We start from the raw sequence: 144,179 nt of genomic DNA, 5'->3' as shown, positions 1-144,179 counted from the left end.
TGTCTGCCTGGAAGAGGACGTTCTAACAATTCACCTCCATAGAGAAGGTACTGACTCTACTGGGTTCAGTAATCATCCACAATTCCTAGCAGGGATTGAAAAAGTGAATGACGATGTGTTTTTTTCCCTTAAAAGTTAATGATCTGGGAAGAACTAAAAAGGCTAAACTGGATTTACGCCAATAGTTATATAAGTAGAGATCAACTATAACAAATGGCTAATCCTAAAATAATTAGGTATCCTAACCCTCAGGATAACTGGATTCATGATCTGGATAATGACTCCAAAAGTCATAATAATATTGTTAAATGCATGTTATTCATTTCAATTTGGCCAAATGGCCATCCATTTATTTCTGGTAATCAATGAGACATAGTATCATAATTACATTGGCAACGATATAATACATCGCTTTGCCATACACACTGATCTGGTAAATTCCACATTGTGGACCAGATTAAAAGGAGATCCATGTAAATTTATAGATGAACATGAAGCCCTTAAATCAGCGGTTCTCAACCTGGGGGTCGCGACCCCTTTGGGGGTCGAACGACCATTTCCCAGGGGTCGCCTAAGACCATCGGAAAACATATTTCCGATGGTCTTAGGAACCGAGACACCGCTGCTCTGTCTCGCGATCTGTGGGCGGGATGATATGCTGCCCCTGTAACCTGGCCACACCTCCGGGATCACTCAACAGCTCCGCCTCCTCGCCGCTGATTGGCCACCGGAACTGTAGCTCAGGAGAGGCACACAGGCGGCCAATCACCGGCGAGGAGGTGGAGCTTGGAGAGGAGGAGCCGAGCGCGCAGATCGAAGAAGATCGAGGGAGCTGCAGGACCGAGTGAAGAGGAGAGAGGCCAGAGAAGGAAGACAGCTGACAGGAAAGTGCAAATTTTGCTTCTGCAGGCTGTAGATGGGAGAGGGAGAGAGCGAGCCCAGGCTGGAGCAGGGGTCAGCAAGGTAAGTATCATTGGTGTCAGTGGGAGGAATAGTGCCCCAATGATGGGGCACTATTCCTCCCACTGACACCAATGATGGGACACTATTCCTCCCACTGACACCAATGATGGGACACTATTCCTCCCACTGATACCAATGATGGGGCACTATTCCTCCCACTGACACCAATGATAAGACACTATTCCCCCCACTGACACCAATGATGGGGCACTATTCCTCCCACTGACACCAATGATGGGGCACTATTCCTCCCACTGATACCAATGATGGGGCACTATTCCTCCCACTGACACCAACGATGGGGCACTATTCCTCCCACTGATACCAACGATGGGACACTATTCCTCCCACTGACATCAGTGATGGGGCGCTAGTCCTCCCACTGATACCAATGATGGGGCACTATTCCTCCCACTGATACCAATGATGGGGCACTATTCCTCCCACTGACACCAATGGCGGGACACTATTCCTCCCACTGATACCAACGATGGGACACTATTCCTCCCACTGACATCAGTGATGGGGCACTATTCCTCCCACTGATACCAACGATGGGACACTATTCCTCCCACTGATACCAATGATGGGGCGCTAGTCCTCCCACTGATACCAATGATGGGGCACTATTCCTCCCACTGCAAAATTACAGTTCTGAAGTAGAAACAAAAATAATTTTATGGTTGGGGGTCACCACAACATGAGGAACTGTATTAAGGGGTCGCGGCGTTAGAAAGGTTGAGAACCACTGCCTTAAATCATCTCAGATACTGCCATATGCAGTTAACTTAACTTAATTAGTTCCATGTGATGTTATTATTTCTCCGGGTACTAATAATTTTCTATTACCTGATTGGATACAAAAAGGACGAAAATTAAAAAATCCTGATGCATTAATATGTTTCTCAAATAGAATGCAACAATCAGGAATTTTGGTAAATCCTACACCAATGGTGAATATTCAACCATTGAAAATCCAAATAATTATTAATAATGGAACCCCAAATAAAATCTCTTTGCCCAAGAACACTATCATTTGTTTGGCTTTAGAATCTAATTATTGCACCTTTGGGTTTCATAATGCAAGTATTGGCCTTATACCTGAACAATACCTTACCAAGGAACAGATAGTTGAACAAACATTTTATTCTTGTGAAGGATTGTTCACCATTAGGTCAATTTATCCTTTCGATCCTGAGGTAGGTACTTGTAAGGTGGATAAATCCTTCCTTATTTTTAATCATTCATTTAATGAGCAGGAAGCAGAGGTATATCATGACCTTATTTATAAGGCTAGAAGGTCAAACAATGACCTCACTGACAGGCTTGAGGAAGCCTATGAAATGGGTCAACCTGAAGTCTTCCCAGGTGTCATGATCAGGGTTCAGGCTCGAAGACCAGTTGCTATAGCAGTGGAAAGGCTCAGAACCAAAACCAGCAGGATAGCTACACAGGCAGGTCACTGTGGCGGAGGAGTGGGCTCATCTGAGATGTGGAGTCTAAGTACTAACCAGTGTTCACCAGAGCTCCTGATGGTGGAGATGGATTTTGCTGCGTGGTAGCACCAGGTTGCGATCCTCAGGATCACCCCACCAGGAGGTGAGCAAGCGGAGGACCAGTAGCGTATTAAGCAGGTAAGAATCAAACGGAAGCATGGTCAGTAAACAAGCCAAGGTCGGTAATGAGCAGTTGCAGGTTGGGATCAGGCAGAAGCATAGTCGAGAACAAGCCATGGGCGGTAATGAGCAGTTGCAGGTTGGGATTAGGCAGAAGCGCAGTCGAGAACAAGCCAAGGGTCAATAACAAAATATGGATGACAGCAGAGAAGGCAAGGAGCAAAATACTTGCTGGAGAGCACAATAATCTGGCAAACAGGAAGTTCAGAGACATGGCTTATATCAGGAAGTTCATGGGAGGAGCAAGGGGTTCAAGGTTTATGATAAACAAGGTCAAGGCAGGATCATCCAAATGATTGTCAAGGGAGCTGTCCGGCATTCCAGGTGGCTCAGCACGAAGAAACATTGCCACTCTCCGCAGACGGCCCAGAATCGGGCCCAGGCTCTGACACCGGGATTTCTGGAAATGGTCCAGCAGCAAATATCCTTAGCTGATGGATGCTCTAATGACCTAGAGTGCCAATGGTTAAAAGAAGTCTGTGGGATTCTAGGACATGTTTGCCAAAGATTCTTATGATTGTGGTGTTACAGACATTCACAGCCAGGATCCAGACTGATAATGATGCACCAGAGAGGTATTATAAGACAGGTACACAGTTCTTATAATAATCCTATTTTAGGTATCCTTAAACTAAATGGTCAATGGTGTTTGTGTGCTGAGTTAAGACAGCTCAACAAACGTGTATATATATCCGGCTGGCCCATGCCATATATTTACCAATGCTTGGTACAGATGCAGAAGGACAAGGTCTTTACTACGCTGGATTGTTCCCAAGGTTATAGGACAGTCAAGATAAGACCTGAAGACCAATACAAATTGGCCTTTACCTTTGGTAAAGAGCAATATACCTGGACCAGAATGCCTATTGGTTACATAAACTCAGGCCATGAATTTGTTGTGTTTTTGCATAAGGCTATGCCTGATGCTGCAGAAAGAGGACATTTTTAACATATGTTGATGATATTTTATTGAAAAGTACTTCTTTTGAAAAGCATATCCAAGAAATTAGATATGTGCTTAATCTGTTGAAAGAGGCAGGTGTTAAAATCGTATTAGAGAAAGCCCAATGGTGCCGTCCCAAAGTCAACTTCCTGGGACATGAGGTTACCTCTGAAGGCCTAGATCCACAAAAGAAGAAGGTGGAGGCTGTGATTAAGTCTAAAACAACTACCAACATCAGCAAACTGAGATCATTTCTGGGTATGATTAATTATTCACATAAGTTTATTGATAACTATGCAGAAATCAGTAAAACTTTAATGACATTGTTAAAGAAAAATGTACTATGGACATAGGAGAGGCTCAGGAACAAGCCATGAATGAGCTTAAAAGGAAAACCACCCAAGCCTCTTGCCTAGCTTATCCAGAGGGGGACTGTGACGTACATGTGACATGAATGTACAGATTTGAGTAGGTAAGATATGACAATATAATCGTAGATGTAGTTTCAGTCCTTGTCATTAAAGAAATATTCAGTCAGAGGTACTCAGACAAATGGTGATCAATTAACATCGGAAAAGACTTCCAACTTCCTCTGGATGTGACACCTAAGTGCTAATAACAGTTTGTCACCTTTGTGGGGAAACCGGTTTGAAGGAAGTGGCTGTAGACAGATTGTCTCCGATCTGACATTGATGAGCTCTAAAAGAATATACATACATCAAAGAAGTATGTTTCATCCCTCATAAAAGCTAAAATATTAGTTGCAGAGAGATGAAAATACTTCCTTTTGATGGGGCACCCTGTGGGTCACACCAACATATAAAAATCATATTTGTGGATTAGGTAGAAGGCCAGGAAAATGCAGGAAATGGTTAGGTGGCGCTGGATTGCGATAGTCGAACAGTGTTTGGTACTGTCGCGATCGGACTGATGCGCTTGTGCCGGAAATCCAATCCCCGACTTGGTGTTTCAAGCCGGTCTTGGTCCGATTGAACTTGGGCAGGTCAGCACCCAGAACATCCTGTGGGCAGGTACAGGAACACCCCCCAGGGTCAACTGGCCAAGGACTAATGTCCCGCCTACATCTATATCACCATAAATTGAGGACCCGGACATGGGGACATTGTAATTCATATGGAGCTGGTTCGATCAACCAACGGATTGCTGTTTCTCCCTCACTTGCTACAGTCGCAGGATAGATCTTGGTAAAAGTTTTATCTCTGTTTTTTATTCCCTTTTATTTTATAGTGAATAGTCATTTGTGTGTCTTCTTGTATTTTTTGTATTTCTGTAACTTTTTATATTTTGTACATATTTTATGCACTGCCCACTTTCGGGATATTAAATCTTAAAATTAATTAGTGACTTCTGTGTATTTAAGCACGGGCTCATATCTTCGGAGAGATTAGATAGATTAGATTGGAGAGATTGGATTGGAGAGATTAGATTAGATTGTATTTTAGTGCCTTTAAACGCTCGGTCAAGCTCATTGCCAATCTGTATGCAATTGCACTGCGTGTGGGCAGATTGCATGTAGATTGTAAAAGGTAACAGATCTACCAGACAGAGATCTGTGTGTGTGGGATGTCTCAGCAGACCGTTCTGCGGATAAACTGCTGGGTGGTGGCAGGCTAACTTTTGTGGTGTGTCTGGTGTGGGGGTGTGTGGACAGTGGAAGAGTGATTAACACAGGGGTTCAAGCTGTAGGATAGCTGGAAATATTTTATTTAGAAAAAAGATCTTGCGACCAGAATACATTTTATATAAAAGTACAAAAAATAAATACAGAGAACCACACATCTGGTAAATCAACATAAACATAACTGGATACTTCTCCAAAATGAAACACAATCTTTATGACCATATCATCAGAAAAGAACTTTTATAACCTTTTATAGAACCTTATGCCTGCGTGGCGGCCTCTACAGCCTTCACACCAGGAAAGACACAATGCCACACACAAAAAAAATTCACAGCCTTTATAGCTTAACCTTAAACTCCACTTTATCCCCTACAAGGGGGATGTAACATTATTTCACAAACTCAAGGTCCTTATGACCTACTAAGGTACTCAACCATAACCCTCCCACCAAAGGCTAAGAAACCTAGACCTTCAGGACACGTAGCCAATCTTCAAAAAAAGTCTTCACAAAATCTAGGGGGGTGAAAGAAGAAAGGAAAACAGGACAGTAATCACACCTCGAGAATAACAGACGGCAGCTACAGACCTGATATTCCTCCACGCCTCTATCCAGGCCCTTCGCCGCAATCTTTCTCCAGACCCCAAATTTTCCCAACCTCACCAAGAATGTCACACACCACCACCTGAACAGGACCTTGTGCCACAGGGAAACCTGACTCCGTGCATTCCACGTGTAATATCGGACCACTAGACAAACTAAGAAAAGAGTGTTTAAATCAAAACCAGCAAGCCTTTCTAATGCCCCATACACCCACTCTGCATAAGACATGCAATGCAGGAAGGGGATGTCTAGAGCCCTCCCCACCTCTTTATACACCTCTACATTGAAGGGACATTGAAGCAAGAAGTGGTCCATACTCTCCACTTCACCCCCACACTCCGTCCTTGGACAACCACGGTCATCCAAAGGACGGTACTTCAGATTTCCCCTCACGTAGAGCCTGCCGTGAAACGCAAGCCAGGCCTGGTCCCTAAATTTTAAGGGAATCCTCTCCAAATTTAATAATCATAGACCCTCCTGCAAAATATGGCCTGGGCAATCCTTCAAGGCCAGCGGTGCATGAAAAGCAGAGGCCATGACCCTCTCCCTCAGGAGTCTCCCAGGAAGCGACCTGACCTCCTCTGTCGTCACACACCACCGCCTAAGAATCTTTAAGCACGGGGCAACATAAGCCGGGAGCTTACCATGCTTGACTCTCAAGCTTCTCACTGGCCCGCCTCTCTCCCAACAGTTCAGAAAAGACCTAAACCAAACTTGAAAGAGGCCTACCCATGCAGGCGGTCTCTCTTTTAGCATACTACCAATATTGTGTTTAATAAACATCAAAGAGAAAAAAACAACTGGGTTGACCATACCTAGGCCACCCTCCCACCCGGATCGGTAAGTCACATCCCGCCTCACAAGGTTCAGCCTGTTCCCCCATAATAGCTGGAAGAAACAGCTGTAGACCCTCGTATAGAGAGACTCTGGCAAGAGACAAACGTAACTGACGTACAAAAAGACCGGAATCAGGCAGGTTTTGATCAGATCGACCCTTTCCCTTAAGGAGAGCCACCACCCCTTCCAGCATCTCACTTTACCCTCGGCATCAGACAACCTGGATTCCCAATTCGATTTACCATAATCATCAGGGCCAAATGTGATGCCTAACACTTTGATCTTTGGCTGGGGCTCTGGGAAGGTATCCAGAAGCGAGAAGTTCTCACATTCCCTACCCATCCAGAAAACGTCACTTTTCTCACGATTGATCTTGGAGCCTGATGCTTCCGCATACTGTTCCATCTCCGAGGCCACCTCCTGCGCCTCTTCAGTCCCAGAGATGAAAACAGACACGTCATCGGCATAGGCCACGACTCTCAAAGGCGGCTCACCAGTAGCACCCACCGGCACCCCACCCAAAGCCCCGCTATCTAGCCTCCTAACGAAGGGGTCAATGGCAAAGGCAAGGGACAAGGGACTCAGCGGACACCCCTGGTGCACCCCAGAGCCAACCTCAAAGGGTCGCCCAACCCAACCATTGATCAACATGAAGCTCTCCGCCCCTCTGTACAATGTTTTCAACCAGCCAATAAACCTCCCTTCCAGGCCATACCGGTCAAGGAGATGCCAGAGGTACTTATGATCTACCCGATCAAAGGCCTTGGCCTGATCCAGCACCAGCAAATACTTCTCACTGCCATCAGCCCTGCATCGCTCCAGAACCTCCCGGACAGCTAACACCGCTGTGAATGTACTTCTGCCCTGAACCGAGCAGTGCTGACGTTGCGAAAGTAACCCGTCTGCCACTGACGACAAGCGCCAGAAAAGGATCTTGGCCAGAATCTTCCTATCGACATTGAGAAGGCTGATGGGGCGCCAATTCTCAATCATCGAAGGGTCCTTACCTTTTGACAACAAGATCACAGCCAACTTCCTCATGGAGGGAGGGAGTGAACCCTCATCCAGACAGCTATTAAAGACCTCCACAAGCCGAGGTGCCAAGCTGGACTTAAAAGCCTTAAAGAATTCTGCTGTCAAGCCATCTGGCCCAGGCGTCTTTTTAATGGCCAGACTATCTATGGCTTTGACAACCTCTTCAACTGTGATCTCGCTCGTCAAACTTGTGGGCAGAATGTTATTTTCCAGACCTGGCGTAGACTCCAAAAAGCTCGACATCCTTGCCTGGTCGAGGTGCTTCTCCCCCAGGAGATCTTCAAAGAATGCCCTTGAGACCTCCAAGATCCCTAACCTGGATTTTGTCAGAGATCCCGTACCATCTCTCAGACCGGTGACCGTCTTAATCGCTATACCTTGCTTGCAGTTCTGGTAAGGGTCGGGCGAATGGTACTTCCCATAATCCCTCTCCAGAATCCATACCTAGGACACCCTCCCACCCGGATCGGTAAGTCACATCCCGCCTCACAAGGTTCAGCCTGTTCCCCCTGTGGGAACTCACTTTAAGTGGTAGAGCTTCTTCCAAGCACACAGCAACTCGCTTCTTTAAGGGCTTTTTTGCCCACTTTTATTTAAGAAAGTTCAAGTAACAAATGCTTCCCATGCAGGGGTATCCACCATCAAGCAGATTAACAGTTTTCAGCCTCCTGGCTTGTACACAGTTTTAAGTCTGCCTCCTGCAGACTCTTCCCAAAATATGTCACTAGCACACAGCTAGTCTGGCTTCCACCTGACTCCAAGGCAGAGACCTCCCGTCTGCCGGGGTGGAGCCCTCCTGACTCCGTTTGCTGGGGTGGAGCCCAGAACTATGGTTAGGACTATATAAAAAGGCCTGCACACACCTGTGCAATCAGTGTGCTGGGGGTTCTCAAAACACGGACCCTGGATTGGAGATTTCATCCCTCCCAGATCTCTTTTAAATCTCCAGGCTCCAGATCCCAAAACAAACTTAATGAATAAATGAGGAAACCGAAAAGCCAGTTTCCTCTGCAATACATCAACTTTCTGGAGCCCCTCAACCTGCCTGGTTGAGAATCCAGGGTTTTCAACTTGAGTTTGACCGTGGCAGGACACCGCACTGCCACATATCCCCCCCCTTTGTTTTGACCCCGTAGGGGGCGGAACACACAAACCTAAAACCCCTGCTTTAGACCTTCTGTGCGGGCTATCACCTGTAAAGGTCCAATCCTGGCTGACTTGATTTTCATCAAAGGGAGACACTACTCCCTGCCCCAAGAGGTGACTTCCCCTGTCTCCACTTACTTGGGCTCTACGACATCCCCGTTCCTTTTTACGAGTGCGCTTCCAAAAGCGCGGTCTTTCTAATTTTCTTAAGACTATGTTAGTCCTTTTACCACTAGGGGGTTTACAAATCTCAGTACCCTTTGTAACCTGGGGTTGACTCCTAAGCTTTAAATGCCTGGTACCTGTAACATTACAACGTGCGCCCTCAAATTCCTCTAGACCATCCCTTTTTGCTTTATTTAATTTTGATGGGGTTATATTTTTAGACCCTTGAGTAATAGAGGTGGGCTCTTTTATTTGGGAATCAAACACTTTTAACATCCCCTTGTTAAGCTTTGGGCCAGTTCCCTTAGACCTTTAATTCTTAAAACTTGGGAGTTTCCTGGACCTTTGGAAATCTTTCCCAAGTTTACCTTCCCGATCCTGTAGGGGGCCTATTGCTAGACTCTTAACCTCTCTTGTGTCTGTTAAGCACTCATTACCTCTTTCAGGACGACCAGCTACCATGTCAACCTGACCACCTGGTCCACTATTCTTTTTGTTATCACACACAGTAATCAGACAATCCAAATTCATCAATACATTTCCCATTTTATCAATATCAAAATTACTCTTGTCAGAGCTCATTTCACTAGTAGCTGGTAGGGCAGTTTCTGGAGAGGAATTACACACAGCGGAGTGGGTGTCTCCCATGGAAACGTCACTACCCATTGACTTCGCTGTCACAAAAGACTCTTCCAGCAACTGTCCTGATGCCAAACCATCCTTACATAATTCTGCACTTGGGTAGACGACCCCAACCACATCACATATACATGTGTCTTCTGGCACTTCTGCCCAAACCTCTGTCCTGTCCAACAGTACTCTGGTGTGCCTCTCATACAGATTACTGCTATGAAGCAACCCAGCAATGCACTGAAAGACAATTTTCACTATCACCAAGGATGGTATCACAGAATTCCTATATTGACCATCTTTGTTTTGTATAGCCCGTAATACCAAGCTCCGATTAGCGGGACCCCACTGTACCAGCTCTTCCGAACATGGAAGAGACAGCAAGGTATACACCAGCTGTACACTCCAGAAGGCTAACATTTCATTCAGCAGGTCTGTTATAAAAAGACAGCCTGATTCCACACATAAGTCCTTCCTGGAGACATGGAGACACTCATTTACTGATGCCTCAGAGGTGGTGCTTCTTAACGAGGCTTCCTCTCGGCTGGAGGTACCCATTACAATAACCTGGGGCTCTCCCAGAGCGTAACCAGGTGTGGGATTCACCCAAATACTCTGAGGCTCAATGTCAATGAGCTCTTCCACATCTTCTCTATGGATATCAATTTGGTATACTACACCATTAACTCCTTTATGGGCTGTGGGCAAAACTTCTGCTGAGCGTTTATCCTTAACGGTGCCTTTTACCAGCGGTGGGTTAATTTTGGCAGCGACAGGAGCGCCCTGGACTAATAGCTGCTCCACAGTCCCTCTATTCAGCACAGCAGAAGTCGTGTCCACTCCATTGTTGGCAACAGAGGTCCCTTTCAACAAAGCCAACAGTTTGTCAGCACATCTGTCCCAGTCCATTTTCCCTGTGATCCCATCAGAGGTACTACGCAGTACCACTCCAACCGCTGAAGGAGACACAGAGGGACAGAGTGGCTCTGTATCAGACCCATTACCTACATCTTCATTATCCATATCACACTGTGAGACTCCTTTTCTAGGCACAGCAGGTTGCAATTGCCTACTCTCACCAATGTGACCTAGTGGCGTGTCATTCACTACAAAAACTTTTGCATTAGTGGATTGCATTAACCCATCATCATTATGATTACGTTCATACCTTTTAGATTCACCATTGCCACACTGAAATAACAAACTCTCATCACTCAATTCAGATACACTCTGGTCCACCAGAGCAACACCATAGTTATCCTGGGTTACCTTAACCACTGTTGCTAGGGGAGATAACACATCCTGTTTAGTGGTCACCCCTACTACAGTTAATTCAGCATTCTCTTTAGAGAACATTGGTGCAACCCCAATATCAGTACTCTTCACATTGACATTTTTAACCGTTGCCTCCCCACTAAAAGCATTATACAGAGGCAAGTCTTTCTCACAATCACCAGCAGTGGGTTTCCCAACTGGGAGTATCCCAAATTTATAGCAGAGAGTCTCAAAGTCAGTCTCAATCATTGCATTAGTATCTCTCACATTTTTCTCAAAAGTACCAGTCTTACCCACCACTGTAACAGGCTTCACCTTCACTTGAGTGCGTGGGATCTGGATCCTTTCTGTTATCTCCTCTGCTTGGCTTTGGCCAGCCAGTTCATCCATGCAGCTATAGGATGATACTGTGGCAGGCACTTCTGACTCCTTCGCACCCCCTGCAGGCACAACAGGTACTTCCTCACTGTTGCTAGAGGTGGCTGCCAACATTTTTAAACATGAATCTGGGCTTACAGATGAAGACTTTTGCCCAGTAGCACCCTCATCAGTGGTATTCCATAATCTGGGGCAGGTAAAGATACCATGCCCAAACTGACCACATTCCAGGCAGGGTATGGTTCCACCGATAACCTTCTTGGGATACGGAACCACATCTCCCTTGTAGCCCCTTCTCCTGGTTGGCAGGCTTTCTCCTGTTGCTATGGGAGATGGCACTCTCCCAGCTGAACTTTGTGGGTTCCTCCAGATGTGCTGACCTCTCATCTCTGCGTTGCCACAATCCTCTGCAGACGGCACTTCTCTCACAGGGTCCGCAGGCCTGAAGTCACAGGTGTTGCTATGGGCAACCACATTCTTCTGAAATTTTTGGGCAGCCTGTTGCTCCTTCCTGGAACTCCAAGCAGGCTTCCCAATTGCATACCCAGCCCTTTGTCTGGTTCTGTCACCTTGTACTGGAAGCTGGGATAAAGGGCACTTGGAGACAGTGTGCCCCCATTCACTGCACCGCAAACAGCGCTCTTGCGGCAGTATCTTGGCCGGACTTCCAACACTGCATCCTCTTTCAAGCATTGTACTCTGCACATGGAAAACTGGTTTCCTTTCACCAGCGTTGCCAGGGACAACAGTATGCACTTCCCACTGTGGCAAACTCTGTGCAGCCATATATGAGGCTTGTTCTGGTGGTAACAACCCCTCCAGCCACAGGGCTCTGTCTCTCATTTCAGAAAATCTTGCTTCTTTGAGTTTTGACCGCCCCATCTTTGCAGTCACTCCACAACAATTTTGCACAGTCCAGCAACACAATGGAGCACTGTCTCTTTAAGGCAAGTTCCTTTTCTCTTGCAGGATCTCCTCACCTGCACACACAGATAGTGCAGAGTCATGCACCAAACACAGTTCAACACATGAACTTACTTCCTTGCTGGGATCTCTAGTTCTGCCCGCATCCTCCACCATATGTGGGAACTCACTTCAAGTGGTAGAGCTTCTTCCAAGCACACAGCAACTCGCTTCTTTAAGGGCTTTTTTGCCCACTTTTATTTAAGAAAGTTCAAGTAACAAATGCTTCCCACGCAGGGGTATCCACCATCAAGCAAATTAACAGTTTTCAGCCTCCTGGCTTGTACACAGTTTTAAGTCTGCCTCCTGCAGACTCTTCCCAAAATATGTCACTAGCACACAGCTAGTCTGGCTTCCACCTGACTCCAAGGCAGAGACCTCCCGTCTGCCGGGGTGGAGCCCTCCTGACTCCGTTTGCCGGGGTGGAGCCCAGAACTATGGTTAGGACTCTATAAAAAGGCCTGCACACACCTGTGCAATCAGTGTGCTGGGGGTTCTCAAAACACGGACCCCGGATTGGAGATTTCATCCCTCCCAGATCTCTTTGAAATCTCCAGGCTCCAGATCCCAAAACAAACTTAATGAATAAATGAGGACACCGAAAAGCCAGTTTCCTCTGCAATACATCAACTTTCTGGAGCCCCTCAACCTGCCTGGTTGAGAATCCAGGGTTTTCAACTTGAGTTTGATCGTGGCAGGACACCGCACTGCCACACCCCATAATAGCTGGAAGAAGCAGCAGTAAACCCTTGTGTAGAGAGACTTTGGCAAGAGACAGACAAAACTGACGTACAAGAAAACAGGGACCAAGTAAGTCTTGATTAGGTCAACCCTTTCCCTTAGGGACAGCTGCCACCCCTTCCAGCATCTCACTTTAACATCGGCATCTGATAACCTGGACTCCCAATATATTTTGCTATAATCACCAGGGCCAAATTCAATGCCTAGCACTTTTGGTGCCAAGCTAGATTTGAAGGTTTTAAAAAACTCTGCTGTCAAACCATCTGGCCCTGGTGTCTTTTTAATGGCCAGACTGTCTATCGCTTTAGCAACCTCTTCAGCTGTGATCTCACTGGTCAAACTTGTGGGCGGGGTGTTATTCTCCAAACCTGGTGTAGAGTCCAGGAAGCTTAACATCCCTGCCTGGTCAAGGTGCATCTCTCTCAGCAGATACTCAAAAAAAGACCTTGAGACCTCCAGGATCCCTGACCTGGATTTCATCAAGGATCCCGTACTATCCCTCAGTCCACTGACCGTCTTAATTGCTATGCTCTGTTTGCAATTCTGATAAGGGTCGGGCGAATGGTACTTCCCGTAGTCCCTTTCCAGAACCAAAGAGGCATGCCGATCATATTGATACTTCTTCAAGAGAAGCTTAACCTCTGAGATTGCCCCAGAATCTCCACCCTCTGAAACAAGGCGGTAAAGCTTCCTCTGTAACTGCTGATAGGCAATGTATTTCTCAAGTTGTTTCCTCTTACCTAGGGCCTTGAAAAACTTGCCAATCCGCACCTTGGTAAGCTCCAACCATTCCGACTTACTGCCACAGAAATCCAGGATGGTCTCCTGAGCCTGAAAAAAATCCTCAAAGGATCGTCTCACCTCTTCGTCCTCCAACAGAGCCGAATTCATTCTCCAGACACCCCTTCCCTTCAGCGGTGTATCTGAGGCATTCAAAGTCACAGTTAACATAAGTTGATCGGAGAACTCCACCGCTCGACACTCAGGTGCCGAGAAAGCAGTGTCCCCCTTCAAAAAAAAACCTATCTATCCTACTCTTGCTTCTACCTCTTCTAAATGTGAACCCCATGCTGTCCGGGCTGCGCTTAATTAAGACATCCTCCAGACCTGCTTCCCTGACTATTGCATTTAGGAAAACGCTGTCATATCCCAGCCCGTCATTGCAGCCTTTCCTGTCTTTGAGCCTAGTGATGGTGTTAAAATCACTTCCAAAGATAACCTGCCGGGACGTAAAAAGGAAAGGCTTAATCTTCTTGAAAAGGCATTTCCTATCCCACTTAGACTGGGGACCATATATATTAATTAAACGCAATTCATGCCCCTTCATGAGGACGTCCAGGACCATGCACCTTCCAATCTCCACCTCAATGACCCGCCGGCACGTTACCATGCCGGAAAAAAGCACCGCAACTCAGCTGTAAGGCTCAGCCACAAGAGACCAATAAGAGGGACCACTCCTCCACCTCTTGGCCAGGTGTAAATCAGCCAGGCTATCAAGCCTGGTCTCTTGCAAAAACAAAACATCAGCTCCAATCTTGCTGAGCAAAAATAAGGCTGTATATCTTGCACTTACAGATTTAATGCTGGCAACATTAATGGTTGCCACCTTTATTGGAGTGGGAACTGCCATTAAGATAATTGAGATTGCCGTTTCTTAACCTTTGTTCTCCCACTTTTTGCCGGGGGTCTAGCTGTCTTAAGGGAACCCCCTGTATCCTCATCCTCCATAGGGGATAAATTCTCACCTATATCCCCCTCCTCCCCAAACAATAAACTGTACCTATTTTCAACAGGTACCTCCTCAACATCTAAGGATGAACAGGAAGAAGCAGAAGATAGTACTGTCTTGTTCTTGCCATCCCCTCCCACCACAGACCATCCCCCTCCCCTGTCCTTATCCTCCCTCTCTGACCCCACAGCTCCAGAGTCCGGGCCCACCCGGTCTACATGCTGCTTACCCTCAGGGGACTTTGCAACCTTAGCCTGGTTCCTACACCTACGAGGGAGCATCACCGGAGGGGGTGCCACAGGAGACCCCGCAACCCCTGCCCCCTTGGCTGCCTCACTGATTTTGGACTGTGCTGAAAGGGGTGACACATGAGGGGGGGAGGATGACACTTGGGAAGACACCACAGTAGGAGGACACTTCACAACAGTGGCAGAGACAGAAACACTAGGAGACACACTGGGCACCTCTGGCGCAGGAGCCGCTGCACTCACCTGATCCCCAGTGACCTGAACTTCCCCCGCCTCCTCAGCCTCCATCCTAGCCAACTCCTCCACCATCTCCGGCATATTGTGCAGTGCCTCTGGGCACCGTTTATAGGAATGGCCTAGCTGCAGGCAAAGGTTGCACCTAATCAGGTTGCAATCTTTAGCAATATGCCCTATTCCTTGGCATAGGGAACATTTCAGGAAACTGCAACTGGAGGCGAAGTGCCCCTTGCACCCACATTTGTAGCAGACTTTTGGCTGACCCGCATAGAACACCACTAATCTATTTTTCCCCAAAAATGCTGATGAAGGAATATGGCTTATCTGATTGTCTACCAACTTAAGCTTAACCAATGCTGACCACCCACCTGTCCATATCCCCCTGTTATCCAATAGTTTCCCAAGGGGGGCCAACACCTCCCCAAAACGGCTTAACCATACAATTATGTTGGCAGCAGGGATGGATTCATTTCTGACCAAAATGGTCACATTTTTAACCAGACCCTGCCTGGTGACCACTTTAGGGGTGAGCCCTTGCCATCTGGGGGTACACTTCCATATATACTCATACCTTTGCCAAAACATCTCTAACCCCTCAGGTCTAACAAAAGATATATCAAACTCTCCTGTGCCTAGCGGTGCTATGAAAACAAATATGTCTGATGCCTTGAATCCCATTTCCAGGATTCTATCCACCACCTCTCTCCTGCCAGGGGGAGGACCGTCTCCCTCCCATTTCAATTGGACTACATTGCACCTCTTCACAGGTGGAGCTGACCCCCCTGCCCGTACCACAGGTGCATTAACTGCATTCTGACCCCCCCTCAGTGCAGCAAAATAACTGATAGCATGCCTTGCTGCAGAAGCAGGGATGGGGGCGGATCCCTGTTCAGTACCAAGCCCGCCCTGCACTGTCTGGGGGTGGGCTATAGTTCCCTGTGCTGTAGGAGCAGAGACATGGATGGGGGCGGATCCCTGTTCAGTACCAACCCCACCCTGCACTGTCTGGGGGTGGACCATAGAGCCCTGCGCTGCAGGAGCAGATACATGGATGGGGGTGGACCCTTGCACCATACCAGGCACTAACGGGGGAGGAACCACTACTCCCAGCTGTGCCTTAGAATCATGGACCGGGAAGTGGGCGGGCCCTTGCTCCATACCAGTCACCCCCCAAGGAGGGGCTAACACTGCACGCTGCGCCGGAGAGGCAGAGACTGAGACATGAACGGGTCCCTGCTCCGTACCGCCCACTCCCAACGGAGAGGCCACAACACCTGGCCGTACCAGGCACTATCAGGGGCGGGGCTACAACACTCGGTTGTAATGCAGAGACAGGGATGTTGGCAGACCTTTGTACCGTACCAGGCACTATCAAGGGCGGGACTACAACACTCGGCTGTGATGCGGAGACAGGGATGTGGGCGGACCCTTGTACTGTACCAGGCATTATCAGTGGCGGGGCTACAACACTCGGCTGTGATGCGGAGACAGGGATGTGGGCGGACCTTTGTACCATACCAGGCACTATCAAAGGCGGGGCTACAACACTCTGCTGCACTGCGGAGACAGGGATATGGGAGGACCCTTGTACCGTACCAGGTACTATCAGGGGTGGGGCTACAACACTCTGCTGCACTGCGGAGACAGGGATGTGGGCAGACCCTTGTTCTGCTTCGGTTACCATGTGCACTGCCCGGGGGGAGGCCTCACTGACAGCGTTTGCACACACAGGATTAATCACACCACCCCCCCTTTAGTCCACCATTGTGTTACTTACAGTCCTGCTGGGATTAGATCCCCCCTGCTCCCTCCACTCTGCCCACATCCAGCCCAGCAGCTCTTTCCTGTGCACTGGAGAGCCTCTCCAGCACAACAAACACAGCTTTCTCCCTGTTCTTTTGCTGCAGGCGCCTTGGACACTTGTCATCCTCTGCATCCGTGTCCTCGGATGAGAAGGCAAACTGCCTCCCATGCAGGGGAGACTCCAGCTCAGTCACAAACTCCATTACTCCTCCTGCCTCCTCCTGCTCCACCTGGGACGCCCAATCTGCTTTCTCCACCTCTTACTGTTGGGGAGGGATGGACTCCGATCCCTCGCTCACCGTATCCCTGGGTGTAGATACTCCCGCCTGCCGGACCATACCAGCCGGTGCTCCTGTTGCAGGGTCAGATGACTCCTCAGATGAAAGGGTCTCCTCTGCCTGGCCTCTCGCTGCCACCAAGGCTTTCTCCCACGCTTGCTTCACCCGGTCCTCATTAACATACTTCTCCCTTAGTATGCCGCTCGCTGCTTTCAGCGTGGAGACAAGGTCACTCTGCACACGGACCGCCCGCTCCATGCTCTCCAACTCTGGCTTCGTACTTTTCCTCTTTGAGCTCTGAAAACTATCAAAAGAGGTCTTAAACCTCTTCAGCTCAAGTTTCATTTGAGCCAACTTCTCCTCCTCCTTAGCAATTTTCCTTACATGCTTAGTAATACGTCCCCGATAGGTTGTATATGTCTCACCAGGCTTAGGGCCCTTTCCCAGGTCTTCTGTAGAAGTCCCAGGACTGGTACTTAGCGCCCCATGACTTCCACCGCCACCCGGGTCACGGCCGGGCTCTGCCATCCTTTTTGGGATAGGCTCCAAAATTGAGCCCCAGGCTCCAGATGAGGCCTGTGGAGCTCAGGACAGTCCACACACACACACAGCAGTCTGCAACAACCACGCCCACTTCCTTCTAACGAGGCTCAGCTGTGGGATAGCTGGAAATATTTTATTAGATAAAATCTTGTGACCAGCAACAAAATTTTCTTACAAAAAGGTATAAAATACATATATACAAAATAAATAAATAAATAAATACAAAAAACCATACATCTGGTTATAAACAAAGAAAAACCCTATCTGGTTACAACATCCTCCTAAAATAAAAAATATCACAGAAAAAAAAAAAAACAACACACCATACTACTAACAAACACACAGTAAAGGCCAAGAAACATAGATCTTCAGATGCACATAGCCTTTCTGCAAAAAGCTCTTGTCATCAAAATCTAAAGGAGTGAAAACACAGAGGAAAAAAGAACAGAATCCTCACCCAGAGTTCAACAGACCGCGGCTACAGACCGGATATTCCTCCACGCCTCTATACAGGTCCTTCGCTGCTGCCTGTCTCTCTCAAGACCCCGAATTTTCCCAACCTCACCAAGGATGTCATACACCACCACCGAGACAGGAAGAATTTTCTGCCGAATGGAAACCTGACACCGTGCGTTCCAAGTGTAGTAACGGACCACTAGACAAACTAAAAAAAGAGTGTCAAAATCAAAATCCACTTGTGTTTTGAAGGCCCCATATACCCACTCTGCATAAGACATGCAGTGCAGGAAGGGGATGTCTAGAGCCCTCCCCACCTCTTTGTACACCTCTATATTGAAAGGGCACTGAAGCAAGAAGTGGTCCATAGTCTCCACTTCACCCCCACACTCCGTCCTCGGACAACCACGGTTGTCCAGAGAACGGCACTTCAAGTTCCCTCTCACATATAGCCTGCCATGGAACGCGAGCCAGGCCTGGTCCCTAAACTTTAAGGGAATCCTTTCCATATTTATCAATCTTAAGCCCTCCCGCAGACTATGGCCTGGGCAATCCTTCAAGGACAGCGGTGCATGAAAGGCAGTGGCCACGACCCTCTCCCTGAGGAATTTCCCAGGAAGCGATCTGACCTCCTCAGGCTTCTCACTGGCCCGCCACTCTCCCAACAGCTCAGAAAGGGTCTAAACCAAACCCGAAACAAACCTACCCATGAAGGCGGCTTCTCTTTCAGCATATTACCAAAATTATGTTTTACAAACATAACAGAGAAGAAAACGATCGGGTTGACCATCCCTAGGCCACCCTCCCGCCTGGACAGGTAGGTCACATTCCGCTTCACTAGGTTCAGTCTGTTCCCCCATAATAGCTGGAAGAAACAGCTGTAGACCCTCGTATAGAGAGACTCTGGCAAGAGACAAACGTAACTGACGTACAAAAAGACCGGAATCAGGTAGGTTTTGATCAGATCGACCCTTTCCCTTAAGGAGAGCCGCCACCCCTTCCAGCATCTCACTTTACCCTCGGCATCAGACAACCTGGATTCCCAATTCGATTTACCATAATCATCAGGGCCAAATGTGATGCCTAACACTTTGATCTTTGGCTGGGGCTCCGGGAAGGTATCCGGAAGCGAGAAGTTCTCACCTTCCCTACCCATCCAGAAAACGTCACTTTTCTCACAATTGATCTTGGAGCCTGATGCCTCCGCATACTGTTCCATCTCCGAGACCACCTCCTGCGCCTCTTCAGTCCCAGAGAGGAAAACAGACACGTCATCGGCATAGGCCACGACTCTCAAAGGCGGCTCACCAGTAGCACCCACCGGCACCCCACCCAAAGCCCCGCCATCTAGCCTCCTAACGAAGGGGTCAATGGCAAAGGCATAGAGCAAGGGACTCAGCGGACACCCCTAGCGCACCCCAGAGCCAACCTCAAAGGGTCGCCCAACCCAACCATTGATCAACATGAAGCTCTCCGCCCCTCTGTACAATGTTTTCAACCAGCCAATAAACCTCCCTTCCATACCGGTCAAGGAGATGCCAGAGGTACTTATGATCTACCCGATCAAAGGCCTTGGCCTGATCCAGCGCCAGCAAATACTTCCCACTGCCATCAGCCCTGCATCGCTCCAGAACCTCCCGGACAGCTAACACCGCTGTGAATGTACTTCTGCCCTGAACCGAGCAGTGCTGACGTTGCGAAAGTAACCCGTCTGCCACTGACGACAAGCGCCAGAAAAGGATCTTGGCCAGAATCTTCCTATCCCCATTGAGAAGGCTGATGGGGCGCCAATTCTCAATCATCAAAGGGTCCTTACCTTTTGACAACAAGATCACAGCCGATTTCCTCATGGAGGGAGTGAACCCTCATCCAGACAGCTATTAAAGACCTCCACAAGCCGAGGTGCTAAGCTGGACTTAAAAGCCTTAAAGAATTCTGCTGTCAAACCATCTGGCCCAGGTGTCTTCTTAATGGCCAGACTATCTATGGCTTTGACAACCTCTTCAACTGTGATCTCGCTCGTCAAACTTGTGGGCGGAATGTTATTTTCCAGACCTGGCGTAGACTCCAAAAAGCTCGACATCCTTGCCTGGTCGAGGTGCTTCTCCCCCAGGAGATCTTCAAAGAATGCCCTTGAGACCTCCAAGATCCCTGACCTGGATTTCGTCAGAGATCCCGTACCATCTCTCAGACCGGTGGCCGTCTTAATTGCTATACCTTGCTTGCAGTTCTGGTAAGGGTCAGGCGAATGGTACTTCCCATAATCCCTCTCCAGAACCAAGGAGGCATGCCGGTCATACTGATACTTCCTTAGGAGAAGCTTAACTTCCGAGATTGCCCCAGAATCTCCACCATCAGAGACAAGGCGATCAAGCCTCCTCCGCAGCTGTTGGTAGGCAACATACCTATCAAATTGTTTTTTCTTACCTAGGGCCTTGAAAAACCTGCCAATCCGCACTTTGGTAAGCTCCCACCACTCCGACTTACTGCTGCAGAAATCCAGGATGGTCTCCTGAGCTTGAAAAAAATCCTCAAAGGATCGTCTCACATCCTCATCATCCAGCAGAGTCGAATTCAATCTCCAGACACCCCTCCCCTTCAGTGGCGTATCTGAAACATTCAAAGACACAGTCAGCAAAAGGTGGTTGGAAAACTCCACCGCCTGACACACAGGTGCCGAGAAGGCGGAGTCCCCCTTTAAAAAAAAACCTATCTATTCTACTCTCACTTCTACCACGCCTAAAAGTGAATCCCGTGCTGTCCGGGCTGCGCTTAATTAAGGCATCTTCCAGACCTGCTTCCCTGACTATCGCATTTAAAAAAACGCTGTCACACTCCAGCCTGTCAATGGAGCCCTTCCTGTCCTTAAGCCTAGTGACAGTATTAAAGTCTCCTCCAAAGACAACTTGCCGGGACGTAAAAAGGAAAGGCTTAATCTTTGTAAAGAGGCATTTCCTACCCCATGTAGACTGGGGACCGTAGATGTTAATGAGCCTTAGCTCTTGCCCCTTCACAAGGACGTCCAAGACCATACATCTTCCAATCTCCACCTCAATGACCCGCCGACACGTTACCATGCCGGTAAAAAGCACCGCAACTCCGCTGTAAGGCTCGGCCGCAGGAGACCAGAAGGAGGGACCACACCTCCACTTCCTCTTCGCCAGATGGACATCAGCCAGACTGCTGAGCCGGGTCTCTTGCAAAAACAAAACATCAGCACAAATACTGCTGAGCAAAAATAAGGCCACACATCTAGCACCTACAGACTTTATGCTGGCAACATTAATGGTTGCCACATTTATCGGAGCGGGAACTGCCATCAAGGTAATTGAGATGGTCGTTTCTTAACCTTTGTTTTCCTCTGCTTTGCAGGGGACCCAACTCTTTTTAGAGACCCTCCAGCCTCCCCCTTATCCATGAGAGAGAGGGTTCCCACAGAGTCTCCTTCCTCCCCTGAAAGAATATCAAAATGATTTTTGGAAAAAACCTCCTCCACCTCAAAAGAAGAAATTGAGGATGCAGGAGATAACACTACCCTGCTCTTCCCACTCCTCACCACTGACCACCCTTCCTCCTTACCCTCTTTTTTTCCTCCTGATCCACTATCCTCAGGGGCAGGAACTGAAAGTTTCCCTTTCCCAACACCACCAGAAGCCACCCCATCCCCTACAGGATCTTGGCGACGTAACGGGAGCAGAACTGGGGGAGGTACCACAGAAGGTGCTGCAGATGCCTTCTTGGCCCTCACACCCCGATTTCTCCGGGCAGGGGGGACAGGAACACTGGGGGCAGGGGTAGACAACACTGGGGGAGAAACATGGGGAGGCAAAGGGTCAGGGGGGGACTTCACAGAGGGGGGAGGCACAGGCACATTAGGGGTCACATTGGGTGACTCTGGTGCTGGAGCACCTGAGGTGGCGATGGCACCACCTCCATCTCCTCAGTCTCCATCCTATCGAGCTCCTCCATTAATCCTGGCAGATTATGAAGGGCCTCAGGACAACGATTATAAGAATGACCCAGCTGTTGACATAAATTGCACCTAATTAAGTTACATTCACGGGCCGTATGCCCAACACCCTGGCATAGTGAGCATTTGAGCACTTCACAGGTTGCTGCAAAGTGCCCCTTAATGCCACATCTGTGGCATACCTTTGGCTGCCCCGCATAGAATATAACTAAACGATCCTTGCCAATGAAGGCTGAAGTAGGTAGGTGCTTAATTCTATCACCTTCCGTGTGCAGTCTCATTTTTGCTGCCCACCCTCCTGTCCAAATCCCCCTGTCATCCAACATTTTCCTCAATGGAGCTAGCACATCACCATACCTCCCCAGCCAAACGGTTATATCCGCTGGTGGGATCGATTCGTTTCGCACCAGAATTGTAACACTCTTCACCAATGACTGCCTTGAGATGACTTTTGGGACTAGCCCCTCCCACCTTGGGGTCCCCTTGCAATCCTTCTCATAACGGATCAAAAACACATCTAAACTTTTCGCCCTCTGAAAGGATATATCATACTCCCCTGTGCCCACCGGGGCTATAAAAGCAAAAATTTCCTGTGCTCTAAACCCCATTTCCATTAAGCGGTCAACCACTTCCCTTCTTATAGGGGGGAACCCCTTCCTTCCCATCTCAGTTGGACCACATTCCTCCTTTTTACACCCATACCTCCACCACTCCTCTCAGATGACATTGCCACACTCCTTCCCCCTCTCACTGCAGCAGAGAAACTAAGCACCCTGCCACCCATAGGATGGGGGCTCACCACATCCACTGGACTCGGCAGACTGACATTTGTATTACCTGGCAGACTACCATCAGTATTAACCAGCGGGCTGAGATTTGCATTAACTGGTAGGCTGACATCTGCACACACTGACAAACCATCCCCTACACACCCCATCAAGTTAACATCTGCATTCACCGGTAAGCTGATACCTGCACTGACCGGTAGGCTAACGTCCGCACTCACAAGCAAGCCGGCCCCTGCACCCACCGGCAGGCTGACATCTGCAATTACCGGCAGGCCGACTCCTGCATTAACCAGCAGGCTGGCATCTGCACTCACAGGCATGCTGACATCTGCCCCCGCCGGCAACGCACACTGATCAGATCCATTACTCACAGTCCCTGCATGCGGCTCTCCTGCTGGCTTTGCCGCTACTTCCATCACCTGGTCTTTAGGGATCATTGAGCTGGGGATCCGCTCCAGCCGCACAAACATTGCTTTGTCCTTGGGAATCAGCTTGGCAGGCTTTGGGCAGGTATCCTCATCCTCTCCAGACTCCTCAGAAGTGAACACAAACTGCCTTCCACTGAGCGGGGACTCCATTTCCGAAATGAATTGTAAGCCGGACGGCACTTCATTGGGATCCTCCTGGGTCCCCCACTCTGGCTGTTTCTCCTGCTGCTGCTGCTGATGAGCAGGGATGGATCCCTGCGACTCCTCCACACTCACTGGTCTCCTCCCGCCGGAACACTCTGGGGCACACTCCACTGCAGGGGATGACACACCAGGGGGATCCGATTGATCCCCAGACGAGGTCTCTCCTCCAGGCTGTCCCCTGGCCGCAGCTAATGACCGCTCCCGAGCAAGCCTGAAGCGGTCCTCATTCACATATTTTTCGCGGAGGATCCCGCTTGCCTGCTTCAGCGACGTGACAAGGGAGCTCTGCTGGCGGACAACAAGCTCCAGCGAGTCTAGCTCGGGTCTCATTGCCTGTCGCTTGTTGCTCCACACACGGTCATAACTGGCCTTCATCTTCCGTAGCTTCAGCTTCAACTTTGCCAGTCTCTCTTCCTCCCTCCCGATACGGGCCACATGAGCTGACACTCTCCCACGATAAGAGGTGTACGACTCACCCCTTTTTGGCACATTTCCCAAGTCCTCGATAGCATTAGGACTGGTACTCTGCCCTGGGGGGGGTCCCCCACTCGGGTCATGGCCGGGCTCGGCCATCCAGCCAAGGGCTTAAACAATAAATCTAGCCCCAGGCTTGGTTTTAGGCCTAGAAAGCTGCAGAGCCTCACTCTCTGCTTCACAAGCTGTCTGTGCAGCAGCCACACCCACTTCCTCCTAACGAGGCCCAGCTGTAGGATAGCTGGAGGAATCCTAGAAGGGTGTGTAATTACTAAGCTGCTCCTCAACTCTAATCAGTGCACCAGATTGTATATAACATTTGTATCTGCCAGTGTGTGGTCAGCCATCTGGATTGGAGTGGAGTCTTCCTCTGGTGGTGGCCAAAAGGTAGTGCGAGCTGTGAAAGTATATCACGGCTGATCTTATATACGGTTTTATATGTTCAAAGTTAAGTCCCCTTTATTCCATCTTACCCCAAGTCACGGCCGCACGTGCGCGCCTCAGTTAGCTAGTCGCTGTGGGCGTGGCATGTGGGGTAATCCACAACAGGGATAAACCCTTCTATCTGGAAACTGGTTTTACAAAGCTCAGTATCAGTTCTGTACTGTATCAAAAACAAGACAATCTGAACAAAATCATTGCATATGCCAGTAAATTCCTGTCACCTGTAGAAATCAAGTTTCATGACTATAAGGAAGCATTATTAGCCACAGTCTGGGCCTTTCAAAATTTGAAAAGTTACATTCAGGGTGAGAAATTAATAATAGAAACTGCACATCAACCTTTGCAATATTTACAAAGTTACAAAATCAGAGATGGTTATTTGTCAAACAGTAGAATAACTGTCTGGACATTATCCTTACAAGGATGGCAATTAGAAGTCTGATATAAACAAAATAAAAAGAGTCCTGTTGCCCAAGGTCTGGTCGAACTCCATGATTGTTCAGCTACTTCTCATAAAGAAGAGCTATTAGATGACTTCTAAGAAGAACAATTTTCTTCCCCTTACAAGGCATATGACGAGTTTTACTGTCCATTACTCCCATGTGTATATATTGATGGTTGTGCTTATCACACCATCATAGACAAAGAAAGAAATCTAGTAGCAGGTATTGGAATCACCTGGACAAGTGAATTCCCAAATGTTTCTGTAGGATACAGTATTGGTGTCAAGAGCAGCCAAGTGGCTGTATACAAAACTGTTCAAATTGCTATAGGGCAGTGGTCGGCAAGCCGCGGCTCGCGAGCGACATGCGGCTCTTTACACTCTTTAATGCGGCTCTTGTGTGCCGGGCGCCCGCTCCCCTCCCTCCTCTCGGGCGGCAGGGACTCTGCAGCTAGCCCAGCAATGGGCAAACTACGGCCCGGCGGACCTTTTAATATGGCCCGCGGAGCGTGATCCAAAAAAAAAACAGCCAGGGCAGCGCGCTCAAATGCAATGATTGGCCAGTCTCGCTGCCACTCACATCCTGATAGCCAGTGATTGGCTGTCAGGATGTGTGTAGGCGGCGCAGCGTGATGAACGTGAGAGGAGCTAGGCTCCTCTCACAGTCCGCCCTGAAGACCGGTACGGCGTGGGAACACGGCGAGAGGAACGCGCAGAGCAAAGGTAAGTGAATTGACACAGGGGGGACTTGGCTTACTACTTGCTACTTACTTACTACTACTATATGAGGGATGAATTAATATGGGGGATGAATTACTATAGGGGGGATGAATTACTATATGGGGGATGAATTACTATGGGGGATGAATTACTATAGGGGGGATGAATTACTATAGGGGGGATGAATTACTATGGGGGATGAATTACTATATGGGGGATGAATTACTATATGGGGGATGAATTATTATGAGGGATGAATTACTATATGGGGGATGAATTACTATATGGGGGATGAATTACTATGGGGGATGAATTACTATGGGGGATGAATTACTATGGGGGATGAATTACTATATGGGGGATTAATTACTATATGGGGGATGAATTACTATGGGGGATGAATTACTATATGGGGGATGAATTACTATATGGGGGATGAATTACTATATGGGGGATGAATTACTATGGGGGATGAATTACTATAAAAACTTATTGAAACTAAAAACAGTGTACCATCCTATGTATTTTCAGTTTTAAAAATGTGGCTCTCAAAATAAATTTCAATCGTGGTTTTGGCGAGATTTGGCTCAGTTGAAAAAAAAGGTTGCCCACCACTGCTATAGGGCAGAATATAAAGGAATGTGTTTTTGTCACGGATTACAACTATGTACATAACAGTTTTGTTGAATATCTGCCTACTTGGAAAAGAACATGTTAAGATTTAATAACAAGCCTGTTAAACATGTAAAATTATTTTGTACAATAGATACGTTCGTAACAACTAATAGTTTAACCATTTATTTGAAAGGCCATTCCAAAACCCTAAATATAGACAAGGAAGGTAATGACCTAGTTGATAAACTCGTCAAACAGGGTGCCATAGATGGAGAAAATCTAAACATAGATCATCTACTGGGAATGGTACACACTGAAGCTATCACAAGACACCAAGCTAAGGTTCAGTCTGAAAATAATGTAGCACAATGGAGTCAAGAATGTCCAAGTAAGGATCTAATTAAAAGCCAGAAGGAAGATCCTATACTTGGGATTTTCTATAAACACATTGAAGACCCTGTAAACAACCCTATATCAGAGTTGGATTATGTCCAAAAAGAAGACCTCGGATTATCAGTTAAATCCAAATTGCAATTCAGTATTGGAGATGGATTACTATTAAGAACATCCAAAAATGGTATCCAACAGTGAGTAGTACCTACTATATTTAGAGGACTCATGTTGCAACATGCTCATGATGCACCTACAGCAGGCCACTGGGGTGAGATTAGCTACGAATTACTACGTGATTATGCTTAGTAACCTCATATGTTGAAGGATGTTCAAACATACTGTCAGGGTTGTCTAGTTTGTACTGTTTCAACCTCAAGGTCCTACACATTGTGCCCCACTTCAGAAAAAGGGTGTCTCATTACCATGGTCCGATTTGCAGATTGATTTTATTGATCCTGTCACAAAATCATCTAGAAGAAACAAATACATGTTGACATTCATTGTTTATTTACTAAGTGGGTAGACTGTTTATTAGCTCCCAATAATACTGCTGAAACATGTGCCACTTTACTCATTACCATGTATTTTTCAGATTTGGTCTGCCTCAAAGAATCTGTTTAGATCAGGGCAGCCATTTTACAACTGAGGTAATGTCTAAGATGTGGAAAATTTTGGGTGTCAAACGGAAGTTACATATTGCCTATTGTCCAGCATCTAGCGGAACAGTAGAGTGCTATAACCAGTCAATTGTCCACATCCTCAAGAAGTTTTTTGAAGAGTCAGGTAAAGACTGGGATATGAAGCTACCTTTAGTGATCATGGCTATTAGAGCAACTCCAAGTACCGCACTAAGATATCACCATTTGAGTTGATGACATGTAGGAAAATGGTTCTTCCACAACATCTGTTGTATCACACATCTGATCAATGCAGCCACAACACATCAATACGTTTAAAACCTTCGATAACATCTCCAACATGCTTTTTGCCTTCGCACAGAAGATTCTAGAGAAACCCACGGTAAGCAACAAAACAAGTTATGATTTCAAAACTACCAAGTAGGAGTATGAAGTAAATGATAAAGTGTATTTATACAACTTTGATCGAGATAGAGTAAAAGAAAAGACATTTCTTCCTTCATGGAAAGGTCCCTATATTATTATTGACAAAATTTCACCTGTGATTTTTAAAATAAGAATTGTCAAAAATGGAGATTGCGTGGACAAATGGGTTCATATTTTTCAATTACATTCTTGTCATCCTAGATCTCAACTCAGAATGCTGCCAGATAATGTAGACAAAGATTAATAGGTACCATAAGAGAATATTAAAAGAGTGATTTAATGTGATGTTTCTCTCTCAACATCCAGATGTTCATATCTCAAGTCCTATGCAGTTTTATTGGTTCATACCAATTATAGCAGAATACCATAATAATGTGGTTAATCAGTTAATATCTAGCATAACTAGAAAATGTAAATAATTAATTGATGAGAATACATATTAAAACTATCTATTTTTTAATAGATGAAGATTGAATGTCCAAACAAACCAGACTGTTATTTGGTAAAGATGTGGACGACTACCCAAGTGATCGTTTGGATGATCTTGATCCTTGGTGTCCAGTTCAAGTCCGAACCTATCAGTGAACCAGATCCATCATCAGGAATCATGTTACAAACTGTTCCAGGATTCTTAATAACAGAAAGGAAGATATTGTCTCAAAAGATCTTTGTGAGTTAGGATCCAAAAATATCCATTGAGAGGAACTACAATATATCCCACCTACAACTTGTGGAAACACTAGAATGGTATACTGCCCACCTAAACTGAGCTCAAGCAAGAGTGTGGAACATTTTGGAACAAGCCAGGAAACCACTACTCAACCAATGTCTACAAATGAGCAACCAAAGCAATTCATAAGTTTCCTGATTGCAAGCTTGTATTCACAAGTTGGGTATGATGGTGGCAACAACTACTTTTCAGTTAATTCTTTTTTTTTTAAGACACCAACATTCTGTTATCTGTTTGGATGAAAAGAGGAAAACATTCCTCAAGCCTGGATGAAGAAGGGCCTCACTCTCTAGAGTAAATGACGTATATTCCGACCCTTTTTCCAGTTGTGTCTTAGGTTGTTCACCTGAATACCATGGGAAAAAGGGGGGTGACATGTCGGAAATATTCTGGGCTCATAGAATTAAACCGGAAGGCCTGAACTTACCATCTCTACATGGGCATGCCGGAAGTCATTTTGTCCTTTATATTCTATTTTCATGGTTTCTGAACAAAGATTCTAGCAGCAGACATTCCCAGGTTCTCATTGCATACTTTCTCAGGTTATAAATTTGGGAGGGGAGTTATGGTTATACCACACAGCTACAAGATACTAAATTGCAAAATAAATTGAGGATTCCATGTCTCGATTGAACAAAAAACAAAAAAACTTTTTACAATGATTTTTTTTTTCAATGAACCTCTGGAAAAGAGTTCATATTAAACTTTACCATGCAGAAGGTGTTATTATTATTTGACAGAATTATTTTAATAAAAAATGTAAATTTTATTATTATTATTGCATGAAGTCAATACTTTGGTTTTTATATTACTGTATTCTATCTCCATATACATATATATTTTATCTATATTAATTGGTTGTAACAGTTGATATATATTGGTATAAATGGTGGATATTATATTTTCAACATTATAAATAATTAGTTTGAGTCCATTATGTTACAACGTCTATATGCTACAGAAGAGGTTAGATAATTAAGAACTCTCAGTACAAATGACCTCAACGAATGTCTGTAAGATGTATAGGTAGATTTTTTTTCTTTCTCCAGAATCACTTAGGTAATACATTATTTTTAGTGACACTGGTCCCAGTCTGTCTAACCAGTCCTGGTAAAGAGCAGTTATCTCTTAAATGTATGACACAAAGCTCATCACAGCAGCAAAGAAGATATGTTATATCTACTGGGAAAAGGTAACGTTGAAAGTCATAACATGAGATTATAACTGAATAAAATAAAAAAAAAAACACAACGAAGATCATGAACACAGAAAATGACAACAATTTTGAGCTTTACAGTGACAGAATAGAAGTTGTAAAGCATTTTAATTTCCTAGGCTCTCTCATCAACAAGGAAGCAACCAGCAGTGATGAAATATTCTGCAGTATTGCACTTGGTAGCTGCACAATGAAAAATCTCAACAAAGTTTTCAAATGCAAAGAAATTACACTGAAAACAAAGATCAGACTTGGCTATGCTCTCATTTTCTCAGTTGTCAATTATGGTTGTGAAAGCTGGACACTATAGAAACAGGTTAGAAAGATGATTGATTCATTTGAGCTTTGGTGCTGGAGGATTTTGTGTGCCGTGGACAGCCCATAGATCAAACTGGATGTGATGCCCAAACTATGAATTTGTGACTGTCCTATTTTGGTCACACTATCAGAAAGGAGAGATCACTGGAGAAGGAAATATAGTTTGGGAAGATCGAAGGAACCAGGCAAAGCGAGAGACCGACTACTAGGTGGTTAAAGGAGAGAACAAGTTTCCTGATAAATAGCCACCATCCCCAAAATATGGAGTTGAATATAAGGAAGGGGACCCCCTAAAATTGGTTGGGACTTTGAAGGCATAGATACATAGATTGAATTAAAAATCTGAAATCTTTATTTTGTCAAATTACACACATAAATTTATGACCTAACATACTATGTGAGATTATAATATAACAGCACCACCAAGTCTATTTGTTTGGTAACAACAATGCTTTGTATACACAATAAACAATTTACATAGATCCAATGCATTTCAGTGTGATTTCACTCCTTAGGGAAAAGAGAACTCTGCATAAGGGTGATATGATCTAAAAAATTGAAAATGTATTTATTTAGAGCATTACTTAAGTCAATTGACAATACATTTTTTTGTAATTCCCAGTCTCTATACTTACAATATAAAAGAGTGAAAAGACATGAAACAATCGTTAACCAAACTTAACATGGCTTCAGTCTGCCGTATCTCATGAGCCAGGGAACTGGCAAGTCTCGGGTACCCTGGGCCCCCCCAAAAACTGATCGCAAGGGTCCCCCAGATCACTGCAAACAGAGGGCTTGAATAGTAAAAATCATCTCCAAAAAGACCATTATGACCCCTCTGGGTAAAACCCACCATTGTATTTGTGAGCATCTCGATATTTAGGGACCTCAACCACATCTAGCCAGGTACACTAAAAAGTGTATAAGTATGAGTCTTCAGAGATATATGTCCAATTAGACCGCATGTACTGTCACTGAAAAAAATGATAACACGTATATACCACTATAGGGGAGTGGCAGCAATTCAGCACAGAGAAAGCAACAATAGTGGGCCTACAATTAACTCATTGTTTCAGCATTGGAATTCATTCTTCAGCACAATGTATTTATGTTCAATGGTTCCCACTACCTCCAGGTGCAGGGGGTGGCGATGGGGACATCTTGTGCCCCATCGTAAGCCAACCTGTACCTGGGGGAGTGGAAACAGATGTTTATGGCCGATGAGGATCTATCGATGTATACGGACCACATTTGTATGTGGAGCCGATACATCAATGATATCCTTATGGCCCGGAGGATCTGTCAAATGGTTGTCTAGAGAGAATGAACAAAAATTAATTTAATCTCACATTTACTATGACTTATGACAAAACGGAAGTTACTTTCCTGGATGTCAGCATTCAACTTAAAAATTATGTTAGTCTGGCCAGTAGACTATACCATAAACCTACAGCTGGCAATACCATATTGCATGCTTCTAGTTTTCATCCCAAGGTACTGATCTCATCCATCCCCTACAATCAGTATTTGAGAACAAGGAGGAATTGCTCTGATGAGCAAACCTTCAAGGAGGAGGCAGATGCAATCCGCAATAGACTGTTGGAGAGCGGATACACTAAGTCTTGCTTAAAGAAAGCTCACAAACGTGCCTGTAACAATCTGAGAAATGATCTTCTCTACATAGATCCAAAAAAGAAAGTATCAGATGTTCAGACTAGGATCATTATGAAATTCTCTAACCAACACAACCAAATCCGAAATATCATCCAAAAGTATTGGCATCTATTAACTATAGATCCTTTGATAGGCAAATTTGTGCCTCCCACCCCTTTAATCACTTTTAGAAGAGCCGCATCTATAAAAGAGCGTATTATACAAAGTGAATACAGGAGTGACTCTCTTAGAGATCCGTGCAATCGAAAAGGTACTTTCTGTTGTGGGGCTTGTAACTATTGTAAGTATATGTACTGTATGTCCTTTCTTTCACACAAAAAGAGCTTTCTTTTGGTGGTATTTGATCACCTGTGCACTTTTTATTTTTGGCGCTATAAACAAAAAAACTTTTGAAGAAAAATTTTTTTTAAAAAAAAAAAACACAATATTTTCTCATTTCGGTCATAAAAAAATATCCAAAAAAAACTAAAATTTCGTCATAAATTTAGTCCAAAATGTATTCAGCTACATGTTTTTGGTTAAAGAAATCCCAGTAAGTGTATATTTATTGCTTTGTGTGAAAGTTATAGCGTCTACAAACTATGGTATAGATAATGGAATGTACACAGCTTTTACTTTCTGACTGCTCATCACATCTTGAGGTGCTAAAATGCCAGGATAGTACAAACACCCACAAATGATCCCTTTTTGGAAAGTAGACATCCTAAGATATCTGCTGAGAGGCATATTGAGTCCATGGAAGATTTATATTTTTTCCACAAGCTTTTGGAAAATGACAAAAACATTTTTTTTTTTACACAAAGTTGTCATTTAAATGGTTTATTTCTCGCACAAGCCATTGGTATATGTAGATTTACACCCCAAAATATATTCTGCTACTTCTACCGAGTATGGGGATACCACATGTGTAAGACTTTTTGGGAGCCCAGCCACATACAGGAGCCTGAAATCCAATGACCACTTTGAAAGCCTGAAGGTGCGTAACTTCCTCATTTCACTTCCTCAATACCTGTCACAGTTTTGAAGGCCCTGACATGCCAGGATAGCAGAAAGTAGACACCCCAGGAATTTAAAAAGAGGCATGGTGAGTATTTTGCAGATCTAATTTTTTCTCACAAGCTTTTGAAATATAAAAAAAGAATAGAAAAAATATGTTTTTGTTTTTTTTCTTCATTTTCCAAAAACTTGTGGCAACAAATGAGATCTGCAAAATACATACCATGCTTCTTATCAAATTCCTTGGGGTGTCTGCTTTCCAAAAAGGGGTCATTTGGGAGGCTTAGGTGCTTTCCTGGCATTTCAGGGCCTCCGAAACGGTGATAAGTAGTCTGGAAGTGTAATGAGGAAATAAAGCCCTTTAAAAGCCTGAAGGTGCTTATTGGATTTTGGGATTCTGTACTTGGCTAGACTGCCAAAACGTCTCTCACATGTGGTACCCCCATACTCGGGAGAAGTAGAAGAATGTATTTTGGGGAGTAATTCCACATATACCCATGGCATGTGTGAGCAGTAAATCATTTAATTGACAATTTTGTGTAAAAAAAAAAAAAAAAATGTTGTCATTTTCCAAAAACTTGTGGTAAAAAAATAAATTCTTCTATTAATTCAAATGCCTCTCAGCAAATAGTTTGGGGTGTCTACTTTCCAAAAAGGGGTCGTTTTGGGGTGTGGGGGTGTTTTATGCCCAGCATTAGAAGTTTATGCCTCACATCACTCACTCTTCTAACCACCTGAAGATCAAGCCTTTTCTTACACTTTTTGTTCACATGAAAAAAAATCAGTATTTTTTGCTAGGAAATTAATTTAAACCCCCAAACATTATATATTTTTTTTTAAAGCAGACACCCTAGTGAATAAAATGGTGGGTGCTACAATTTTTTATGGCACATAGTACTCGAGCAGAAATTTTTCAAAAGCAATTTAAAAGAAAAAATACACTTTTTTTTACTTTTAATGCACAAAAACACAATACATTGGCCAATTATTTGGTAGAATATAAAAAATGATGGTATGCTGAGTAAATAGATACCAAACATGACATGCTTTAAAACTGTGCATGCCCCGTGCAAGGGTGAAAATTTGCATACATTTTTAATATCCATAGGCAACGCTTTAAAAGCCTTTAAAAGCTACCACTTTAGATTTACAGAGGAGGTCTAATGTTAGAATTACTGCCCTTGATCTGACTTTCACGGCAATACCTCACATATATGGTGCAACCACTGTTTACATACTGGCACAGGGTCAACGCTTGTGCACACAGGTGTGCGTGCATGGGAGGGACGAGTTTCTTTTTTTTTAAGTTATTTTGATTTTTTTTTCATTATTTTTACACTGTACCTTTCTTTTTTTTTTTTTTGATCACTTAATGCTATCACAGGGAATGCAAATATTCCCTATAACTTCACTGGGCATTGTCATATATTCTTTTTTGAAAAATTTGGGGTCTATCAGACTCTAGATATCTCCTCTGCCCTTACATTATCTAATCAAACCAAGATCGGTGTGATCAGATGCTTTCCCAATTTACAAATGGCACTGTTTATATCCTGCGAAACTGAAGTGATCAAATACTCGTAGCTTCCAAATTCTTAGACTATAGAGATGATTGGCACCACTCTGGTCTTCAATCAGCTCTATGGTCAGCTGGCAGAAACACCGACTGCATTCTAAGGTTCCCCCGATGGCACGGGACTGCCCAAGAAGGCCGTGGAAGGCATCATATCCTGCTGCTTGTAAAAGCAATCCTGCAGCTAATTAGCCACTAGGATTGCTTTTACATTAAAGCGGATTGCCAGCTGAAAAAAATGATACCAGGATGATGCCTGCCGCTGTAGGCATCATCCTGGTATAACCATTCAAAGTCCAGTGATGTACCAGTACGTCGCTGGTCCTTGTTGGGTGTATATGCTATGTTCTTTTTTTTTTGTATGCAGCCTGTGGGCTGAATGAAAAAAAAAAGAAATCTCTGCCAGAAAAAGTGTGTGGTATGCCCACCATTAGAATATTCCTCCCTGCATCCACCCACTTCTAATGGTGGGCACACATTAGGTCACACTTTGCCACATGCGCAAGTTCCAAGATTGTACAAATGTCTAAATAGTGGCACGCTTGAATAAAAATTGTCCATGTATAAGTGGTACCCCATATGGAGAAGGATGACACCAAGTCCCAAACTATCTTGTCACTGCTCCCCATGTAGTCTGGGCATCTGGGGGGCTCCACGTAACTATCTTTTCCCTCGTAAATCCGAAACTTATAAGTATAGCCTGCTGCTTTCTCACAGGTCTTCTACATCTTGACCCCATATCTGGCTCGCTTGCTGGGGAGAAATTGTTTGAATGCAAGGCGGCCAGAAAAATTAATCAGGGACTCATCAACGCAGATCTTTTGCTGGGGAGTATAGACATCTGAAAATTTTTGGTTAAGGTGATTTGCGAGGGGCTGAATTTTGTGGAGCCAATCAAATTCAGGGTCACCCCGAGGATGACAGAGTGTATTGTCGTTGAAATGCATAAAACACATTATACTCTCATATCTATGCCTGGCCATGGCAGCAGAGAACACGGCCATATGATGAATCGGGTCTGCGGAGCAATACAACCGCAATTCATTTCTTTTAGTAATGTCCGTGTTGAGGGTTAGGCCCCAAAAAATTTAAATTCGGAAACCGTAATGAATTTCCATGCGACTGGTCTGGCAAGGTTTGAATTTGGGTTGGCGGCGATAAATTGTTGTGCATATAAATTGGTTTGATCCACAATTAACGCATACAGATATTCCTTGAAAAACAGCTCCAAAAATCAAGGGGAGTAGTTAAATTTGCTATTTCCACCTGAATTCCGGGGTGGGCAGTGAATGGGGATGTACTCATCAGTGCTCTAGCAAAGTGTAAATTCACAGTTCTTCAAGCCAGAACCTAATACTGCTTGCAGCTCACAAATATTCATATGCAAGTTCAAACCCTTACAACCTCTTTCCTGGTCAGATTGGTTGAAGATGTGTTTACATTAGTGCTCTTAGGGGATCATTTATCAATGTTGTTGCAAGGTACAGCAATACTAAACAGAAGCACTGAGATTTGAGAGATGGAATTTTAGCAAGGTTACCGTCTGAGCAGGATGTATCTTTTGTGCAAAATATTGTCAGGATTACTCAAAAATCAGGCTACATCTCCTTCAGCAAAGCCTGTACCCCAGGTTTCTAGACATGTCTGTCTGTATGCTTGGGTAACCAAGAGTGATAGTTTGCAAGGTTCAAAGACAGATTTCTTATTGAACGTAAGACAGATTTCCACTTGATGTAAACTTAACCCCTTGACACCGACGTAACACAAATATGCGGCCTCACAGAACTGGACTTTTTTCCGTGGGGCCGCACATTTGCATACCTGTCTTTGTGCTGGGAGCGCGCCGCACGTGTCACTAAGAGCATCGGGTCCCGTTCTAACGATCGGGACCCGGGACTCCCAATTTCGGGTCACATGATCGCTGTGATAGCCTCTGATTGGCTATCACAGTGATCAGTCACTAGCCCAGCCCCCTTGTTTTTTTCTCTCTCTATGAATGGAGGAGAGAGATACATTGTATTTCTCTAGCCCCTGGCATAGAGGGAGAAAAAAAAGTTTGTATTAAAAAAAAAAGATAAATAAATATTAAAAAAATAAAAAATAAAGAAAAAATACCTAGATCAAGGTTTGATCTAGTTCAGTGCCAGGGTTAGTGTTTGGGTCAAGGTCAGGGTCAAAGGGCAAGGTCAAAAGATCAGGATTTAAAAAAAATTGGTATCAGTGTCAGTTAGTGTCAGTGTGTTTTAGGTAAAAAAAAAGACAAAAACAAAATGCGCACTATTGTTTCTGGGCTGTACTACGAGTTCAAACAACAAATAACATACACATATATGGTATCGCTGCAATCATCAAGAGCTGGAGAATTTATTTTGGGTTGGTATTTGGTGGTAGCTTATGGTAGTAACAAGAAACACACAGCTAAATAAAAAAATATATTTTTTTTTTACTATTTTGGGCCAGTTTTCCTTTGATAATAAAAAAAAATCAGGAGATATCCATTACCATTTACCACTAAATGAAAGCCCAATTTTCCTGACAAAACAAGGTATATTTCACCTGGATGTACAAAGTAGTTGTGATGATATGTATGGTTTTACTAACACATGTCAGCGTTGCAAAATTGTGCTTAGGCATTTAGATTTGTTTTACCCTTAGGCGTGAAGGGGTTAATTTAGAAATGATCAGGGTCTGCTCTAACTTACAGGTGCTACTTTAGAGCAGCAAGGAGGAATTTATGACTCAAATTGTGACCTTGCTATAAATCTGTTTTGCAGACCATTGACAGTGGTTTGCATTGCTACAGAATTCATGCTCAACCTCTCCAAAACCGAGCTCCTCATCTTTCCCCCTGCCAACACCCCCCCCCCCCCATCCTATCCATCATCGTTAACAACTCCACTATCACTCCCGCCCCGCAAGCCAAAGTCCTTGGCGTCATTCTTGACGCGAACCTCTCCCTCCAACCGCATGTCAAATCACTCACAAACACATGCAGGCTCCATCTTCGCAACATTGCCAAGATACGCTCCTTCCTCACCCCAGACACCACCAAACTTCTTGTACACTCCCTCATCATCTCACGCCTTGACTACTGCAACTCCCTCCTCACTGGCCTACCCAAGTGCAGGCTCTCCCCGCTCCAGACCATCCTGAACTCAGCTGCCAGACTCATCCACCTCACCACCCGCTCCACCTCTGCCACCCCCCTCTGCCTCTCCCTCCACTGGCTCCCGATTGCCCAACGCATCAAATTTAAACTCCTAACCCTGACCTACAAAGCCGTTCACAACACTGCCCCTGACTACCTCACCAACCTGATCACCAAGTACCACCCTACCCGTACCCTTCGCTCCTCACAGGACCTCCTTCTATCCTGCTCCCTGGTCTCCTCCTCCCATGCACGACTGCAGGACTTCTCCAGGTCCTCCCCCATCCTCTGGAACTCACTGCCCCAATCCATCAGACTGTCGCCTTCCCTATTCACATTCAGGCGCTCCCTCAAAACCCATCTCTTCAGGGAAGCCTACCCCACCCTCACCTAATGGCCATCCTCCCTCTTTCCTCCCACCACTTCATCCCCCTCAGCCACTTCCTACTGTACCTTTACCCCCTCCCTCCTAGATTGTAAGCTCGTAAGAGTAGGGCCCTCTTACCCCTCGTACGTTGTCTGTTGTTGTTGTACTGTGCCATGTATTGTCCCCCCTATTGTACAGCGCTGAGCAAACCCTTTGGCGCTATATAAACTCGTAGTAATAATAATAGTAATAATGTCCTTCTGAGTCATAAATTCCACCTGTGTCGCTTCTACCATGGCACTTGCAACTGAATTATAACCTGCCCTGGGCCACTTGTTAATTAATGAACCAAATGCGTTCTCCTGCGCTCCGGGACCCAGGCCGGTGGTGAGTAGATGAAATCAAACTCCCGAAAAGCAACCACCGGAAAAAACAAGGTCGCCTTCCCCAGCCTTGGTCGTCCACACCAAGGCTGGGGAAGCCCGAACAGAACTGTGAAGTAAAACAACAAGAAGCGCACCAACCTTGCGCATTACCTCAGTAACCAAAATTTATTTAGTAAAAGAATGGAGCTCTGAGGAAGAAGGCATGACCTTCGAAACGCGTCAGCTGTACTGAGTGGCTACCCCCATGATGGGATTCGCACTGGCCCCTTGCCTTTAAAGTCCCTTGGAGGACTTACATGCCTGTTTTTATTCGCTGTTTGTGAGTACCATTCTTTTACTAAATAAATTTTGGTTACTGAGGTAATGCGCAAGGTTGGTGCGCTTCTTGTTGTTTTACTCCACTTGTTAATTTTTCAGATATTTAGAGTGGAATCTGTCTTAGTTTCAATAATATGTCTTTGAACTTGGCAGACTGCTTCACTGTGCTGGCCGGGGAAACAGACACACAGGTGTTTAACTAGTTGCCGACCGCAGATAGCCGAATGACGGCTGCACTGCGGCCGGCCAGTTCTGGGTGGACGTCATATGACGTCCCCCCAGAACGCACTCTCCTGCGCGCCCCAGGGGGCGCGCACCCGGTGATCTCCGTGATCGCTGTGTCCTACGGACACAGCTGATCACGAGATGTGGTAAAAGGCCAATCATACCGGCCTTTTACCACGTGATCAGCGGTGTCCAATGACACGCTGATCACAGGGAAATGCAAGTGCCGGTTCTCGGCTGCACTTTCCTCACGCTGTCAGATCGTGAGGAACGTACTGCCGAGAACCGGCAGTTGTCAGAGCGAGGATCGGCACCGATCATCAGGTCACTGATGATCAGTGCCCTGATGATCGGTGCCCAGCAGTGCCACCCACAAGTTCCCGCCCACCTGTGCCCAGCAGTGCGCCCACTAGCTCCGCCCACCTGTGCCCAGCAGTGCACCCACCTGTGCCACTCTGCAGTGTCACACACCTGTGCCCAGAAGTGCCACCTACCTGTGCCCAGCAGTTCCACCCACCTGTGCCCACCAGTGCCACCCACCTGTGCCCACCCACCAGTGCTGCCCACCAGTGCAGCCCAGCAGTGCTGCCAGTCAGTGCCACCAGTCAGTGCCCAGCGGTTGTGCCAGTCAGTGCCGCCAGTCAGTGCCCAGCAGTGATGCCAGTCAGTGCCGTCTATCAGTACCCATCATCAGTGTCACCTATCAGTGCCGCCTATCAGTGCTGCATATTAGTGCCGCCTATCCGTGACACCTCATTAGTGCTGCCTATCAGTGCCGCCTATCCGTGACACCTCATTAGTGCTGTCTATCAGTGCCGCCTATCCGTGCCACCTCATTAGTACTGCCTATCAGTGCCCTTTAGTGCTGCCTATCAGTGCCCATCAGTGCCGCCTATCAGTGCCCATCAGTGCTGCCTCATCAACGCACATCAGTGAAGGAGAAAAATTACCTGTTTGAAAAATTTTATAATAGAAACAAAGAAACTTTTTTTTTTTTTTCAAATTTTTTGCACTTTTTTAATTTATAGCGCAAAAAGTAAAGCGCCCAGTGGCGATTAAATACCACCAAAAGAAAGCTCTATTTGTGAGAAAAAAATTATCAAAATTTCATATGGGTACAATGTTGCATGACCGCGCAATTGTCAATCAAATTGCGGCAGCGCTGAAAGCTGAAAATTGGCCTGGTAAATAAGGGGGTATAAGTGCCTGGTAGGCAAGTGGTTAAACCAATGGCAGAGATGTTTCTGGAAGAGATTCAGCCTGAACTGTGACTAGTTATATTGCTACTTTAATGTGTTAAATGTCCCCCATTGTATTTCATAGTGTGAATGTAATCCTGTTTTGTGTGAGGCAGTTGTAGGGGATTGAGGACATTGGCAACATGCAGTACAGGTGTTATATTTGTTGTGTTTTCTGTACAGATCTTCTCTAACCACATGCCGCCCAGCCACCGCATATAAACGGTGGCAGGGCGGCGCTCGTAGGCAAAAGCACGTTTTAAAATGTGTGCCTACAAAACAGGCAGGGGGCGCGCGCGAGGCACGCGCCCGCCCTACCTGTCCCGCGGGTGTCAGCAGCGGGTCCCCGCCGCCGTTTTTACCGGCCGTTTTCCCGCGATGAGCGGTGAACACTGAAACAGAGCAGGGCTGCATTGTTTACACACAGCCTGCTCTGTGACAGTTCGCCGCCAAGCTGCAGAGGGAGAATACAGTTTCTCTCCCTCGATCAGCTCCCCCCTCCCTCCCCCGTTCAGTACACACCCCCGCCCCTTAGTAAAACACTCCCCTCACACAGTGAACACTAAAAATGTTAACCCCTTCCTCCCCAGTGACATTAGTACAGTTTCAGTGGGTTTTTTTCACTGATCACTGTATTGGTGTCACTGGGGATGTCAGTGACCCCAAGTCAGCTCCCCCCCAGTGTCAAAATGTCCGCCTCAGTCCCGCAGTCCCGCCATAAGTCGCTGGTCGCCGTCATATGTCGCTGATTGCCGCTATATGTCGCTGATCGGCGCCATTATTAGTATAAATAAAAATTAAAAATCCCAGTATCTTTCCCGCCATTTGTAAATGCTATAACTTTCACGTAAACCAATTAATTTACACGTTTTGTTTTTTTTTTTAGCAAAGACATGTCGCAGAATGCATTTTGGCAGAAACTTATGACTAAATTTGATTTTTGCATTTTTTTTTTACTGGACATGTTTTATAGCAAAAAGTCCAAAATATTGTTTTCTTTTTCCTCAAAATTGTCAGCCTTTTTTTTATAGCGCAAAAAATAAAAACCGCACAGGCGATCAAATACCACCGAAAGAAAGCTCAATTTGTGGGGGAAAAAAGGATGTAAATTTCATTTATGTACCGTATTGCATGACCGCGCAATTGTCCGTTAAACTAGCGCAGCGCTGTATAGCAGAAAATGGCGTAAATTGCAGTATTTATACCATAGTTTGTAGATGCTATAACTTTCATACAAAGCAATCAATATACACTTATTGGGATTTTTTTTACCAAAAACATGTAGCAGAATACATTTTGGCCTAAATTTATAACCAACTTTGAGTTTACTAAATATTTTTTATAGCTGAAAGTAAAAAATATTGTTTTTCTTCAAAATTTTTGGCCTTTTTTTGTTTATAGCGTGAAAAATAAAAAGCGCACAGGTGATCAAATACCACCGAAAGAAAGCTCTATTTGTGTGAAAAAAAGGACGTAAATTTCGTTTGGGTACAGCATTGCATGACCGCGCAATTATCAGTTCAATTAGTGCAGCGCCGAGTAGCAAAAAGAAGCCTGGTCATTAAGGGGGGTAAATCCTCTGGAGCTCAAGTGGCTAATTAGTGCTGAATTTCACACTGCAACACTGCCATCCTTTGTACATAAGAGTTAGGTGTAGATTTACTAAAAGTAATGAGGCAGTTGCAATGGGTTTTTCCTCAAGCATCTTGTGGGTAATTCCTGTTTGTGTAAACTGAACTGAAATACATTTCTCCTCCACATTCAATACCTATAGAGTATTTTAAAAAGTCTCTGACGGAAATACACGTCTATCTAGAGCATTCATTTACAAACACATGAGCCTCATTTTACAACTACACTCTTCCACCTGCAACATGGCGGCAAGGTTTGTACGGAAGTGACGTCTGTTCCCGGCCTCGTCTTCCTTCCTGTCAGAGGCGGGGATACGGTGCTTGGCATTGGGATTGCTCTCTTCTGCTCAGTGTCATTCCGGACATCAAAATGGCGGACAAGCTGGGTGAGGAAACGTCCCGTATGTCTGTGGTTGAGGGTGTCGGGTGAAGAAGGTTTGACGCTGACGTGTGCTGTCAGCCATCAGGCGCTCAGGGACGTGTTGTATTGGAGGTTGTGGTCGGGTCACCTCCATTCTCATTCCAGAGGAAGGAAGGGTTACATATATATGTTTTTGTGGAGGTGCTAAGTGTCCTTACCCAGGATGAGGGTTCATCTCCATGATTGAGAATCTCGATTTGATGTATAATTGTGGATTCTCCATTTACCTTGGTGGAGCAAATACAGGGGATCTGTAGCTGCAAAGCTGAGGTGTTGGCATGTTCCCCTCCCTGCACATGGCTCTGTGAAGGAGAAAGCTGGACACAAGCTGCAGTCTGTGTACACAACCTTCACTAAAGCTCCTTACAGCTGATATAAGGGGCTGTGTATACATATCAGCAGCTGAAGAGCAATCCAAATGTCATCACTTTTCAGAAGGCAGCAGGTTGTGAGGAGGTGTTATGTCCCCTTCACACACTGCCTGTTTTTTTTGTTTACCTAAATGCATTCCTTGCATTAAAGTAATTGTAAACCTTATTAAAAATGACAAACCTCGCATACTTCCCTGCTCTGTGCAGTGGTGATGCACACACACCTATCGCCTTCCCTGTGACAAGGGGGGTCATTTCTGCGTTACGCCATGTGTATATCCTTGTACACCTGCCTTTGCAGCTGGGGGGTGGAGTGTAAACTAGGCCCTAATCATATTGTTTGTATTGCTTCATGTCATAGTTTTTGTTTAAAAGAGATGGAAACCTCAGATTGTAATATGTGTGGCCAGCTTAAAGCGGAACTATACTCGCCTTGAATCCAGAGATGTACCGTTCCCTGAACTCACTGCCTGCCACTGAAATCTTCGGGCAGCCAGCTTCCAGATCTCCATTGCCAGCCACTGTCATTGGCCGGACCAGGATGATGTCACTCCTTTGCATGTGCGCGAGTTCTGTCAGATTCAGCATTGCCGAATTTGTGCCGTGAGTTGTGTTTGTGCAGCTTACTGTACTGTGGAGGACAGGCAGATAAGTAGCTTCCATGCAGAAGAGACAAAGCATTTCCCCTTCATTCAAAATCCTGTCTGTGTGCCCATTTTCATGCCTTAGCCTAACGTTCCACTTTAAAGAGCTCCATACCAGGCTCAGCCTCAGTGAAAAGTAAAGGATAAGTTCACCTTTGGGAACATGGTACACATTTTTAGGGTGGAACATGTAACATATTCCATAGCTGCAGCCGCCAACCCCCCTCCCCCCCCCCATCTCCCCATACTATCTGTCAGATTTGAAAACAGCGTGGCTGAGTTACTCATTTGCAGTATTTTGTGAGTGCCTACAAGTCCCAGCAGCCTTAGCGGCTGTTGGCTTGTAGTTTTCAATGTATTACCACAGCACTACAGAGCGCCATGGTAGTTCACTGAAGTTTCCTGTCAGAACAGAATATCTACTTGCGCTTACATTCCGTACTGCAAGCAGATATTCTGACAGGTCTGCAGGAGAGCTGCATGGCATCAGCGATCTACTGATTGCTGGTGCAATGCTTTACAGGCTCCTTTGGACAAAATTAATAAATGCACATTTTTCTACCTGCAACAAATATGCATTTAATATTTTTGGCCAAAAGGTGAACTCATCCCTTAAAGTCCTTACACATCTAATTTCTAAGAGCATTTTTAGCCACCCCCCTCCCTTCCATCTTTTTTTTTTTTTTTTAGGTAGCTAAAGCTTCAGTGTATTTTCTACATGTATAATGCTCTTGCCCTAATAATCACTTTCCAATTAATGATGATTTGTCACTAGTCTAATTTTCTTTCTGTAAATAGCACAACTCCCAGCTGGTGAAAAAGCTGCAGAAAATACAAGTGAAATTGCTGCCATCAGCATCTTAATTAGAAAAAAAACAAGGGATTAATATCACTTTAAGGTATTTCCCTGTCTATTGGGTAAAGAAGTGTGTGTGTGTATAAACTAAGCCAGGACTTAATCATGAGAAGTTGGTGTACAGATTATTCATCATTGAGTGAAACTCCCTTTGTGTCCTGCAAGTGTTCATTAAAATGGTAAGGATAACCCAGTCCTGTCCACCTGCAGGTATAAAGTAAGATGATGGGAAAGGGTGGATGCTCTGTGCCTTGTATCGCAGGCTACATACAGAGCCTCTACTTCTGTGCCAAGAAGCCCCCTGATATTCAACTGTCAAATGTAAGAACTTCCAGCGTTTCTCAGGCATATGATGAGGGAGAACGTAGTGTTAAGCTGTTTAGCTCTCAATACATGCTACAGCCCCCTCTAACGTCCCCACACACATTTCAACCTCATTTAGATCTGCCAGTAAATATCCAATGCAAGGGCCTGACTGATTGGATAATTTAGCTAGGAGTTTAATATTCATCAGATTCGGTATTAAGATTAGACCCTGTTGATAGACCATTCAGTTCAACAAAAATCTTCCCATAAGATATGTGCAATTAACATATTTTATGTTTTTGTTTTTTGTTTTTTTTTCCCCCTAAACCTGCTGCTGGTCACCACCATCATGTGTTGTCAGCAGTCACCTAACACTGTAGTATTTCCCTTCGCTCCTCCCCCTGCTATATAAAAGGCTATGAGGGGGGATTTGGGCCAGTACATATTGTAATTACACAATCCCAGTAAAAAAAGAGGGCTATGACATGCAAGGGGGAGTGGCCTAGGGGTTTAACTCTTCTGAAGTAGCCAAATGTTCCCACAAGCTGAAAAAACATGGGGGGGGGGGGGGAAATTTTGTGGAAAGGAAAATCTCTGCAAGTAAGCATTTAAAATTCTTAATTTGTCTGTGCTTTTGCCTTAATTTTTTAAGTTTGGGACGGGGTATCTTTAAAGCCTGACTCCGGTCATATTTCCTTTTTGTTTTGGATAGAGCAGGCAAAGGTTAGGTTTTCCTGTGTCACGGTTGAGTTGTTTCCATTCATTACCTGTCAGGACAGGAAATTTGTCTACTCTAGTAATAAAAGTGTTTTTAATTTTGTTTTTTTTTTTTTCAGTACCCTTGGCAGAGAGGAAACTGCTGGATGTTAAGATCGGTGAGCTGCCCAACTGGGTTGCAACTTGTAATTTCACTCCAAATGGAATTCTGTCTGGTGTGAGAAGGGGTTAGTATGTAAAATGTTTGTTTATTCACCTGGGAGATGCTGTTAGGACTTGTGTAGATGGGCTATTGAGTACTTTAATTGCTTCCCTATGTGTATATGTGTGTGCTTAAAAGTTTGCATACCCTGGCAGAAATCATTACATTTTGGTATTTATATTGAAAATATGACTGATCATGCAAAAAAAAAAAAACCTGTCTTTTATTTAAAGATAGTGATCATATGAAGCCATTTCATAGTTTTTTTGACTCCTTTTTAAATCATAACAGAAATCACCCAAATGGCCATGATCAAAAGTTTACATACCCTGGAATGTTTGGCCTTGGTACAGACACACACAGGTTAAAATGGCAATTAAAGGTTAATTTTCTACATATGTGACTTTTTACATTGCAGCTAGTGTCTGTGTATAAATAGTGAGTTTGTTAGCTCTCGGATGCACTGAGCAGGCTAGATGATAAGCCATGAGATGCAGGAAACGAACTGTCAAAAGACATGATTAAAAAGGTAATGGAACTTTATATAGATGGAAAGGGATATAAAGAGATATCGAAAGCCTTGAATATGCCAGTCAATACTGCTCAAGCACTCGTTAAGAAGTGGAAGGTTCAGGGATCTCTTGACCTCAAGCCAAGGTCAGGTAGACCAAGAAGGATTGCAGCCACAACTGCCAAAATAATTGTTCAGGATACAAAGAAAAACCCACAGGTAATAGTGATACTGCATTTAGGGGGTTAAAACAGGTGTTGAGGCAATATTACATCTTCATCGTCTGTCAAATGCCTCTGAAAAGAGATTTGAGCATGGATTGCTTTTCATGAACAAACCCTAAAAATCAGTTCCGACTGTACAGGATTAGGTTTCAGAAGTACAAGAAATGTACATACACACGCAGAGATGGCCTTTTTAAAAGCTGCAGTAATGTTCCAGCACTCACACTGCACATTGGGGTGAAGCAAAAGGGTCAGGGCACATGAAGATGCCCCCCCCCGCTCAGGACTTCACTGTCCTGATCGAGCTTCTTCTGTGCCAGTGTGCAGTTCAGCAAAGGTGCAGGATCTCAGTCCAATCTGAATGCCTTTTCTCAGCCAGGATGCTGCAGCACCTTGGTTGAGAGAGGCTGGATTAGATCATATCTCTTACTGCTGATGTCTCTTCATGTATGTATATAATATATAATGCTATGGAAACTTTTTTTTTTTTTTTTCTGTCACAATAATATTTGTTTTTGGTTTTCCTTAGGTTATGATCGATATTATAACAAATACATCAATGTTAGAAAGGGGGGCATTGGAGGCATTGCCATGGTACTTATTGGGTATATAACTGTGAGCTACATCTGGCAATATGATCACATCAGTAAGTGTTGTTGCATCTATTTATACTAGAAAACAAGTTGTGTACTGATAATTGATATTTTATATTACCTGATATTCTATAATGACAGCATGTTAAGAACACATGCATGTTTAGTTTGAAAAGAAGCTACAAATCTTGAATCTAGACTTGTAATATGATGATGCTTTGTGTACTAAGTCCAGCTGCTGCTGTTGTCACAGTAACATATCAGTTCCAAGCAGATATTGTCCTTGTGGGATTTGAGCTTGGGACCCCAGTGTTATGTGCAGTAAATATAAATAATACAGTATAATTGTGCTAGAGTAAACATTTGAATATGTTCCTTCAGTAAGTTGGGTTCTTCTATACAGGTTACATAATATATGCTTCTATTTTACAGTATAGGGTATGCATTGTCGTTAAAGCAAATCTGTTTGTATGAGGAGACCCTGTCAGTGTTATAAAATCACTAATAAAAGGAACTTGTCACTTTTCCATTTCAGGCAAACTGATAGGTCCTCCTATTTACATCAGCCCCCTCTTGTTAATACTCTCCTTCACTGTGCTCCCCCACCCTCCTGTTGGTCTAGTGGAGCCCTTTGAAATAACCAGTACTTGTAAGTACAAGGTAGCATGTGACCCTCTCCCCTTCTTGCCAAGATGCAGTGCTTGACCTAAGCAGCCATTTGACAACATTAACTACAGTCATATGGGAAAGGAAATTCTGTGAAAGCTGCACAGATGTAGGGCAGGCAAGTGGGGTCACGCAGAGGAGCTTAGTTTGTTCATAGGCCTCATTAATTTGTGCATTTGGGTCCAAGACTTATTCAGTGGGGTTTCTTGTGAATCGCTGTAGACAGGAAGCTCTAGACAAAGCAATGAGAGGCATATGGTGCCTGCAGCTGTTCACATATAATTGGATATGTAGGAGTTACCTTTGGATGATAGGTCCTGGACACAAAGGGTAAAGTAAATCTACCCATAACAGTCTGTATTTAGGGCTGTTCATCCGCAGGTAATTTCTACATGTCTCATTACATGTGAATGGCTTCAGGCACTGTCAAAATATTGCCCGCAGCTGTTTGCAGAAAACCATGCTGAGTCTCCCACAGGATATTGGATTTGGCTCCAAGCACATGTGAGTAAGGCCTAAAAGAACTCTCCGTGGAACCTGTCATTTTTCTGAATCTATACAAAATTTTATATATTTATGTTTTTGATATAAATGAGTTTCACATTTTGTAAAATAATTTCTCTTTGTTGCAGAACATGAGCGCTGGAGAAAGTATCACTGACCAGAAAAGTACCATGCATTTGTGTTGCTACTCTGTAACCAGATCTGAAATAAATATTTCTACTTCATGTCTATGTGTATTTCTAAAAGGTGTACTAAATCACTTCCAAAGCAAAGGCTATGAAATACCTTAATTTTTTAAAGTGTATAAAAGCTTTGTAGGATACAGAGAGTAATGAATGCTTTAATCTCCAGTAGTACTGAAAACTACTTTTGGAGTAGCATGTTCAGGTTTAATTAATAAAGTAAATTGCAGTAAACAATAGCGATCTGCAATTGTCTTTCATTTGTTTGATAAATGGTGACATTTGCTTAGTGCTGGTAAGTGGGACTACACTTGCAAAAACTTTCCAAAGCGGGTAAGGAAACTTTTTTTTTTTAAATGTTCGAATAAGAAATTTCTTACAAAAGGACATATAAAGCAAATAAAATATTTTGCAATTGCAAGAGAGTAGCACAGGTAATATATTAAAAAGTGTAACTAAATCCAAAACAAAAAAATTTATATTTTTCAGCTTATTAGTTGATTATGTGGTGGCTGCATTCGTTTTTTTTTTTGTCGGGCTTCTTTTGGTTTGTTTTCACTTGGTAATCCTGCAAATAAAACACTTCCTGGCCCAGTGATCACTTTCCATTTTAGCGCTATTCACAGGGCATTTGGGAAGCTTTGCTTGACACAACTTGAAAGACTGTGCAACGCATCCGAAATGTGCATTAACGCTACAGGCACATTAAAGCGTGGGAGGAGGCTGCCTTAAAATTCAAAGCCTGTATAAACTTAGTCTGTATTTGAAAATCTCTCTTTCGCTACATCAATAACTTCGTGATCTCCAGGAACCTGTCACAGAGGTGAAATTGCTGGGAAAGATGTGAACTAGGTCACAGAGGAAAATTTTGGAGACAGTTGTGCAAACAGTCCAGCCATTGTCACCACCTACTACCAAAAAGAAGGTAAGAAAATGAATTAAAGTTGTGGTGTCTTGGAGATCATGTATTTCACATCTTGAACTGGGCCTGAGGCTTATATACAGTACACTGTAACCAGAAAAAAGTTGCTATAAATGAGTCTGAACAGTAGACTACATTTCTAGCTGCTAACAAAGCCTTTTTGCAGCACCAGGGGCTGGGATTCATGATATCCAGGGCACCATTTCAGCTGGATTTAGTGGAGCAAGATGGTACCATATTCTGTATCCTGTGGCAGCCAAATAAATAGAAAGGACAGCAGGCAAAACTAATTGGATTTTGGTCTAAGCAACTGACAAGGCACATGCCCCTGGAGAAGTAAGTTTGCAACCTACAAAGCACTGCAGCATGTATAGGTCATTACATGAATGGACCTAGTCACCATCCATACTGCATTGATGAGATAATGAACTGACTACTGGGGTATCTGTAGCACAGAACTAAACCCTGATGAACTGGAAGTGATACCTTCATGAAAGAGGGGTGCATTGCAGAGGTGGGCTTCCAATACATTTCAAAGCAACTACCACAGCTTGTCACTTTTACCAGCACCCACCCATAGAAGAAATTCCTATGCTGCAGCCATTCCCTATTGAGCAGGCTCCATCTTTCGAGTGAGCATGGTTCAGCCACAGCCTCGACATCAGTGGACAGCAGCATCCTGTAACTCAAGTACAGAGAGTCCTGCAGGAGATCAGAGTTGGCGCCAGTAGAAAGCTGTAGTAATGACCCTTCAGGAGGATTTTCTTCCCATGTCACAGTTTGGCAGTTTTTAACAAATACCCAATCTGGAAAGAAGTCCACTCCATCATAAAGATAGACATGTTGATGCAAATAGTATTATCCTACATGTCCATGCCCATTAGTTTAGTCTAGAAGTGTTTTTGCAGCTTTAGTTTCTAGGAGCAGGAAAAAAAAATCTTGCGTTTTTGGGAGTGCATTGCTGACAGAAAAATGTGACCTCTGGCATCTTTAGCCACTTGCCGACAGCTATAGCCAAAAGACAGCTACAGTGCAGTCAGCTAGTTCTGGGAGGGCATCCATGGATGTCCTACCAGAACCACGTACCAGGTGCAATCTGTGATTGCTGTGTCCTTCAAACACAGCTGATCATGGATCGAGGTAAAGGGCCAATCAGATCGGCCTTTTACCATGTAATCAGCTGTGTCCAATCACAGTGTAAACAGGAAATGCCAGTTATCAGCAGTCCTCTCCTCACACAGTGCATGAAGAAAGGAGAGACAGTAAGTGGCATTCCTCAGAGGGGACATCTACACTGAGCATCAGGGCACTGATCATCAGTGTAGCCCTGTCAGTGGTGGCTAATATTGCCTGCCAGTGCTGGCTCTCAATGTCCAGCAGTGCTGGCTGTCAGTGCCCATTAGTGAAGGAGAAACATCACTTCTAAGTTTTATAGCAGAAACTAAAACTTTTTTTTTCTTAAATTTTTGGTCTTTTTTTTTCTGTTTAGCAAAAAATAAAAACCTCAGTGGTGATTAAATACCACCAGAAGAAAGATCTTTGTCAAAAAAAAAAGATAAAAATTTAATTTGGGTACAGTGTTGTATGATGTGCAATTGTCAAAGTGCAACAGCGCTGATAGCTAAAATTTGGGAAGGAAGGGGATAAAGTGCCTGGTAAGCAAGTGTTTAAAGTTGAACTACACTGCATCTGAGCACCACAAACACCATTTTTAATATTCAAAGCAAACTCCCCTATCCATGCATTTCTCCATGCTTTATTTTTTTGAGAAATCACTTTGAAAAATTCCCCATAGCATTTCTGGCTGTGGCCATCTTGAGTAAGGGCAGATGATTCATATAGCATTTACTTCCTGGAATTAATCTGCCCTTAACTCAGGCATACAAGCAGAAGAGTGTGCTTTGCTGAGAAAACTGCTCCTCAAGACTCATGGGATGTATGCCATTTGCCTGGGAATGGAAACCAGGAAGTATCTGAAGAAATGTATAGAAAAACAGTTTAACCACTTGCCCTCCAGATTTACCCCCCTTCATGACCATGCCATTTTGCATGAGCAGTGCCATGCAAAACAGTGTGGAGGAGGAGAGAACTGTATTGTTTGCATGCAGTACTCTCCCTTTGTCGGTAATGCTCCTCGATCACTGGGTGCCGGCGAGTAAATATTATTACAGGTACTTATATAGCGCCATAAATTTACGCAGCGCTTTATATATACAGTATATTGTACATTCATGTCAGTGCCTAACCCTCAAGGGGCATACAATCCAAAGTCCCTAACTCCCATTCATACATTCACATACTAGGGCCAATATATATATATATATATATATATATATATATATATATATATACACACACACATGATTTTGCACACCCCTGCCCCCGTGTTGCAGTATATTTGCTATAGGGCGGCGGGAAAATGGTTAAAACAAATAAATATGGTACACTTTATCTGTTTACTAATACTAGCAGCATAAGGACTCAACCTAGTCAATAATGACTGAGAGAGTGAAGTTCCACTTTAACAACCAGTGAATAGCTGGTTGTTAAAGCGGAGCTCCACCCAAAAAGGGAAGTTCTGCTTGAAAGAGTGGTCCCCCGCTCCCCATTAAGGATTTGCACCTTTGGGGAGTGGGTAACCAAAACTGACTACCACTACCGCTGCGATCACCTAGGGGACAGGAAGCAGAAGTTGTCCTCCTACCCTCCCTCCCCCTGTAGTCTTCTGGGACATGTGACAGGTCCCAGAAGACTACGTGGCCATTCAGGAGGCGCAGAGCTACTTGTGCATGCGCAGTGCGCACCCAGTTGTGAAGCTGCAAGCTGTCATAGCCAGGTGCCCACACTAAACATGCTGGTGCCTGGAACACAAGACGGCTGGTGAAACGGGCTGCGGTAGGACACTATGGGATCATGGGACAGGTGAGTAGACAGTTTTTGTAGCTGTCGACTTTTATTTTTTCATGACTGGAAAGTGCAACTGGAACTTTGCTTTAAGGAGCGGGATGGCAAGTTAGCCATGTGAGTCAGCTGTCAGCGAGTTTGGTATGGATTTTGAGAGGTACCCCACACCAAAATTTTAAAATTCATACCAGACCCTTCTCTGAGCATGCAGCCTGGCAGGCCAGGAAGGGGGGGGGGTCGAGTGAGCACTACTCCCCCTGCACCATACCAGGCCACATGCTCTCAACTTGAAGGGGAGGTGGAGTGCCAATGTTGATGGGGACAAAGTGCCCTTCCCCACAACCCTAGCCTGTGGTTGTGGGGGTCTGTGGGCATATTGGAATCATTGTACCTACTCATTCAACAAAAAAGTGTCAAAAATAAATAAAAACAAGTTTTTGATAAGTCCTCCACTGCACCCGAGTGTTTTTTTTGTTCTGGGTTGGTGACGCTGTTCTCCATGATTGATGCTGGCCATTTTTTTTAACCGCTTCCCAACCGCCCGCCCACCTTCCCGCATTGTACTGCGGCAGGGCAGCAGCTACAGGCAAAGCAATGTACCAGTATGTCGCTCTGGCTGCACTAACACAAGGGGGCACGCTGCGCTCCCCCCTCACAACTGCTGTGTCCAGTGGACACAGCGGAATGAAGATCCAGGTGAAAGGGACCTGGTGATTATGTGATCGCTATGTGATCACATGATCACAATGTAAGCAAAGGTGTTATAAATCAATCTCATTCACAACAGCTCTGCTCCTCTTCCTAGTGAGCTGTGATTGGCCCACAGCTGTCACATGATTCTTGGGGCCAATCACAGCACCCTGGACCATGTGACCAGCTCCAGCCAATCACAGATCACTATCATGAGCTGTCAATACTTAACTAAAAACAAAAAAACCCTGAACACCCCCCCCCCCCCCCCCCACAGTAGTATATTGTTACTATGTTAACATTGTACTACTCTAAAAGTATAAAAAAAAAAGCCATATTGAGAATTTTAAGTTTTTGTTTTTTTTAAACTACTTGCCAACCACTTATCTGCATTTTGCGGGCGACATAATCTTGTGTCATTTCCTATTTTGGGGTGTAAACACACCTGCGCCCCCCACTGTCGGTCCAGGGAGAGAACACAGCACAGAGTGAAAGCACTACATTTTACACACACACCTTAGATCTCGCCTATTAACCCTTTGATCACCCCGTTACCCAACCAGTGTCAGTATATAGAATTTTTCACTGTATTACTGCCACAAGCGACATCAGATAGGGTCAGCTAGCGTTAGATTGCCCGCACACTATCACACTCACGCTATAGGTCGCTGATCACCGCAATTACTAGCATAGTGTTTGTACAGGTCAAGATATTGATCACGTACAAAACTGTACTAGTGCCTCCTTTGTATAGTGTCCCCAAAAATGCAGTGTTAACAGGATCAGCCCTGTTTGCTGCCAGCACTAGAGTTTAGCCCCTCCGCCATTTTTCACGGAAGATTTGTATCGATTGTGGACCAAGGCAATTTATACGCACAATACATCGCCGCCCACCCAAATTCAGCTCTTGCCAGACAATTCGCATAGAAATCTATCACTGAAATTAAAACTCTATTGGGCCTAACCCTCAACATGGGCATTACAAAAAAGAATGAATTACGGTCATATTGGTCCACAGACCCGATTCATCATATGTCTGTGTTCTCTGCTGTTACATATATACCCAACATGGACCAATGTACTGGTAAGTTGCTGGACTTTGAGCGGTTATACCAGGATGATGCCTGCAGCTACAGGCATCAACCTGGTATAGTTTTTTTAGCTGGTGGTCAGCTTTCATGTAAAAGCAATCCTAGTGGGCAATTAGCTGCTGAATTGTTTTTACGAGCAGCGGGAAGGGCCATTTCCCCCCCCCCCCTACAGTTTTTTTTGGCTCTCCTGTCTAACAGCGGAATTTGAGAATGTAGCTAGCAGTTCCACTGGTGGAAGTAGAGCTGGTCAGAGACCAGAATGGCTCCAATCATCTCTATAGTCTAACAAATCGGAAGCTACGAGCATTTCCTCACTTCAGTTTCACAGGATATAAACAACGCCATTTGTAAATTGGGAAAGCATCGATCTTGGTGAGATTAGATAATGTAAGGGCAGAGGAGATATCTAGAGTCTGATAGACCCCAGATTTCTCAAAGAATCTATGACAATGCCCCTTGAAGTTATAGGGGATATTTGCATTTCCTGTGATAGCATTAAAAGTGATAAAAAAAAAAAATGAAAGGGACAGCATAAAAAATAATAAAAAAAATCAAAATAAGCACCCTTGCCCTCCTGCGCATGTGCACCTGCATGAGCAAGCGTTGTCATCGTGCTGGTATGTACAATGTACTCTCTACTCATTCACATGGGGGAGGGAGCATCTGGGGGCCCCCTTGCTAAAGATTCCGATAAGCCTCTCGTCTGCAGACCCCCACAGCCAAACACCCAGGGTTTTGGGAAGAGACCCTTGTCCCTATCAATATGCCCAACTCCATGTTGAAGGCAAGTGGCCTGGTATGGTTTGGGGGAGGGGAACTCGCTTGCCCCCACCCCCCTTTCCTGGCCTACCAGAATGCATCGGAAAAGGGTCTGGTATGGATTTTTGGGGGACACCCCGTCTTTTTTTTTTTTTAATAGGCATGGGGTTCCCCCTTAAACCCCATACCAGACTCGAAGGGCCTGGTATGAATTGGGGGGCTTCCACGCTGTTTTTTTTCCTCAAATTTTAATCGTAGGAAATTCCTATTTGTTACATTCAGCTGTCAGTGGGGAACCCCGCTGACATCTGATGAGTCATCAGTTGTTAAGGAAGTGGGTGGTCGGCTTTCCAGCCCACTCCTTAATAACCAGTTAAACACGCTGGCACAAAAGCGTTTGTTACCCAGCGTTTTTTTCAGCTTCTAATGTGCAATGGAGTCTTAAAGTAATACTCCAGTAAGTCAATTAATAGGGGAGGGAGGCCTTCAGAGATTTGTCAGATTAGTTTAACAGGTCCCCTGATCTGAGAAAACTATGGATTGAGGCATTGTTGCACTGCAGTGGATACCTATTCAGGACTTCTGCTTGTCCAAACCTGCAAAGGGGCAGATCAAGCCACTAATTGCTCCTGAAACTCGTTGCTTATGGCTGCCCTAAAGAGGTCAAAAGAATTTTTTTTATACAGGATTTATATAGCACCAACAGTTTGCTCAGAGCTTTACAATATAACGGGAGACAACACAGCAACAATACAGTACAATACAAGAGGGTTAGGAGGGCCCTGCTCCTTGGAGCTTACAATCTAAGAGGGAGGGGCTAGTGGCACAAAAGGTAGTAACTGTGGGGGATGGACTGGTAGAAGGAGTAGAAGATTCCATTATTAGCTGAGGGCAGGATACGCTTCAATGAAGAGATAGGTTAGAGTAGTTAGAGCTTGTACTTCAGCAGAGCAACAGTACAAACAGTGGGCCAAAAATTCTGTATTGTACTGTCTGTGCCACGTCCCATACCATCCACAGGCAGCTGGCTTCACTGAGAGATACCACAAGCTATGAAAGATCAGAAATGCAAGCTTACCACCACACAAGCTGAGGCTGTGGGATTGAGTCCCTGCACAAGCAGTTCTGCACCTGCACTGCAAGGGTGAATTGCAAGTTTAGGTCTAGGGAAACAATAAAAGATTTACTTACTTTATCCTCTGCCCCTTCCTGCTGCTAGAACCATGCCCTACGGCATCTTCTCCCCCATATTCCATCAATTTAGGATCCTAACATCAAGACCAACACAGAATCTATAGCCCTGAATTGGATGTGTTAACACAGAACAGTCCACCACTAGAGTGTGGAGGAGCACCATCAGCTAGGGAAAAGGGAGGATCAGGAAAGCACGTTGTTTCTCCTCTCCCCAAGATAAAACAGTCAACCCTCACAGTACAGGCGAAACCCACTGCAAAGATTTTACCTTTTCCTGGAGTTGGGCTTTAATTCTATGTGAACACCTGAAGGTACACCTTATGAGAAGAGGGTGGGGTCTGGGGCACAGATTCCACAGCTGGACAGCAGAGATTAGTATTTCCGACAGGTACCAAATTACTGCTTCTCGTGACATAGGAACAATGAATGAAAAAAAAATAAATGTTAAGTAGAAGCCTCTCTAGGAATAGGAGGGAATCTGACTGGAAGGTTTGACGTTATATTTGCTTTGACAGATGAGCTCCATGACAGTAGTTGATTGACACTTCTTAACCAGCGTGGAAAGTGAGGCTCTATAATGTCATACCTTCCATGATAAACAGCAATGCTCCGCTGGAAACTATCAGTAGATTTCCTCTCCTCTCTTTTAATGTTCTATTGGAGGATTAAACATGAATACAAAAGTTGACAAAGTATTGGTCAGCAATCCAGGCAAAAAGCAAGGGGACAGATTGTAGCAGAAGTCAGGGCGATCTGTTTTTATGTTGTTGGTAGAATTGTCTACACCCTTTCATGCTCATTCCACAAGCTCTCTCCGATATGATACATGGAAAGACTGGCAAAAGAAACTTCATAATGAAGAAAATGTTGGAAGACCACAAGAGTCATGGAGAGCAAGGCCTTTCCTATGTTGCAAGACTGGACTTGTTTCTGACTAACTTTGCCATAGGACTGAAACATCTTTTCAGTAGTAAAATCTGGTGGGATGGGTGGTATCTATTGTGAATGAATGTTAGGTATCAGTGTTGTACATATTTGACTTTCTATGTGGTGCCTCAAAAATACTGGGGTGTCTGCCTTTACATGCACATGAACTTTAATGACATCCGAGTCTTAGTCCGTAGGGTTCAATATTGAGTTGGAGCTATAACAGCTTCAACTCTTCTGGGAAGGCTGTCCACAAGGTTTAGGAGTGTGACTATGTGAATGTTTGACCATTCTTCCAGAAGCGCATTTGTGAGGTCAAGCACTGATGTCGGACGAGAAGCCTGTCTTGCAGTCTCAGTTCTAATTCATCCCAAAGGTGTTCTATCAGGTTGAGGTCAGGACTCTGCAAGCCAGTCAAGTTCCTCCACCCAAAACTTGCTCATCCATATCTTTAAGAACCTTGCTTTGTGAACTGGTGCAGTCATGTTGGGACAGGAAGGGACTAGCCCCAGCAGTTCCCACACATTTAGGAGCATGACATTGTCCACAATGTCTTGGTATGCTGACGCCTTAAGAGTTCCCTTCACTGGAACTAAGGGGCCAAGCCCAACCCCTGAAAAACAACCCCACACCATAATCCCCCCTCCACCAAACTTTATACTTGGCACAATGCAGTTAGTCACATACCGTTTCTCCTAGCTTCCGCCAAACTTGGAGATGTCCATTGGATTGCCAGACAGAGAAGCACGATTCGTCACTCCAGAGAACACGTCTCCACTGCTCTAGAGTCCAGTGGTGGCGTGCTTTACACCACTGCATCCAACGCTTTGCATTGCACTTGGTGATGTAAGGCTTGGATGCAGCTGCTTGGCCATGGAAACCCATTCCATGAAGCTCTCTGTGCACTGTTGTGCTAATCTGAAGGCCACACAAAGTTTGGAGGTCTTTAGCTATTGACTCTGCAGACAGTTGGCGACTTCTGCTCACTTCAGCATGTCATTTTAAGTGGCCTACCACTTTGTAGCTGAGTTGCTGTTGTTCCCAATTGCTTCCACTTTGTTATAATAACACGAACAGTTGACTGTGGAATATTTAGTAGCAAGAAAATTTCACGGATGGACTTATTGCACAGGTGGCAACCTATCACGGTACCCCGCTTGAATTCACTGAGCTCTTGAGAGCAACCCAATTTTTTCACAAATGTTTGTAGAAGCAGTCTGCATGCCTTGGTGCTTGTTTTTCTACAGCCGTGGCCATGGAGGTGATAGGAACTCCTGAATCCAATGATTTGGAGGGGTAACCCAATACTTTTAGCCATATAGTACACACATTTTAAGCTACTGCCAATGTTTTAGACTAGCTTTTTTCAATCCCTGCACCCAAAAAGTGTCAATAAGGATTAACAATAGCTTGATCTTTGACCCATGGCATGTAACATACTACAGTGCCATCTAGAGTTTGGAGTTAGGAAACGCTTCCCTCATAGAAACTGATGTAAGAAGGAAGTAGAAAGGGTGATGCTCGGAAAGGCTAGTTAGTATGTTTGCATGTTGTAGCACTCTGTATGTCTTATATTGTATTCCTTAACAGCATACTGAAAGATGCACTAGGAATCTTTAGACTTGCAAATGAAAGTGAACTTCAAACAAGCCCAATAGCTCTGGAGAGGTGGCTCCCACACAGTAAGGCTTCCCTTGATGGGCACCCAGCAGTAACTCAAACCATAGAAATACAGAAAGGAGCACAATTGATAGTTCAATTGGCTTCTAATATACAGTGGATATAAAAAGTCTACACACCGGTTAAAATGTCAGGTTTCTGTGATGTAATAAAATGAGACAAAGATAAATCATTTCAGAACTTTTTCCACCTTTAGTGTAATCTATAAACTGTATAACTCAGTTAAACAACAAAACTGGAATCTTTTAGGTGGAGGGAAGTAAAAATAAAAAACTAAAATAATATGGTTGCATAACTGTGCACACCCTTAAACTAATACTTTGTTGAAGCACCTTTTGATTTGATTCCAGCACTCAGTCCTTTTGGATATGAGTCTATCAGCATGGCACATCTTGACTTGGCAATATTTGCCCACTCTTCCTTGCAAAAACATTCCAAATCTGTCCGATTGCGAGGGCATCTCCTGTGCACAGCCCTCTTCAGATCACCCCACAAATTTTCCATTGGATTCAGCTCTGGGCTGTGGCTGGGCCATTCCAAAACCTTAATCTTCTTCTGGTGAAGCCATTCCTTTGTTGATTTGGATGTATGCTTTGGGTCATTGTCATGCTGAAAGATGAAGTTCCTCTTCATGTTCAGCTTTCTAGCAGAAGCCTGAAGGTTTTGTGTCAATATTGACTGGTATTTGGAACTGTTCATAATTCCCTCTACCTTGACTAAGGCCCCAGTTCCAGCTGAATAAAAACAGACCCAAACCATGATGCTTCACTATGGTTATGGTGTTCTTTTGGTGATGTGCAGTGTTGTTTTTGCTGCCAAACATATCTTTTGGAATTATTGCCAAAAAGTTAAACCTTGTTTTTTTCAGACCATAACACATTTTCCCCACATGCTTTTGGCAGACTTCAGATGTGTTTTTACAAAATTTAGTCGGGCTTGGATGTTTTTCTTCATAAGAAAAGGCTTACATCTTGCCACTCTACCCCATAGCCCAGACATACAAAGAATATAGGAGATTGTTGTCACATGTACCACACAGCCAGTACTTGCCAGATATTCCTACAGCTCCTTTAATGTTGCTGTAGGCCTCTTGACAGCCTCACAGACCAGTTTTTTTTCTGGTCTTTCCATCAATTTTGGAGGAATATCCAGTTCTTGGTAATGTCACTATTTTCTCCACTTGATGAGGACTGTCTTCACTGTGTTCCATGGTATATCTAATGCCTTGGAAATTCTTTTGTACCCTTCTCCTGACTGATACTTTTTAACAATAAGATCCCTTCTGATGCTTTGAAAGCTCACTGAGGATTATGATTTTTGCTGTAAGATGCAAGAAAATGTCAGGAAAGACCTACTAGAACAGCTGAACTTTATCTGGGGTTACTCAGAGGCACGTTATACAGCGAGGAACAGAAGTATTTGAACACCCTGCGATTTTGCAAGTTCTCCCACTTAGAAATCATGGAGGGGTCTGAAATTCACATTGTAGGTGCATTCCCACTCCGAGAGACAGAATTAAAAAAAAATTCAGGAAATCACATTGTATCATTTTTAAAGAATTTATTTGTCACTGCTGAACATAAGTATTTGAACACCTAAGAAACAGCAAGAATTCTGGCTCTCAAAGACCTGTTACTGTGCCTTTAAAAAGTCTACCTCTACTCCACCCATTAATCTAACTTTGTAGCACCTGTCTGAGCTCTTTAAAGACACCTGTCCACCCCACAGTCAGTCAGACGCCAACTACTACCATGGGCAAGATCAAAGAGCTGTCAAAAGACACCAGAGACAAAATTGTGGACCTCCACAAGGCTGGAAAGGGCTACAGGACAATTGCCAAGCAGCTTGGTGAAAATAGATCAACTGTTGGAGCAATTGTTAGAAAATGGAAGAGGCTAAAGACGACTGTCAGTCTCCTTCAGATTGGGGCTCCATGCAAGATCTCACCTCATGGGGTATCACTGATAAGAAAGGTGAGGAATCAGCCCAGAACTACAAGGGAGGAGCTGGTCAATGACATGAAGAGAGCTAGGACCACAGTTTCAAAGGTCACTGTCGGTAGAACACTACGCCGTAATGGTTTCAAATCATGCACTGCACGGAAGGTTCCCCTGCTCAAGTCATCACATATCCAGGCCCGTCTGAAGTTTGCCAATGACCATCTGGATGATCCAGAGGAGGCATGGGAGAAAGTCATGTGGTCAGATGAGACCAAAGTAGAACTTTCTGGTCTAAACTTCACTTGTCGTGTTTGGAGGAAAAAGGATGAGTTGCATCCCAAGAACACCATCCCTACTGTGAAGCATGGGGGTGGTAACATCATGCTTTGGGGGTGCTTTTCTGCGAAGGGGACAGGACAACTGCCCTGTATTAAGGAGAGGATGAATGGGGCCATTTATTGTGAGATTTTGAGCAACAACCTCCTTCCCTCAGTCAGAGCATTGAAGATGGGTCGTGGCTGGGTCTTCCAACATGACAACGACCCAAAGCACACAGCCAGGATAACCAAGGAGTGGCTCCGTAAGAAGCATATCAAGGTTCTGGAGTGGCCTAGCCAGTCTCCAGACCTAAATCCAATAGAACATCTTTGGAGGGAGCTGAAACTCCGTGTTGCTCAGCGACAGCCCCAAAACCTGACAGATCTAGAGGAGATCTGTGTGGAGGAGTGGGCCAAAATCCCTGTTGCAGTGTGTGCAAACCTGGTCAAGAACTACAGGAAACGTTTGACCTCTGTAATTGCAAACAAAGGCTTCTGTACCAAATATTAACACTGATTTTCTCAAGTGTTCAAAAACTTATGTTCAGCAGTGCAAGACAAATAAATTCTTTAAAAATCATACAATGTGATTTCCTGAATTTTTTTTTTTAATCTCTGTCTCTCAGAGTGGGAACGCACCTACAATTTGAATTTCAGACCCCTCCATGATCTCTAAGTGGGAGAACTTGCAAAATCGCAGGGTGTTCAAATACTTCTGTTCCTCACTGTATGATGGCAGGTGTGTACGGACTCCTATTTAACATGATTTTGAATATGATTGCTTCATTCTGAACACAGCTACATCCCCAGTTATAAGAGGGTGTGCACACTTATGTAACCACATTATTTTAGTTTTATATGTTTACTTCCCTCCCCTAAAAGTTTTCAGTTTGTTTTTCAATTGAGTTGTACAGTTTATGTCACATTAAAGGCAGAAAAAGTTCTGAAATTATTTGTCTAATTTTTTTACATAACAGAAACCTTAAATTTTAACAGGGGTGTATAGACTTTTTATATCCACTGCAGATCTATGAAGCCACTGGTTTCTCTGAGACCATTCAAGTTTTATCCTGTGTTGAGCCCCGATGAAGGGTGATTGGTGTTGCCCCCCAAATGTGTGGGCTGTTTTTATAGGACTTTTTTTTTTTTTTTTTTAAATAACAATTACAATTTTTTTGGACTTTATCCGATTTTGGTCTGGCACTCCTTTTTGTTTTTCTGTGGTTTGTATTGTATCCCTCGGACTGTAAATAGCTTTAGCATTAGTATATTTAAACAAAAGATGTGCCGAGAGCGTGCGTCCTGCGTGCTTCCTGGCACATTTACCAGCGCCTGACGGAAATGTCTTGATTGCTACTTGCAGTCAGGAACTTTCTGATTATGTGACTGCCATGACAGCCAATCAAGGTGGTCACATGACCCTAAACCCCGCTCTGCTTTCGAACATCACAAACCCTCCCTCTCGGTGATAAGGGGCTAATGCTACTTCTGGGTCAGTTTCCTTAGCTTTACTGTAAGAATTAGACAAACAGAAACAATTGGGATTCATTTTCAACTTGAAAACCATTGGGGTTCTTGTCTGAGATTTTCACAAATACTATGTGGGCTCTTATTCGAGATTTAAAAAAAAAAAAAAAAAAAAAAAGAACATACAAAAATTTAGGTTCCATTTCAGACCTTGGCAGATTTCTTGGAACTGGAGTGGTGTTACATGAGGTGGGCAGCGTGAAAGGTATTTGCACTGTTCCTTTACAGGTATGCCTTTATATGAAAATGTAATATAGTGACAGACACAAGAGGGCACTTCTAAGTGCAGCAAATAGGATAATTTATTAATAAAAAGCAAATTAACCACTCACATGTAGTTGGATAAAAAAGTGCATGTCATGTTTTCAAAAAGCCATCATCCATGGAACCCTGTGCTTGTGTGCCTTCTGATGCTGGCGGTTCTGCTTCCTACTATTGCCTGGGTTCCATGTATGAAAGATTTTTGAATGCATGACATTCACTTTTTTTATCTAACTACATGCGAGTGGTTAGTTTGCTTTTTATTAATATATGATCATATTTGCTGCACTTAGATCTGCCCTCTTGTGTCCCTTTGCAATACTACAGATATCTCTTTGTTCTGCTGAAAAGCTGCGCCAAGGACATTCAAGCCAGCTGGTCTAATTGCACTATACCCAATGTGGACTCATGAACTGTACAGTTAGGTCTTTACCACTCTTGAGGTCACTGGCTGTTTGTGCTATAACAGATTTTATTTTGTATAATATAGCGACAGGAATGCTTTAAATTAAAGGGTATATGTCAAAGCGTTACACCTGTTGGGAAAGCCTCATATGGAAGCTCCCATATAGGCTTCAACTCATCAATTTGATTTCTCCAAAGCATACATGAAGAGTTGGAGCTGGAAACTGGCAACTTTCAGATAGTTTACACCAAAATTCAACATTTTTTGTACAGAATAAAAAATAAAAAAAAAACACAGACTAGGTCAAGTACACAATAAAAATGTATGTAGTGAAAACAGTACTGGGTAAATGTACACCATTTATTTAAAAAAGGTATAGCCAAAATAGCTTTTGGTAACTGACGAACAAAGAAAGTGTTTGTTAGAAATTGTTCAATGTAATCATCAGAAGCTTGCCCCATTATTTACAGAAATTGTAGTAGTTCCAGGACTAGTTAAAATTATATGTAAAAAAATAAACCCCAATGTCCATCGAAGAACATCTGCATTCCTTAAACGAATGGATCCAACAATATCAAACTCCTGTCACTGGCCACTTAAAAATGCCAAATGGCCTTTTGTACATCTGTTGGCATAATGTCCTTTCTCGCCACACTGTAAAACAGAGTGAAAAACTTAAATGTACACATTCATGTATGCTTTTATGAAAACGTTTCCTCCATCAACAGCATTTTTCTCCATTTTAGAAACATAGTAAAAGTACATTAAAAATCTGGAGCACACACCTTCCCCAATTCCCTATGTTCTCTCCAAATTTTTTTTATTAGATCTCTACAACTCTAACTCTATAGGACAGTTTCACACAATATTGTATGTCCTATGTATTTTGTTAATACTGCTGTTACAGGACTTGTAGTGCTGGTTGACTGTCTGAACTATGCATTATTTTGTTCATATTGTTGCTATAAAGTGTTTAGAAAAATTTGGAATACAACACCTGGTTTTCATTACAAAATACATACTGAATGTAATATTTGTGATTCAAAAGTAAAGTAATGACCGAAAGAGTATTTATTTTAAAAAATACAGAGATTTATGAAACTGCCTGTATATTTGTTCTGTGTAAAAAGAGGCAAAATCGAATGTTACTCGCTATTTTCTCTCCAGATCGTATGTTATTCATTCATTAAAAATAGAGCAGTTCGGGAAAATACCACATAATGGCAATCATAGTAAATACGTAATAATTTCCTATGATCATCAACTCCATCTATTGGCCATAATGAGGTATCTTCAGGATTTATTCTATTCTTTATGAATAAATGACATTTTACCTGGAGAGAAAACAGCCTAGTTACATTCGATTTTGCCATGAATTGCACAAAACAAATGTGCAGTTTTACAGGACAAATAGGTCCCTTTTTAATTTTTTTTAAAGAACTGCAAGGGGTACAATCTGGATATTTTAAACGATAATTAAAATTATTCATTTTAAAAAATTTTTTTAGTGAATCTATTCTTTCCTGTGATCAGTCTGTATGAGACAAAACCTCTCAGTTATACATAAAGGGACCATATACACTAGGGATGCAGCAAAATTTTGGCGGCCAAAAATAGCCCTATCAGCATTTTGCCAATAGGACAATTTGAAAATACAAGATACGTATACAAGTGCTGATAGGGGGCTGTATATACTGCATATGGGGTGGGGGGGTGAAGAATGGCAGGAAAGGAGCAGTGTATATCGTGAAATACCACTAAATGTCACTGCTGGATTTTAAAATTACTGGCTTTTTTCCCCCCTTCACTATAGCTCCAAGAATGAGCTATCATTCTCCCCTCCGCTAAGGGAAACGAAAGGGCGGGGTCACCCATTGACCCCCATCCCTTAGTTTCCCTTAGTGGAGGGGAGAATGACAGCTCATTCTTGGAGCTATAGTGAAAGGAGAAAAAAAAAAAAAAAGCTGGTAATTACATTTAAAACCCTGCAGTGACATAGGGGCAGCCAGTGAGGGAGCCTGAGTGTATACACTGCTCCTTACCTGCCCCCTCCTTGCACACACTGCCCGCCCCCTCCTTGCACACACTGCCCACCCCCTCCCCCCTACAGAAAGGACCTGTCACTCATATGCTATTACATAGGAGACTATTGGTCTCCTATGTGATAGCAATAAAATCATAATAAAAATACACATTAAAGTTAAAAAAAATTATACAAATACTGTTTTTGGCCACGTGCATTCTGAATTTTCTGTTCCTGTTTCGGCACCAGAATTTTCATTTCGGTGCACCACTCATATACACCTGTTCAAAAGGATAAAAGAAAAATGCTTTACAGGTAACATCATGTTATAGCTGACCTTATAGCAGGTGACCTGATCAAGTGGCCTAGGTCCCCGGTTTCCGGTATTGTTGCTCTGTGTTTGCATGACTCCTATTGTCTGTGGAGATCGTTGACCTGGTGAGTTCTGACTTGTTAACTGTATAAGAGAGGACGATCTCTGTGACGCCTGGATATTATTTTGCTGTTAGAAAAAAAATAAAAAATATAAAACAAATTGCTAGATGTACAAAATCATGGCTGGTCGGTATTGGCAGGATTTTTTTTTTTTAATATGGCAAGTTGAAAAAGAAAATGTAGCAGCTATAAGGTACATTTACCTTTAATACTCTGTGTTATCGCTAAATACTGGGTCACTGTGACAATAAAGCTGTGATACTTCCAAGCATTGCTGAAGCATGACGTTACCTGCCACCCCACACACATTCCTATTGGCACATCACTTTGACAAGCAGCCATTCTGCCTTATAGGAATGTGCAGGAAAACTTAGGGAATATCAGGAAGTCCCAGAACTCCTCCATAAAAGCAGGGTATTAGAGATTACAGCAGGTATGTGATTTATATTTGTAGCCCTTTTTTAACATATTCTCTATAAATGTGTTCTAGTTGGAGTGTGCCTCTACAACCTAGCATGTGATGTGATAAGATTACCTTTTGCTGGTGCTGTGTTTGCTGAGGTAGAGGAGGTTGTTCAGTCGCTCCCATAGGTAGTTCAAACCGTGGGCTGCAAAAACAAATAGTATGGTTTATTCTGCCATATATATGTTTGAAACGAATACAATAGATGAATAATACCTAATGCTTTTGCAGTTGTCTGCAGAACTGTGGATAAGTAGAACAGGTGACAAATTGGCTGGAAGATTTTCAACTTGGCAGCTCATTAGCAACTAAAGTTAAAACTCAGGATAGCACAATAGCGCAGTAGTTCACTGGGACAAATCTTGGTTCAGCCAAGACACCATCTACATGGAGTTTGCAAATTCTCTGTGCTTGCATGGGTTTACCCTGGGTACTTTGGTTTCCTCCCACACTCCAAAGACATGCTAGGAGGTTAACTGGCTCTAATGTGTGCATAGGTTATAGGGATCTTAGACTGTAAGCTTCTTGAGGGCAGGGAATTTTGTAAATTATTAGTATATGTAAACTAACATTGCTATATACAGTATATACGTACAGTAAATGCCTGTAATAAATAAAATAGAAAACCTTTCTAGCGCTTTCTAGATATTGTATCTGCAGCTCTGCAATCACGTTTTGATCAGTGATGTTTATTGGTAGCCCTGTTCAAAATACTTTTAACTTATTCTCAAACCTTCCACTGAAGTAAAGTTGCCAGCATAAAGATCCAACAAGCACATATCACCACCATTAAAAGAAACTCCTATATCACAAAACACATTCAATCTTGAAAGAGTTATAAAAGAAGAGTGATTTAAAAGTCTGGGGCTCCATCAGAAGGAGAGGTATGACTTCAACTGAAAATATATGTAACTGTACTGAATCTTCCAAGGAGTGGCTGACCTGCCAACAGCACTTTGTAAAACTCCACCAAAAAGTCAAAAGAATCATTAAAGCGCATCTAAACTAGAAAACAATACTTTAACACAGCGGTTCTCAACCTGGGGGTCGAACGACCATTTCACAGGGGTCGCCTAAGACCATCGGAAAACACATATTTCTGATGGTCTTAGGAACCGAGACACCGCTCCTCTATCCGTCTCCAGGCGATGTGTGGGCGGGATGACATTCCGCCCCTGTCATCTGGCCACACCCCCATCTGGATCACTCAACAGCTCCACCTCCTGGACGGTGATTGGTCGCCAGAACTGTAGCTCAGGAGAGGAACACAGGCAGCCAATCACCAGTGAGGAGGTGGAGCTTGGAGAGGAGGAGCCTAGCGGCAGCGCAAAGATCAAAGAAGATTGAGTGAGGGAGCTGCCGGAGTAAGTGAAGAGGAGAGCGGCCGGAGAAGGAAGACAGCTGACCGTTAAGTGTCTGTACCGTGCAGATAGTGCTGCTGCAGCCATGTATGCTGGCTGTAGATGGGAGAGGGAGGGAGCGAGCCCAGGCTGGAGCAGGGGTCAGCAAGGTAAGTATCATTGGTGTCAGTGGGAGGAATAGTGCCCTATCATTGCTGTCACTAATACCAATGATGGGGCACTATTCCTCCCACTGACACCAATGATGGGGCACTATTTCCCCCCCCACTGACACCAACGATGGGACACTATTCCTCCCCCCACTGACACCAATGATGGGGCACTATTCCCCCTCCCCCACTGACACCAATGATGGGGCACTATTCCCCCCCACACTGACATCAATGATGGGGCACTATTCCTACCACTGACATCAATGATGTGGCACTATTCCTCCCACTGATACCAATGATGGGACACTATTCCTCCCACTGATACCAATGATGGGACACTATTCCTCCCACTGACATCAGTGATGTGGCACTACTCCTCCCACTGACACCAATGATGTGGCACTACTCCTCCCGCTGCAAAATTACAGCTATAAAGTATACAATGAAAATAATTTTATGGTTGGGGGTCACCACAACATGAGGAACTGTATTAAAGGGTCGTGGCATTAGGAAGGTTGAGAATCACTGCTTTAACACATTGCAGCTTTACCAGTGCTTGGATGTGCTAGCTGCAATTTGTTTCTCTGTTTAGTCTTTTTTTTCCTTTTATGTTTACCTGATGATCTGGCCTGTATCACCCTTCCCATCTTAGGGCAGCTACATTTGCTCCTCCACTCTATCTATGGAGGAGAAATGTGGACACCCTTGGACAGTGGCATTGTTATCCTCTGAAAAGGAGTAGTGTTAGATAGAATAGTAGATTTCGATGGATTTACATACGTGACCAACTAATTGAAGCTTAACTCCAGCTAACACTGCTTAAACAGTTACAGAAACAGGTTATTTTTCCCCTTTTTGGATAAAGGTTTTACATAAGTATCCCAACCATGGCACCACCTGCCTGGAGTTTGCATGTTCTCCCTGTGCCTACGTGGGTTTCCTCCAGGTACTCTGGTTTCCTCACACACTCCAAAGACATGCTGGAAGTTTAGTTGGATCTTGTCTATATTGGCCCTAGTATGTGTATGTATGAATGTAAATTAGGGACTTTAGATTGTACACCCCTTGAGGGTTAGGGACTGATGTGAATGTAAAATATATATGTAAAGTGCTGCATAAATTGACAGCGCTATATAAGTACCTGTAGTAAATAAATAATAAAAATAAATGAATAAAAGCTGACCACTATTAGTGTTAAATTGTTTGTCTAAACCCTCTAACTGCCACTTTTTCTAGAATGAGTCAGTCTTACTGTCTGGATAAACAAGTGACAAAGGAGAAAAAAAAAAAGCCTAAAAAAGAAAACTAATACACCACATCCAAGGACTGGTCACCTGCAATGTGTTACATTTGTGGTTTTGAGGTAAGAAAGACTTTACAAACTTCCTAAGAACTACAGATTTCTCAAAAAAGGTCAGTGTTCCTAAATCCACAATCTGAAATTCACTACTAATGAAGAACAACAAATTCTTGTCTCTCATTTGCCAAAAGCATTTAGATCTTTGGTGCTCAACCTGCAGCCCTTGGGGCTCCTGTAGACAGTAGTCTTTCCTACCTCGCCTGGATGGCTGCTCAGGCCAAAAAAAGGTAAAAATGTTTTTTAGATCGGGTCCTAGTAGTTAAATGGCTTGTTTTATTTCTTTCCCATTATCATACTTATTTTTCTGTGCTACCCATCCTTTTTCACTTTTTAGATTTTTCCCCTTTGATATGTTATAATGGACCTTGTTAGGAGAAATATCAAAGCAGCATAAATAATTTCTAGGAGGCCTGTAGGGAACACATTCATGAAGTAGTTGATCTGTAAAGGGCTGTAATAGCAGGGATCTCTAGCAGCTTCATGTAGTGTGTCTCTAGTCTATGGGGTTAATTTACTAAAGGCAAACAGGCTGTGTACTTTGCACTGTGAAGTTGCACTAATTTTCCCCATAAGTTAGTGAATGTGGTAAAACTGTGACAATTTCCATCATCCAATCATGGGCAAGAAAAAATGCATTTTTTTTCTTTTCGTTGCACCTGATTGGGCACTCTTTGCAAAGTAAAGCTTCACCACATTCGCTAAGCTCTAGGGAAAATGAGTGTAAAATGCACAGTCTTTAGTAAATCAACCCCCATGATTCCCCAGTTTCCAAAAACTCCTGTAAGATGTCTGAAAGCTTTATGTAGCTTTACATTCACTGTATGTTATGCGCAGCCTTTTGGTGATGTCAGAGGCCGCACCTGAGGCCCCCTGCATCAAGAAAGTTGATCACCACTGATCTAGATAATCCTGCAGGCTTCTGGCAGAATATTTTATGCTTAGGTGAAAAAAAAAAAAAAGATTAGAAAATTCTACATAAACAAACAATCTACCTACCTTACGAAAATTGGAAGCTCAAATCTAAAAACATATGTGTTACCCTTTCCAGGCTCATGCATTTTAAAAACTCTGAAGGCCCCTAAATTCTGATTTGATCGGACCATAATGAACTTCAATAAAATGGGATTTTTGTTACTGTAAAATCCCTTTCTCTGAGTTCATTGATGGGCACAGCTCTTCTATTATTGACCATAGGGTTATAGTGCCACCTACAGGAGTACAACATTTGGCAGAAAAAAAACGAAAGAACACAGAACTGTCTATGGGCTGTTATAAATCCTCTCTCTGCTATAGACAGGCCAATTAGTCACAGAGTAGTGTAAAAAGACAAAAAAACTCAAGAATATGGGTGGGTGCTGTGTCCGTCAATTAACTCAGAGAAAGGGAGTTCACAGCGAGTAACAAAAAAAAATCCAGTTTTCTCTTACGTTCCTTGATTGACATAGCTCTTCTATTCCTGACCATAGGAACGTGCCTTAATGACGGCTGGTCAAATCAAGAAACTGGGGCAACCAGGCAAATATGCCAACCACCCACACAAACCTCCTTCCCTAAGGGGGGGGGGGGGTGTTCAAGGAACCTTAAACAGCGGACTGCAAAACCTTGTGCCAAAAGAAACAGCAAGAACATGCGATCACAGCAACTTAGTAGAAGTGTACACAGGCGACCAGGTAGCTGCCTTGCAAACCTGAGACACAATCACCTGATATCAGAATGCCCAAGAGGCACCAATCGCTCGGGAGGAGTGTGCAGTAATGGCATAGGGCCGAAGCCCGGCCCTTAAGAAAACCCGAACATTCATCTGCCGAATACCTCAGGAAAAAATGGCTGAGAAGCCCACCAGGTCATTCCAGGGGGCCATCCATGATCATAAAAAAGGAATTTAGCCTCCAAAAGGAAGCCACAGCAGCCAGATATACACAAACCGCCCAGATTACATGAATGCAGCACAACTTCTTCCGGGTGCGAAGGTCGTGGATACATCAAAGGCAGGACAATATCCTCAACCTGGTGTTAATCCGACACTACCTTCAGAAGGAAGGAGGAAAAAAGGGACAGAGAACCCCTTTATCCCCGTGTAAGACCGAAGTGGAAAAAAGAAAGATTTTAAAAAAGAAAAAGCTATGGAACTGACCAGTGAACTAGGTCATTATTCCTTGACCACTTTGCTACTGGGCACTTTTACCCCCCTCCTACCTCAGTCAATTTTCAGTTCTGTCGCATTTTGAATAACAATTGCGTGGTCATGCGACACTGTACCTAAACAAAATTTTGATAATGTTTTTGAGACAGATATAGCTTTCTTTTGGTGGTATTTAATCACCACTGGGTTTTTTATTTTTTGCTAAAACTAAAAAAGCCTGAAAATGTTTTAAAATAACAATTTTTTTCTTAATTTCTTTTTTAAAATTTTGTAAATAAGTAATTTTTCTCCTTCACTGATATGTGCTAATGAGGTTGCAGTGATGGGCACTGATAAACTGCACTGATGGGCAATGACAGGCATCACTGGTGGGCACTGAAAGGCAGCACTCATATATGGCACTGATAGGTACTACTGATTGGAACTGTTAGGTGGCACTGATAGGAGTCACTGATGGGCACTGATAGGTGGCATTCATGGGCACTGACAGGTGGAAATTATGGGCACTGACAGGTGGCAATTATGGGGCTACACTGATCATTAGGGCACTGATGATCGGTGCCCTGATGATCAGTGTACATGTCCCCTCTGAGAAATGTTGCTTACCAGCTCTCCTCTCCTCACGCGCTGTCAGTGTGAGGAAAGGACTGCCGATAACCGGCTTTTCCTATTTACATGTGATCAGCTGTGATTGGGTACAGCTGATCACATTGCAGAGTCTGTGTCATCGGCTCTTTACTGCCATCGGTGATCTGCTGTGTCCCAGGGACACAGCGTACCACCGATCGACAGGGTGCCCATTGCAGCTAGAGCTAAAGACATCATATGACGTACTCCAAGAACAAGAGAACCGCCGCCCTCACGTCATTTACTTATATGGTGGGCGGGAGGTGGTTAAAGAGGTTGTAAAGGCAGAAGGTGTAAGGTAAGGTAGAAAAATACTTTATGCATGCAGCTTTCCTCACAGCCCCCTTAAATACATTCCTGAGCCCAATCTTGATCCAGAGATGTGCATGACAGCGTAGGCTCTTTCGCTCCTCATTGGCTCAGATACAGCGTCAGGAGCCAACATTCTTGGTATTTTAATTAAAAGAAAAAAAAAAAACAAACAAAAAAGGATTACAATCGCTTTCAACACAAGACAGAAAAATCTGCCTTGACTATAGCAGAGAGGAGGTTTATACCAGCTAAGACTGCCCAAAGGCGGTGATGTGTATTTCAGCCTAGTGTCCTACTCCTGTAGGTGGCGATGAGGTTTCTTTCATATATGACAGGGAAAGCCCATACCTAAATTGATTGAATGACCTCACTGAATTAAATACATGTTTACAAACAATTTATACATGCATACTACAATCTAACTGTACAATCTCCCTTACAATTAACAAAACTATAATGTGAGGACTTGCCTGAACTAGCCAATCAATTTGTATTCAATTAGGCACAGAAAACCCCCATGCAAAACACAAAGGAAAAACACAAATAAAATGTCTAGATGTCAGCATGCTCATTTCATAAAAACATTTTATACATAGTTGTTTGGTTTTATGCTGCTTTTACAATAGCACTTGAATGAACAAGAGGAAAGGGAACTCACTGCATAAATTTACAGCCAGGGCCTTCTGGACAAAATCCCACCAAATAGTTGACACATATAACTCTGCGTGTATGCCGATGTCTGCACAAAGGACCTTTAAGCACAAAAACAAGTGTTATTTTATAAAAAGTCACTAATTACAACAGGTATTTTTATCAGGCAGCCTGGTCATGCTTCTTACCATGTTTACAGAAACCTCGATCATACCAAGGGCAATCTTTTATCTTCGATTCTGGGTCGATGTGTAAAAACGGACATTCCTTGTTGCTGCACTCACCTAGTAAATAACAGATTCAGTTAACCACTTGAGCTCCACAAGATTTTACCCCCTTCATGACCAGGCCATTTTTTTCTATTTAGCACTATGCTACTTTAACTGGTAATTGTGCAGTCATGCAAATCTGTACCCAAACAAAATTGATATAATCTTTTTCAAACAAACAGAGCTTTCATTTGCTGGTGGTTGATCACCAATAGGTTTTTAATTTTTTAAATATAACAAAAAAAAAAAAAAAAGACCAAAAATTTGGAAAAAAAACCCTTTTTTTAAACTTTCCGCTATAAAACATATCCAATAAAAAATAAATAAATAATAAAATGTCTTCATAACTTTTGGCCAAAATGTATTGTGGTATATGCCTAAAAATCTCAACAAGTACATATTGATTAGTTTGTGTGAAAGTTATACCATCTACAAACTATACTATATATACTGGAATTTTTATTTATTTTATACTAGTAATGGTGGTGATCAGTGACTTATGATTGGGAGTAAAATACTGCAGTGGGCAATCTGAAACTAACTGGTGCTGGGGGGGAACGGACTAACTGCCACTGACATCACCAGTGACAATAATACAGTGATGAGCGATAATATTAACATCTAGTGCGATCAAGGGGTTAAATGTGTGCCTAACAATGTGTAATGTGTGCTGCTTTTACTTAATCTCTAAATCTCTCATCCCTACTTTGCAGGGATGAGAAACAGAGATTGTCCTCTATGTACCACACTCAATTATTAACACAGGGCTCTGGGCTGTGATTGCACACAGCCGATCAGCAGGTCCAGGCCTTGAATCATTGGCTGGGACTTACTGACAGGCTCCCACTGTGTACAATCACAGTGGGTTCTGGCAAGTGAGCGTGCATGTGCGTATCCAAAACCAGGAAGTGGGCAGCGACGTTTGGGTATGTTGCTTTGCCTACAGGGGCTGCCCATCTGCAGTACATTGCGGGCAGTTGTTAGGTGGTTAAAGTGCATCTATGGTCAAAATCTAAAATCATATAATAAATTTCCAACCTACTCCCTATTAACAGAACATATGTGCCGAGCAAGGTGAATGGGCTTTAATGCCCAAGTGCCACACGTATGCATCCATGGGTGTCTAAAGTTTCTGTGCTGACAGTGTACTTGCTGTGCGTCCCAGCACAGTGGCCAAGCTGTCAAAGACAGCGGAACTGGCTCCTATGCATGTGACCACTGTGACAGCCAATCATAGTGGTCACGTGATCAGGCAGAACTTGCTGTCCCCCAGGCATAATAGCCTCGTTAAAAGGGACACTGGGGCTTGAGCAGGGGGGTTATTCTGAACGGTCTTCAAATATGTAAACCAACGTTGAAAGTGAAAATCTCCACACATTTACTTTGACTTTCAAGTAAACTTATAGTAGATTGTTAAAACCAACTATTGTTTGTATTGGTATTACAATGCTGATGTTATAAAATGAATGTGTATGCTGCGACCATAGATTTCCTTTAACCACTTCAATACCCCTTACTGCCCAGGCCAATTTTCAGCTTTCAGCGCTGTTGCACTTTGAATTACAATTGCGCGGTCATAAAATTGTTATTTTTTTCACACCAATAGAGCTTTCTTTTGGTGGTATTTAATCATCACTGAGTTTTTTATTTTTTGCTAAATAAAACAAAAACACCTGAAACTTTTGAATAAAAAAAAACAAAAAAAAACAACTCACTTTTCTTCGCTTTTGTTATAAAATTTTGCACATAAATAACATTTCTTCATAAATTTATGTCAAAATTTATTGTGCTACATTTCTTCGGTGAAAATAATAATTGAATTTTGTATTTATTTTTCAAATGTTTCTATTTTTTATTATATTTTTTCATTTTTTTACTATTTTATTTTTCAGCACACTGTGACCAAACAATACAATGTTACCATAGTAACACTGAACTACTCTGGGCAAGTGATCAGGATTTTAATGGTTTTTTTTAACACATTATGATTGCTAATACCAATGTATTTCATTGCTATTTGCAATCATTGTTACGGAATAAAACTGACTAATTCAGTCTTTTGTTGTGATTAGCTGTGATTGGGCAAAGCTGATCACATGATACAGATGGGCTGTGATTGGCCCTGTCTGTATCATGTGACTGCCTTGACCAGTCACAGCTAACAACATAATTGTATACAAAGGAAGCCATTCATTGTATACAATTGACATGTGATCTGCTGTGATTGGTCACAGTGGTCACATGACACTGGCAACGGCCAGTGTAGTGATATGTCATCGGCTGTGTCTTGTGGACACAGCCGGTGACAGATCGCGCCGCTGCTCTGCCCTGTGGGTGGCTCGTTGTGACAGGACATCGTATGACCCCAGTCACAATGGCGAGTGTCCTCCCCGGCCGTCAATCTGCTATAGGCCAGGTGGGAAGGTGTTAAATTACTGCGTGAATCAAAAACACAAAAATATCTGTATTACCTGATAACAGGATTTTAGTGAAAACAAGAAAAGTATCTTTAGGAGCATTTAAAGCTTCCAACAATATTTTCATTGCTGCCTGTGCTTTGCTGCCCTGCTGATGACCAAACTACATTTACAGTGCCTTTAAAAAGTATTCAAACCCCTTGAAATTTTCGACATTTTGTCATGTTACAACCAAAAACGTAAATGTATTTTATTGGGACTTTATGTGATAGACCAACACAAAGTGGCACATAATTGTGAAGTGGAAGGAAAATTATAAATGGTTTTAAACATTTTTTACAAATAAAAATCTGAAAAGTGTGCCATGCATTTGTATTTAGCCCTCTTTACCCTGATATCCCTAACTAAAATCTAGTGGAATGAATTGCCTTCAGAAGTCACTTAATTAGTAAATAGAGTCTACCTGTGTGTAATTTAATCTCAGTATAAATACAGCTGTTCTGTGAAGCCCTCTGAGGTTTATTAGAAAACAAACAGCATCATGAAGGCCAATGAACACACCAGACAGGTCAGTGATAAAGTTGTGGAGAAGTTTAAAACAGGGTTAGGTTATAAAAAAAATCCCAAACTTTGAACATCTCATGGAGCACTGTTCAATCCATTATCCAAAAATGGAAAGAGTATGGAACTGCAAACCTAGCAAGAGATGGCCGTCCACCTAAACTGACATTCTGGCCAAGGAGAGCATTAATCAGAGAAGCAGCCAAGAGGCTCATGGTAACTCTGGAGGAGCTGCAAAGATCCACAGCTCAGGTGGAAGAATCTGTCCACAGGACAACTATTAGTCGCGCACTCCACAAATCTGGCCTTTATGGAAGAGTGGCAAGAAGAGAGCCATTGTTGAAAGAAAGACAAGCAGATTGCGAGAAGCCATGTGGGAGACACAGCAAACATGTGGAAAAAGGTGTTCTGGTCAGATGAGACCAAAATTGAACTTTTTGGCCTAAAGGCAAAACGCTATGTGTGGCGGAAAACTAACACTGCACATCACCCTGAACTCACCATCCCCACCGTGAAACATGGTGGTGGCAGCATCATGGTGTGGGATGCTTTTCTTCAGCAGGGAAGCTGATCAGAGTTGATGGAAAGATGGATGGAGCCAAATACAGGGCAATCTTAGAAGAAAACCTGTTAGAGTCTGCAAAAGACTTGAGACTAGGGCAGAGGTTCACCTTCCAGCAGGACAACAACCCTAAACATACAGCCAGAGCTACAATGGAAGGGTTTATATAAAAAAATATTCATGCGCTAGAATTGCCCAAAGTCCTGATCTATACCCAATTGAGAATTTGTGGCAAGACTTGAAAATTGCTGTTCACAGATGCTCTCCATCCAATCTGACAGAGCATGAGCTATTTTGCAAAGAAGAATGAACAAAAATTTCACTCTCTAGATGTGCAAAGCTGGTAGAGACCTCTCCAAAAAGACTTGCAGCTGTAATTACACCGAAAGGTGGTTCTACAAAGTATTGACTCGGGGGCTGAATACAAATGTACGCCACACTTTTCAGATATGAATTTGTAGAAAACATTTTAAAACCATTTATCATTTCCCTTCCATTTCACAATTATGTGCCACTTTGTGTTTGTCTATCACATAAAATCCCAATAAAATACATTTACACTTTTGGTTGTAACCAGTGGTGTATTTAGACTTTGTGCTGCCCTAAGCAACACAAAGATTTTGCGCCCCCCCCCAATTAGAGAGCGAGAGAGAGAGTGTGTGTACACAGTTGTGTTCAAAATAATAGCAGTCAGACATCACTAACCTGATCAATCTCTGTTTTTGGTAGAAATGATATTTCTACATGGCAAATAATTTACTAGCAGGTGTGGTACAGTAATAGAAATCCAACAGACACAACAGTCATGACATGCATGCTGCTGATTCTGTGTCATTGAATCACTAATTGAAAGGGGCATGTTCAAAATAATAGCAGTGTGGAGTTCTATTAGTGAATTCATTCATTCTTTGAAAAACAGGTGGCAATTATTGCCCTTATTTAAGGAAGGAAGGCAGCAAATGTACATGCTGGTTGCAGTGCATTTCTCTCTGAAATTCTGAGGAAAATGGGTCGTTCCAGACATTGTTCAGAAGAACAGCGTACCTTGATCAAAAAGTTGATTGGAGAGGGGAAAACATATAAAGAAGTGCAGAAAATGATAGGCTGCTCAGCTAAAATGATCGCAAATGCTTTAAAATGGCAACCAAAACCTGAAAGACGTGGAAGAAAGCAAAAAACTACCATTCGAATGGATAGAAGAATAGCCAAAATGGCAAGGACTCAGCCAACAATCAGCTCCAGGAAGATCAAAGAAGGTCTAAAGTTACCTGTGAGTACTGTTACAATTAGAAGACGCCTATGTGAAGCCAAGCTATCTGCAAGAAGCCCCCGCAAAGTCCCACTGTTGAAAAAAAAGACGTGCTGAAGAGGTTACAATTTGCCAAAGAGCACATTGACTGGCCTAAAGAGAAATGGCGCAACATTTTGTGGACTGATGAAAATAAGATTGTTCTTTTTGGGTCTAGTGGCCGGAGACAGTTTGTCAGACGACCCCCAAACACTGAATTCAAGCCACAGTACACTGTGAAGACAGTGAAGCATGGTTGCGCAAGCATCATGATATAGGGGATGTTTCTCATACTACGGTGTTGGGCCTATTTATCGCATACCAGGGATCATGGATCAGTTTGAATACATCAGAATACTTGAAGAGGTCATGCTGCCTTATGCTGAAGAGGAAATGCCCTTGAAATGGGTGTTCCAACAAGACAACGACCCCAAACACACCAGTAAACGTGCAACATCTTGGTTCCAGACCAACAAGCTTGATGTTATGGAGTGGCCAGCCCAATCCCCGGATCTTAATCCAATAGAAAACTTGTGGGGTGACATCAAAAATGCAGTTTCTGAGGCAAAACCAAGAAATAGAGAAGAACTGTGGAATGTAGTCCAATCAGCCTGGGCTGGAATACCTGTTCACAGCTGCCAGAAGTTGGTTGACTCCATGCAACACAGATGTACAGCAGTTCTCAGAAACAGTGCTTATACAACTAAATATTCATTAAGTGATTCCAAGGAAAGCAACATCTTCAAACATTTTTCAGTTTATATAGTGATAGTTTGGGGTCATTGTCTTGTTGGAACACCCATTTCAAGGCCATTTCCTCTTCAGCATAAGGCAGCATGACCTCTTCAAGTATTCTGATGTATTCAAACTGATCCATGATCCCTGGTATGCGATAAATAGGCCCAACACCGTAGTATGAGAAACATCCCCATATCATGATGCTTGCACAACCATGCTTCACTGTCTTCACAGTGTACTGTGGCTTTAATTCAGTGTTTGGGGGTCGTCTGACAAACTGTCTCCGGCCACTAGACCCAAAAAGAACAATCTTACTTTCATCAGTCCACAAAATGTTACGCCATTTCTCTTTAGGCCAGTCAATGTGCTCTTTGGCAAATTGTAACCTCTTCAGCACGTCTTTTTTTCAACAGTGGGACTTTCCGGGGGCTTCTTGTAGATAGCTTGGCTTCACATAGGCGTCTTCTAATTGTAACAGTACTTCGTTCCCGCTCTCTTACCCCTCTCTCTCTTCCCTGTCTTATTCTCTTTGTTCCCCCCCACCTCTCTCTCTCCCCTCTCTCCTCCCCCCACCTCTCTCTCTCTCCTCCACCTCTCTCTCTCTCTCTTTCCCCCTCACTTTTCTCTTCCTCCCTCTTCTCTCTCTCGCTCTCCCTCCCTCTTCTCTCCCCTCCCTCTCTTCTCTCTCCCTTCCCCCTCTCCTCCCTCACTCTTCCCCCTCTCTCTGTCTCTCTTTCCTCCCCCCTCTCTCTTCTCCCCCCCCTCTCTCCCCCCCCTCTCTCTTCCCCCCCTCTCTCCTTCCTCTCTCTCTTCCCCCTCTCTTCCCTCTCTCTCTCCTCTCTCCCCCCTCCCTTCCCTCTCTCTCTCCCCTCCCCCCTCCCTTCCCTCTCTCTCCCCTCCCCCCCCTCTCTCTCCCCTCCCCCCTCCCTTCCCTCTCTCTTCGTTTCTCAGATCGTATGGGACTGCGCACACACACACACACTCCTCCAAGGGCTGCTGATCTCCGTGCAGCAGGAAGGCAGGGAGGGGGAGGTGTGTGCAGTCCTATATGATTCGTCAGTGTAGGGAGGGAGGCAGGGAGATCTCACAGAACACAGCACAGCTCACCTCCTCCGGGTCCTCTCCTCTCCCTGCTCCAGGCTGTCCCCTGGTCCTGGCTCGTCAGCTGCTGGAGGGAGAGGTACAGGAGCATCGCTCTGCAACTGCCCTCCCCCGCAACGATTCTCCTGCTGTCCGGGCCACTGCAAGAGTACCGAAGGTACCCCTCTGATGGCGTCCCTGCATGGCTCTGTCTACCGCTTCTCAAAAGGTCCCTTCTTCTGGGGGGTGGTGCCGCCCCCCTAAAAATTGCTGCCCTAGGCAAACGCCTTGTTTGCCTCGTGGTAGATATGCCCCTGGTTGTAACATGACAAAATGTGGAAAATTTCAAGGGGAATGAATACTTTTTCAAGGCACTGTATTATACTAGCATTAGAAAGACAGGAATTGAGGGGGAAATCTCCCCAGTGGAGTCCCAGTAGAAATACATAAAAAAAACAAACTAAAAAATTTCCTTCCATGCTATATCCCCCAAAAAAATATTTGGGCTGAAGTTCAGATTTAAAATAATATTTAAGTAAACTTTTCTAAGAAAAAAATCTAGTAAAGCAATTTCCCTGTTAGATAGTAGGCACCATATGCAATACAGTAAGTGCCCATGGAGGACACCCATGCAAATACAGACTTTCTGAAAGCACTGCCGGGTGCCCCACTAAAATATCCAGAGGTACAGCGTATGGATAGCGTAGGTACATACTACATACCCTGCTGCCCAGATCTACGTGCATTTCAGAGATCTCAACTATTCTCTAAATGTCTCTCTTGTCCATGGTCCCTGGGCCCATATACAAAATAAAAAAAGGTATCTTATGGCATTGCCTACTGCTAGCCAAAGTTGTTACAGCTGTGCCCAAAAGTTGGTATACCCTGACAGAAATTGTGAAATTTTGGCATCGATATTGAAAATATGACTGATCATGCCAAAAAAACTCTTAATTTAACCACTTGCCTCCTGTTTATCCCATTCCGGCTCAGGCCAGTTTTCAGCACTGTAGCCCTTTGAATGACCATTGCACGGTCATGCAACACTGTACCTATATGAAATGTTTATCATTTTTTCACACAAACAGTGTGGTATACTCTTTTGGTAGTATTTGATCACCACTGTGTTTTTGTTAAACAAATGGGAAAAAAGACATTTTTTTACATTTCTGTTCTAAAATTTTGCAAACAGGTCATTTTTGTCCTTTACTGATGTACACTGATGAGGCTGCACTGATCATCAGGACACTGGTGATCAGTGTCATAATTATCAGTGTCGATGTCCCCTTTCACACTTGCCGTCACACTTTGACAGCATGAGGAAAGGAATGCCTGATAACCAGCAAGTGTGCTTACATCATGATCAGCTGTGAGTGGACACAGCTGGGCATATGGTAAAGGGCTGCTTACCCCGATCTGTGATCAGCTGTGCCTGAAGGACACGGTCATTTTCCAACTGTCAAAAATAACTGTCATTTTCCAACTGTCATTTTCCAACTGTCAAAAATAACTGTCATTTTCCAACTGTCATTTTCCAACTGTCATTTTCCAACTGTCATTTTCCAACTGTCAAAAATAACTGTCATTTTCCAACTGTCAAAAATAACTGTCATTTTCCAACTGTCAAAAATAACTGTCATTTTCCAACTGTCAAAAATAACTGTCATTTTCCAACTGTCATTTTCCAACTGTCATTTTCTAACTGTCATTTTCCAACTGTCATTTTCCAACTGTCAAAAATAACTAACTGTCATTTTCCAACTGTCATTTTCCAACTGTCATTTTCCAACTGTCAAAAATAACTGTCATTTTCCAACTGTCATTTTCCAACTGTCAAAAATAACTGTCATTTTCCAACTGTCAAAAATAACTGTCATTTTCCAACTGTCATTTTCCAACTGTCATTTTCCAACTGTCATTTTCCAACTGTCATTTTCCAACTGTCATTTTCCAACTGTCAAAAATAACTGTCATTTTCCAACTGTCATTTTCCAACTGTCATTTTCCAACTGTCAAAAATAACTGTCATTTTCCAACTGTCATTTTCCAACTGTCATTTTCCAACTGTCAAAAATAACTGTCATTTTCCAACTGTCAAAAATAACTGTCATTTTCCAACTGTCATTTTCCAACTGTCAAAAATAACTGTCATTTCCAACTGTCATTTTCCAACTGTCATTTTCCAACTGTCATTTTCCAACTGTCAAAAATAACTGTCATTTTCCAACTGTCAAAAATAACTGTCATTTTCCAACTGTCATTTTCCAACTGTCAAAAATAACTGTCATTTTCCAACTGTCAAAAATAACTGTCATTTTCCAACTGTCATTTTCCAACTGTCAAAAATAACTGTCATATTCCAACTGTCATTTTCCAACTGTCAAAAATAACTGTCATTTTCCAACTGTCATTTTCCAACTGTCAAAAATAACTGTCATTTTCCAACTGTCAAAAATAACTGTCATTTTCCAACTGTCATTTTCCAACTGTCATTTTCCAACTGTCATTTTCCAACTGTCAAAAATAACTGTCATTTTCCAACTGTCATTTTCCAACTGTCAAAAATAACTGTCATTTTCCAACTGTCAAAAATAACTGTCATTTTCCAACTGTCATTTTCCAACTGTCAAAAATAACTGTCATTTCCAACTGTCATTTTCCAACTGTCATTTTCCAACTGTCATTTTCCAACTGTCAAAAATAACTGTCATTTTCCAACTGTCATTTTCCAACTGTCAAAAATAACTGTCATTTTCCAACTGTCAAAAATAACTGTCATTTTCCAACTGTCATTTTCCAACTGTCAAAAATAACTGTCATTTTCCAACTGTCATTTTCCAACTGTCATTTTCCAACTGTCATTTTCCAACTGTCATTTTCCAACTGTCAAAAATAACTGTCATTTTCCAACTGTCAAAAATAACTGTCATTTTCCAACTGTCATTTTCCAACTGTCAAAAATAACTGTCATTTTCCAACTGTCATTTTCCAACTGTCATTTTCCAACTGTCAAAAATAACTGTCATTTTCCAACTGTCATTTTCCAACTGTCAAAAATAACTGTCATTTTCCAACTGTCAAAAATAACTGTCATTTTCCAACTGTCATTTTCCAACTGTCAAAAATAACTGTCATTTTCCAACTGTCATTTTCCAACTGTCATTTTCCAACTGTCATTTTCCAACTGTCATTTTCCAACTGTCAAAAATAACTGTCATTTTCCAACTGTCATTTTCCAACTGTCATTTTCCAACTGTCAAAAATAACTGTCATTTTCCAACTGTCATTTTCCAACTGTCATTTTCCAACTGTCATTTTCCAACTGTCAAAAATAACTGTCATTTTCCAACTGTCATTTTCCAACTGTCATTTTCCAACTGTCATTTTCCAACTGTCATTTTCCAACTGTCATTTTCCAACTGTCAAAAATAACTGTCATTTTCCAACTGTCAAAAATAACTGTCATTTTCCAACTGTCATTTTCCAACTGTCAAAAATAACTGTCATTTTCCAACTGTCATTTTCCAACTGTCATTTTCCAACTGTCAAAAATAACTGTCAAAAATAACTGTCATTTTCCAACTGTCAAAAATAACTGTCATTTTCCAACTGTCATTTTCCAACTGTCATTTTCCAACTGTCATTTTCCAACTGTCAAAAATAACTGTCATTTTCCAACTGTCATTTTCCAACTGTCATTTTCCAACTGTCATTTTCCAACTGTCAAAAATAACTGTCATTTTCCAACTGTCAAAAATAACTGTCATTTTCCAACTGTCATTTTCCAACTGTCAAAAATAACTGTCATTTTCCAACTGTCATTTTCCAACTGTCATTTTCCAACTGTCATTTTCCAACTGTCAAAAATAACTGTCAAAAATAACTGTCATTTTCCAACTGTCAAAAATAACTGTCATTTTCCAACTGTCATTTTCCAACTGTCATTTTCCAACTGTCAAAAATAACTGTCATTTTCCAACTGTCATTTTCCAACTGTCATTTTCCAACTGTCAAAAATAACTGTCATTTTCCAACTGTCATTTTCCAACTGTCATTTTCCAACTGTCATTTTCCAACTGTCAAAAATAACTGTCATTTTCCAACTGTCATTTTCCAACTGTCAAAAATAACTGTCATTTTCCAACTGTCAAAAATAACTGTCATTTTCCAACTGTCATTTTCCAACTGTCATTTTCCAACTGTCAAAAATAACTGTCATTTTCCAACTGTCATTTTCCAACTGTCATTTTCCAACTGTCATTTTCCAACTGTCAAAAATAACTCATTTTCCAACTGTCAAAAATAACTGTCATTTTCCAACTGTCATTTTCCAACTGTCATTTTCCAACTGTCATTTTCCAACTGTCAAAAATAACTGTCATTTTCCAACTGTCAAAAATAACTGTCATTTTCCAACTGTCATTTTCCAACTGTCATTTTCCAACTGTCAAAAATAACTGTCATTTTCCAACTGTCAAAAATAACTGTCATTTTCCAACTGTCATTTTCCAACTGTCATTTTCCAACTGTCATTTTCCAACTGTCAAAAATAACTGTCATTTTCCAACTGTCATTTTCCAACTGTCAAAAATAACTGTCATTTTCCAACTGTCATTTTCCAACTGTCATTTTCCAACTGTCAAAAATAACTGTCATTTTCCAACTGTCATTTTCCAACTGTCAAAAATAACTGTCATTTTCCAACTGTCAAAAATAACTGTCATTTTCCAACTGTCATTTTCCAACTGTCATTTTCCAACTGTCAAAAATAACTGTCATTTTCCAACTGTCATTTTCCAACTGTCATTTTCCAACTGTCAAAAATAACTGTCATTTTCCAACTGTCAAAAATAACTGTCATTTTCCAACTGTCATTTTCCAACTGTCAAAAATAACTGTCATTTTCCAACTGTCATTTTCCAACTGTCATTTTCCAACTGTCATTTTCCAACTGTCAAAAATAACTGTCATTTTCCAACTGTCAAAAATAACTGTCATTTTCCAACTGTCATTTTCCAACTGTCATTTTCCAACTGTCATTTTCCAACTGTCAAAAATAACTGTCATTTTCCAACTGTCAAAAATAACTGTCATTTTCCAACTGTCATTTTCCAACTGTCAAAAATAACTGTCATTTTCCAACTGTCATTTTCCAACTGTCAAAAATAACTGTCATTTTCCAACTGTCAAAAATAACTGTCATTTTCCAACTGTCATTTTCCAACTGTCATTTTCCAACTGTCATAAATAACTGTCATTTTCCAACTGTCATTTTCCAACTGTCATTTTCCAACTGTCATTTTCCAACTGTCATTTTCCAACTGTCAAAAATAACTGTCATTTTCCAACTGTCATTTTCCAACTGTCATTTTCCAACTGTCATTTTCCAACTGTCAAAAATAACTGTCATTTTCCAACTGTCAAAAATAACTGTCATTTTCCAACTGTCATTTTCCAACTGTCAAAAATAACTGTCATTTTCCAACTGTCATTTTCCAACTGTCAAAAATAACTGTCATTTTCCAACTGTCAAAAATAACTGTCATTTTCCAACTGTCAAAAATAACTGTCATTTTCCAACTGTCATTTTCCAACTGTCATTTTCCAACTGTCAAAAATAACTGTCATTTTCCAACTGTCATTTTCCAACTGTCAAAAATAACTGTCATTTTCCAACTGTCATTTTCCAACTGTCAAAAATAACTGTCATTTTCCAACTGTCATTTTCCAACTGTCATTTTCCAACTGTCAAAAATAACTGTCATTTTCCAACTGTCATTTTCCAACTGTCATTTTCCAACTGTCATTTTCCAACTGTCATTTTCCAACTGTCAAAAATAACTGTCATTTTCCAACTGTCAAAAATAACTGTCATTTTCCAACTGTCAAAAATAACTGTCATTTTCCAACTGTCAAAAATAACTGTCATTTTCCAACTGTCATTTTCCAACTGTCAAAAATAACTGTCATTTTCCAACTGTCATTTTCCAACTGTCAAAAATAACTGTCATTTTCCAACTGTCAAAAATAACTGTCATTTTCCAACTGTCATTTTCCAACTGTCATTTTCCAACTGTCATTTTCCAACTGTCATTTTCCAACTGTCATTTTCCAACTGTCAAAAATAACTGTCATTTTCCAACTGTCATTTTCCAACTGTCAAAAATAACTGTCATTTTCCAACTGTCATTTTCCAACTGTCATTTTCCAACTGTCAAAAATAACTGTCATTTTCCAACTGTCAAAAATAACTGTCATTTTCCAACTGTCATTTTCCAACTGTCAAAAATAACTGTCATTTTCCAACTGTCAAAAATAACTGTCAAAAATAACTGTCATTTTCCAACTGTCAAAAATAACTGTCATTTTCCAACTGTCATTTTCCAACTGTCATTTTCCAACTGTCAAAAATAACTGTCATTTTCCAACTGTCATTTTCCAACTGTCATTTTCCAACTGTCAAAAATAACTGTCATTTTCCAACTGTCATTTTCCAACTGTCATTTTCCAACTGTCATTTTCCAACTGTCAAAAATAACTGTCATTTTCCAACTGTCATTTTCCAACTGTCAAAAATAACTGTCATTTTCCAACTGTCAAAAATAACTGTCATTTTCCAACTGTCATTTTCCAACTGTCATTTTCCAACTGTCAAAAATAACTGTCATTTTCCAACTGTCATTTTCCAACTGTCATTTTCCAACTGTCATTTTCCAACTGTCATTTTCCAACTGTCAAAAATAACTCATTTTCCAACTGTCAAAAATAACTGTCATTTTCCAACTGTCATTTTCCAACTGTCATTTTCCAACTGTCAAAAATAACTGTCATTTTCCAACTGTCAAAAATAACTGTCATTTTCCAACTGTCATTTTCCAACTGTCATTTTCCAACTGTCAAAAATAACTGTCATTTTCCAACTGTCAAAAATAACTGTCATTTTCCAACTGTCATTTTCCAACTGTCATTTTCCAACTGTCATTTTCCAACTGTCAAAAATAACTGTCATTTTCCAACTGTCATTTTCCAACTGTCAAAAATAACTGTCATTTTCCAACTGTCATTTTCCAACTGTCAAAAATAACTGTCATTTTCCAACTGTCATTTTCCAACTGTCAAAAATAACTGTCATTTTCCAACTGTCAAAAATAACTGTCATTTTCCAACTGTCATTTTCCAACTGTCATTTTCCAACTGTCAAAAATAACTGTCATTTTCCAACTGTCATTTTCCAACTGTCATTTTCCAACTGTCAAAAATAACTGTCATTTTCCAACTGTCAAAAATAACTGTCATTTTCCAACTGTCATTTTCCAACTGTCAAAAATAACTGTCATTTTCCAACTGTCATTTTCCAACTGTCATTTTCCAACTGTCATTTTCCAACTGTCAAAAATAACTGTCATTTTCCAACTGTCAAAAATAACTGTCATTTTCCAACTGTCATTTTCCAACTGTCATTTTCCAACTGTCAAAAATAACTGTCATTTTCCAACTGTCAAAAATAACTGTCATTTTCCAACTGTCATTTTCCAACTGTCAAAAATAACTGTCATTTTCCAACTGTCATTTTCCAACTGTCAAAAATAACTGTCATTTTCCAACTGTCAAAAATAACTGTCATTTTCCAACTGTCATTTTCCAACTGTCATTTTCCAACTGTCATAAATAACTGTCATTTTCCAACTGTCATTTTCCAACTGTCATTTTCCAACTGTCATTTTCCAACTGTCATTTTCCAACTGTCAAAAATAACTGTCATTTTCCAACTGTCATTTTCCAACTGTCATTTTCCAACTGTCATTTTCCAACTGTCATTTTCCAACTGTCAAAAATAACTGTCATTTTCCAACTGTCAAAAATAACTGTCATTTTCCAACTGTCATTTTCCAACTGTCAAAAATAACTGTCATTTTCCAACTGTCATTTTCCAACTGTCAAAAATAACTGTCATTTTCCAACTGTCAAAAATAACTGTCATTTTCCAACTGTCAAAAATAACTGTCATTTTCCAACTGTCATTTTCCAACTGTCATTTTCCAACTGTCAAAAATAACTGTCATTTTCCAACTGTCATTTTCCAACTGTCAAAAATAACTGTCATTTTCCAACTGTCATTTTCCAACTGTCAAAAATAACTGTCATTTTCCAACTGTCATTTTCCAACTGTCATTTTCCAACTGTCAAAAATAACTGTCATTTTCCAACTGTCATTTTCCAACTGTCATTTTCCAACTGTCATTTTCCAACTGTCAAAAATAACTGTCATTTTCCAACTGTCAAAAATAACTGTCATTTTCCAACTGTCAAAAATAACTGTCATTTTCCAACTGTCAAAAATAACTGTCATTTTCCAACTGTCATTTTCCAACTGTCAAAAATAACTGTCATTTTCCAACTGTCATTTTCCAACTGTCAAAAATAACTGTCATTTTCCAACTGTCAAAAATAACTGTCATTTTCCAACTGTCATTTTCCAACTGTCATTTTCCAACTGTCATTTTCCAACTGTCATTTTCCAACTGTCAAAAATAACTGTCATTTTCCAACTGTCATTTTCCAACTGTCAAAAATAACTGTCATTTTCCAACTGTCATTTTCCAACTGTCATTTTCCAACTGTCAAAAATAACTGTCATTTTCCAACTGTCAAAAATAACTGTCATTTTCCAACTGTCATTTTCCAACTGTCAAAAATAACTGTCATTTTCCAACTGTCATTTTCCAACTGTCAAAAATAACTGTCATTTTCCAACTGTCATTTTCCAACTGTCATTTTCCAACTGTCATTTTCCAACTGTCAAAAATAACTGTCATTTTCCAACTGTCATTTTCCAACTGTCAAAAATAACTGTCATTTTCCAACTGTCATTTTCCAACTGTCAAAAATAACTGTCATTTTCCAACTGTCAAAAATAACTGTCATTTTCCAACTGTCATTTTCCAACTGTCATTTTCCAACTGTCATTTTCCAACTGTCATTTTCCAACTGTCATTTTCCAACTGTCATAAATAACTGTCATTTTCCAACTGTCATTTTCCAACTGTCATTTTCCAACTGTCATTTTCCAACTGTCGTAAATAACTGTCATTTTCCAACTGTCAAAAATAACTGTCATTTTCCAACTGTCAAAAATAACTGTCATTTTCCAACTGTCAAAAATAACTGTCATTTTCCAACTGTCAAAAATAACTGTCATTTTCCAACTGTCATTTTCCAACTGTCAAAAATAACTGTCATTTTCCAACTGTCAAAAATAACTGTCATTTTCCAACTGTCAAAAATAACTGTCATTTTCCAACTGTCAAAAATAACTGTCATTTTCCAACTGTCATTTTCCAACTGTCATTTTCCAACTGTCATTTTCCAACTGTCAAAAATAACTGTCATTTTCCAACTGTCAAAAATAACTGTCAAAAATAACTGTCATTTTCCAACTGTCATTTTCCAACTGTCAAAAATAACTGTAATTTTCCAACTGTCAAAAATAACTGTAATTTTCCAACTGTCAAAAATAACTGTCATTTTCCAACTGTCATTTTCCAACTGTCAAATATTAACTGTCATTTTTCAACTAACAAAAATTAACTGTCGTTTTGTAATTGCAATTTTAAAAAATCTGCCAATACCTTGAAAGACAGGATAATTTCAGGGACTATAGCAGCACACTTTTAGCCTGGGTTCACACTGATGCAGTCCAGAATTCACAGCGGTCTCTGTGCGAAATCTGCATCGCATCAGAATTGCAAACCGCTGCAGGTGTGTATGTTAAGTTAACAACCCGAAATCGGTCCACAAAATGCGGCACAATGTGCAGAATACCCATGCAATCCGATTCTAGTGTGGACCCAAAAATGGGTCCTGCAGCTTGTTGATGCTTATGCTGTGCGATATGAGCCATACATAATGTATGGCTCAAAATGCACCGCACACAATTCGCATGTGATTTTCAGAGGAGGGCAGTGCGGTTCCTGTACGAATCATATGCAATGTACCGCACCACATGAGTGTGAACCTAGCCTTAATGTCTATTGTAATGACAAAAAGGAATCTTATGCAGGGCATACATGGTTCCAATCGCAAGCGATTTTTCGTCTGAAAATCGAAAATGTTGTTCGCTCAGTAATCCGATGGTGCCATCAATGATTTATAAAATCGGCCGACCAAGTCATAAAGTTCACCCCATATAACAGGCGAAACGTCTGTTCCTTCCAGGTCACAGCTCATGCACATATTCTTTTCGGAAAAATGATCGTACAATTTAACTAACAGAGCGAAAATCAGCCAATTATTCTTAGGTCCGATTTTCGGACGAAAAATCGGTCGAATTTCGACCCATGTATGGCCAGCCTTAGTGTTGCCTACTGAAATATTTCAGAAAAAGCAGCAAAATCATAAACAAATCATAATCTTTGTAACACGGATTACATAATTAAGTGAACAAAATCACTTACCAAACTTGGAGTAGAAGTAGCACTCTGGCATTTTGGTCATGTCATACTCATGCAGAAATTCACACTGGTCACCCTTCTTACAAAGCCCTCGCAACCAGTGTTTGCACACCACTGTTTTCTCCCCACTTATGTGTCGAAAAGGACATGTTCCACCTACAAATACAATACATTCAGTCACTGAATCTATAACAATGTAATAGTGGACTTCAGCTACTCTATATTGGAGCAAAGTCTTTCGAATGTTAACCCCTTCACACCTAAGGGTAAAACAAATCTTAACGCCTAAGCACAATTTTGCAAAGTTGACATGTGTTAGTAAAACCATCCATATCATCACAACTGCTTTGTACATCCAGGTGGATTATACCGCGTTTTTTTCAGGACAAACTGGGCTTTCATTTGGTGGTAAATGGTAACGGATATCTCCTGGTTTTTTTTTTCTACTATCAAAGGAAAATCTTTTTTTTTTATTTAGCCGTGTGTTTCTTGTTACTACTATAGGCTACCACCAAAGAACCCAAAATACATTTTCCAGCTCTTGACGATCGCAGCGATATCATATATGTGTATGTTATTTGTACCCGTAGTACAGCCCAGAAACAATAGTGCGCATTTTGTTTTGCTTCTTTTTACTTAACCATTTGACGCCCGCCCTATGGCCAAATGGCGGCCAGCAAATGTCATCAGCGTTCAGGGTGGACGCCATATGGAGATTCATGTGCATGCGCAGATTGCGCTCCTGCAGAGCCACGCAGCGGCACGATCTGTCACCGGCCGTGTACCTTGGACACGGCCAATGACAGATCTGAGTATCGGCCCCCGTTGCCGGTACCATGTGACCTGCTGTGACCAATCACAGCAGGTCACATGACAGTTGTATACAATGGATGGCTTCATTCATGCCATCCATTGTATACTAGTGCCTAGCTGTGAATGGTCACAGCTAATCACATGCACATGTCATGTGATTAGCTGTGGCCAAATCACAGCTAAGCACAAAAAAAAAAAAAAAAAAAAAAACCCTGAATGAATCGATGTCATTCAGGTAAATGCTTGCTTATAGCAAGGTAATTCTTTGCTTTAAGCAAATTGTGTAAAAAAAAAAAAAAAAATACTGATCACTTCCCCAAAGAAGTACAATGTTACTATGGTAACATTGTACTACTTTCGTCATAGTGAAATAAGAAAAAAAAATCTTAAAAAAAAGAAAAAAAAATGTAATAAAAAAAAAATATATATATTTTTTTTTTTCCATACTGTCACCAGTCAGTGTGCCTGATCACCGCCATGCCAGTTATATGATGACGCTGTACTGCACTGGTGACAGTATGTAAAAAAAAAAATAGTGAAACTAATTTTTTTAAATTTTTTCATTTTCCGAAAAATGACAAAAAAAATACAACTTCAAAAAACTCGCCATGCCTCTTATGAAGTACATCCGACTGTCTACTTTGCAAAAAGTGGTCATTTGGGGGATATCTGTACTGTTCTGACATTCTTGGACCTCAAGAAATTAGATTGGCTGTCAGTACTTCAGGATTGATCAATATTCAGATCTATCCCATAGTTTGTGAACTCTATAACTTTCCTACAAACTAAAAAATACATCCTAATTTGGGTTATTTTCAGCAAAGACATGTAGCAGAATACATCTTGGCCTAAATTTACGAAGAACAATTATTTATTTGCAAACTTTTATAACAGAAACAAAGAAAAACGTGTGTTTTTTTCAAAGTTTTTGGTCTTTTTTTGTTAATTTAGCAAAAAATAAAATCCCCAGCGGTGATTAAATACCACCAAAAGAAAGCTCTAGTTGTGTGAAGAAAATGATAAAATTATAGTTTGGGTACAATGTTGTATGACCGCGCAATTGTCATTCAAAGCGTGAGAGCGCTGAAAATTTAAAACTGGCCTGGGCAGGAAGGTATAAAATTGCCGGTATTGAATTAGTTAAAACACACTGACACCAATGTAAAAAAACAAAAAAAAACAAAAACCTGACCTTGTTCTTTGACTCAAACACTGGCACTGAACTAGATCAAACCTTGATCTAGGGATTTTTTCTTTATTTTCTTTATTTTTTTTAAACAAACATTTATTCCCCCTCTATGCCAGGAGTTAGAGACATACAGTGCATCTCTCTCCTCCATTCATATAGAGAAAAAAAACAAAAAAAAAAACAAGGGGGAGCAGTCTTTGTGCTGGGAGCGTGCTGTGTGGTGCGCGCCCAGCACAAAGACAGGTACGCAAATATGCGGCCCCATGGAAAATGGCCCAGTTCTTTGAGGCCACGTATTTGTGTAACATCGGCGCAAAGTGGTTAATGATGAAGGTAATGGCACAAAAATGCCTCCAGTTTTAGGAAGTCAGCACCTTACTTAACCACTTGCCATCTGGAAAATTTACCCCCCTTAACCACACTCCCCTCCTGACCAGGCCATTTTTTGCGATATGGCGCTGCGTTACTTCAACTGACAATTGCACGGTCATGCAACGTTGCACCCAAATTAAATTTATGTTCTTTTTCCCCCATAAATAGAGCTTTCTTTCAGGGGTATTTGATCACCTCTGTTTTTTTTTGGCACTATAAACAAATTAAGACCGACAATTTTGAAAAAAAAAAAAAAAACAATATTTTTGAATTTTTGCTATAAATCATATCCAATAAAATTAAAAAAAAAAAAAATCAAATTTCGTTATAAATTTAGGCCAAAATGTATTCTGCTACACATCTTTGCTAAAAAAAAATCCCAATACGTGTAAATCAATTGGTTTACGTGAAAGTTATAGCGTCTACAAATGGCGGGATATACTGAAATTTATTTTTTTTTACACTAGCAATGGTGGCAATCAGCTACTTATTGCGGGACTGCGGTGGGCATTCTGACACTGGGTGGGAACTAACTGCCACTTACATCCCCAGTGACACTAATACAGTGATCAGTGCTAATAAAAAGCACTGACACTGGGCAGGAAGGGGTTAACTGTGTTTTATTATGTGTGAGTATACTGTTTTACAATGTAGACATGCTGCTTTGTATTTCTCTGCGGTCATCATACCAGTATAACCACACAAAGTCCAGCGATGTATCAGTACTTTGCCGGTCCATGTTGGGCATATATGTAACAGCAGAGAACACGGGCATACGATGAATTGGGTCTGTGGACCAATATGAACGCAATTCATTCTTTTTTTGTAATGCCCATGTTGAGGGTTAGGCCCAAAAAAAGATTAAATTCAGAAACCGTGATAGGTTTCCATGCGAATTGTCTGGCAAGAGCTGAATTTTTGTGAGCGGCAATGTATTGTGTGCATAAATATTTTGGGCCGCAATCAACTGATACAAATTTTCTGTGAAAAACAGGGGAGGGGCTAAATGCTAGTGCTGACAGTGAACTGGGCTGATCCTGCTAACACTGCATTTCTGGGGACACTGTATAGTTCTGTACGTGATATATTGATGTGTACAATACTAGTAATGTCGGTGATCAACAACTTATAGCATGAGTGCAACAGTGTGCGGGCAATCTAATGCTAGCTGACCCTGGCTGGGAGGGATGCTAACTGACCCTGATGCTGATGTCGCTAGTGGCAGTAATACAGTGATCAGTGAAAAATTCTATATACTGTCCCTGTACTAAATGGCACTGGCTGGGTGATGGGGTGATCAAAGGGTTAATATGGGTCATCAAAGAGTTACTTTACTTTTTTGTTTATTTTACACTGTATTTTTTTTTTTGTAATCAATCACTTTTACTGTTGTCACAGGGAATGTATTCCTGATAGCAATAGGCAGTGAAAGGTACTCTTTACTGAGAAATATGGGGTCTATTAGACGCCAGATCTCATCTCTGCCCTCTACCACCCTTAACAGCATCTGACCAGTCCAAGAGATCAGATGCTTTTCCAATCTATAGAGCCCGAGAAAACCATGGAAGGTAGCGGGAGGTAGGAACGTCCCCTTCCGCTGATTGCAAAAGCAACCTAGCAGTATAATAGGACTGCTTCACCTCAGTAGAACCACTCAAATACCAGCAATGTACCAGTATGTCGCTGGTCTTTGTTAGACATACATGTAATTTTCTTTTTTTCATGCAGCTTGTGGTCAGAACGAAAAAAAAAAAAAAGAACCTAAACAGATTCCTCCATTCACATTGATCAATGTGGATGAAGAAATCTCTGCTACAAAGTGTGTGGCATTTTTTCTATTAGAATCGACCACCCTGCATCCACCAACTTCTAATGTTGGGCATATATGAAAAGTTCTTTTTTTTGTTCAGCCTGTGGGCTGAATGAAAAAAAGAACCTAACAGATTCCTTCAGTCACATCAATTGATGTGAATGAAGAACTCTCTGCCACAAAAAGTGATAAAATATGCCGAAGCATATGAGCAATCCACCCACTGACCACCCCAGGTCACTCATGCGTGGCCATATACGTTCCTTTTTTTTTTTTTAAACTGCGAATGAGAAATTTCCAACGCTGCATGCACGGACGTATATATTCTGTGAGCAACACCCTGTTGCTGTCAGAATAAACAGATCAACTCTGCAGCTGATTGGCATTTCTGCATTTACTTTTTGAAAAATTTTTATACCTTTTTTTAACTTATCAGAACCGTAATTGTAAACTTTCTAGCCTTTGATTTTAGAGTCTCTCAAAATGTGTTAGACGGTTTCCTGACTATCCTGCATCTTTTGAGAACCTTGTGTGTGAATTGTGTCTAAAGCCTCTACAAATTTCTCAGTGAAGTAGTTTATGAGGGGCAGAATTTTGTAGAGCTCATCATATTCAGGGTCACACCAAGGATGACAGAGTGTGCTATCACTAAAATGCATGAAATGCATGATCGCCTCATCATTTCCTGGCCAATGTAGCAGAGAACATGGATATATGATGAATTGGGTTAGTGGACCAATATGACTGCAGTTCATTCTTTTTTTGTAATGCTCATGTTAAGGGTTAGGCCAAAAAAGTTTTAAATTCGGAAACAGTGAAAGCCCACCTGAAGTTTGCAATAAAGCTTTTGCAAACGCCAAACGGAAAGGCTTCCGTTTAGCCACTCTGCAATAAAGCCCAGATCAGTGGAGGGCTGCTGTCATGGTTGTCCTTCTAGAACTTTGTCCCATCTACACAGGATCTGTGGAGTTCAGTCACACCATCGGGTTAATGGTCACATCTCTTACTAAGGCCATTCTTCCCCGATTGCTCAGTTTGGCCAGATGACCAGCTCTTGGAAGAGTCTTGGTTGTGCCAAACTTCTTCCATTTGAGAATTCTGGGGGCCACTGTGCTATCGAGAGCATTTGGTGCAGAATAATATTTTGTAACCTTCCCCAGATCTGTGCCTTGCAATAATCCTGTCTCTGAGCTCTGCAGGCAGTTCCTTTGACCTCATGGCTTTTGTTCTGATACAGTATGCATTGTCAGCTGTGAGGGCTTTTATACAGAGGTGTGTGCCTTTCCAAATCATGTCCAGTCAATTTAATTTACCACAGGTGGACTCCAAGCAAGTTGTAGAAACATCTTAGCTACTGTCAAGACAAAAGCACCTGAGCTAAATTTCAAGTGTTACTGCAAAGTGTCTGAATACTTATACCAATGTGATATTTCAGTTTTTTCTTCTTAATAAATTCATAGATATTCCTAAAATTCTGTTTTCACTTTGTCATTATGGCATACTGAGAGTAGATTAATGAGAAAAAAATTCATTTAAAACACTTGTATCAGGCTGCAACATAACAAAATTATAAAAAGTGAAGGGGGTCTGAATACATTCTAAATGCACTGTATATCAAAGCCTTAAAAGTGATTCTACAGGCTTACATTTTTTTTTAAAATAAATGTCTGTACTTACCTGCTGCACAGAGTAGGTAAGCAAAACAGCCCAGATCCTCCGCCGGAGCTCTTGGTTCCTCTCTGCTGTCGGGTGCCCCCACAGCAAACAGCTTGCCATGGGGGCACCTGAGCATGCACATTCCCCAGCCACTGCTCTGTGTGTCCATCCACACATGGAGCAGCGGCTGGGCTCCACCCCCCCCTCTTCTTATTAACTTACTAGCTGTGATTGACAGCAGCGGGAGCCAATGGCTCCTGCTGCTGCCTCAGCCAATGAGGAGAGGGAGCCCCGGGATAACCAAGTCTCCAGTGCACATTGCTGGATCGAGAGGGGGCTTAGGTGAATATTAGGGGGGGACTGGTATGATGCACAGAGAAGGTTTTTTACTTATATGCATAGAATACATGAAGGTGAAAAATATTGAGCCTTTACAACCATTGTAAGCAGTTGTACACGGTAGAAAAATTGCTTTACAGCCTTGGACTATAAGGGTCAATTTATAAAAAAAAATTGTTGGACAAAAGTGACAAGCATTAGCCCAGCTGTCTGCTTTCGGATCTATGCTCCGTTCCTACTCACATTTCAAACTTGCAGATGTGTGTACTAGTGCTGCACTTCTATTGGCTGCCTGTATGCAACTGAGATGAATGCACATATCTGCCAGCGGCTCTGCACGGAGGACAGCGCTAATCTGCTGTCTGAATGAGCCCTTAGTGAGGAGTTCTGGATGCAAAGTTGGCCACAGGGCTATATGCAGCACTGAAGCTGCAAGTATACATATGCATTGTATAAATGTAGCTGCAGGTGGGGGAATGCCCCAGCCGAAGATGATTGGGCCAATAAATGTGACAGCTTTCTGCTGGGCTCGCTCATGTGGACAAGAATCTGAAATTTTATAGTGCAACGCTGAACTTCATGATATAACATATAGTACAGCCCAATTTATACAGTACACCATATTGCACACAGTTTAAAGGTTTCTACACATACTTACCTTTGCCACATGCTGATTTTAAGAAGAATTCACAAACAGCAGCCCCGGATTCTACAGAGAAGAAAAAAAAAATTACACGTAAATGCCTCAAGTACTGTACTACAGTCAATACTGAAAATTAACCTTTGAAATGCACCATCTGGTAAACACTTTTTTTTTGTCCATGCATAACTGTAGTTCATCAGTTCAACAATCCCTTTGGTCTATGATATAAAACGATCCTGATATTAAAAAAAAAAAGTGTCAGAATTCTCACTGCCACTGATCACATTCAAACTGACACTTTGGCAGTATGAATGCGATTGGCAATACAGTGCAGGCTTCAGGAAGTACACCTCCAGTAACACTGTAGTGCTCTCTGGACTCACATTAAAGTATACATGTCAACAGAAACCTTGCTAACATGAGTACAACCATAAAATGCTGGCAACAGGAACAAGTGTGTAAGAACACTGTGGTACCTCCAGAATTTTTCAATTGTACTGAAGGCTGGACCTTCCACACCTTCCTACTGGTAAATCACTTCAATAGATATTCTTAGTGGTCTAATTATATCAATGGCTGGCCAGCCTGCCTGTATGCAAGCCTCCTAAGGTTCTGTGTTGACAGACTACTGTTTGTCTCTAGGTTTGGCATTCTAATACAAGTCAACCTATACACTTGCACGCAGTAATCTTTTAGGGGTCCATTTATAAAAAAAATTTGCTGTAAAAGGTCTCAAGCATTTGCTCAGCTGTCACAAATAATCCCGTATTTTGCCTATCAAATTTGTTTCCTATGATCACAGGCTCTATCTAGAGGCCATAATGTGATTCTTTCCTGAAATTCCTTAATCAAGACAATACCAGAATTATTGCCATTAGATGGAGGGGGTGAATTTTCATAGGAAAAAGTATTATGCAAAACGTGATTATTCGTGACAGCTGAGTGCATGCTTGAGACATTCACATAGCAAATTTTCTATTACTTCACTTTTAAACTGGCAACAGAAAATTAAAGCGGAACGATGCGCAGGAAAGAAATTCTAAAGAAGCAGTACTTCCAGGTGAGATATACATATAGATGGCCCTACATTTCCAGGGTCAAGCGATGTGCTATAGCAGAGCGGGCGTGCAATAACAGTTTGCTATTTATAGTGGAATGTTATAAAGTTTCTATATACAAGGTAAACTTCTTGATTTACCATATTTGCAGTTCACTTGTCTCCTAGAATGGCCAATCACAACAACCTGATTAACTGCAATGTATTTAACACAAATCAATCTTGCGCATTGACATGTGTCGTGTTTAGGCAGCCCATTCATTTGAATAGGCTGTCCAACCCACCACAAGTAACAAAAATAAATAAAATTATATGTATGTGTGTGTGTGTCGAGGTGCACTACCACACCGCTATGTTGGGGTGCCAGTCAATGCAACGCAATGGTGTGATCAAGCCCCTAAAGTCTATATAAAGCCAAACATTTTTTTACTTGCTATGAAAAGGAATGGAAGGTTTAGAACCCAGTCAGGTTTTTATTGCCGTTTTTATCCTGGTAAGGGAGATTCATAATCTTGCTTTCTCTTGATGACCAAAACAGAAAGACAATAGGAAATCCAATACTGTGACTGAACACCAAAAGAATAGACGGGAAGTCATCCAAAGAGGACACTTGTCCAGCTGACAACTTGCAAAAGGCTCATTCACACAGCTGGATGTGAAGATATAAAACCATATGGTTAACTGGTTTTACAGCCCCACCCCCAATTGCCTTCTAAACACAGTGAATGCAGTTGCTCAGTGCTGTAGCAACAACAATGCTTTGCAACAAAAATTAAACCAAGGTTGCAGTGCAGTGGGTTGGTATTTTGAGGATTAAAGCCTGCAGTGAAGTGACATATCACCTCCCCTCTGCCTGTCAAAATACCCTCTGAAAAGCCATCCAAGTGGATGGCTTTTCAGAGTGCTGCAGTAAAGTTACATGTACCAACAGAGTTCTAAGGCCATATTTAGACATGAGGCAGACCTTGCCACCCCTCTGAAAAGCTATCTGCAGTGGATCCCATTTCAGAAGCATTGGATAGGTGCTGAGGTGATATGTTACCCCTTTTTATGTGTGTAAATGCTGCACCACAACCAGTTGCATTGCATGTGGTTGTGGAGCACCCCCATTCATTTAAGTGGATTGCATTCATTTTGTAAAGCGCTGCGCAAACTGTTGGCGCTATATAAATCCTGTATAATATTAATTGCATTTGGCAGGCAGTATAATTTCTCCCACAAAGAAAAGCATCACAGCTGCAGCATGTGTGAAACCCTGTTTGCAGTTTAACCACTTGCTGACTGCAGATAGCCAAATGACGGCTTCACTGCGGCCGGCCAGTTCTGGGATGGCGTCATATGACATCCTCCCAGAACGCGCCCTCCCGTGCGCACCCTGTGATCTCCGTGATCGCTGTGTCCTACGGACACAGCTGATCACGTGATGTGGTAAAAGGCCAATCACAGCGGCCTTTTACATTATCACCCGTGTCCAATGACACAGCAGATCACCGGTAAATACAGTTGTTGGTTATCAGCTGCACTTTCCTCATGCTTTTACAGCGTGAGGAAAGTACTGCAGATAACCAGCAATTGTCAGAGGAGGGATCAGCACCGATCATCAGGGCATTGATGATCGGTACCCATCAGTGCCACCCACCTGTGCCCAGCAGTGCCCATAATTGTTGCATATCAGTGCACCCTCATCAACGCACATCAGTGGAGAAAAATTACCTGTTTGCAAAATTTTATAAAAAAACTTTTTTTTTTTCAAAATTTTTGTTTTTTTGTTTATAGTGCAAAAAATAAGACACCCAGTGGCAAGTACATACCACCAAAAGAAAGCTCTATTTGTGTGAAAAAATGATTAAAATTTCATATGGGTAGTGTTGCATGACCGTGCAATTGTCACTCAAAGTGCAACAGCGCTGAAAGCTGAAAATTGGCCTGGGCATGAAGGGGGTACAAGTGCCTGGTAAGCAAGAGGTTAAGGAGGGACGTTTTTACCACCCTTCCCTTCCTGACCACAATTTTAAATGAGCTGTAAAGCTTATTTCAAGCAGGGGGCAAAAGGGTGGTAAAACCAGGCAGTTAATCTGTCTTTACTGCACCCTACAAAATACCATGGCAGCCACTCAGGTCTATTCATACTGCTGTGGGGTTTTGTGCAGCAGCAAATTAAATTTAGTATGTCATGTCTGGCAGGTGGTGCTGCTTATCCAATGTGCCCATTAAATCAGTACAATCACGCAATAACGGGTTCTCAATCCAAGATATTACCAGCATGCCACATTCAGATGAAAACAGGACAAGAAACTGCCAAAGGAAGCACTGCTTAATCTGAAGACACCTAAATGTACCAATAAATAATTCAATTTCTTGACATTCCTGGCAAGTGTATGGGGGTCCTCCACTCCAACGACTGCTCAAGAGAAATAAAAGATGACGTGGTATCTGATTTATGAAAACATGGCAGCAATATGACACAGCAATATTGTACATTTGAGCAGCTTTGGTCCCCATGAATGGAATATTACCTTCCAAGAGATTTTGATAGATCCTTGTTGTTCTTGTGACAGAGTTCATTGATGAGGCTCGCCTCGCCACTTGTGACACCCCGGGGAACCCGTCCCCTAGCATCTTTTCTTTCCTCTTCTTACTTTATTTATTGGTCTCTCTCTAAAGCAGGCATATTACACATTTTTCCTTCATTCCACTACAGGTAGAAAGAAAGGAAATGGCTTGCTTCCCCATCCACACAATCAGTGTTGATGTGGGAATCCTTCCCGCAGCGCTATCATGTTCTGTCAGTGGGGAACCTTCCTTGCTGGTAGAACACAATGATCACTGCTAGAACACAATGAATACAGCCAGCTGTAATTGCATGAAAAAATCTGACAGGCTGGTTGTACTGAAGTCTATTGATGGATCAGCTTCAGTACAATCAGCCTGCCCATGCGTGAATCGAATCTCTGCCAGTTCCTGCTGAACCAGCTGAGATTTGATCCATCTATAGCCAGGTTAAAGTCTATACACCATTTGCTTCACTTTGGTTGTCAGCAGACATGGTTTGCATGTGAAGATGAGGCTCCGTACTGCTGACAACTACCACATTGGGGATGGGTATAACCCAGCGGGAACCTGTTAACATGGCAAGTGGGGAACACTAGGAACTTACATATTTTGATTGTAGAAACTTTCTATGATGGTGAATAGGAAAAGTGAAAGAGGCGGTCATTCTGGAATAATGTACTTCTCTTGGGTTACATTACAATCATAACCCCTATATGGGGGGTTTACTTATATCCCTGTAAAAGATGGACAACTGCATCTTTGTAATGTTACTGATACATGATACTGGATGTTGAAAACAGGCATGCATACTGCCTATCCTTAAAGTGGTATTAAACCCAAAAATGGAATATATTGCAGCTTACCAAGGATTAGATGTGGTGGCTTAATTAGATTAGTTTTTAGTTTTATTCCCTCTGTTTCCACCTGGTGATCTGGCCAGTAACACGCCTCCTGTATTAGCCAGATGCAACTTTGGATGAATGAGCACAGCGAAAGCTTTGGCTAGCCACATTGTCAATCTGGGGGGAGGTTAGTGTTAGATATACTAGCAGATTTAGATACACTAATAAACTGAAGCCAAACCCCAGCTCACACTGCAGTTACAGCAACAGTTTTTCTTCTTTTGAGATAAAGTTTTTACATGAAAAAATAAAAGCTGATCATTGTAAGCATCCAGTCAGTGGTAAATGGTTTATCTCATCTCTGTAATCTAATTGGAAGAAAACTTGTTCTTTTGAAAAACCAGACTTACTTGATGGATCCCCAGGTGAAAATAAAAGAAAGAAAGCCTAAAAAAAGAAAGAAAATGATGCAGCCACCAATCACTTAAATGAATTAGTAAGCTGCAATAAAATGTTTGCTTTGGAGTTTAATACTGCTTTAATAAAAACCTATTGAAAAGAAAAGGATGGGCAGTTTAATGTCACCAGCAGAAAGCAGGGATGTTAAGAAGCCCCTCTTCTTGCTGATATCTCAGACTGGAGTTCTGCTTTAGCTGCGCCATCTGCCATTTCACCACAGCACCCTCCTATGATCAAGGCTCTCAGCTGCATGGAGTATGCTGGACTCCTTGTATTCATGGACATAGCTGAATGACAACCACTAGGCATGGGTTTGTGGCATGGGAATACAATGTAGAATCCTCATTTGATCAAAAAACAGAGATCAGCATCACCTCCTGAACATCTGCCACCAATTAAGAGTTGGTGTGAATGTGGCCTGGGGAGGGGCATTCCCCTTCACTTCCTGTTGTATCACCAGGACAGGAAGTGAAGGGAAATCTCCCCAATGGGGCATAAACAGAACAAAGGTGTACACCTTTCTCATTATTCAAAATGAAAACATAGGCTTTAGAATGATTCAATATAGACCACAGGAGAACACATTAAACCAAAGACAAGGCCAGTGCTTCTTCCTTTATTACAAAGTTGGGACAGATTTCCATACAGACAACACGCAGATCTAATAGTGGGGGCACAGCTAGGCAGTATGATGGAGGAAGGGCCCCTCTAGGGTACAGGAGAGCCCCTCCGGTGACAGGACAAGGACAGTCTTAGCACACACACTACAGGCACTCACTGTCCATGCCGGGGAAGGGGAGCGGCTGGGCCCCCAGTTGTTGCTCCACAGCCAGCTCCAGGTCGAAGCGGATATGATCCACACAGGCGATGAGTTCCTGCATCTTCCCCGGAGAGCCGCACCATCCACACACACAATCCGACCATCAGAGCCTCTCCCGGAAGGAGGCTGAGCCTGAGGCCGCAAGGCACGCTGGGAAGAAGGAAGTGCTGGCTACACGGCGGAGAGCAGCATGCCGGGTAATGGAGTGTCAGAGGACAGCGGGGTCTAGTGGTGTCCATGTGTGAGGAGACAGGTATGGAGGGCTGTGCTCCGGGTAATGCTGGGTCATGGGGGGGGACCGGAGACAGAGGGCTGTATGTTACAGTACTGCCAGTGAATATATACCGAACGTCAGTCTGTCCTCGTATTCCGGGTCACAATGCTGCGCAATGTTCTTCTGTCTCTGTCACTCAGTTCACCATGCCGACCGCACTTATTTATTGCAGGTACTTATAGTGTCATCAGTTTACACAGCGCTTTACATACATATATTGTACATTCACATCAGTCCCTAACCCTCAAGGAGCATACAATCTAAGGTCCCTAACTCACATTCATACATACACATACTAGGGACAATTTAGACAGGAGCCAATTAACCTACCAGCATGTCTTTGGAGTGTGGGAGGAAACAGGAATATCCAGAGGAAACCCGCACAGGGAGAACATGCAAACTCCAGGCAGGTGGTGCCATGGTTGGGATTCAAACCAACAACCCTAGTACTGCCAGGTGGAAGTGCTAACCATTTAGCCCCTATGAGATGATGTTTTCCTGGAAACTGTATATGCCATCATAACCTTTGATACTGCACCTCACGACACGGCAGAGGCAAGATTGGGCCCTGGAATAAGAAAACAACTACAAAAGTGACTGCAAAGCTCAGTCTCCACGGGACTGAGATTGAGCTCTGCAGTCACTTATCAGGTGATTTCCCGGAAACTGTATATGCCATCATAACCTTTGATACTGTAGCTTGTGACAGATAAATTGGCAATTTCAGTCACAGAGGCACCCGCTAAGCAGGCAGCAATAATTTGCCCTCTTTGAAGCTCAGTAAGCTCTGAGATGACTCCGTATTACCAGCAACGTATGCAGTGAATAACGAAAGTGAGGCTTCCCACCTGTTAGCTAGGTGTCTCATCACAAAGCAGAAGCAAGAGAATGTTACATTGCTTTTGCTTTCAACGCAAAACATGTCACTTTCACACCTGCAAATCATGTAGTGTTTCCGTATTTTTGACTAATCCCTGTACATTACAGCACAGTGTACTACATGGAGCATGTACTGAACAGCACAGGATAGAATGGGTTATGTATTCTGCTGACCAGCAGGAAGACCTGGTAGATGGGAGGAGGAAGGGCAGCACTCAGATTGTCAAGACTGGCATAAAATGAGAGCAGCGTTATTGAATTAAAATTCACAAAGGTGCCTACAATTTTCTTCCAGCAGAGGTCCAAATCACATTTTTGTATGATTACTCAGATCCTTTACATGACAGCACTCTACTCCTTTATCACAATCTGTTCTTACATCAGTGTTCTCAGTACCCCTTGCATATCACAAATTCCCCCATTTACATCACAGTTCCCATCCCTTCACACCACTGACCCCTCCCCCTTCACATCACTCCCCCCCATCTCCTTCACAGTAGCTTTCTAAACCCTTTTGAACCACCTTCACACTACACCCCTCTACATTCACATAAACTCTCCCCTCAACAGTATTGTCCTGCTTTGCTGCCTTTCACATCACCCCCCCACAGCAATATCCTTCTCTGCCACTCTTCACCCCCCTCCCAGCAGTGTCCCCCTTTACTCCCATTCACATCACCCCCCCCCCCCCCCACAAAACACAGCAGTGTCCTCCTGCACCCCTCTTCTCCCCTCCTCCCCCTAGCACATTGTCCTTCTCTGCCCCCTCTTCATCCCCCACAGCAGTGTCCCCCTTCACATCAACCTCCCATCCTTTACAGACATGTCCTAACCCCTTTATTCTCCTACTTCACAGTGCACACAGCAGAATGGAGGGTCGGAGTCACAACAGCACTGGATTGAGGGCGGGAGCTGCTGGAGCTAACTTTTCATATGAACAAGCTGGTGGTTGGTTGCTAGGACTGCCCTGTGTCCTATCAACCATTAACCTGCCAGTTAACTTGCAAAGTTATCTTGGGCAGCCACCAATTCTGTCCTCCATCCAGTGTTGCTGTACCTCTCGTCCTGCACTCTACTGTGAAAATGACAGCGCTAGAGGGTTGTGGAAAGAATCGGCTCCTAAGTGGCAAACACCTTGGTTCGGATCCAAACCACGGTCTGCCATTTAATGATGCCTGATTTATACTATATTCCTGAATCAACTGATTGAATTAGACCAAAGATGATCTTTGCTTATGTATTTTCCATAATATGAACATATATTCCCCAGAAAAGTGACAGATGGGTTTTCCAATGCAGTGTTGCTCAGGTTTTTCCCAGTGGGGCCAACAAGACCTCAGCCATTGGCAATGGCAAGTCACCTAAAAGTGTATATAGACCTCGCTGCCAAAAAATGTGAATCAAAATTACTAAACAATTTGCCATATGTGAAAATGCAAAAAATAAATGAACACCACCAGAAAATAAAAATAATGTCTGATGTATCAGTAAGTCCCATTCAAAGGATAATTGCTTGAAAACCAAAAGATAGGTGAACAGGTGCTGGTGCCATTCGTAACAGAAAAAACAGGTGACTACTTCCAGGTGACCCCCACATGGATTTGCACTCATCACAATGGATGGACCTTCTATTACTAGATGGGTCTTACAGCGCTTTTTTTGGTTGGACCCACTGTGTGTCTTGTCACCAATTTGACCATTCATATGTACCAGAAATGCGATTCCTTCCCATGCAATACACCGCCACTCAATAACAGTATCAGGGAAAAGGTTCATTGCAAAAAGCAGCTGACTTTATGCAATCATATAAAACCTAACAAAAAAAACAGACTCACATGTATGTGTGCCTAAGGCCCAGCACCAGGTACATACAGCGTTTGTGTTTAAGATGGCTGAGCTGAGCCCAGGGCTGGCTTGTGCTCCAGGGATGGGATGTGATGTATCGGTTGGGGAACACTCCTTTAACTAGTTTCATCTGCAATTGAACGTCTTCAGGAAGCTAGTGTTCACCATTTTGGAAGCTGGATTTATGCCCTGCCAAATTGACTCTTTGGGGACCAGATGTGAACAACCTAGTAAGCATCACTGGATGTGCCCTTATTGCTACCATATAATGACTTAACCACCTCCGTCCGGCCGTTGTATATAAACGGCTGGACGGTGGCAGTGCAGGGTCGGGTGGCCATTTATAAACGGCCTCCCCGCCCCTGCTTGTGCGCGCTCCCTGGGAGCGCGCAGCACCACGATCCGGTGCCTGCTGTGACCTCCGGACGTCGTACAGGACCTCTGTGCAAGGTCCCGATCATGTGATAACTAATTGGCCAATCAGTGATCACATGCAGAGTAGTAAGCAAGATGTCACTTCTGACATCATTGCTTACTACGTGTGAAATCTGTGAATGATCACAGAGGTCACATGGTACAAGGCTATTCACAACAGCCTTGTACCATGTGACAAGCTGTGACCAATCACAGCTCAAACAGTAGTTCTCAATTGCTGCAAGAATGCAGCCAGATAGAAGGAGAAATGATTGCTTTTACAGCCTTTATGGGTGTAAAAGCAATCGGTGTAAAAAAAAAAAATCTTCACCCCCCACAAGTAGTACAGTGACACTGTACTACTAGGGTGACAGTATGTAAAAAAAATATATATATAAATATTAAAGTAACAAAAAATGTTTAAAAATTATAATATTTGGTTATAAACTAATTTGGGTTATTATGGTTTTTTTTTTACTAAAAATATAATGGAATACATTTTGGCCAAGATTTATGATGAAATATTTATTTGCAAAATTTTATAAGAAAAACACTTTTTTTCAAAATTTTTGGACATTTTCATTTGCATTGCAAAAAAAATAAAAATCCCAGTGGTGAATAAATACCACCAAAATAAAGATTTATCTGTCTCAAAAAAATGCTAAAAAGTTCATATGGGTACAGTGTTGCATGACCGCGCAATTGTCATTCAAAGTGTGATAGCGCTGAAAGCTGAAAATTGGCCTGGACAGGAAGGGGTAAAAGTGTCCGGACTTGAAGTGGTTAATATGGATACACATTCACAGGTACAGTCTGTTACAATAAAATAATACACATTTTCTTTATCGCACACGAAGCAGGCCATAATAATGGCTATGCAGGTTATATGCCACCTATAGGTGAATGGACACTGGCCAACCAATGAAACAGGAAGTCCTCCCCCATATAACCCCTCCTACACAGGAAGTTTTTTCTCCAGTGTCTGTAAGGTGGATGTTCACTGAACATGTGCTGAATATTCTCTGTGAAGCATACTGGGAGGTTTGGAATGATTCTACTGAGAGTCAAGGGCCTCAATCGGATCCATTTGAAAAGCTGGCACTGGAACCCTGTGTAGTTTGATCTGACCAAGGCACTTCCAGCAGGGTGCTATACGGGTCCAAGGCAGTGGCCCTCATTTAAAAAAGGGGGACCGAGTCCTTGAAGGTCTTCAGGACAATCCCCACCATAATGGGTGAAGGTTGGTCCCTGATAAAGGTTCAGGGGCCTGCGGCGGGATGGGTAAGTGTTCCTCTCTATATCTGTATATGCGGAGGAGTCCACTATGGAAGACTGGGAAGAGCTCCAGGGGGAGTACTTTTTTTTTTTGCTTGTAACTGCCTGTAATTCCTATTTGTGGCCACTTGAGGGAGTCTGTTACCATGGGGACGCATATGCAATAGCAGCAGGAAGAGGAAGTGGGCCATATTGTTTACCTATCATGCTGCCTGTTACATGTGAGCTGCTGCAACCACCGCTACCTCTGCTAGACCCTGGAGGGATGGCCAGGACACAGCAGGTTTTTCTAAAGGGCACGTTAGTACTCCCCTTGGTAGGCATACATTTCGTGGTGTGAGGGTCAAAGTTGGCACCACCTGAAGTATTTGGGAGAACTCAAATCAAGATTAGAAAAGAAATTGGCTGTTGGTACTATTAAGGGTCAGGTTTCAGCCTTGACTGTGTTTTTCCAAAGACAGGGAGTGATGCGTACTGTTCCTCCTGTCAGACAGCCCCTGTGTCCTTGGGACTTGAACTTGGTCTTGGCAGTTTTACAGAAACCACCATTTGAACCTATCAGGGAGATCTGTTAGTTCTGCAAACTCGAAAGGTTCTGTTTTTGGTGGCAATCACCTCTCTATGAAGGGCATTGAAGTTGGCAGCTCTTTCTTGTAGGGAACCATTGTTGGCTTTACATCAGGATAAGGTGTTGTTACGGTCTCATCCGTCCTTATTGCCAAAAGTGGTTTCTAGTTTTCATCTCAGTCAGGACATTGTTCTGCCCTCATTCTTTCCTAGGCCTCAGTTGGCAAAAGAAAGATCTTTGCATGTCCTGGATGTAGTTTGGACAATAAGGGTCTTTTTGAGAATGAAGGCGCAGATTAGAAATACTGATTCCTTGTTTATTTTGCCGGAAGGTCCCAAGAGAGGACAGGCGGCATCCGAATCAACTATTTCTAAGTCGATTCATCAATCATTCAAGCCTATGGTTTGAAGAGCAAGGTTCCACCCTTTCAGTGAAAGCACATTCTACCAGGAGTGTGGGGGCATCTTGGGCTATCCACCACCAGGCGTCAGTTGCTCAGGTTTGCAAGGCTGCTACATGGTCTTCGGTTCATACATTCACAAGGTTTTACCAGGTGGATGTCAGAGCCACGGAGGATTCTGCCTTTTGGCTGCAGTGTTTTACGTACAGCTGAATAGCTCCTTTTTTGGGATGTTGGCGGTGGTTATTGTGATGTCACCCACCCTCAAGGTTATCGCTGTGAGACATCCCACATAGTCATTATTATGGCCTGCTCTGTGTCCTGTGATGTACTATAAAGAAAATTGGATTTTTTTCTACATACTTACCTGTAAAATCTATTTCTTGGAGTACATCACGGGACACTGAGGTCTCTCCCCTCTTTCTGGATTTTCATTGCTTGCTACAAAAACTGAGTACTTCCTGTGTAGGAGGGGTTATATGGGGGGGACTTTTTTTATTGGTTGGCCAGTGTCCATTCACCTATAGGTGGCATATAACCCCCATAGTCATTATTATGGCCTGTTCTGTGTCCCGTGATGTACTCCAAGAAATGCATTTTACAGGTAAGTATGTAGAAAATATATATTTTTTTTTTTTGAGTGATTAGCAATAATCTGTCGAGGGCATCCACTTGTTTTGCAGTATACTGGATGCCCTGGACAAGTTATTATTTATCACTTATTTTTACCTAAAAAAAAAAAAAAATTTGTCTCACCTGGAGCATCTGGAACTGCTCACCTGTTTTTTCTGTTATTAATGGCACCAGCATCTGTTCACCTATCTTTTGGTTTTCAAGCAATTAGCATTTGAATGGGACTTAGCCCTGGTTCACACTGATGCGGTGCGGAATTTGCAGCGTTCTCAGTGCAAATTCTGCACTGCATCAGAATTGCACCCCGTTCATGTGAACCACGGCGGGTGTGTATGTTAAGTTCACAACACCCTGAAAGCGGTCCGCAAAACATGGTGCGATGTGCAGAATCGGATCAAATAGGTGTATATACCTATGCGATCCGATTCTAGTGCGGGCCCAAAAAAGGGTCCTGTGCGGTTTTGTTTTGCGTGCGGTGTGAATAGAGCCATACAAAATGTATTGCTCCAATCGGCACCGCACACAAATCGCATGTAATTTGCACAGGAATGCGGTGCGGTTCCTGTGCGAATCACATGCAATATACCGCACCTCACATAGGTGAACCCAGGCTCACTAATACATTGGATATTATTTTTATTTTATGGTGTTCATTTATTTTATTTTGTTGCATTTTCACATGTGGCAAATTGTTTAGTGTTTTGATTCACATTTTTTTGACAGAGTGGTCTATATACACTTTTATAGGACTCGCTAATGTGGAAGTTAGACACATTTTGAAGACTGCAGCAGCCATAATCACATTCGTTTGTGTTTACTTATTTTTGGTTTATTTTGGTTTTGCCTGTGGCACAGAGCTTTCATTGTTATTTAATAGTAAATCACAGACCAAATTTACCGAACTCTCCCTTCATGGCTGATCCTGACTGCACTATATTGCCTAAAGTATTGGGATACCCCTCCAAATCATTGGATTCAGGTGTTCCAATCGCCTCCATGACCACAGGTGTATAAAATCAAACACCTAGGCATGCAGACTGCTTCTACAAACATTAGTGAAAGAATGGGTTGCTCTCAAGAGCTCAGTGAATTCAAGCGTGGTACCATGATAGGTTGCCACCTGTACAATAAGTCCATCCATGAAATTTCTTTGCTACTAAATATTCCATGGTCAACTGTTAGTGTTATTATAACAAAGTGGAAGCAACTGGGAACAACAGCAAGGGAGCGAAGTGGTAGGCCACGTAAAATGACAGAGCGAGGTCAGTGGATGCTGAAGTGCAGTGTGCTGAAGTCTCCAACTGTCTGCAGAGTCTATAGCAAAAGACCTTCAAACTTTGAGTGGCCTTCAGATTAGCACAATAACAGTGCGTAGAGAGCTTCATGGAATGGGTTTCCATGGGCAAGCAGCTGCATCCAAGCCTTACATCACCAAGTGCAATGCAAATCGTCGGATGCAGTAGTGCAAGGCATGCCGCCACTGGACTCTAGATTAGTGGAGACGTGTTCTCTGGAGTGAAGAATCACGCTTCTCTGTCTGGCAATCCGATGGATGTGTCTGGGTTTGGTGGTTGCCAGAAGAATGGTACTTGCCTGACTGCATTGTGTCAAAGGTAAAGTTTTGTGGAGGGGGGATTATGGTGTCGGGTTGTTTTTCAGGGGTTGGACTTGGCCCCTTAGTTCCAGTGAAGAGAACTCTTAAGGCGTCAGCATACCAAGACATTTTGGACAATTTCATGCTCCCAACATTCTGGGAACAGTTTGGGGATGATCCCTTCCTGTTTCAACATGACTGCTCATCAGTGTAGAAAGCAAGGTCCATAAAGACATGGATGAGCAAGTTTGGGGTGTAGGAACTTGACTGACCTGCACAGAGTTCTGACCTCAACCTGATAGAACACCTATGGGATGAATTAGAGCGGAGACTGTGAGCCAGGCCTTCTCACCCAACATCAGTGCCTGACCTCACAAATGCGCTTCTGGAAGAATGGTCAAACATTCCCATAGAACCACTCCTAAACCTTGTGGACAGCCTTCTCAGAAGAGTTGAAGCTGTTATAGTTGCAAAGGGTGGGCCAACTCAATGTTGAACCCTATGAACTAAGACGCCATTAAATTTCATGTGCCTGTAATGGCAGGCATCCCAATACTTTTGGCAATATAGAGTAGTTTTGACACTATGCGCTGACCCAGTTCTGTCATCCTCCAATGTTCTGAACTGTGATCACAAGCTTTGTTTTACACAGCTGTTGCTCTGCTTATGTCTTGGTTGTCAATTTGTCAGCAAGAGCAGCTAGGAGAGCGGCAATGAGGAATGAAAAACAGGCATTCAATCAGGGTACATTGCTGATGTTTTTTATGGTGTACACTTTATATTCTACTGCCTAACTGGCTCATAGGAATATAGAACAGAGAACAAAATCTACTTTTGCTCCTGTGTTCTTTCATGCAGCTTTTATAAATAGAAATCATAGTAAAGAGTGAACCAATGTTTACACAATAGCAATAACAGTTGGTATAGAAAGAATATTTTTCCTAATATACACAGAGCGAGAGAGCACAAGAAACAGACAGAGTGTGAGTGTGCTGTAACTGATTTTTTTTTTTTTTTTATGCTGTAGGTTACATGAAGTTAAGAATTCAGTGTTTGTCAACTTGATCAAACCTCATCATGCTGCAGATATTTGCTAAATTATCGCTCCATTCTTTGGCTTCAGGATGTCCCTTACATGTACAAGCTACATACAGACAAATCTCTGTCATTCACCATCGGACTCATTTAAAGCACTGTCTTGTATTATGTCAGCAGGGGATGCATTTAAGGACTAGAAATTATTCAGATAATATGAAACCTACAAATGAACAACCAGATGAAGATGTACATTTTGGGACATTGTCAGAAAGGTATTCTGTAAGAACATCTTTTAGAAAATCCTCCTTGGAAAATCAGAACTTGCAGTATGAGGAGGATAAAGAAGACAACAGAAAGACCAGGAAAGTTCAGAAGTACAGAAGAACAAGAAACACCCCATACTGGTACTTCTTAAAATGCAAGGGCAAAATCAAAGAAGGCAAGGTAACTGTCACTTGCCTGTTTTTCTATTTTGTTGCTGACTGAAAACCTTGGAAATATTGAAAGGGTAACCCCACTTTCATGGGGAAAAAAATAGCAAATAAAAGATTTTGCATATACAGTTGCTACGCAAACCATGTCATTATTGAATGTTATTAAGAATTACTTTTCCATTTCATTCTGCAGCAAAGTATTTTTCTCTAAGATTCAATGCAATATAACAGCCTAGAGGTGCTTAACAGCCATAGAAGGCCAGTGTTGATGGGGGAATCCCTCCCACAGAGCTCTCTCGGCAGGCTGGCGGGGGGAGCAGCCAGGAGAACACAGTGAATACTGCTAGCGGCTATAATCACATTTAAAATCTGACAGTCTGGTTGTGCCCAAGTTGATTCATTGATCAACTTGGGTACATTCAGCCTGCCAACACATGGTTCGAACCTCAGCCGGTCCCTGCTGAACCAATCGACATTTGAACCATCTATGGCGGCTTAAGATTCTATAACAAAAATGTAAATTTTGGTGAGATACTCCCAAAGGGTTAATCATTTCTAAATGGATGCAGACACTGAGAACATCTAGCAGCAGAAAAAAGTAAGGCAATGGAAAACTATGGATTGAAGAGTTTTTATCACAGTGTTGTGCTTGCCACTTCCCCCTGCTATCATTTATAGAGGCAATACCTGTAACCTGGGTCTGTGAATTCAGAATAGGCAGGCGGGCTGAGATCACTTCATTGAGCTGGTTGAGCTGTACTTTGTATAGCCAAAATTTCTGGTGAGTTTTAAATCCACTTGAGTGTGTTGTGTGGACATACTGGAAGATTTTTTTCATTGTTTGGACATAGTGGTGGCTATTTTTTATAAATAATTGAAACATTGGTGGACATTTCGTTTTTGATATTTGGATATTATGCCCTGTGCACTGAATATTATTGGAGCTACACATTTTTCATTTAAATATTGTAAATATTTATTTCTTTCCATAAGCGATACTTTATTCACTTGAAATGCGCTTTTGGATTTGCTAAGAATTTCACTGCTCCAGGAATTGATTCCCTAGTACTGCCCATCCCACTTGCTACATCATAGCCCTCTCCACTTCTGGGAGTTTATTTTCACTGAATTACTCTCTCTGTCGGTTGTGCTATACCATTCAATTATTCATTCAGCTCCAGGGATTGGCCGAATTTTGATCCATGTATGGGGCAAGCTGGTTAAGTTTTTCCTGAATGATCAGTGCTGCTGGCTATAACTGGCAGCACTTATCAATGTGTTTTGTGACAGCAGAGAAGTCTCCCTGTTGTCAGAACACAGTAGCTCAGCGTGAGTGATTTCCCATCCTCTTTGAATGTATGGATGGGGAAATCCGGTCACTTTTTTTCATTCAAACTGCTGGTTAAACAAAAAAAAAAAAAAAATTAACTGCTTAAGGACCGCCCTATAGCAGATATACTGCTACAGGGCGGTCCCTGTGCACAAAATCACGTATATGAACATCATTTTGCATTTCCGGGTAGAGAGGCGTGCGCCGTACCTGCGCCGCCATTTGTGGTCGCAGGTGTCAATCACCAGGTCCCAGCTGGTGATTAACGGCAATCACAGACAGGAGGGCTGCTTTGTTTGCCAACAGTTGTCCACCCTGTCAGTTTAGGTGCACTTCTCTGGATGGCTGTGCAAAGCCATCCAGAGCAGTGTGCTTACAGTGAAGAACACACCCCACACCCCCTAGTAAAGCACTCCCATCACACAGTTAACTCTTTGCTTGCCCCTCATGTTAACCCATTCCTGCCCAGTGCCATTAGTACAGTGTCAGTGTTTTTTTTTTTGTTTTTTTTTTAAGCACTGATTACTGTATTGGTGTCACGGGGGATGTCAGTGACACCAAGTCCCCCAGTGTCAGAATGCCTGCTGCAGTCCTGCCATAAGTCACTGATCACCGCCATAAGTCGCTGATCGCCGCCATTATTAGTGTAAAATAAAAAAAAATCCCAGTATCTATACCGCCATTTGTAAACGCTATAACTTTCACATAAACCAATTACTTTACACATATTGGGATTTTTTTTTAGCAAAGACATGCTGCAGAATACATTTTGGCCTAAATGTATGACGAAATTAGATTTTTACATTTTTTTTTACTGGTCATGTATAATAGCAAAAAGTCAAATATTGTTTTTTTTTTTCTCAAAATTGTCTTTGGTTGAAGATGAGATATGCCAAGTCATATATGCCATTGTAATGTGAATTTCTGATTGTATCCTGGACGCAAAGTTCACTTGACTTGTCAACTTTATTATTTATCCTGTACAGTACTTTCCCTTTTGTCTTCTCACATACAAAATCTTTTTTTTTTTTTTTTTTTAATTTACAACACTTTAAAGCTGGTTGCACTTATTACATATATTAATTATGTAGTTTCCTTTAGATTTACCAACTATAAAATGTGAGGACCTACCTGGCTGGATATGAATTAAATGCACTTGCATTGCATAGTTGTTGGTAAATCTAGGGACATTAGATCTAGTTTTTACTACGTAACATGTGCCCATGTTTAGTCTGGAATTTTCAGTGTTTGATTGTGATTTTGTTATGTTGGTTAAATTTGTATTCTTTTTTTATCTGCAGTTGGCAGAAGCCCTGGGACTCTTTGAAGTACAGATGTTACAAGAGGATCAGTTGCAACCTGAAGAATATAACTACACTGTACTGATAGGAGGATGTGGGAGAGTTGGATATATTAAAAAAGCATTTCAGTTGTATTCTAATGTACGTTGCATATGGTAACTAAACACTGCTGTATATTGCTGACCTGTGCTATGTACACAAGAATATATTTTACGTAAGTAATTGATCTGTTTTGTGCTCTATCCAAAAAAAAGAAAAAAACAAACATGTCTGTATTTGACCATACCAGTGTAAGCTGAAACTTGGGTGTGTGCACCTATGTGTGCTCCTAGATCTGAGACCTTGTTATCTTTGACAGCCACAGGTACAGTATGAGAACAACAGATGTAAACACTAATCAGATTCATTCCTGATAACGTAATCACCAATATATTACACGTGAAATAACCCCCTGAGCTGCCACTAATCTTTTCACCAAAATTCTCATGTTAACTAAGGTAGGCCAACACTGGTTACAGGAAAGAAATTCACTCAATTCCCCCATCAACACAGCTGTTAGCGATAATCACATGTAAAATCCGCCAGGCTGATTGTGCCCAAGTTGATCGATCAATTGATCACTTGGGTACATTCAGCCTTCCCATACATGTTTCAAACGATCTATGGCCTGCTTACAGCTGCTGCAAACACCTAAATATGTTCTCACATCCAACTAACAGTAAAGGTAGGTAATAAATAGACCATTTATAAATAAACTATTACTTACCTTTACTGTTTACAAAGTCTGCAGATGGCATTGTGCCTTTCTCTATGAAAAGCTGTAAGCCTAAAATATAAAATAGTGTAAAAATGATTTGGTTATGCAAGTTATTCTCAAGTTAACCAGTGTATACTGAAGCTGCTAAATTTGGATTGGGCATCTAGGCTTAACTGATCCTAGGCCATGGAGAAGTTAAAAAGATTAAAATGACTCTACATTTCTATTTCTGCTGCATTCTTGTTTTATTATCAGTGGGAAGCAGATGAAAAATGTAGGATCTATTCTTCTTCCTTCTTTGAGGCCAGTATAAGAGATCAAAAATAAACAATTCCCAAGGCTGTTCTATAATACACAAAGGTTATACCAGTAAATCTCAGAATAAGTGAGCGCTTCAAACAACTAATAAAATCAATTAGTGAATAAAATGAATAAATAAGAAGAAAGCAGCTGAACACCAAAAGGTACCATATAAACCTTCATAATAAGAAATGCATACAAGGGAGAGGTGCAGCGCTAGCTGAACAGATATACACTTATATACTTAATAAATATACACTGATATAAAGTGCTATTAAAGTGCAAAACGGTGACTAAATGACAAATATAGTCCGTAGCGTGCTCAAAAATCCAAGAGAGTCCTTAAAGAGCTCCAATCCCTGGATTCGTGGATGAGGTGATAAAGATAAGAATTGCGCACTCACCAGATACGCAATTCAAGTGCGCATTTAAAGCTGATAATTCCAGGGTCCTCATATGGATCTGGTCAGATCTGGTCACAAAAGCCTCTCGCCACCTGGTAGTGTTTTCCACACATGGAAGAAAGGGGCCGCTCTGCAGATGTAAAGGACTCCCACCTCAGATTCTGCGCTGTGCTCATTCTCTTGCTGAAATACAAGTCTTACAAATACTTGTATTTCAGCAAGAGAATGAGCACAGCGCAGAATCTGAGGTGGGAGTCCTTTACATCTGCAGAGCGGCCCCTTTCTTCCATGTGTGGAAAACACTACCAGGTGGCGAGAGGCTTTTGTGACCAGATCTGACCAGATCCATATGAGGACCCTGGAATTATCAGCTTTAAATGCGCACTTGAATTGCGTATCTGGTGAGTGCGCAATTCTTATCTTTATCACCTCATCCACGAATCCAGGGATTAAAGGTTATACCAGTCTATGTAATTTTGCAGTTGAATACTTCCAACAGCACCTGTCCCTTTTTAGGACTGAAATAAAGTAGTCTGCCGTTATTATGTTAATTGCCAAACTTTTGCAATATGTTTTAAGAATAAGGCCTCGTTCACACACGACATATTATAGGACACATCAGTGTGAGGGCAATGTTTACCTACATGAGGATGTACAGGTATTCCGTGCATCCCCATGCAGGCAGTCCTATTGATGTAATTTGGGACACAGATGTTGCTCCCAATTTGACATGTATGGATGCATGCCCCCAAGCTCACACTGGCTGCATTCGGGGCTGTGCACCCGCACCCACACGGATTTCAGATTGGGAGCAGTGGCTATGTGACTTTGACATGAATCGGACTGTCTGCACAGGGATGCACAAAACACCTGTGCAGGTAAACACAGCCCCTGCACTGGTGTACGCTATAATATGCCCCATGTTAACAAGGACTTAAATAGGTACAGCACTGGATAGAGCACATTTGGTCCCTCTACTTAGCTCAGATGTTTGCTTCATTTTTGTCTCACTTGCCTGTACTAAAAGGAATGAAAACACAATGAAACCAAAAACACCCTCTTAAAGACTTAGAGCCCATTTATACTTTGGCACATATTACCATGTTACCTTAAGGCATCGCATTTTATTGAACAGTCTTCATAACCCACTTAAAAAAGGTAGAAATGCAGTGCGTGGTGTGTTGGGGTAACATTCGGAATGAACGCCACCACAGTGCGTCAACGTTCATTACTGCAATGCAACTGTGCGAAACTTACCTAGCGTAAAAATGGAAGAATGCAGATTGATTTACTTATTTTTTTTCTCTGCTCTTTTATGACTAAATGAATATACTTATATGCTGCCCTTCTGACAAGTGATTTGTGGTGGATTGCTTTTCAGCAGGGGGCAGGGGGTGCAGTATGTCACCTTACTAGAACCTGAAAAACCCCCACCACTGCGTTACAATTTATGTGATTGCGGAGCGACCCCATTCATTAGATTCTGCCTCCCAAACGCGACGGAGTATAATTTTTGCTATGGCATGTGAGACTAGTACCCCATATTTTCTATCTATTATGTATAGCACAGATCTTTTATTTAATCAGATTTTTTTTGTTGTGAGAATTCTAACACTTTATTCGCATACATGCATTTACATAGGAGTACAGAATTTTGATTAAAATTTTTATTTGTTTTTCTTTCATGGGTAGATGAAGAAGAGAGGTCTGATACCCCTTGATGCCACCTATACAGCTCTTTTTAATGCATGCGCTGAATCGCCATGGAAGGACTCAGGTCTCCAGTATGCTGTTAAACTGCGGAAAGAACTAATGGATAAAAATATTCAGCTTAATCCAGTTGCATATCGGGGCCTACTGAAAGCATACTCGCTGTGCTCTGGGCTGCAAAGTGGCTTGGAAATATTTCAGGTAAGCCAGTAGTCATAATTCATTAAGTAACATAATTTGTAGGCCTTATCCACCACACCTACCAGGCTGGTCAGTAGTTACTCTTTCTCCCTTCCCCTCCTCTGTGACTATTCCAGCAGAGCTGGCTCTTGTGCCAAGTGTTACTCCAGCTGTAATTGTATAACATTCCACATCTGTTAAATGAGAAATGGCAACTTAAAAAGTAATTTAATGCTGAAATTAGTCTCCCCCATTCCCCTAAATGCTTCCTTTACACACCTTATCTGTGCTGTTTCAGTCCCAAGCCTTCTATCTTCTTCTGTGTACTGGAGGCAGGTTGCTCTTTTGGGTGCCCATGATGCTGCCTGTGTGATATGGACATGGCTGTGTGGCCATCCAGTGTTAGGGTTCTCTCAGAATCCAGAAAATGATTTTGTTAGCAAAATAGCACTGGCCTGCACCATTTGCCATATGTACTGTACATACAGTGCCTTGAAAAAGTATTCATACCCCTTGAAATTTTCCACATTTTGTCATGTTACATCCAAAAACGTAAATGTGTTTTATTGGGATTTTATGTGATAGACCAACACAAAGTGGCACAATTGTGAAGTAGAAGGAAAATGATAAATGATTTTCAAACATTTTTACAAATAATTATCTGAAAAGTGTGCTGTGCATTTGTATTCATCCCCCTTTACTTTGATACCCCTAACTAAAATCTAGTGGAACCAATTGCCTTCAGAAGTCACCTAATTAGTAAATAGAGTTCACCTGTGTGTAATTTAATCTCAGTATAAACCCAGCTCTTCTGTGAAGCCCTCAGAGGTTTGTTAGAGAACATTAGTGAACAAACAGCATCATGAAAGCCAAGAAACACCAGAAAGGTCAGGGATAAAGTTGTGGAGAAGTTTAAAGCAGGTTAGGCTATAATATTATCCCAAGCTTTGAACATCTTACGGAGCACTGTTCAATCCACTATCCGAAAATGGAAAGAGTATGGCACAACTGCAAACCTACCAAGACATGGCCGTCCACCTAAACTGACAGGCCGGGCATGGAGAGCATTAATCAGAGAAGCAGCCAAGAGGCTCATGGTAACTCTGGAGGAGCTGCAGAGATCCATAGCTCAGGTGGGAGAATCTGTCCACAGGACAACTAATAGTCTTACACTCCACAAATCTGGCCTTTATGGGAGAGTGGCAAAAAGAAAGCCATTGTTGAAAGAAAGCCATAAGAAGTCCTGTTTGCAGTTTGCGAGAAGCCATGTGGGGGACACAGCAAACATGTGGAAGAAGGTGCTCTGGTCAGATGAGACCACAGTTGAATTTGTTGACTTAAAAGCAAAACGCTATGTGTGGTGGAAAACTAACACTGCATATCACCCTGAACACACCATCCCCACCGTGAAACATGGTGGTGGTGGCAGCATCATGTTGTGGGGATGCTTTTCTTCAGCAGGGACAGGGAAGCTGGTCAGAGGTGATGGGAAGATGGATGGAGCCAAATACAGGGTAACCTTAGAAGAAAACCTGTTAGGTTCCGCAAAATACTTGAGACTGGGACAGAGGTTCACCTTCCAGCAGGACAGCGACCCTAAACATACAGCCAGAGCTACAATGGAATGGTTTAGATCAAAGCATATTCATGTGTTAAAATGACCCAGTCAAAGTCCAGACCTAAATACAATTGAGAATCTGTGGCAAGACTTGAAAATTGCTCTTCACAGGCGCTCTCCATTCAATCTGACAGAGCATGAGCTATTTTGCAAAGACAAATGGGCAAACATTTCCCTGTCTAGATGTGCAATGCTGGTAGAGACATCCCCAAAAAAGACTTGCAGCTGTAATTGCAACGAAAAGTGGTTCTGCAAAGTATTGACTCGGGGGGGCTGAATACAAATGCATGCCACACTTTTCAGAAATGTATTTGTAAAAAATGTTGAAAACCATTTATCATTTTCCTTCCACTTCACAATTATGTGCCACTTTGTGTTGGTCTATCACATAAAATGTCAATAAAATACATTTATGTATTTGGCTGTAACATGGCAAAATGTGGAAAATTTCAAGGGGTATGAATACTTTTTTTCAAGGCACTGTATTTTGCGTGGTCTGATACCACTTTGAAATACAGTATATCCCGGATAAGTGATTTCTTTTGTTCTGAATTCATTTTGGCTTGGCATTGTCAGCACATGTTGGTGGAAACCCCTAGCTATACTGATACTCTCTGACTATTATCAGGCCATTCGGGCAATAATCATCTCGGGTCTCCTGGGTCTGTAAAGCCTACAAGCTAATTTTTTTTTGTTTTTTTTTCTAGGAAATTGTACAGAAATATAGAATTAAAGGTCCTGAATGTTTCAATATCCTCCTTATGGCCTGTATAAAGGATGAACAGTTGGGGTTCCGTTTTTCTTTACAGGTACAGTGATCAAAGTTTTTTTTTTTTTCTTCTTCTTTATTGGTGGAATAATTGAGGAATGGCATAAATGATGTATTAGGTTGTGTTCACACTGGTTATTTAGGCCGGTGCCAATTGTAGCGGCAGGAATTTTTTAATTCGCTCTGAATGGCTAGGTGCGACAGCTGGCCCAGTTAACTATAATGACAGGTCGATAGCTGCCATAGCTATTCATGGTTCTCTGCATAGCCAGAGCTGCGTCCAGCAGTAATCGCCACAGAAAGCACCTAGCTGCTCATAGACATAGCGGCAATCAGAATTCCTGCTGCTACAATTATCACCGGCATAACTTACTGGTGTGAATGTAGCCTAATGTGCATGTTGTAAAATAATTTTTATATTTTATTACATATTATAAATCTCTGACTTCCCAGACTAGATCACTCTAGTTAAAATGTTAATTTTCAATAAAACCATATACTTGTATGTTGTATATTCTTGTTTATTTTTTCTTTAGTCCCCATACATACCTGAGCGCTGTGTAGAGTGTTTCCCTACACTTGACAATGCTCAACTTGCAGAATCCTATGGTCTGTAGTTGTGCCTGTTCACAATTCAACACCCATTTCTCTTCGCTCAACACCTATGCTCAGAGAAGTACATGAAATATTTTTTGAGCGTGATCAGGCATAGACTTAAATAGAAGTGCCTGTAAACATGCAACAAACATGTTTATGAGCTTGAAGTGCTCTTTCCCTCTAGAACTGCTCACCCTTGCCCAGCCCAGGAAACAAACGTGCAAAAATGCTTGCCCAAAGATTGTGAAATGCTTAAAAATGTGTTTACATGTGCAAATAAATTGCCCTGCTTTGGTGTGAATACAGGTTCAAGGCTCTGGTAAGTGGATATGCATTGCCCTAATCTCCCCAACTGATCACAGGTTTTATAAAAAAACATAAATTTTGTTTGCTAGAAGATCGGCAAGGATAATGACCATGGACAAATATCATGTTCACCACAGGTTCCTGTGATCTATGTAAATGGTAATACTTTAAAGTAGTTCTAAAGGCTGAAGGTTCTTTAAGGTAAAACAGTTTCTGGGTGCAGACCCTCCCCCCAAAACACCCCCCCCACTTCCCCCTTATACTTACCTGAGCCCCATCTCAATCCAGCAGTGTGCATGAGAGCAGTGTCTCTCCCGGTCTCTGCCTCCTCATTGGCTCACACAGCAGTGGGAGCCATTGGCTCCCACTGCTGTCAATCCCAGCCAGTGAGCCAATGAGCACGTGGGGGGAAGGGCCAAGCCATGCTCTGTGTGTGAATGGACAGTGTCCATTCACAGGAGTGCGGTTCGGGGGACTCAGCTGGGGGGTGAAGCTTGGACCGCTGGCAGCGGACCCAAAAAGAAGAGGATCGGGGCAGCTCTGTGCAAAACCATTACACAGACCAGGTAAGTATAACATGTTTGTTTCTTTTTTTAAAATGCAGCCTTTTAGAATGGCTTTAAATCATTACAACACTGATAATGGTGACATTTTAAAACAAAGAAGTCATCTCAAGACCTTACTGCAATTACACCTGTTTATTATGAAGTGCATCATACATTGGTTTTAGGTTACATTCTAGTGTCAGTGGTGGAAAAACAAATTGAAACAAAGCAGAGTGGACCGAACAGAAATATTGGCAGTGTTTTAGAGAGCTGCACCAAAAAAAGTACAGACCATTACAGGTGTAGTAACTTATGTCCCCTTCACTGGGTCACTTGATGTCTGAACAACCTTGTGCTGATCTTTAACTTCCCTGCAACAATTCCGCAAAGAATTATGTATTGTCAGCACCTCTTCTAAAAGGAGGGTGGGGTTTTGAAGTCACATATAGGGTTAAATGTTTTTTTAAATAGTTATGCAGCTCTTTTATCTATGAACATTTATTTCCATCTGATGTAGGTATGGAGACAGATGCTGCACTTGGGTATAAAGCCAGATATTTACACCTATAACTTGATTCTTCGAGCCACCAGAGACTGTGGCATTGGAAAGCCTAATGAAGTGTTAAATATTCTGCAAAATTCCAAGGATTTGAATATGTTGATGTTAAGTGCAGGAACATCTCAGGAAGACAAGATAACCAGAGGAACCAAAACAAAACAATCTGATAAAGACCTTTTACATGCACAACTACCTCTGCATCCTGATTTAAGGGGTCGTCAGAGTACTATAACAGACTTTTCATCTACTGGGCGTCAGGAAGACATGGAAAACACATTTCAGGTTGCCATCAATCCATCTTTTCCTGCCAGTAATGTGCCAAACCTTTTAGACCTGCACCTAAATACTGATTCAGTAGTATCACTGACAAATGTCAGTACTCCCTATGATAGATTTGCCCTGATTGGTGACCTGGAGGGATTTCTTCAGAAGATGAAAGAAGACAATGTCTGCCCCTCAATAAAAACATTCACCCTAATGGCTGAAGTGATGAAACCAGACCTGCAGTCAGAAGCTACCCTTTTTTCCCTTATGGATTCATTCAAAATAAAACCCGATTTGACATTTTTTAATACGTTGATATTAAAGAGGAGTGAAACTATGGACTTGAAATCAGCAATGGTAAGATGAAAAAAAAAAACAGTTCTGTCTTTCTCCATTGTCTAAGTGTGCAGAAGTAAACATTGACTTATGAATCTGATTTGAAAAAATATACCAATTTCTCATATAGACCAAATTTACACTCTTCACTATAATTTCCAGATTCAAGGTCAGTGTAGCGCTAAGTGACAGGAAAGGAGAAAATGAAAAACTGCATCTGCATCAGCACACATGGGAGACATAACCTGGCTTTACAATGCTGCTTCATTCAAAATCATTTGTTTTAAGAACGTTTGTTGGATTTTCTAATGGTTAGTGAAATCAAATCGATGTTTGTTTTTTTACCACAGTGATGGGACAATTTGAGGAAGTAGAATAGAAATTTTTGCTCAAATGAACAGATTTCTAACAGTTGATGTGGTTTTTATATGGGAAATTAACTCCAAAATCACATGTTAAAAGCAAATAAAATTTTGAACGACATTTGTCCAGTCATTGAATATACAACGAATTTTTGTATGAATGTTCATACAAATATTCATGTGAACATTCATTTGAAAATTTACTAGTGTATAGCCAGGGGGCTTGTCAGTTCCTTTGTGACAGTAATAAAGTTGAATTTAAAAAACTTCCAAATCAGTAAAATGTAAATAAAAAAAAAAATTCCCCCCACCATGAACACAACAGGAAAGGGTTAGAACCTCTGTGCTGGGTTTTTTTATTGTTGTCTGTGTCCCTGCTGGGAAGAGTTACTGTTATTTTTTGTCTGGTTACCATTGTCACTGGGACTGAAAGTGAGGGAGAATTTAAAATTTTGGGTTGTCATCGAAACAGGAATAGAGGAGTAATCTTCTAATGGGGACTTTCCATGAAAGGGTTTTTCTGAAACTGGCCATACACTGTTGCATTATTTTGGTTCAGCCAGAAAACAGATTCCTCCAGCCTCACAAACAAGGATTTTCTGCTGTGACATTGTATTTTGACAGCTGCTCCCGCCCCAGTCAGAATGCACTGATCAGTGACTGCAGCCCCTGATTTAAGAAACATTTTCCAGCACGTCCCTTCAACAGAAGTTGATCAAACAACTTATGTTGAACAAGGATGGCCACACACTGATCAAAATGTGTCCGGATTAGCAGGGATCTTGATCAACGCATGGCCAGTTTTATTTTGGAGAGATATTCTCTCACTTCTCGTTGTGCCTTGCGACAGGATGTGAAGCATAGTCTGCCTAAAGAGACACAACAACCAAAACTAAAATAGCCTGACTGAGGTTTTGCAACCATAACTCACTAATCCGCAAAACCATAAATGAAGTGTTTGTCACCTAATTATATCTTTACAGGAATTGCTTCCAGTTTTAGCACAAAGAGGAATTGCACCAAACATTCACACATTCTGCAATTTGGCAAAGGCCTGCCGTAAGAAAGAAGATGGGCTACAGCTGCTTCAAGATATGGCGGTATTAAAACATTTCAGTTTCATCTTTTCACTGTCTATGTTTAATGATATCTGAAGCACTGGGAAAACATATAATTTGGAGCAAGGAAGGTTAAAAGCTGTGTCAGGTGAAAAAACCCCTGAATGTACATAAAAACCTGGTGAGTTTAGGGTTACAGTGTGCAAATCAGTTGTTTGAGGCCAGTAAAATTGTGCACTGTTTTCTCAGCCTGTGGCAATCTGCTCTGGAAATAATAGGTTTTCCACTTAAAAACTACTTGAAAAATTCTTCATTTTCGTACTTCTTAGCAAGCCATATGTGCTCTGCAGGCCTCTTGGCATTAGTGGACCTTGTATTTTAGATTCCAACCAAAGCTACAAGTTGCCACATAAAAAATTCCCAGAAGGGGGACACTGTGGACTTTAACTGGTGCAGATTAATGGATGCAAAAACGTGTATACATCACTGTTAAAATACATACAATAAAAATCCCCATTCAATATGGCAGACACCGATCTAGCTTGTCAGTGACCTGCTTCCTCAGGAGGACTTCAGGTGGTGATAATCTAGGATTATCATAGATATGAGCAAATATCTATTATATGCGTACACAAGAGTAATGGTACATAGTCTTTATATATATATACACACACACACACAAATACAGTAATAAATCTTTACAATAGAATGGACACTCACTAAAGTCATAAAATCCCCTTCACCAACACTTCAAGCTAGGAAGGGACATGCAATACTGAAAGATTTCAGTCCTGCTGACCTCACATCCAAGATAGCGGCACCCAGCAGCATTCTCAGGGCTTTTGGAAGTCTACACAAAGCAGGATTTTACAGGTCAAAACATGCCTAAAATATGTTAAATGCACATATATTATGGCTAAGTTGTTGAAATGAATGACCTGGTGACAGGATCTCTTTAGAAGTTTATTGTAATGAAAAAAATATACCAAACATCACTTTATAACCTTGTAAACAAAAGAGTAACGTGTAACCAAACCATAAGCTGCTAATGATGTCCAGCAAACACTGAAACTATGCTGAAGGCAGAACATTCACACATTTTACTTTAATCTGGGCTTTGCATTTGAGTGTAGCCAAATTCCAGAGAGCACCACACAGAGCTGCTGAGAGTGTATTTCTGAAGTCCTGCTTTCTGTATCACTTGTCATATTGGATGGTTACTGCTTCTTTGGTTAATGGGACTCTCGTAGAGAATGCTGCTGATTTTTAATGCTAGTTCCTGGCTGTCATTCTGTTGCTTTGAATTCATTGCTGACCCAAACATGATTTAAAGTATGCTTGTTCCATGTCTGTGACTGCAGTGTACTGAAGTCGAACACAGCCGGGCATTTAGCACTTTTAAAAGGTGGCCTGCAATGGCAGTCCCCCATACTTCTCTTATGAAAATGTAACTTTATATTAAAATGAGAGCAGGACTGTGACAATAACTTTTTGGCATGTACTGCTTCTCTCCTGAGGTTTATACGACCAGTACTGTGGTTTGTTATGTGTAGATTCTGGGTACAGTCAGACACTGTGATTTTAGCAACCGTTTTCGTGAATATAGTGGAAGAAAGTGATTAAACCTCACAAAGCAAACAAAAACACATCAAATATATTCTAGGTTCTGCTTGTGAACTTGTGCTTTAAATTAACCAAAGGCTGGTGTTGTGTTTTACAGACTGCTGGTTTCCAACCCAATAAGAATGTATACAGCACCTTGATCAATGTCGCATTAAAGAAATTAGATTACGTCTACTTAATTGATATCTTGCGAGACATGAAATGCAGGAAAGTGGCCCCTAATGAAGTCGTGATACGCCAGCTGGAATTTGCAGCCCGGTATCCACCAAACTTTGACAAAGTATGTAAACAGTTGAATGATAAAATATATATAGAATTTATTATTATTCTGTTAAGTAAAATCTACATATAAAAGTATACATTCCATTCAATTCCTAAAAATAATACCTGTAGCCTTCTCAACTGCTTTTCTTTAATTGGTCAACATATGTGATGATTGACAACATGGACTCATAGTATGGCTTGCATGCTTTATTTAATTTCTTTTTTTTGATCTGGTGTGTTTTCCCATTAGCACCACTCTAAGTAAAGCCAATATAATTTCACTTTTAAATGGAGTGTGAAAGATCTGAAATTTATGTTAGATTATCATTTCTATCTGTGAACCTAATGGGATGTTGTTTCTTGCTGTCCCTGTGCCAGCCATGCAACCCAACAACCCTGCCTCACTTAATTACCAAGGTGTTTTTGTCTGTGTCCCCTTTGAAGAGATTTCCCAACACTTCTTGTCTTGACAGGAAGTGAAAACCATTCTCCCAGCAGGGGACACTTTTTTTTTTTTTTTTTATAAATTTGATAGAAACTCTAACCCGCACTCCAAAGCAAAATAAAAGGATCTGACTGGAGTTGGACTTTCATGTCTCAAATCTGGTGTGTATTTTTTTTCTGTCAGTGCAAAGGTTGATGGGTATTTACTAAGCCCTGTACACACAATCCTAGTCTGGAAAGCCTTCCATTCCAGCAAAGCATTCAAAAGTTTCTAGAAACTTTCTTGTGGAGCACCTTCTACAGTAAATCTTTACAAAGCATTTTTAAAGCAGCTTTCTTCAGTATTTCTTCAGCTCCAGTATTGGCTTGTCGACTAAAGGTCTTAATAGTAGTGCTAAATATAGCTTTATAGCAAGCCTTTAGGAAGCTTTAGGATACATGCACACAGACATCTAGGCATAAACATAAAATATGCCCATCGTAAAAAAAAAAACACATTTTCCCATGGCTGGCACATCTGCAGATGGGGTGTGCAATCTAGAAGGCAATGGCTGTATGCCCCTGCTTCTCTGCATTCGCATTTACGTACACATGGCATATTTTACCAAATGCTGAAGTGTAGCTTTTGGTAAATGACATTGTACATGGCATGCGTGGATAAATGCCAGTGCAGAGAAGCATCAGTGTAAAAGCAAAAACAGCTTTTTTTTTTTTAATGGCTGGTTGTAACAACCCACCCAGCTGCGGGAAAACGAGATGTTTTTACAATAAGCATGACTTATTCCTAAGTACAACTGTGTACATGAGGCCTTGAAGTGTATGTCTACTTTTGCAGTCAAATTTGATAAAACTTCACTGTATGTTTGTTATGTTTTTCCATTCACACATCATACCTAAAAATAGTTTTTAAAAATTATTACCATTATAGGTGTTTGTGTGAAACAGGTGTTGGGCAGACTGCAAATTATGCACGCCATAGATGGGTCGAAAATCTGCCAATTTTTTGGCCGAAAATAAAATCGGACGATTTTCGGATCGTTAGTGGGATAATTGTTCGGCCGTTTTTCGGTATTTTGGCAGATTTTTTTTATCGGTAAAGTTGGAAAAAGATCGGCCGATTTTGCCGATCGGCCGATTTTTGCGGCAATTATGGGCAAATCGGCCGATCTTTTTACTGATAAAAAATCTGCGCGTGAGCAGTGACCTGCAAGAGGAAGACAAAAAGAAGAAGAAAAAGAAGAAGAGGATGATGAAGAAGAAGAAGATGAGGATGAGGAAGAAGAAGAGGATGAGGAAGAAGAAGAGGATGAGGAAGAAGAAGAGGATGAGGAAGAAGAAGAGGATGAGGAAGAAGAAGAGGATGAAGATGAAGAAGAGGATGAAGAAGAGGATGAAGAAGAGGATGAAGAAGAGGATGAAGAGGAAGAGGATGAAGAAGAACAGGAAGAGGAAGAGGATGAAGAAGATGCTGAAGAAGAGGAAGATGCTGAAGAAGAGGATGAAGAGGAGGATGAAGAAGAGGAAGAGGATGAAGAAGAAGAGGAAGATGAAGAAGAAGAGGATGAAGAAGAAGAAGATTTCCAGACCGGCAAAAAGTGTCCCTGCAGAGAGTTCCGCTATTTCTTTGACAGTTCCTTGACATTTATAGCGGTTGCAACAATGTATATTTGTTTCCGAAGAAAAACATCTGTATCCGAAATGGATACAAATAGATACATTGTTGCAACCGCTATAAATGTCAAGGAACTGTCAAAGAAATAGCGGAGCTCTCTGCAGGGACACTTTTTGCCGGCTGTAGATGGGATGTAAATCGGCCGATTTTTTTTTTTTTTTTTTTTTTTTTTTTTTTTTTTTTACTGTTCCTGGTAACGTCGGCCGCTTGAACGACCGATTTTTCGTTTTTTTAAAGAAAAATCATCCGGTTTTCTCCCCATCTATGGCCTGCATTGCTCTGAACAATTTGAAATCATACAACCACCAGAGAGGCGTTCTGAGGTTTCCCTCATTACCATAGAATGCAGAAGCCCTGTGTCTAGATTAACCCTTTGTTTGGGCTGACAATGTTAATCTAGTTTAAAATTCATAATAGGTTCTACCATCACAGTACACAGACAGGGTTAATTATGGTAAATAGTGTCTCTCCTGCTCCTTCTGCATAGCACAGAAAAACTTACCGTATTTTGTGCTCCATAAGACGAACCTGACCATAAGACGCACCTAGGTTTTAGAGGAGGAAAACAAGAAAAAAAATATTCTGAACCAATGGACTGCAGACATAGTACAGGAAATGACCAGAGACTGCGGATTTACTACAGGAGATGATCAGAGACTTCCGCCATAGTACAGGAGATGACCAGAGACCTGGCCAGCCAGGCTCAGCATCCTCTCTGAGGGCGGGGCTCACAACAATGTCTTCAGCGTACCCTGTCGGCTCTGAAGTGAAGTGATTGGAGCCCCAATCTAAGGGCGGTGCGGGCTTAAAGGGGAAATTCCGCTTTAATGCTTTGCCCCCACTCCCCATTAAGGATTGGCACCTTGGGGGAGTGGGTATCCGAATTTGACAGGTACCCGCTCCGAATTTCGCTGCAATCGCCTAGGCTATCAGAAGCGGAAGTTGACCTTCCTCCCCCCCCGTAGTCTTCAGAAAAGAGCAAGTAAAATGTAAGCATCAATTTTAAATTTTGATAAGTTATGCTATGTGAATGCGATCATCCAACAAATATAAAGTAGATTTTATCCCAATTTGGCTGCTAAAAATTAATTAAAATGTAAAGAGGATCTTCAGTGGCACACAAAAAATTAAACATTAGCAACTGCAAATACTGTAGCCGCTGACTTTTATTTAAGGGCACTTACCTGACCAGGGATTCAGTGATGTCCTCACCTGGCCTGTTTCTTCATCTGTCTTCAGGTCCCTGCCATCCCTACTATGGTAAGTTAGCTGTGAGTTCTAACGGCTTCACAGCCAGCTTCGTGCTGTGCATGAACAAGCCGTGCTGTGCTTTGTAAATGGTCCTGTGGCTTTCTTGGACCTGTGATGTGTCCCAGAAAGCTGCGGGGAAAGGAGAGCAGGGGTGAACAGCCACTCAGATCGCCTAGGCAATCCAAGCTGAAGTGGGAGTGGGTACCTGTCAAAAACTAGGTACCAGCTCCCCCACAAAAAATATTTGTGTCCAAAGGTGTTAGAATAGGATGGAGGAGGAGGCGGAAAAGCAGAATTTTCTCTTTTGGGTGAAGTTCCTCTTGAAGCAATTTTATGTTTTATTACAGTCCTTCTGAATGTAGCTACCTAATCCCCTTGATTACTCAGCATTTCCAAGAGTGAAAAGGAAGGGTTTCTCAAAACGTGAAATGCTTAGCAAATACTTTCTATACACGATGCTCCTCAAATAAGCATTTGGAAGCTAATGCTGAAGTAAACCCTAAAATCAACTCAAAAACATTTTGAAGTGCAGGCACAATGTGATACCTTCAGGTACTGTGTTAGTGTCCCTGTGGAGCTGTTGATGTCTTTGTATGGGCAAAGTATTTCTAAAAAGTAATCACAATTTAGAATTTTCTTTAAATTCCACTGTATGAGGTTTTTTTTTTTTGATGGTTCGTTATGGCCTTTATTATTTTGGATTGTATTGGGCAGTATGTGTATCTTTGGCCAAGAACAATAGAAAACTGTCCCCTGATGTCCCAGTACAAAGAAACACTTACTTGGGAACCTAATATATAAAAGAGTAAATTTTTCTAAGGACACATTCACACTTTTAGGGCACATCAATGTTTGTACACATATTAGCCACTGTTATGCATGGAGAGGTATGAATACAGGCTAAGCCTGACCACAACAGCATATCACATGTTAGCTGTTAAAACTAGTACAATTTTTTTTTTTATAGTACCAGAGAAAAAATGTGTTCTTAGAGAAGATTGATGGCTTCCGTGGTTACTACAACCGTTGGCTGGAATGGATGGATGCAGAAGAAACTGAACACACTTGGAAGAAGTATCGGACCAAACCAGAAAATGACTAACATCACTGCAAATGTCCAACTGCTGACCAGACACGTCATTTAAGAAAGCATTACAAATTGTGTGGTTTGATTGGATTTAATATTATTGGATGTCACAAAACCTTAATTTGTTTAATGTTTAAATTTTTATTTTCACAAATTGTGGTGTTTTATTTGCTTTTTGTTTTTTCTCCATAGTTTTTATGTATCTTTATTAACCTTCCCAATACAATTTTAACATATAAACACACACTAAGGCAACATTAGACAAACTTTAGTACACTGGGGTTTATTCATGAAAACTGGAGAGTGCAAAATCTGGTGCAGCTCTGCATAGAAACTAGAAATCAGCTTTCTGTTATCAAAGCTTAATTGAACAAGCTGAATGGCTACCATGCACAGCTGCACTAGATTTTGCACTTTCCAGTTTTAGTAAATCAACATCACTGTGTCTGCGAAGATCCTCATTTATCCAGGTCAAGGTTTAGCTAGTTGTAGTTAGTAACATTCAGCTGGATTTTTTTTCTGTCCTGTTGGACACATTTTGTTGCTAATGAGTGTCAAGAACATACTCAATTTTTATAGCCACGTGAAGTAACTCGGTCACCATAGAGTGTATGTAAACCCTAACAAAGAATATCTCCTTTTTTTTTTTTCTCCCTTTGGTCTGTCAGGTATTCCATTGGAAGCATTTTGATATCCAGGGGTTAGACAAAAGAAATGGAAACACTACATGATTTGAAGGTGCGAAAGTGACCACATGTTTTGCATTTAAAGCAGAAGTAATGTAACATTCTTTTGCTTCCGCTGTGCGATGAGACACTTAGCTAAAAAGTGCAAAGCCTCACTTTCGTCATTCATTGCATGTGCTGCTAGTAATACGGAGTCATGTCAGAGCTTACTGAGCTTCAAAGAGTGCAAATTGTTGGTGCCTGCTTAGCTGGTGCTTCAGTGACTGAAGTTGCTGTGAAGACTGAGATTGAGCTCTGCAGTCACTTTTCCAGCGCTTGTTTTCTTATTCTGGGTCACAGTCTTGCGCAATATCCTTTTGTCTCTTTCAGTCTTTTGACCATGTCCGACGGGTTTATGCTTATCAGACAACGTTCTCTCAGAAGCCGTATATGCCGCCCTAACCTTTGATACTGTACCTTGCGACACCGCAAATAAATTTCCAACTTAGGTCACAAAGGCACCAGCTAAGCAGCCCACAACAATTTGCTCGGAAGTAAAAGAGTGTTAAATCACTTCCACATTCAATGTGATACATGTCGTTACCTTCACACCTACGAATCAATGTAGTGTTTTTTTGTCCAACCTCTGTATATCTGTTTAACCACTTGCCCTCCTGAGGATTTACCCCCCTTCCTGACCAGGCCATATTTTGCATTACAGCGTTGCGTTACTTTAACTGGCGTGGTCATACAACGCTGCACCCAAATTAAATTTACGTCCTTTTTTTTTACTCACGAATTGAGCTTTCTTTCAGTGGTATTTGATCACCTGTGCGTTTTTTATTTTTTGCGCTATTTAAAAAAAAAAAAAAAACTTTGAGAAAAAAACAATTTTTGACATTTTGCTATTAAACATATCCAGTAAAAAGTTTAAAAATCAAATTTTGTCAGAAATTTAGGCCAATATGTTTTTCTGCTACATGTCACCAGTCAGGACCTGGTGATTGATGGCGGCGCAGGTAGGGCACACGTGCGGCTCATGCGCGCCCCCTACCCAGAAATGCAAAATCACACATATATATGTGATTTTGCGCACCTGTGCCTCCCTGTAGCAGTATTTCTGCTATAGGGCGGTCAGAAAGTGGTTAATAAGTACAAGAAAGAACTCTTTTCCACTGCACACAGGCTGGGTGCAGGCAACAAATCATTTCCTCGCCACACATTACACATAGCCGAGATTGGATTCCCTTCCACACAACCTTGATTTGCACAGTGTGTAGCTGGTTTCTGCAGCTGTGCTAACATTCTGACCATGGAATTTCACAGGTCAGAACTGCAACATAGCAGCCAACTACAAAGCTGCAGGGGAGAAAGTGCAGGTGTGTGCAGTATCGTTCACAGACAAGTACAGTGTCCAGGGAGGAGGAGGGCATCAGCCTGCTGATTTTGAATGTTTGCCCACTCACGAAGGAATGATCAGTCTAAAAATTGAATGTTAGGTGTATTGTAACACTGAGAGACAGAATAGCAACAAAAAAATTCAAAAGAAATGCATGTCTAACAAATTATGCACTGATTTGCATGTTCATGTGGGGAATTATTTGATACCCTTCACAGAACATGACTTAGTACTTGGTGACAAATCCCTTGTTGGCAATCACAGAGGTCAGACGTTTCCTGTAGTTGGCCACCAGGTTTGCACACATCTCAGGAGGGATTTTGGCCCACTCCTCTTGGCAGATCCTCTCCAAGTCATTAAGGTTTGGTGGCTGACATTTGGCAACTCGAACCTTCAGCTCCCTCCACAGATTTTCAATCAGATTAAGGTGTGGAGACTGGCTAGGCCACTCCAGGACCTTAATGTGCTTTTTTCTTGAGCCACTCCTTTGTTGCCTTGGCCGTGTGTTTTGGGTCATTGTGATGCTGGAACACCCATCCACGACCTATTTTCAATGCCCTGGCTGAGGAAAGAAGGTTCTCACCCAAGATTTGTTGGTACATTGCCCTGTCCATTGTCCCTTTGATGCGTTACAGTTGTCCTGTCCCCTTAGCAGCAAATTACCCCCAAAGCACAATGTTTCCACCACTATGTTTGACAGTTGGGATGATGTTCTTGAGGTCATAGGCAGCATTCCTCCTCCTCCAAACATGATGAGTTGAGTTGATGCCCAAGAGCTCGATTTTGGTCTCATCTGATCACAACACTTTCAACTAGTCCACCTCTGCATCATTCAGATGTTCAGTAGCAAACTTCAGATGGGCCTGGACATGTGCTTTCTTGAGCAGAGGGACCTTGCGGGCACTGCAGGATTTCAATCCTTGTCGGTGTCGTGTGTTACCAATTGTTTTCTTGATGACTGTGGTCCCAGTTGCATGGAGATCATTGACAAGATCCTCACGTGTAGTTCTGGGATGATTCCTCCCTGTTCTCATGATCATTGACACTCCACGAAGTGAGATCTTGCATGGTACACCAGACCTAGGGAGACTGACAGTTGTTTTGTGTTTCTTCCATTTGCGAATTATTGCACCAACTGTTGTCACCTGCTCACCAAGTTGCTTGGCAATAGTTTTGTAGCCCAGTCCAGCCTTGTGTAGGTCTACAATCTTGTCCCTGACATCCTTGGACAGCTGTTTGGGCTTTGCCATGGTGGAAAGTTTGGAATCTGATTGTTTGATTGCTCCTGTGGACATGTGTCTTTTATACAGGTAACAAAATGAGATTAGCAGCACTCCATTTAAGAGACTGCTTCTAATCTCAGCTTGTTACCTGTATAAAAGACACCTGGTAGGCAGAAATCCTGCTGAATGATAGGGGATCAAATACTTGTTTCCCTCATGAACATGCAAATCAGTGCATAATTTGTTAGACATGCATTTCTATCACGTACCTGGTGTTAGAGGCCAATGGAGAGAGGGCTTCCCTTGTGGCTAAGTTCCAAACTCCCCTGGATATGGGACAGAAGGAGTCAGGCCCAAAGTAGCACAGGTCGCCTGTAGAAGTGCTTGTCAGTGGTACACCCAGGAGCACAGCTGATGCACTGGAATGGTGTCTGCAGACAAGGGGCGCCCTTGAGAGGTATGCAGGCCTTCAGGGTAGCAGAGGACCACAGAGTAGTCGGTTCAAAGCCAAGGTACGATGCCAGGTGGAGATTGGAACAAACGTAGTCAATAGGATAGCTGGGGTCATACACAGGAGAGTGAGTGGGAATATCTATTAGCCAAGCCAAGGTCAGACCAGGAGAGCAGGTGAGAATATCTATTAGCCAAGCCAAGGTCAGATCAGGAGAGCAGGTGAGAATATCTGTTAGCCAAGCCACGGTCCGATCAGGAGTCAGGCAGAGAAGACAGGTCCAGGAACAAGCCAAATCGGTAACAGGAGATCACAGTAGTAAGGGAACATGGACAAAGGTACTGGGGAGCCCGAGATCAACCAGCAATTTGAGGGACTGATGGACTTCCTTATAGAGGCAGTCTGGCGCCAAACTGAGCTAATGTGTGTGGAACAGTGCGCATGCGTATTCCGGCTCGCGTCCGTGCGCCAATGCGCATAGATTTTTGATTCTAGATTTCTACGGCCATGCAAGGTACTGGCAAGAATGCCAGGTCCCCCGAGTACCTCTGCTGTGGACAGAGCCCTCACTATTTTTATGTTTTTGTTGCTATTCTGTCTTTGTGTTACAATACACCTACCATTCGATTTTTAGACTGATCATTTGTTTGTGAGTGGGCAAACATTCAAAATCAGCAGGGGATCAAATACTTATTTCCTTCACTGTATGTATTGTACATCTTGTGTTTTCACATATGGTGTGAGACTGTGATGATCTGTCATGAGGTTAAAATATTATGTCGCCCTTAACCAAGAAGTTCTGGTCACTCAACATCATTCTCTTGCTATGCAAATCAAGGTTCCTTGCAGGATATGACCCTTTCACAGGCATTTCGTTCATCTGTTTTTCATCTATTTTCAGATGAAAATGGACAGCAATTCATTTCTATGGACTTGAAGATGTAAACAGATGATTATCTGTTTACATCTGCCTATAGCCATGTCCATTCAGGTCTATTGTTTAACCACTTCCCATCCACCCTATAGCAGAAATAGTGCTACAGGGCAGCACGGGAACGCAAAATCACGTGTATATATACGTGAATTTTCATTTATGGGTAGGGGACGACCGTGCGCCCTACCCGTGTCACCATTCACGGCGGTCAATCCTGACCAGTGATTGCTCGCAAATACCCATTGATTGCTGAGGATCTCCGATGGGGAGAACAGTACTCCCTGTCAGCTCGTGCACACTGCTTTGCACGGCTGTGCTCAGAACAGCCATACAGAGCAGTGTGCTTACAGTGAAGCACACTGACACGGCCCCCTCTGTGAAACACTCCCAGCACACAGTTAACCCTTTGATCATCCTTCATGATAACCCCTTCCTGCCCAGTGCCATTAGTGTGTTTTGTTTTTTTTTGGTTTTTTTTTTAGCATTGATCACTATATTGGTGTCACTGGGGATGTCAGTTCCCCCCAGTGTCAGAATGCCTTCCGCAGTCCTGCTATAAGTTGCTGATTGCCGCCATTACTAGTAAAAATTAAAAAAAAAAAAATATTCCAGTATATATACTGCCATTTGTAAACACTATAACTTTCATGTAAGCCAATTAATTTACATGTATTGGGATTTTGTTTTTAGCAAAGACGTAGCAGAATACAATTTGGCCTAAATTTATGGTGAAATTTGATTTTTAAAATTTTTTCACTGGACATGTTTAATTGCAAAAAGTCAAAAATATTGTTTTTTTCTCAAAATTGTCGCTTTTTTTTTATAGCGCAAAAAAATAAACGCACAATCAAATACCACCGAAAGAAAGCTTAATTCGTGGGGGGAAAAAAAAAGGACATAAATTTCATTTGGTTGTTGTGACGATCGTGGCGTCAGACCCCAGCCCTTCTCACCAAACTTGTGACCGAAGGACTAGCCAATCTAAAACTGCGCTGTCACGTGCGTAACAATGCCACGCCCAGCTGCACCCTGCACAAAGATTTTCCAGCTAATGGACCACAATCTATGTACTTGCAGCCTGGGAGCGATTGTTACTGGGTCAGGTTAATTACGCAATTAACCCTTCACCCTGCCACCACCTCCTTTTTGTACAGAGAAAGAGGAAACTCGGCAATAACACTATGATGGTTGAATAATCGTCTGTATACCACTGTCACCGCAGGCAGGGTATACAGAGGTTAAAACATACACAGTAGCGCTCTTCAGAGACGGGTTCTTAGTTTGCATTAAAGAGCTTTAGAAACAGTTCAACACTTTCAGAAAGTAAGATTTATTACTAAAAGGTCAAAAGGGTGCAATAAACATATTTACAGAAAAAAGGTGTAGCATATATATATATATATATATATACAGAGAACAATAACACAGCAAAGAGATAACAAAGAAATTTAGGGAGGTAAAGTACTTGCCAAACGTCCTGGTTTAAGCAGATCAAGTTTCCTGAGCCAAAAGGGTGCCTTATGTCCCAAAGTTAGTTCTGATGTTAAAAGGGAGAATCTTTAACTTATCTCAACTCGGCTCAGCTTAACTCCAAGCATAACAGCCTTTTTTTAGGAACTCAGCAGGGTGTCTCCTGAAAGTAGAGAACCAATCGCCTCATTTGGGGAGGGGTGTTGTAGGTGGGGAGCTCAGGCTATGACCAAATCCCTCCCAAATTATACTATGGTCAATAACTTTTCCTAGGTACATGTAACATTCTATTCACGGGTAGATTAATACACAGAATCATCTGCTGAACGTCTAGATATGAAATATGACATACCTGCTGGGATGGTTAAGGAGATATCAGTTTCTGCTCTCCTGTAGATGTCAGATAGGGGGTGTAATATATCACACGACTTGTATTAAAGTGACCGGTCTGAATATATGCCTGGTTTTTATGTAAGTCTTTCATATTCCAAGATGTGAAATCATAGGGGGAAAATGGATGTTGAATGTGCTGTCTGGTTTACGACTACCTGGAATGTCTTTGTAGCTCAGCGAGGGACTGGTTTATGGTTTTACGATCCTTTTCCAAGCAGAGTCTCGCAGACATATGGGGGCCAGGCTAATTGGGGTTTATAGCCATGAGCTCTCCTGCTGGGCCTTGATGCCTTTTTGAACTCAGCATCCAGGGACCACGTGTCACTCAACAGAGAGGGAGTGGGGATGAGGGAAGCTGATTTGGGAGTAGAAAATGATAGAAGATGGAGGCCTTTGCCAAAATGGAGGTTCGCATCCATCTCTGTGTGCACGATTGCTACAGTTGCAACGTTGCATGACCGCGCAATTGTCAATTAAAGTAACGCAGCGCTGTAATGCAAAAAATGGCATGGTCAGGAAGGGGGGTAAATCCTCAGGAAAGCAAGTGGTTAAATGAAACAAGACTTTGCATTTTTCTGTTTATACAGATCTGATTGGATGTGAACAGATTCCATCCATTTTCAAATGTTCATGTCTGTTTTTAAACAAGAAACATTTTTTGTTTATAGATTTGTCACCTACAGTGGGGCAAAAAAGTATTTAGTCAGCCACCAATTGTGCAAGTTCTCCCACTTAAAAAGATGAGAGAGGCCTGTAATTGGCATCATAGGTAGACCTCAACTATGAGAGACAAAATGAGAAAAAAAATCCAGACAATCACATTGGCTGATTTGGAAAGAATTTATTTGCAAATTATGGTGGAAAATAAGTATTTGGTCAATATCAAAAGTTCATCTCAATACTTTGTTATATATCCTTTGTTGGCAATGACAGAGATCAAACGTTTCCTGTAAGTCTTCACAAGGTTGGCACACACTGTTGCTGGTATGTTGGCCCATTCCTCCATGCAGATCTTCTCTAGAGCAGTGATGTTTTGGGGCTGTCGCTGGGCAACACGGACTTTTAACTCCCTCCAAAGGTTTTCTATGGGGTTGAGATCTGAAGACTGGCTAGGCCACTCCAGGACCTTGAAATGCTTCTTACGAAGCCACTCCTTCGTTGCCCGGGCGGTATGTTTGGGATCGTTGTCATGTTGGAAGACCCAGCCACGTTTCATCTTCAATGCCCTTGCTGATGGAATGAGGTTTGCACTCAAAATCTCACGATACATGGCCCCGTTCATTCTGTCCTGTACATGGATAAGTCGCCCTGGTCCTTTTGCGGAGAAACAGCCCCAAAGCATGGTGTTGCCACCCCCATGCTTCACAATAGGTATGGTGTTCTTTGGATGCAACTCAGCATTCTCTCTCCTCCAAACACGACGAGTTGTGTTTCTACCAAACAGTTCTATTTTGGTTTCATCTGACCATATGACATTCTCCCAATCCTCTTCTGGATCATCCGAATGCTCTCTAGCAAACTTCAGACGGGCCCGGACATGTACTGGCTTTAGCAGGGGGACACGTCTGGCACTGCAGGATCTGAGTCCCTGGCGGCGTAGTGTGTTACTGATGGTAGCCTTTGTTATGTTGGTCCCAGCTCTCTGCAGGTCATTCACTAGGTCCCCCCGTGTGGTCTTAGGAGTTTTGCTCACCGTTCTTGTGATCATTTTGACCCCACGGGGTGAGATCTTGCGTGGAGCCCCAGATCGAGGGAGATTATCAGTGGTCTTGTATGTCTTCCATTTTCTAATTATTGCTCCCACAGTTGATTTGTTCACACCAAGCTGCTTGCCTATTGCAGATTCAGTCTTCCCAGCCTGGTGCAGGTCTACAATTTTGTTTCTGGTGTCCTTCGACAGCTCTTTGGTCTTCACCATAGTGGAGTTTGGAGTGTGACTGTTTGAGGTTGTGGACAGGTGTCTTTTATACTGATAAACAAAAAAAAAGTTCAAACAGGTGCCATTGATACAGGTAATGAGTGCAAGTCAGAGGAGCCTCTTAAAGAAGAAGGTACAGGTCTGTGAGAGCCAGAAATCTTGCTTGTTTGTAGGTGACCAAACACTTATTTTCCACCATAATTTGCAAATAAATTCTTTCCAAATCAGCCAATGTGATTGTCTGGATTTTTTTTCTCATTTTGTCTCTCATAGTTGAGGTCTACCTATGATGCCAATTACAGGCCTCTCTCATCTTTTTAAGTGGGAGAACTTGCACAATTGGTGGCTGACTAAATACTTTTTTGCCCCACTGTATGATTGGTTTCTGAAAAAAAAAAAGATGTAAAATAAATTGAGCTGAAGTGCACACTGGTATAAACTGAGCTAAAGACAGATGTGTAAAACGCTGTAACCTGAATCTGTATATATCGTTTTTTTTCTTTGCAAAATACTTGACTGAATCGATGACACCCTTGTAAAAGGAGGCTGCTAATTCATTTACTGGCCTAGTAGAGGTGATGACTACAAGGGAAACTACTTTGTGGGTGAGAATAGTGAGAGGTGTATCTCTAGTGGGTTCAAATGGTGGTTTCTGAAGTGCAGAGAGCCTGATTCATATCCCCTGAAGTCATGGGGAAACAGATGGGGTGGAAGATACATGGGAATGAGAACAAGAGGCCAGCGGTACTTAAACAGAATAGAAGGGGCAGAAACCTGACCACTGATCATGCTGAGAGTCAAACATTGGTCCAGACCCGGAGAGATAGGACTCAACACTCACACTGAGTGAAGTATGCCTTCCATGTTCAATGATAGACCTTGTGAGAAGACTTCCTAGCGTTAGCATCATAGGATCCACAGACTCAATTATGTCCTTGCTGTTAAAGCCAGTGACCACAAAACAGGATGGCAAATCACTTCTTTGGAAAACTCATACAAATGAGCGCAGAGAGGCCACTCCAGGTGGAAACATGTAAACAGTTAATCATGAGCTCACCACTGCTGCCTTGTTAATCATATGCATGATGAAGAGAACTGGAAAAAATAGGGGCTGTGGAAAATGCTCTCAGACAAGCACCTTAGTGAAGGTGCATCTTTATTGGGTGAGACAAAGTAGCAAATATAATAAAATTGACCAGCCTGAAGTGGACAGTGTGACTCCAATGGACGGCCCGTCCGCTCTGAGGGGAGCTGAGATCAGAGAATGCTCCTGTCGGCTTCAAATCACGTGGTGTCAGCGTACCAGTGTCCTGGGTGGTGTCACCACGGCAAGCGAAGGCAGTGTCCGGCGTTGGCTTCAGCTGGGAGCATATGTAGAGTTACCAAGACGACATGTTTCGCGCAGTTGTGCTTTGTCAAGTCTCTGGTAACCCTGGCCAGCGACCATTATTTAGAAGACCATTAAAGGGAAGGCTGGCTGAGTGTAATTAGCAGGGGATGGGGTGTCAATCAGAGCGGACGGCTCGTTCTGAAGCAATGCTGAATACAAATTTAAAGGTACAAATTGCAAATTATAAAAAGTGATATATATAGAAACAATATTAGAAAGCATGATATACTTTTATCTTTAGCAGAAAGATAAAAGTATATCATGCTTTCTAATATTGTTTTTATATATATCACTTTTTATATTTTGCAATTTGTACCTTTAAATTTGTATTCAGCATTGCTTCAGAACGAGCCGTCCGCTCTGATTGACACCCCATCCCCTGCTAATTACACTCAGCCAGCCTTCCCTTTAATGGTCTTCTATATAATGGCCGCTGGCCAGGGTTACCAGAGACTTGACAAAGCACAACTGCGCAAAACATGTCGTCTTGGTAACCCTACATATGCTCCCAGCTGAAGCCAACGCCGGACACTGCCTTCGCTTGCCGTGGTGACACCACCCAGGACGCTGGTACGCTGACACCACGTGATTTGAAGCCGACAGGAGCATTCTCTGATCTCAGCTCCCCTCAGAGCGGACGGGCCGTCCATTGGAGTCACACTGTCCACTTCAGGTTGTTCAATTTTATTATATTTGCTACTTTGTCTCACCCAATAAAGATGCACCTTCACTAAGGTGCTTGTCTGAGAGCATTTTCCACAGCGCCTATTTTTTCCAGTCACTTCTTTGGACAGATCTTGAGGATACGACAGAGCCTATGTAGCATCTGCCAGTAGTCTTACCAGTTTAGCATACCATATTCCCATGGGCTAGTGTAGAGCATTGAAGACCAAGTTCCCTGCACTGACAGGTTGCCCAGGACTCCCCCCAGCCCAGAAGGCTAGCATTCATCATGAGGATCTTTCAGAAGACTGGAAGGACTTTCCTGACACTTTTCTCCTCTGTGACCAAAGTCAGCAAATATAACTGGGTGATTTAGGCCATAAAGCTATGCATGACCATGCTAAAGACCTCAGCCAAAAGAGCAGCGAGTACAGCCACACGCAACAGAGCTAAAGAGGGCTCAGAATAAGGAGCAGATATTAAAGTGCAGAGGGTAACATGATTCCAGACTACAGGTGTCGGCAATATCAGTAGGGGTGCTGAAAACAGCCCCACAGCTGTTAGTAAAAAAGCATGTTGGGAGTACCTGGTACACAGGAACTCCATGTTCCCATTCCTCTTGTCTAGAATCAGACAAATTGCAACTAAGGATGGTCTGACGGTTCAAGTCGAATGTAAGTTTGACTCGAACATTGGCTGTTTGTGTGTTGGGGCATTCGGTGGGAAGTTTGCGACCCATAATACAATGCACTATGGCGCATTGTGATTGACGAAAGCATTGCACCTGACCACAGGTCAGGTGCAATGCTTTGGCCAATCACAGCTTGCATTCAGAGGAAGAGCCATGATTGGCCAAAGTCTTGGGGACTTTGGCTAATCATGGCTCAGAGGTCAACGCTCCACATATATAAGGCTACTTATACAGCAGCGTTGTGTAGTGTGTGATAGGAGCAGCCTTGAGCAGTGTGTTATAGGGGCAGCCTTGCTCAGAGTTATGTGGGCAGCCTTGTACAGTGTTATAGGGGCAAAAAAAAATAATTTTAACGTTTATAGTGCACCAAGCAGAAACATATTGCACCAAAATCCCATCCCACACAAAGTGGAAGGCAGCTGCTCACAGGCAGCTAAGAGAGGGCAATTAGCTTCTGTGTCCATGGTGAAAAGTGGTGGTCGTGAACATGGTGTATCCTCTGCAGGCAGGGCACGCTTGTCCTTTGTTTCCGGTGCGGGCCGTATTATAGAGCCACAACATGCAGAAGTGGTGGAGTGGATAACTCATCCTCTGTCTCCAAGAATCATACTATTTTGCCTTTCACTGCAGCTGCCAAAGTGGTCTATTCCACAGGCTCCTTGTCCACCACAGATGCACCACCAATATGCACGGAGGAGTCACTGTAATTATTTGATCATAGTGTCAGTTACAGTCAGGTCCATAAATATTGGGACATCGACACAATTCTAACATTTCTGGCTCTATACACCACCACAATGGATTTGAAATGAAACGAACAAGATGTGCTTTAACTGCAGCCTGTCAGCTTTAATTCGAGGGTATTTACATCCAAATCAGGTGAACGGTGTAGGAATTACAACAGTTTGCATATATGCCTCCCACTTCTTAAGGGACCAAAAGTAATGGGACAAATGGCTTCTCAGCTGTTCCATGGCCAGGAGTGTGTTATTCCCTCATTATCCCAATTACAATGAGCAGATAAAAGGTCCAGAGTTCATTTCAAGTGTGCTATTTGCATTTGGAATCTGTTGCTGTCAACTCTCAAGATGAGATCCAAAGAGCTGTCACTATCAGTGAAGCAAGCCATCATTAGGCTGAAAAAACAAAACAAACCCATCAGAGAGATAGTAAAAACATTAGGCGTGGCCAAAACTACTGTTTGGAACATTCTTAAAAAGAAGGAATGCATTGGTGAGCTCAGCAACACCAAAAGACCCGGAAGACCACGGAAAACAACTGTGGTGGATGAGCGAAGAATTCTTTCCCTGGTGAAGAAAACACCTTTCACAACAGTTGGCCAGATCAAGAACACTCTCCAGGAGGTAGGTGTATGTGTTTCAAAGTCAACAATCAAGAGAAGACTTCACCAGAGTGAATAAAGAGGGTTCACCACAAGATGTAAACCATTGGTGAGCCTAAAAAACAGGAAGGCCAGATTAGAGTTTGCCAAACAACATATAAAAAAGCCTTCACAGTTCTGGAACAACATCCTATGGACAGATGAGACCAAGATCAACTTGTACCAGAGTGATGGGAAGAGAAGAGTATGGAGAAGGAAAGGAACTGCTCATGATCCTAAGCATACCACCTCATCAGTGAAGCATGGTGGTGGTAGTGTCATGGCATGGGCATGTATGGCTGCCAATGGAACTGGTTCTCTTGTTTTTATTGATGATGTGACTGCTGACAGAAGCAGCAGGATGAATTCTGAAGTGTTTCGGGCAATATTATCTGCTCATATTCAGCCAAATGCTTCAGAACTCATTGGATGCTGCTTCACAGTGCAGATGGACAATGACCCAAAGCATACTGCAAAAGCAACCAAAGAGTTTTTTAAGGGAAAGAAGTGGAATGTTATGCAATGGCCAAGTCAATCACCTGACCTGAATCCGATTGAGCATGCATTTCACTTGCTGAAGACAAAACTGAAGGGAAAATGCCCCAAGAACAAGCAGGAACTGAAGACAGTTGCAGTAGAGGCCTGGCAGAGCATCACCAGGGATGAAACCCAGCGTCTGGTGATGTCCATGCATTCCAGACTTCAGGCTGTAATTGACTGCAAAGGATTTGCAACCAAGTATTAAAAAGTGAAAATTTGATTTATGATTATTATTCTGTCCCATTACTTTTGGTCCCTTAAGAAGTGGGAGGCACATATGCAAACTGTTGTAATTCCTACACCGTTCACCTGATTTGGATGTAAATACCCTCAAATTAAAGCTGACAGTCTGCAATTAAATCACATCTTGTTCGTTTCATTTCAAATCCATTGTGGTGGTGTATAGAGCCAAAAATGTTAGAATTGTGTCGATGTCCCAATATTTATGGACCTGACTGTATATGCTGCTGGAGGATGCGCAGCAATTTGAATACTCCGATGGTGGTTCCCAGGTTCATGAAAGGAGTGACGTGAGGGCAGTCTTGTTCCCCTAGCCACAGCACACTGCCAAGTTGGCAGTGATGAGGAGTTCGGGGATGATGAGGTCACTGACTGCACTTGGTTGTCAGAGAGAACAGAGGAGGAAATTGAGGAGGAGGTACAACTCCCAATGAGGCAGGATGTCCTCCAGGGGCAGGTGTAAAGGCAGCTAACCGATGGCATCACACGACAGCTCCACAGGTGCAGGGCACTGCTGACTCCCGTCAGACTTCCAAAAGTTCTCTGGTGTGGGCTTTTTTCAACATGTGCAGCAGACCGCAGCATTGCTGTTTGCAGTCTCTGAAGCAGATCAAGCGTGGCCAATACACCAGCCGCTTGGGCACCATGTGCTTGACAAGACATATGATGAACTGCCATGCAGCCCCTTGGCAAAAGCACCTGAAAGGCCCACATCCGAAAAAAGTGCAGAGTTTCTCCTCATCTGGGATCTCTACCTCTACTCTAAAATGTCAGGACTTCTCATCAGCCTCCACTGAGAGGAGTGATGGTACAGCAGT

The 144,179-nt window shown here is 42.4% G+C and overlaps 3 protein-coding genes across 3 annotated transcripts; 2 read left to right on the top strand and 1 right to left on the bottom strand.

Moving 5' to 3' along the window:
* The first annotated feature begins 41,904 nt into the window (after positions 1–41,904).
* On the top strand, positions 41,905–47,890 carry ATP5MF (ATP synthase membrane subunit f). The gene is made up of 4 exons (XM_089691423.1): positions 41,905–42,037; positions 45,086–45,193; positions 46,433–46,549; positions 47,795–47,890. Exons 1-4 carry the CDS (start codon positions 42,022–42,024, stop codon positions 47,821–47,823), a joined length of 270 nt encoding a protein of 89 aa, XP_089547549.1. The 5' UTR covers positions 41,905–42,021; the 3' UTR covers positions 47,824–47,890.
* Positions 47,891–62,807: 14,917 nt separating this feature from the next.
* Positions 62,808–102,050, bottom strand: CPSF4 (cleavage and polyadenylation specific factor 4). Its single transcript, XM_089691414.1, has 8 exons — positions 101,871–102,050; positions 96,197–96,247; positions 89,363–89,515; positions 72,182–72,277; positions 72,001–72,094; positions 65,460–65,532; positions 64,827–64,991; positions 62,808–63,120 (listed from the first exon to the last, which is right to left on the bottom strand). Exons 1-8 carry the CDS (start codon positions 101,971–101,973, stop codon positions 63,052–63,054), a joined length of 804 nt encoding a protein of 267 aa, XP_089547540.1. The 5' UTR covers positions 101,974–102,050; the 3' UTR covers positions 62,808–63,051.
* A 2-nt stretch (positions 102,051–102,052) lies between these two features.
* Positions 102,053–130,157, top strand: PTCD1 (pentatricopeptide repeat domain 1). Its single transcript, XM_089691402.1, has 9 exons — positions 102,053–102,165; positions 110,822–111,276; positions 113,898–114,038; positions 117,051–117,269; positions 119,574–119,675; positions 121,601–122,263; positions 123,588–123,704; positions 125,383–125,565; positions 129,884–130,157. The coding sequence occupies exons 2-9, from the start codon at positions 110,872–110,874 to the stop codon at positions 130,016–130,018; spliced, it is 1,965 nt and encodes a 654-aa protein (XP_089547528.1). The 5' UTR covers positions 102,053–102,165; positions 110,822–110,871; the 3' UTR covers positions 130,019–130,157.
* The last annotated feature ends 14,022 nt before the right edge of the window (positions 130,158–144,179 follow it).

The sequence above is a fragment of the Staurois parvus genome, unplaced genomic scaffold (genome assembly GCF_062004578.1).
Source record: "Staurois parvus isolate SC_StPar_1 unplaced genomic scaffold, SC_StPar_1.0 ptg000022l, whole genome shotgun sequence".
Taxonomy (NCBI): Eukaryota; Metazoa; Chordata; class Amphibia; order Anura; family Ranidae; genus Staurois; species Staurois parvus.
This window is presented reverse-complemented; position numbering and strand designations above follow the sequence as displayed.

What these genes read in the sequence shown, in the direction of transcription:
- CPSF4 (XM_089691414.1), bottom strand. Translation starts at nt 101,973, where the DNA reads ATGCAGGAACTCATCGCCTGTGTGGATCATATCCGCTTCGACCTGGAG. An exon ending in TCGAGGTTTCTGTAAACATG is followed by an intron (nt 72,095 to 72,181) that starts GTAAGAAGCATG and finishes TTGTGCTTAAAG; the next exon opens with GTCCTTTGTGCAGACATCGG. An exon ending in AAACACAGCACCAGCAAAAG is followed by an intron (nt 64,992 to 65,459) that starts GTAATCTTATCA and finishes TTTTTCTAACAG; the next exon opens with CAAAATAATATCCAGGCGTC.
- PTCD1 (XM_089691402.1), top strand. Translation starts at nt 110,872, where the DNA reads ATGCTGCAGATATTTGCTAAATTATCGCTCCATTCTTTGGCTTCAGGA. An exon ending in GCAAAATCAAAGAAGGCAAG is followed by an intron (nt 111,277 to 113,897) that starts GTAACTGTCACT and finishes TTTTATCTGCAG; the next exon opens with TTGGCAGAAGCCCTGGGACT. An exon ending in TGGACTTGAAATCAGCAATG is followed by an intron (nt 122,264 to 123,587) that starts GTAAGATGAAAA and finishes ATATCTTTACAG; the next exon opens with GAATTGCTTCCAGTTTTAGC.
- ATP5MF (XM_089691423.1), top strand. An exon ending in TCTGTCTGGTGTGAGAAGGG is followed by an intron (nt 45,194 to 46,432) that starts GTTAGTATGTAA and finishes GGTTTTCCTTAG; the next exon opens with GTTATGATCGATATTATAAC. An exon ending in CTGGCAATATGATCACATCA is followed by an intron (nt 46,550 to 47,794) that starts GTAAGTGTTGTT and finishes TCTTTGTTGCAG; the next exon opens with AACATGAGCGCTGGAGAAAG.